The sequence below is a fragment of the Pelobates fuscus genome, chromosome 3, assembly GCF_036172605.1.
Source record: "Pelobates fuscus isolate aPelFus1 chromosome 3, aPelFus1.pri, whole genome shotgun sequence".
Classification (NCBI taxonomy): Eukaryota; Metazoa; Chordata; class Amphibia; order Anura; family Pelobatidae; genus Pelobates; species Pelobates fuscus.
This window is the reverse complement of record NC_086319.1, coordinates 55,590,107-55,716,093: the sequence shown is the minus strand read 5'-3', so window position 1 is coordinate 55,716,093 and position 125,987 is coordinate 55,590,107. Positions and strand designations below refer to the sequence as shown.

The 125,987-nt window shown below is 42.5% G+C and overlaps 4 protein-coding genes across 5 annotated transcripts; 2 read left to right on the top strand and 2 right to left on the bottom strand.

Moving 5' to 3' along the window:
- Positions 1-13,654: 13,654 nt before the first annotated feature.
- Positions 13,655-62,622, bottom strand: C3H3orf20 (chromosome 3 C3orf20 homolog). Of its 2 annotated transcripts, XM_063445149.1 has the most exons (12): positions 62,484-62,622; positions 61,515-61,635; positions 60,788-60,919; positions 60,557-60,667; positions 55,333-55,486; positions 53,874-54,114; positions 47,868-47,963; positions 43,108-43,432; positions 31,294-31,410; positions 23,895-24,037; positions 22,838-22,919; positions 13,655-13,857 (listed from the first exon to the last, which is right to left on the bottom strand). In XM_063445149.1, the coding sequence occupies exons 1-11, from the start codon at positions 62,534-62,536 to the stop codon at positions 22,868-22,870; spliced, it is 1,545 nt and encodes a 514-aa protein (XP_063301219.1). In that variant the 5' UTR covers positions 62,537-62,622; the 3' UTR covers positions 13,655-13,857; positions 22,838-22,867. The 2 variants fall into 2 exon arrangements, with proteins under 2 accessions (XP_063301219.1, XP_063301220.1); XM_063445150.1 differs by lacking the exon at positions 22,838-22,919.
- A 4,388-nt stretch (positions 62,623-67,010) lies between these two features.
- Positions 67,011-81,542, bottom strand: LOC134600762 (uncharacterized). Its single transcript, XM_063445148.1, has 7 exons — positions 81,310-81,542; positions 78,092-78,171; positions 76,092-76,195; positions 72,872-73,431; positions 70,597-70,671; positions 68,426-68,525; positions 67,011-67,238 (listed from the first exon to the last, which is right to left on the bottom strand). Exons 2-7 carry the CDS (start codon positions 78,137-78,139, stop codon positions 67,013-67,015), a joined length of 1,113 nt encoding a protein of 370 aa, XP_063301218.1. The 5' UTR covers positions 78,140-78,171; positions 81,310-81,542; the 3' UTR covers positions 67,011-67,012.
- Positions 81,543-86,571: 5,029 nt separating this feature from the next.
- LOC134602316 (methionine aminopeptidase 2-like) lies at positions 86,572-100,135 on the top strand. Its single transcript, XM_063447090.1, has 11 exons — positions 86,572-86,785; positions 94,566-94,670; positions 94,804-94,869; positions 95,120-95,222; positions 95,478-95,639; positions 96,182-96,363; positions 97,237-97,331; positions 98,452-98,548; positions 98,986-99,089; positions 99,271-99,386; positions 99,468-100,135. Exons 1-11 carry the CDS (start codon positions 86,632-86,634, stop codon positions 99,718-99,720), a joined length of 1,437 nt encoding a protein of 478 aa, XP_063303160.1. The 5' UTR covers positions 86,572-86,631; the 3' UTR covers positions 99,721-100,135.
- Positions 100,136-104,798: 4,663 nt separating this feature from the next.
- Positions 104,799-120,564, top strand: LOC134600761 (methionine aminopeptidase 2-like). The gene is made up of 5 exons (XM_063445146.1): positions 104,799-104,904; positions 112,793-112,903; positions 113,042-113,099; positions 115,319-115,421; positions 120,216-120,564. Exons 2-5 carry the CDS (start codon positions 112,892-112,894, stop codon positions 120,466-120,468), a joined length of 426 nt encoding a protein of 141 aa, XP_063301216.1. The 5' UTR covers positions 104,799-104,904; positions 112,793-112,891; the 3' UTR covers positions 120,469-120,564.
- The last annotated feature ends 5,423 nt before the right edge of the window (positions 120,565-125,987 follow it).

Genomic DNA, 125,987 nt, shown 5'->3' with positions numbered 1-125,987 from the left:
CACATTAGGGGGTCTTTGCAAATTCTGCACAGTCACTTTAATGGCCTACAACAAGCATTTCATGAAAGAAACAGAAGGAATGGCATCAAATCTCATGAGTGGAGCCTAGTGTCCCACCATCCTTAAACTACAGTTTAACAGTATGTGAACTTTATCCTCACATGTAGACATTTATTTTTAGGCATCTCTAAATAGCAATTATACATTAATGCATGATGGAAATATTCCTTACTGGTAACTGGGAACCCCAGGTGTTTGATTCCTGGGGCTACCTTCTGTTGGCTGGGGCCTGAATTAGTGGCTGTATAGTGAGCACTGCAAACAGGCATTTAAATCCCCATTACATTACAATGCAGTGTAAGCAGGTTTAAATCACTGCTCACACCAAGGTATTAGTTAATACCTGGGACTCCTCTTTATCTGCTGAGGCGATTTTTGTGGACACAGACTTTTTGATGATCGCATTATGCAGCTCCTTAAATAGGCATGTAAATACCCAATGCTAGAATTAGTGGCTCCAGACTGACTGATGAGTTGTATAAAGCACTGAAAGCCAGACTGGCATGCAGCTCATTAAATTGGGATTTAAATCCCAATTGACAGCAATGTAGTGTGAGTAAGGTTCAATCCCTGCTCACACCAGGAAACCCAATTATCAACAGATAACTCAGGCTCCCCTCTGTCACCTGGGGCTGTTTTTAGTGGCCTCAGACTTTTTGACTCAAGTGGGTTGTTCCCTCTTATGTGGACAAGAAGCTCTGAAATATAAAAATGTAAATACTCCTGCCTACCTCCTCATATATGGCAGAACCTCCTTCCATCCTCAGTTTTCTAGATAACCATACGGAGACCAAATACTGTGAAATATAATTTATTATCCAATGGAGGAAAATAGAATTTACGTAAAATAAAATTACTGTTTTTTCTGTTGTAAGTGGCAGTACTGCAATAGAGAACATAGCATGCCCAGGATCTGAAACGCCCCAGTGCCATTTTGATCGGTGTTGGTCATGGCCAGTTGCCCAGCATCAATGCAGTGCATTGGGCATACTATTGTCAATGTAACAGGAGATGCCTGTCATACTGAATATAGCCAGTAGTTGGCAGCAACACAGCACTCTTTTTTTTATCTTAGCATTCACTTTGCTAATATTAGTACTGATGTTAGCAGAGGGAATCCCTTGGAAATATGAATGGATTAAGGATTAAGATTAGGTTTAGATTTGGGATTAGGATTCAGTTTTGGATTAGGGAATTAGATTGGGTGAAGACTAGTACTTTGCTCGGTACCCATACAATACCCTTTGTTGTTCTCAAGAGATCTTGCTATGTGGAACACAATGGAAAAGTAAAAATACCCCAACTTTGGGAAAAGTATGGAACCTCAATAAAGCTCAAAATATACCATGGTGTCTGTGAGCTACTAAAATGCACCATAGACCCATCTTCAGGCTGCAGGTTAGAAATTAACCCCTGTATTCTCACAAAAGTTTGACATGGGTATGCAAAGTGAATCATTCTGTACTCTGAAGATATAGCTGAGCACAATTTAGTGATTTTCAGTACAGTGGACCATATTAAGTTTACAAAAGAAATCACTACGCTGCAATGTGCATGTAAACGTGAAAAATATCATAAGGTTTGAAAGAAATTAGTTCTAAAAAACTGTCAAATTGCTACAACGACCCAAAATACGGAGTAGACCAATCAAATTCATCTTTTAAAATTCTAACTGTAAAAACTGATATGGCACTCCAGCTTCACTGGATAGTGGCAAAGGCATACATTGAGCATATTGTACTCAGAAGATGTAGCTGGACACAATTTGTGATTTTATACAGGAGTAGCATACATCGGGAAGTTTCCCCGAACATAGACATGCACACCAGAGCAGGGAATCCCCACGACAGCTCGCACTTACGCCGTCGTAAAAAAACAGGTAGGTCGCTAAATGAGGACCACCTGTATATTACATCAAATTAAAAGCCCTTTTTGTCCTTTAGAAAATGGAATATACTATGTGTTTGTGAAATACATGAGAAAGATGGAAATTATGGTTAAACACACACAGAGCAAATATGCCAATATTGTATGTGTCCTTAACTGAATGACAAACAAAGTTTGTTCCTCAAGGGGTTACATTTTTGTTTTGTCCTATTCTTATTTATACAAGACAAGACAGAAGAAGGTTGCGCCAAAGCTGACTAAACTGCAGCTAGAGAATGAACAAAGTCCAAAGTGTAGGTGGTGCCAAAACAAAGTCTTTAGAAGGGCCTGGTGGGGCACCGACGGGCTATGTGGAGGGGTATTCTCTCTAAGGGTCACGTGAGGATGGCTTTTCAGGATCCGTATGTAAAGAAAGAAACAAATAATGGTGCAAATACGTCTGATAAGAGGGTTGATATGCAGGAAGAAGAGATCCATGGTAATCCTACTCACGTGTAGTAGAGCTGAACTAGCTCTAGTGTGGATGGCATACAGCGGTACAATCCCCGCTTATAGGATACGTAGAGAAGTATTGGTCATTTACTCCGTATGTGGAAGAGAAAGACAGATGATAGGGCAGTACGTCTGGTAAAGATGGTGTATATAACAACAGAGTCTAATACAGTCTTACTCACGTTTAGTAGAGCTTAAGCCAGCTCTAGTGTGAATAGCGTACAGCGGTATAATCCCCGCTTGTAGGATACGTGTAGAGGGTTAAGTCTTTTGCCGATATGTAGATCATAAGGGAGAAGAGAGACAACTAATAGTGCTCGCTGTATAAAATCTTATATAAGGAGTATAAGTAATAAAATGTACTCACGTAGAATTGAGCAGGCAGACTGCTCAATGATTTAGGCGTGAGTGATATAATCCCCACCTCGGATGTCTTTGGAGTAATACTCAGCAGGAAAGATAAAATCAGGATACGAAGCAAAAATAATAAATAAAAGAGTAAAATGGCACAATCAAAGTGATTTAAAAGTAGCCAAAATACCTTTATTTGCAATACAGAGTAAAATTATAAAATATCCATAACGCGTTTCACCTATAATATCCACAACGCGTGTCACCTATAATATCCACAACGCGTGTCACTTGATAAAGCCATTATAGGTGAAACGCGTTGTGGATATTTTATAATTTTACTCTGTATTGCAAATAAAGGTATTTTGGCTACTTTTAAATCACTTTGATTGTGCCATTTTACTCTTTTATTTATTATTTTAATTTTTGCTTCGTATCCTGATTTTATCTTTCCTGCTGAGTATTACTCCAAAGACATCCGAGGTTGGGATTATACCACTCACCAAAGAAAAACAAGTTACCTGCGCTCTCTCCTTAAAGGGACTCTCCAGGCAGCCGAATTTACTCACCTGGTTCCAGCGCCGGGAGCCTCGTGAAGCCGCGCCCCCTATTTTGTCAAAATGCCGAAATAGGGCGCGAGCAGAGAGCAATCAAACGCTATAGGATACCAAGCAAAAATAGAAATAATAAATAAAAGAGTAAAATGGCACAATCAAAGTGATTTAAAAGTAGCCAAAAAACCTTTATTTGCAATACAGAGTAAAATTATAAAATATCCACAACGCGTTTCACCTATAATGGCTTTATCAAGTGGAGACTGAGTATTACTCCAAAGACATCCGAGGTGGGGATTATACCACTCGCGTCTAAATCATTGAGCAGTCTGCCTGCTCAATTCTATGTGAGTACATTTTATTATTTATACTCCTTATATAAGATTTTATACAGCGAGCACTATTAGTTGTCTCTCTTCTTCCTTATGATCTACATATCGGTAAAAGACTTAACCCTCTACACGTATCCTACAAGCGGGGATTATACCGCTGTACGCTATTCACACTAGAGCTGGCTTAAGCTCTACTAAACGTGAGTAAGACTGTATTAGACTCTGTTGTTATATACACCATCTTTACCAGGCGTACTGCCCTATCATCTGTCTTTCTCTTCCACATACGGAGTAAATGACCAATACTTCTCTACGTATCCTATAAGCGGGGATTGTACCGCTGTATGCCATCCACACTAGAGCTAGTTCAGCTCTACTACACGTGAGTAGGATTACCATAGATCTCTTCTTCCTGCATATCAACCCTCTTATCAGCAGGGCCGGCGCTACCTGTAAGGCGGACTAGGCAGCCGCCTAGGGCGCCCCTTGGGAAGGGGCGCCGCCAGGAGCGCCGGCCCCCCTAATGCTGCAGCCGCCCGAGCGCTCTGTAGAGAGCCTCAGGCGGCTGCAGCTTTGCCCGGGCTGGTGCGTCCATGAGGGCGCACCGCCCGGGCACAGCATGAGGAGAGGGAGGGGGCTGACAGGAGGGAAGCGCTCAGCGCTCCCTCCTGTCACTCCCTCTCTGTAGCGTGACCGAGCGCAGTATAGTCCGCCGGTACAGGGAGCATCTGTCTCCTGTACTCGGACGGACTAACAGGAAGTGAACACTGGTGTTCACTTCCTGTCAGTCCGCCGGGTACAGGAAACAAAAGCTCCCTGTACCCGCGGACCATGATACAGAGCTCGGCCACGCTACTATAGAGGTAGGGGAGGGTGGGGGGAATAAATAGAGAGGGGGGGGGAGATAAATAAATGGAGAGGGAGGGGAGGAGGAGAAATCAATGAAGAGGGAGGGAGGGGGGGGGAAATAAATGGAGAGGGGGGGGAGGAGAAATAAATGGAGAGGGAGGGGAGGAGGAGAAATCAATGAAGAGGGGGGGGGAGAAATAAATGGACAGGGAGGGGGGAGAAATAAATGGACAGGGAGGGGGGGAAATAAATGGACAGGGGGGGGATAAATGGACAGGGAGGGGGGAATAAATGGACAGGCAGGGTGGGGGGAATAAATGGACAGACAGGGAGGGGGGAATAAATGGACAGACAGGGAAGGGGGAAATAAATGGACAGGGAGGGGGTAAATAAATGGACAGGGAGGAGGAGGGAATAAATGGACAGGAGGGGGAGGGAATAAATGGACAGGAGGGGGAGGGAATAAATGGACAGGGAGGGGGGGGATAAATGGACGGGGGGGGATAAATGGACAGGGAGGGGGGGAATGGACAGGGAGGGGGGGAATGGACAGGCAGGGTGGGGGAATAAATGGACAGGCAGGGTGGGGGGAATAAATTGAAAGGGGGGGGATAAATTGACAGGGAGGGGAATTGACGGGATTAGGAGGGGGAATGAGAGTGGGGAGGGGAGAAGAGAGTGACAACGGGGGAGACGAGAGTGACAAGGGAGGGGGAGAAGAGAGGGACACGCAGGGGAGAAGAGAGTGACAAGGGAGGAGGGGGGAGAAGAGAGGGACAAGAGGGGGGAGAAGAGAGGAACATGGGGGGGAGAAGAGAGGGACAAGGGGGGTTGAGAAGAGAGTGACGAGGGAGGGAGAGGGGGAGAAGAGAGTGACAAGGGAGGGGGGAGAGATTGACATCCATCACACACACACAATGCACCCCTTGCACACAGAAAAACACACAATGCATTACACACAGACACACACACACAAGCAATTCAACCCTTACACACAATGCATCCCTTACACACACAGAAACACACAATGCATTCCTTACACACACTCAATGCACCCCTTACAGACGCACACACTGCATCCCGTACATACACAGAAACACTCATTGAAGCCCTTACACATACAAACACAGATTCACACAATGCATTCCTTACACACATATCAGGACATCCCCTACTCCTGTGAACAAACTAATTGGTGGAACATGAAGGTGGACCCTGGGGCCCAGACCTTGAGCTGTGCAAAGGGCCTTAAAAAAAATGGAGCCTTCTTCCTGTTCTCCCAGAACACAAACAGCCTCCAGAGAGCCTGTTCTACACCAGACCAGTGGAGCCAGACTGCAGGTAGAGCCCATCACCATCCTCATCTGATTGTAAGTAGGCAATCTAGTATATTATTCGTGGCACTAATCTCTAATTTACCTCACATTAAAGGGACACTTTAGTCCCCAGAACCACTGCAGCTTAATGTAGTAGTTCTGGTGTCTATAGCCTGTCCCTGCAGGCCTTTTAATGTAAACATGGTGGCACTGCAGCACTTGCGTTAGTTAACATGGGGCATTGTGATGTCATATCGGGGGGGGGATGGGGGGCGGCAAACTTTACTTTTGCCTAGGGCGGCAAAAATCCTTGCACCGGCCCTGCTTATCAGACGTATTTGCATCATTTGTTTCTTTCTTTACATACGGATCCTGAAAAGCCATCCTCACGTGACCCTTAGAGAGAATACCCCTCCACATAGGCCGTCGGTGCCGCACCAGGCCCTTCTAAAGACTTTGTTTTGGCACCACCTACACTTTGGACTTTGTTCATTCTCTAGCTGCAGTTTAGTCAGCTTTGGCGCAACCTTCTTCTGTCTTGTCTTGTATATTACCTTTGTTCATAGGGCTTAGAGGGAACCCTATTTTAGGTTGCTGCATCCTACTTTACCTATTTATAGGCTTGGTCTAATTTAGCGCTGTTTCCTTCTTTTGTATATTCTTATTTATAAGCTATGTATCCCCTGTTTCATAAACAGTTTTATGCTAGTTTGTTTTAAAAGAGAACTTGATAGTGAAGGGATTGAAGTGACTGATTACTTTGTAAGTTTTCTGATTGCTTCTTTTCTAATGATATTCCAAATTCCAAAATAGAAACTATCATGAGAACAAGTGCTTTTTATACCTGGCTTATATTATTATTGCAGAGCTGGTGAATGCAGACAATAGCTTGGGGACAATTTTGCAGACAGAGGTTTACTAGTCTTGGTTATTTTCCCATCCAAAGCTTTGTGTTGTGAGAATAAGAAGAATTCTGTTGCTGGCTCGGATGAATGGAGGATGATGGTTATATGGGGGTTGCAAGAGGTGAACACATTTTATTGACTGTCTGGTTACAATTACGTGTCTGTTAGTCCACCCGTTGTACAGCGCTACAGAATTTGCTGGCGCCATATAAATAATATAATAATAATAATTGACAAAATTAATTTATAACGGCTGTAAGATGTCTAGCCCTGTTCTCAGCAAATCCTCTTGCTCATTCATAATAAAAAGGGAATATTTTAAACAATGGTGTGCATTCACTATACCCCATTTTAGGACAAAATAGGAAACTGAAAAAATAACTACATTTATTTTTCATTTGGCCTACAATTTGCAGATCAGAATGCACATTTACAGTGGTGTCTAGTGCATGCAGACACTGAACTTACCTCATAGAGATGCATTGATTCAGTTTATTTCTTTTTCCCATTTGACAATTGTTATTGATTGTTGGGGTTACAGAAAGAAAAAGAAAAATTACACCCCTCACATTTTTTAAAATATTTTATTATATCTTTTCATGTGACAACACTGAAGAAATGACACTCCGCTACAATGTAAAGTAGTGAAACTCCGCTACAATGTAAAGTAGTGACACACCACTACAATGTAAAGTAATAAGTGTACAGCCTGTATAACAGTGTAAATTTGCTGTCCCCTCAAAATAACTCAACACACAGCCATTAAAGGGAAACTCCAGTGCCAAGAAAACAATCCTTTTTCCTGACACTCGATGTCCCCTCTCCCTCCCACCCCCCAATCCCCGGCTGCTGAAGGGGTGAAAACCCCTTCAGTGACTTGCCAGAGGCAGCGACATGTCCCACGCCGCTGCTTCTCCCTCTGCCGCCACTCCTCCTCTGCATTACGTCGGCCGATGGGCGAGACTGATCCCGCCCACCAGCCAGGGAGACCTAATGCGCATGCGCAGCAATGCCGCGCATGCGCATTAGAGCTCCCCATAGGAAAGCATTGAAAATGCTTTTCAATGCTTTCCTATGGGGAATTGAGCGACGCTGAAGGTCCTCACACAGCGTGACGACATCCAGCGACGCTCTAGCACAGGGATTTTGTGCTATGAAGGTGCCCTCTAGTGGCTGTCTATTAGACAGCCACTAGAGGTGGAGTTAACCCTGCAAGGTAATTATTGCAGTTTATAAAAACAACTGCAATAATTACACTTGCAGAGTGGGGCTGGTAGTGGGTGTTGGCACCCAGACCACTCCAATGGGCAGAAGTGGTCTGGGTGCCTGGAGTGTCCCTTTAATTTCTAAACCATTGGCAACAAAAGTGAGTACACCCCTAAGTGGAAATTCCAAATTGGGCCCAATTAGCCATTTTCCCTCCCCGGTGTCATGTGATTCGTTAGTGTTTCAAGGCCTCAGGTGTGTTAAATTTGGTGTTATAGCTTTTACACTCTCTCATACTAGTTACTGGAAGTTCAACATGGCACCTCATGGCAAAGAACTCTTTGAGGATATGAAAAAAAGAATTGTTGCTCTACATAAAGATGGCCTAGGTTATAATAAGATTGCCAAGACCCTGAAACTGAGCTGCAGCACGGTGGGCAAGACCATACAGCGGTTTCACAGGACAGGTTCCACTCAGACCAGGCCTATCCATGGTCGACCAAAGAAGTTGAGTGTGCATGCTCAGAATCATATCCAGAGGTTGTCTTTGGGAAATAGACGTATGAGTGCTGCCAGCATTGCTGCAGAGCTCGAAGGGGTGGGGTGTTAGCTTGTCAGTGCTCAGACTATACGCCGCACACTGCATCAAATTGGTCTGCATGGCTGTTGTCCCAGAAGGAAGCCTCTTCCAAAGATGATGCACAAGAAAGCCCGCAAACAGTTTGCTGAAGATAAGCAGACTAAGGGCATGGATTACTGGAACCTTGTCCTGTGGTCTGATGAGAACAAGATAAACTTATTTGGTTCAGATGGTGTCAAGCGTGTTTGGCTGCAACCAGGTGAGGAGTACAAAGACAAGTGTGTCTTGCCTACAGTCAAGCATGGTGGTGGGAGTGTCATGGTCTGGGCCTGCATGAGTGCTGCCAGCACTGGGGAGCTACTGTTCATTGAGGGAACCATGAATGCCAACATGTACTGTGACATACTGAAGCAGAGCATGATCCCCTCCCTTCGGAGACTGGGCCGCAGGGCAGTTTTCCAACATGATAATGACCCCAAACACACCTCCAAGATGACCTCTGCCTTGTTTAAGAAGCTGAAGGTAAAGGTGATGGACTGGCCAAGCATGTCTCCAGACCTAAACCATATTAAACATCTGTGGGGCATCCTCAAACGGAAGGTGGGGGAGCACAAGGTCTCTAACATCCACCAGCTCCGTGATGTCGCCATGGAGTAGTGGAAGAGGACTCTAGTGGCAAGCTGTAAAGCTCTGGTGAACTCCATGCCCATGAGGGTTAAGGCAGTGCTGGAAAATAATGGTGGCCACACAAAATATTGACACTATTGGCCCAATTTGGACATTTCCACTTAGGGGTGTACTCAATTTTGTTGCCAACGGTTTAGACATTAATGGCTGTGTGTTGAGTTATTTTGAGGTGACAGCAAATTTACACTGTTATACAGGCTGTACACTTACTACTTTACATTGTAGCAGACTCTCATTTCTTCAGTGTTATCAGATGAAAAGATATAATAAAATATTACAAAAATGTGATGGGTGTACTCACTTTTGTGAGATACTGTATATTGCGTAACATAAGGTACAGTTTGTTATAAAGGCATTATACAATACAGTTCTTGACATAGTCAAGATAGTAGAAACATGATAAATGACGTTACCACTGTGACAGTATTGATCTGCTTCGTTTCTGCACGTTCAACACTTTTTTTTTTTTTTTTCCTCTTCCCACGAGCGGGATGAGTCATGTCACATGTCATTAAGCGTGCTCTGTTTATGGTTGAGACCTTGTTTTTATATTAGTGGTGACTCGTATGTGCAATTGGGGAATAATAATCTCACAGGAAAAGATATGTACATATGGTGGGATATTCTACCATGTTCGAATAGGGACATGAGTACTTTGGTTCCACTCTAAATTTGGCTTGAGTTGGTGCAGGATTTATCCTATGAGATCTTGTTGGGAGTATAACTGTGTAAGGGATGTGTCTGAGTCTATGTCCCGACTGTGGAGATCCTTATCTATCTTAGGAGAAATGTCTGGGCACTAACTGCCCATGATGTTGTGACCCTTCTGGATTCCAGTGGGATTTGAAGAATTATGTGATGTGTGCGGCGTTCTGTTCTCTAGCTACCCCGTTATATCTGCACGGTGGGGCTGGATGTTATATATGCTTCCAGTTTGCTGACACATTGCTGCACTAAGCGATAAGACCTAAATTGCTTCCTAGCTATATTTTCAGAATATATATTTGGGATATTAGCAGATTTCCAGGCTCTGGCAAGCAGTGTGAGGGCCGCAATAAGTATGTGGTATATTAGGAGGGCATCACTTTTGGGGAAATCATCCCAAGTCAATAAATAAAAGTGCCATTTCTGGTCGGAGTGCAAATTGTGAGTGTAGCAATTTCGTGTGCCTTTGACCATTTTCCAGAAGGGTCAAAGAAGGCTGTATGTCCACCATATGTGGTACATTGTGCCGGGTTCATTATGGCATCTCCAGCACTAATCTGATGTGCTTGAATATATTTTTGACAACTGTGCAGGCACCAAGTACCATCTGAAGTAAAAAAAAAATTTTTTTAAGGTGAGACGTGCATAGTGTTTTACCTTTGTGTACCCTGAACGCTGCCCTTTATTTAGCTTGATCAAGTGTACTCTGGAGGTCTGTATGCCATAGTTTTTTATATTTATCTGCATCTCTGTTATCGGATTGGTTTAATAACTTGTAGATTAGAGAGAGTTTTTTGGGGGGTATATTTGTGGCTATGCAGGTCCTTTCAAATTTCGATACTGAGGTCATAGTGAGCTCCCATCTATTGGATTCGGTCAGTAGGGATTTAAGTTGTAGATAAGAGAAGGTTGCTCTATTTCATTGTATTTTTTTTAGATCGGGAAACTATAGTAGTTTTCCGTCTTTGAATAATTGCTGTACTTGTGTACAGCCGCTATTTGTCCACAAATGGTAGTTAAAAGAAGGGTGATAGTGGGCACCCCTGCCTCGTCCCGTTGGTGATTATAAATGGGTCACACAGGAATCCCGCATTTACTTCCCTCATTGAGGGTGTACTCTAAGAACCGCCAAAAATCCCTCTGGTATCCCAACCTTGACCATGACTGCCTCTAGGAATCCCCAGTGTAGACGGTCAAAGGCTTTCTCTGCATCAAGGGATAGAATTAGACACCCCATCTATGTGAAGATGTTTCATGCTATGAATGCTATTTATCACTGTTTTCCTTGACTGATGGAATTAAAATTAATGCAACTGACAACGAGGATGCTACCAGTATTGATTTGCAGTTATCCTTTATCTCTTTTCCAATAGAAATATGTTGACACAGGTTTAATTCTGGCCATGTCACTTTTAGTGGAATACAAGGGAACAAAGGATTGTAGATTTTGTCTCAAAATAAACTTCTGAGGTAGAAGTTTAGACTGATTGTCATAATTACACACTTAATTTACTTATTAGACAGACAAAAAAAAGAAAAAACAGGCACTATCACCAAGCAAACTACCAGCTTATCAATTACAAATTTCTAACTTAAATCTTTTCAACAGTCTTTATTTAAATATTCTTACGTTTACAAAAATAAAGAAAAACAGTAGTGTTAGGTAAATGACACACTTCACAGCCAAATAATGTCAGATTGGAGCATAGATGCATATACAAGCTTGGTGTCACATGGTACTTGGAAATTAGGTAAGGACCTTAAGGCCACATCAGAACCCTTGAATCTGACATACACAGGAACTAAAATAGGATAAAGCATAGAACAATAGGAAAATAGAGAGGCAACAAAGTAAGGGAAAGTCCGCCCCACCACCACCCCAAGGAACCCGCACTGAGCGACCAGACATTATTAGATAACTTAATAGACCCAGGACCTAAATATCTGAGAGGGTACAGTATTCTGTCTGTCCAAACCCTCCATATGCAGAATGTGAAACAAACAGAGATGTTCGGAATATAAAATCTTTCGCATGTAAGCAGCTGAGAGCCTGTACAGAGTGAGGAGGGAGTGAGTCAGTGTTTAAGAGGTCTTATTAAACGGAAATCATTTTAAGGGTTTCACTGTTATTAGATGGAAATGCTATCAGGGTTTAATACGTTTTAATTTCTTCGACCTGGGACAGCCATTGTTTTTTCAATGGGTGCCTTGAGGTGTTTCCAGTTATAGTTGAGGATGAGAGTCTTAGTCCTCTGGTTATCTGTGAAAGACTTTTTAAGAATTGTCTACTGAGTTGGATTAAATAGAAGGAATCCCCTGTCCGGCCCCTAGGAGGTGCAGGTTGAAACTCAAAATGGAATTCTCACTCACAGATGCTTGAACCATGTTGAAGTGGTATTGTAACCTCTCTCCATCCCTCCAAAATTAGTATTTCATAAGGATAAAAACTTTATAAAATACTTAAATTGACTGTGTTGGAATGGCACTGATATTCCAATGCAGTCAAAAGATATAGTGAGATTAAGTAGGGACTTCTTTGTATTAGTATTTTTCCTGCACTTGACAAAAGGTGGAGCTTCCTTTGTTATGTTTTGTAATTTCCCCCAGCCATCACAAGTAACAGCTGTAGGAAAAGAGGGTCTGTCTACAGAGGGTCTGGCAGGATCTTCATTAGACCTCAGTGTTTTGCAGATGCGTGAGAGTACAGTACTGATGTGACTCCTGGCAGCTGATGTGACATTAGCTGAAGAGGACCAGCAGGAAGACCATGGAGGTGGCTATAAGAGATAAGAGTTTTGTAACTGTTAACAGCAGAATTTCTCCATCATGGAGGGTTCCTTTACCCCTCACATGCTCTAAGGATAAAGCCTCCTGAACCCACAAAAAACAAGATGACAGGATGACAGACCCTTGCCTAAAAGATTATTATATGTTAGATGCAGTAGAGGACTTAGTGTGGGAGACACTGGTCAATCTTTCCAAGTCAGAACCAGATCCTGAATGTCTGAGCTAATGGGGAACCAAAGATGATATCCCTAGGGATAGCTGAAGAGGTGTTCCAAACAAGGGAGTGGATTGGGTCCAGGAGCATGCATATTCTAGTTTAAGCCAAAGTTTTGTGAAATCATGCACGTGCCAGTCCAGACAAAGGAAGCAATGGGAAGCCCTATCTGGAACTGTTCCATTTTGCCAAGGTGTCTGAAAGTGTCCCATTGACCAACAAATGCATTCAGACATGTGTGCAAGGAAGAGATTCAAAAACAAATCTTAACACCAAAATGTATCTACAAGAGTCAAAACTCACAAAGGCCCAGTCCACCCAGGCAAATGCAATCTCAGCATCTGACTAGAAGTAACACCGGTTAACTACCGTATATACTCGAGTATAAGTCAAGTTTTTCGTTATGTTTCTTAGCTAGGTACAAATGTTAAAGTATTTACGGGTGTTATTTTTGTTCCTCTACCTAGTATGGATCCTGAATGATCAAGGGACATTCTAATAAAGGGTTATAAAAACATGAATCCGATTGGTAAATGCAGAGTACAGTAGGCTGTATTAATCATTTTCTTTTTGCATTGGCCACACTTGGAGTTTGTGATCCATGGCGGACAGCATTGCCCTAGGTTATAAAACCAAGCGTGTCTCTTTGTTGTCCTTTATTTCATAAAGCTGTCAACCAATCAAATTAGCATAATGTAAGTTTATTTTATATAATATATTAATCAGGGATCAACTACATCTTTTTATGCAACCAGGTAAGAAATACATAAAACATAAATATACATTCTAAAATAGTTCTATTTAATATTTACAAGTATCTTCACAAGCACAATGTTTACGCCATGCAGACGTCAGCTTGCGGCTGGCCTTGGTTTCCACTTCCTACTGCCCGCACTTAGACTGCCACAGGTGCCATGGTTTAATGAACTTCCCTGCAGAGAAAAGAGGAGACCATTAAACTTTCTCAATAATTTTCCAGACTCTCTAAAACTTTCCGATTATTTTCAGCTAAGATAGAGTGCTGTTACACACTATTGTTATGTATTTATGGCTATCTCTGTTACTGCTGCTGAATGCTATATGATAGGAATTATTCTATGAATACTAGCAGAATGGACAATAAGTTATTAATATTTTAGACACATTTAAACCTATAAACAAAATAATGCATATACTCGTCTTTAACCTTTTTGGATTAAAAGAAAAGTTCAATTTAATGGAGTGTCACCCATGTGGACAATTACGGACATTTAATCATGCTATGAAAGGTAAGCTTTTCTCTTCTCCACACCAATTCTCCAATGTTGTTGCTTTTAACCTATGTTCCGTTTATTTACAGAATTAGAGGAAATAAAATTTCTCCATCTCTTTAAAACAGCCACATCCATAACCCTAAAACATTAAAATCCCCAGCTCCTCAATTCATGGAAGAATTACTGTCCATGGTCTAGGACAGGCATAGGCAACCTTCAGCACTACATATGTTTTGGACTACACATCCCATGATTCTTTGCCAGCATTATGGGTGTAAGAGCATTATGGGGGGTGTAGTCCACATCATCTGGAGTGCCGAAGGTTGCCTACCCCTGGTCTAGGACATGGGTAGGCAATCAGCATCTGTCACGCCAAATGTTGTGGACTACACCACCCATAATGCTCTTACAGCCATAGTACTGGCAAAGCATCATGTGAGATGTATTCTAAAAGACCTACGTTACCCACCCCTGGTCTAGGAAATTAAAACTAGCGAGAAACTAATAGTCTCTATCCAGGACAGGTATGATTTGGTACTATGTGTTTGGAAAAAAAATACTTTTCTGCAGTTAAATTTTGCATTGAGTGACTTTTTGTAACTTTGCAGAAATGTATTTAGAATGAATTGAAACTTGAATTGACAGACAAACCATACGGTAACATTTGGTATGGCATCAAAAATAACATAAGCTCAAATGTCACAGGTCCTCTTTAAAGGGATACTGCAGGCATCACAAAAACTTAGCTTAATGCAGATTAAGTATGGAGTATGTAGGCTGCATAAACATAGTGCTTTAATTCCTAAATGGCAGAGAATTGAGCATCAAGATTTCAGGGGCATGATCTGTACACCCTAACTGCTTCATTAAGCTAAAGTTGTTTTGGTGACTGTAGTGTCCCTTTAATACAGCATTACACATGTTAAGGAAAATGTGCTGCTAATTATGCTTAGTTGTTTTTTCAAAGTATTCCAGAAACAGGGCCAATTCCTTTTTAAAACAAGGTGTTTTAGCAATAAGTGCTTCTCTGTTTCGTGCCTTTCATTGCATCATGTGCAATTAGTCACCACAAGTCAAAGTGTTATCACATTATCTACATGGTTCAATATTTTGGCCAATCAGTTTTCAATGGTAAGGAAAAGTTTGGGATGCTCGCAAAATGACGTATAAAGTACAGCAAAACATCTGACTAATTATGTTTTATGTTGTGATATAACATAATATGCTATGAGGATGCTACATATATAGAATGCTACGAGGATGACATTATATTATATTTTATTGTTATTGGGGATTGCTCCACTACAGCTATCTATTTTGTCTGAAATTGGCTGGCTCAGAGTCATTTGAGTTTGCATTTATTTTTTCTTAGCAATGTCAAGCTACAGGGATGGTATATATTCTTTGTTTTATATTAATCGTGACAGTTCTAGGTATGTACATCAATTCATTTAGGAGATTTCTGCTAGGAAAGAATATAGCTGCAAGGTCACTACTTGAGCACTGACTGACCCTCAACTGTATGCCTGTATGTCTCGGAAATCAGACGTCTTTCACCATAAGTCTATTTCACTACTACTTTCTGTATTTGGTTATGTCTTAATAAAGATAGAACATCTGAATCAAGGGAGGCTCGTCCATATGGGCACTTGGGGCAGTGCCCCACCATTTTTTTTGTGGGGGAAAAAGATTTGCAATAGTTTAGAAACACAAAGAAAGTGTCATTTTAGTTCTGCAGGGGGCCTCTCCCTTATTGGTAGCTGTTTAGAGAAGCTTACTTGCCTAAAATGGGCTTGGTTTGAAATCTGCTCTGTTTCAGCAGGTTTTGTTCATGCCTAGTGTCCTTTAAAAGGGAATTCCAGGAATTTCCATTGAGTTGCAATTGGGACCGCAGAGCCAGCTGCCCATGAGAAGTAGTACAAGAAGAGCACAGCAGCAGTTCCTGGCCCAAATGTAAGTGTATTATATTAACTTTTCTCTCCCCCAATAGCTTTAGTGAGACAAATGCAGATACACAGACATACAGAAATAAGCACTGACGGACCTGAGCAGGAGAGTGATGACGTAGCCAACAGAGTGACGTTGCGGGCGCGCGAGGAGGAGGACGGGACAGCGAGAGGGAGACTTCGGAACAGGGGAGAGGTCGGCAATGGCGGCAGCATGGAACGCCGATTAGCCGTTTAGAGCGGATCACCGGCGGGCCACCAGATGATCGGGCAGTACGAGCAGTACCAGCACACGAACAGGCAGCAATATCAAGAATAACTGGGGTTGACAAAGGAGGTCGCAAGTATACTGTAGCACTGTAGTAATACTATGCCCTAAATAGTACCCGTTCAATACTTAGTACTGTTTGCATTAGCATTAACTAGAACAAAGGTGCCCTTCATAGACCCAGAAATAACTGGATCAAACAGCAACTGAGTTTAATGAGAGCATAAGGATCTTAAACAACACATAACTTAGGTCCTGGTCAACCGAAACGCTGATAGAATATCTTAAGAAGTAACTTCTCTGTACTGTTTCTGTACTATTTGCATTAGCATTAACTAGAACAAAAGTCCTAAGAAGTATCTTTCTCTCCTTTGGTTCATCACTTTGTTAGTATAAACTTTAAAAAAAAAAAAAAAAACCTGAATCCACTTTTAACCGGGAAAAATGGGTCCAAAATAAGAGAAAACTCTAGAAACAGAGAAAACCAAAACAATTAATACAAATACCCTCTTCTCACCAAAAATAACTATTCCTCCTCGTAAGGAACAAAGACGACCAATATCTCCAGATCAACATGAGTTACTGAATTCCTCCACAGCATCTGGACAGTCAGATAAACAGAATATTCCTAAATCTAAAATGGTATCTCAAGAAAGCTTGGTGGAAGCACTAGATAAACTTTATGGAAAAATTAGCAATGATTTTAAAGCATTTATGGTGGAACTAAAGTCTGAGGTGACTGAATTAAAGCAGAAAGTGAGCGGACAAGATGAATATATTAAAGAAACACGTCAGGAAATACATTTCCTTCAAACACAAAATATTATATTAAAAGATCAAGTGAGTTTACTAGAAAATAGGACCACAGATATGGAAGATAGATCAAGAAGGAATAATCTGAGATTCAGGGGAGTCCCGGAAGAAATCAAACCAGACAAAATGGAGGATTATGTAAAAGAATATATGGCTCAATTTATGGAAACTCACGAGATTGGAGAAGCACCATTTGAGCGAATACATAGGATTCATAAACCTCCTAATATAAAAGTAACAGAACCAAGGGATGTCATAGTACGATTCCTGAATTGCGCACTTAAAGACTCCCTGATGAGAAAGGTCAGATATAAAAAAACTTCAAGAAGGAAAATATACGGATATAGTAATCTTTCCGGACTTGTCACAAGCCACCAGGAATAACCGTAAAAGATTTAGGGATATGGCCACTACTCTGAGAAATCACAATATCCCATATAGATGGGGGTTTCCCACCAAGCTTCTTATTTCATATAAGGAGAAAACAATTGTGGCTAATGATCCAACAGAGGAGTTAGACAAATTGGGAATCCATATTGGGAATTCATTTTTCTGTAATTGTTCCGTAAATTATAATCAAAGACCAATATTTAGGAAAAACTGGATATTTAAAAATAAATCCAGACTTAAGAAAGAATAATAACCAATGAAAATATACGGAACTCTGAAGGAGGATCAGATTATGGAGAAGTTTACAAGTAACTGATAAAGAATAAGAGAGATGATGATCAGAGATGGAAGATTAAGAAAAGAAGATAAAAGAAAAGAATAATAAAAAAAAAAAAGTGGGAGAGGGAGACTTAGGACCAGGGGAGAGATCAGTATTGGCAGTAGCATGGAAAGCCGAACAGTCGCTCAGAGCGGGTTACCAGAGGAATAGGCAGTACCTGCAGTTGAATAAGTTAATACTCCTGGAACAAGTGGGACTGTAAAAGGAGGCTTTAAGTATATAATATCATTATTATCTTTTCTATGTCCTAATAAGCATCTAATCAATGTTTAGTACTGTTTAGTACTGTTAGTATTAGCTAGTTCAAAAGGGACCTTTATGAGCCCCCTTCTAACCACGGAAAAATGGGTTTAAGAGAGAATACTCTAGAAATAGAGAAAATTAAATCAATTAATACATACAGTCTCTTCTCACCAAAAATATACCTCCTCGCAAGGAACAAAGATGAGTAATATCCATAGAACGACATGAGTCATTCAATACCTCTATAATATCTGGACAGATAGATAAATAGAAAATCGCTTCGTAAGAAGGATTAAAGATATAGGGATATGACTATTACACTGAGAAAGCATAATATCCCATATAGATGGGCGCTTCCCATCAAGTTTTTTTTTTTTCTTTATTTTTGTAGTGCTTTGCAAATCTTACAGAGTAACAGAGACATTGCATTTGGTATCAGAAAATATTAACTGGTAGAGTACATTACATGTCTGATTCACTGCACTTTTTGTTTAAAATTACATTATAACATCAAGATATTCATGCTTATGAGACGTATGGTAGGTGATGGTAGGTTGCTAAACATGCTGAGAAAGGTTGGAAAGGCCCTTCAGAGCATTTACACATTTTGTTTCTAAATGCAAGCTTATCCTACCTGTCTAACCATGGAGGTGGGAGGTCGCTTTAATATTTAATATTCTCAGGTGCTAAAGGGCGCCCTTAAACTTGTAAACATGAAACATAATGAGGATTTATCTGCCTAGTTAGCTGCGAAGAGAGGTAGTCTAGGCTGAGAATACACAACACAATTTAAATGCTAAACAATACTGTTGTCCCTCTACTGGGTGCTGGCGGCCAGCTTTTGAGTTGGAAGTAGTTCTATGTGTCTCTACATGTTAACATTAGGAAGCTTATGGGTTATGAGTCTGGCTAGCAGGTAACACGCATATGGGGCTCAGAGAGAAACCCCCGCCCCCCCAAAAAAAAAACACAAAAAAAAACAAAACAAACTGATTTCCCATCCCCACTGTCGTTTGCAATTTAGGCGATTTTAAAGTACAGTCAGTATGAGACAATAGTTTGCATTAAACAATGTATGGGGAAAAAGTAACATAAACATCATAAACGAAAACTATACGGTGTCTGCAACGGTCGTGGGAGCCAGTCTCTGAGTGGATCGTCTGGTTTATCAGATTGGAGTTTAGTAGGCCACAAGGAAAGTAGAGGTACTGTAGAGTCAAAACATATATCTGAACGTACGATCGCGTCCTTAATAGTAGGAGGTTTCTGACTCTGGTGCCTGAGGGTTGTGTGGATTCATCCGACTCCGACCTTCTGCATGCACCTCTCGTGGTTGGGAGATGTAGCTGTGTCTCTTTGTTCCATCTGGAAGGACTGTGTTCGATGCTGGGTATCGTTTAGGTGAGTGCTGTGGTGAGCCATGCTGCTTATTGTGAGCGAGGTACTCCCTTTGCCCCAGGCCTGTATCAGAGCCTGCACTATGGTGCCTCGAACTTGGGTCCTCCTTGAGGCCAAATTCTTCGCAGCCGGGAGATTGTAGAGAGCTTTTCCGCGTTGAACGTGTCGTATTGTTCCCTTCTGCAAGTGTGGTTTGTGCTTTGGGGGTAGCCCCCGGTTGGCTCTAGGTCCAGGAGGGCGCAAGGTAACGAGTTGTGCTTTTAATGTGGACGGGTTGCCTTTTGGGGGTCTCTCGCGCCTCTTCTCGCTGAGTGTCTGCGTTCTCACCTGTGGCGACGTTGCAGGGGGCACTCTATACATGCGCTTCATGAGGTTGGTCCAGAACTTATTAAAAGCTGCATCCAGTCGCGCTTCAAATTGGCCGATTGGGTAGTGAGGTCGTCCCGAGGCTGCGTTGCTATTTGAGTTGCAGCCGCATCCGCCATCTTGGACGCTACTGCACTGCATTCTAATTTTCGTGCGGGTAGCTCATAATGATCTGGGAGGACCTCAGTGTGTGTCCCTGCGGGGGCCGGGATAACCCCCACCGGCCCAGGGGGGGGTAAGCGAGACTCGGGCTGCCAGCGAGTTGAGTAGTGGGCAGGAGACTGGCCGCGTCTCCCGCCCGGTATCTATTGGTAGGCCGCAAAGCGCCCTCTTCACCACGGGCTTGATCCGCAATCTGGTTTTCACGCCCATTTGTTGCCTGTTTGCGTTTGAGTATAGGTATGTCCTTGCTAGGCGACTTTTTGGGGTTTATTGCCCTTTTTGTACAGAAAAAGGCTGTAGGGTTGAGGACTCCATCACCCTGCGTCCTGTTCAGCCAGCAGCCAGGCCCCGCCCCTCCCATCAAGTTTTTAATTTAACACAACGAGAATTTGACTGTGGCCAAGGATCCAACAGAGGAGTTGCACAAATTGAGAACTCATTTTGGGAATTAATTTTTCCGTAATTTGTATATGGGATATAATTGTAAAATGGAGTATTTTTTTATGTCCTGAAGAAGAGGTAGATAAGGATACATAAAAAATACATTATCTATATGGAAACCTTTATATATTTCATGGATGAGGAGAATAAGCGTTATTAAAGATTACGTATTACCCAAACTTGAATATTTAATGAGATCAATCCCAATGAGGATACCAAAAAAAACATTGCTCGAGTTTCATGAAACCTTCCTGAAATTTGTCTGGGGATATAAAAAGCCAAGAACATCATACCAGATATTAAGCCGAAAACAAAATGAAGGAGGAGTATCTTTTCCTGATTTGATAATGAAACACGATGCAAATATGATTACGCACTTAATGAAATCAAAGTTTAAAGATTCAGAACAAACCTCTTGGGTATAAACTATCGAATAATTTAGACTCAATTGCCTTAATTTGGCTGGATAAAATAGCTTTTAAGAAATTAAAAGTACAAAATAATATCTTGATAGAACTATATAATTATATGAATTATCTAAAAAAAAAAAGATATAAAATTGAAAATAATATTCAGTATCTGCTCTAATAGAGGTACTGAAGGGATATCTAATTGATATAAATCTGAGCAAATGGAAACAGGAAGGATATAAAGTCATGGGAGATTTTTATATAGATAAAAACATAAAGTCTTTTCCAGAAATATATGAATTAAATACCCCTTTAAAATCTGAGTTCTTAGCTTACCGAAAAATAAGAAACATTCTGAAAACTAAGTGTATTGAAGAAGATCTCTTTGATAAAATTGTATCGATTAAGGGGAAAGATAAGATAATTTCAAAAATAAATAGAATATTATATGATTATACTCCTAGGAACAAATTAAATAAAATCAGTAGTTGGGAACAAGAAATAAAAACATTTTTTTCTGAAGAAGATTGGGGAAAGGCATTTAAATTAACAAAAAAAAAACAATACATAATATTATTTATGAGAATTACATCAAGATTCTACATCAGTGGTACATGGTACCAGTAAAACTTTTTAAATTTCAAACAGGTTCTAGTGATATTTGCTGGCGATTTAATCTGTTTATGGGCACACATTTACATATATGGTGGGACTGCCCAAGGTTTCAATTAGTGAAAAATAAATTGGAATTGGTAATAGGTGGAATTTATGGAATGAACATCCGATTAACCTCTTACACATTCTTATTTCATTTAGATTTACCAGATAGCAATATCTATTCTCATAGACTGACGATACAGATTATAATGGCATCAAAAATCTGTTTGGCTAGGCGATAATCCCGTCGTATAATCCCGTCGTATAATCCCATCGTGGTCGGAGATACAAGCTCAGATAAATTTTCAAAAAACGATGGAAAAAGCAGTGTATGTCAATATGGGAAAAAAGAGGAATACTATAGAATATGGAATCCCTGGGAGAATGTGGACGTTTCAGAGGTGGCCTAGAAGGCTGATCCCCTCTCCTCCCGATAGTGCTCAAGAATGTATGAGATTAGTGTGAATGGCTGTGTAATTGAGGTAGACTGTAGCTACGTCATCTTGTTTAAATAAATATTTTAAAAAGTATGAAATTGTAAAATAATTGTTTTAACAAATGATGATAAGGTGTCTGATATTAAAACATATTATTATAAAGATGTTATGAATCAAATACCATTATCTGATGTTTATAAAAAAAAATAAGCACTGACACATATAGATATACAGTTACACATGCTGCCACACATGCAGACACACACACACACACACAAAAGCAAGCACTGACACACATCTAGATACACAAAGGCACAGAATCAAACACGGATAAACATCTAGATACACAACACACATTGAAGCAAACACTTAATCACATCTAGATACACAAACACTGAGAAACATCTAGAAACACAGATACACTGACACACACAGAGACACAGACACAAACACTGACACACATGCAAACACTGTCATATATGTAGATTCACATACACACAGAAGCAAACACTGACACACATCTTGATATACAGATACACACTAACACACATGCAGATATACAGACACACAGAAGCATACACTGACACACATTAAGATACACAGACACACACAAATACAAACACTGACACAGCATATTGTTTGATTATTATTTGGTAATCTTTGTGTATTTTTGACACTAATAATTGAAACATGCTCAGTAAACACAAATAAAGAAACCATGATACCGCAATCTTTCAAATTTGAATGCATGTGCACAGTCAGTTTTTATTTGTGCAATAAATGTGTACCTGACAGCCTGAGCCAATTAACAGATTTCTTTATCTTGCCTGCACTGTATTAAGAGATGAATAACTCTGAAGGCCTTCGTGACTAAAAAGAAATAAGAAAAATAATATAGATATATATATATATATATATATATATATATATATATATATATATATAAGTTATACATTCATCAGACTGCAGTTTACTTAATCTTTTTATGTGTAAAACGTGGTTACTTTTTAGGCTGCTTTTCTTATTTGTGCCGGTTTATTCCATTATTTGCACAAAAATATTCCTTATGCCTTCTTACTGCAGTTCTTGCATCATTTAGGATCTTTGCAGAGTACCAAATAATGGAACCAACCTACTATACACCACCAAGTTTCGTATCCTAAGTAGGGGAACCCCACATCAGGTTCCAATTTAGGGGATCCATCTACTAAGCAAATGAAAGAGGACAAATAAAAAAAGCCCTTTTTCTTAAATTTGCTCTTTCAGTTGCTTAGGAGAGAAGTCCCTAATTTGGTACTATTAATTATGGCAATCCCACATAAGTATATGATACTAAATTATAGAGCTATCTACTAAATAGCTAAAAGAACAAAACGAAGCAAACATTTTCTTAATGTTGATGTTTCTGTTGCTTATAAAAACAAATGGATTCGAAAATGTTTGGCTCAATTCGTTCGGGAAACTTTTGCTTTCGGTTATTTTGTGTGCTGCCAAATTTGGAATCTCACAAATTCCAAAATTCAGACGTAATTTGGTTTGTTCGATAACGAATGCCTGTATCTACTGTACAATGGATAAACAAGACAAACATTTAACGCAAGCAAAACATACAGGAACAGTAAGTGAAGAGTATCTAACTCTTACCAGAATTATTGACATGAGTTGCAGTGACTCCAATTAGCACTAAATATGTCTGCTGCCAAAGCAATCTGTACCATCATTAATTACCATCACACATTCTCTAAAATAACACATTATTTCATTTACTTGTTTTTTTTGTTTAAGGCAGGATCCACATAATATAAATATTGCCACTTTATTCAATATAGGAAAAATTACACAAACCTGAATTTGAAGTCATTGGGGAGACTGTATCCCATTTGGTATTCACTCCTAGTTTGAGCTATTTGCTTGTGAAGATCTTTGAGTGATCGGCCATAACCATTAAAAATGTAGTTTGCAAATAATAGCTTTCCACGAACATACATCTGTTAATAGAAACACATTAGCTGCAATTATAGAGACCAAATCATTCATCGTCTGACATTTCTGAATACAATTTCTCACTTTACTTTAAAGGGACACTCTAGACCCCTAAAGCACTTTAGCTGGCTGAAAAGCTTTACATGTGAAGAATATGTCTTCTTTTGTTTCAATTTGGAAATAGAGTTTCAATTTCAATAAATAATTTATCCTTTCATAAATTATACTGGTTACACCCCCTGGCTTTTGGAGCAGACCGTAGGTCCTGTTACTTCCTGGTTTGGCTAGCTCATTTGCACTAAACTCAAGAGGCAGCAATTTCCCAGAGCACCTGCCTTGCAAAGATTTCTAATTGAGCTGCATTGTGAAATCTGTGATTGGACAGCCACAGAAAGTTTGGGCGGGGTTAGAAGAGGAGGGCTTGCAAAGGCAGCAGACAAGAGAACTTTCATTTTTTGCAAGCTGTTTTTAGATGGAAAAATGCACAATTAAATGCACAGATGTTTTTATTTTGGGAATTTTTAATTGATTTTAATTTATTTTGTATTGGGCAGTGGAGTTTCCCTTTAACTAAGCATCTATACCATAACTAGGATTGGCAGCAAATATTAGGAGTCCCACATCATGAGTTTGTTGCTGTCTGACATCATGCATTTTACAAGCTAAGAATAATAATACAAAAAAAATATATAATAAAATGTGTGTAGATACAGCTGTATTTAATGCTTGCCTTTTATAAAGCGTGATTTCATGCTTCTCATTAGGCGAACTGTACTAAAATAGAATACAGAAGACTTTTGATACTTAAAATTTCTGTACAAGAATATCAATACTTCTGCAACATTTTTGAGGGCCCCTAGATTACAGCATATGTAGTGATTGCGGGTCAATGCTCCATTCTCATTCAGTAGAAAAACTTTCACTGGTCAGCTGGCTGTAAATAAGAGGCTTTTTCCCCACAGGTTTTGCAAATCCAGACGAGATCTAGCCCAGCAGATGGATAAATCAGCATAGAAGGGAAGGACGAGGATTTCCCAGAGAAAGTGTCTGTTTAAAGGTCTAAGCCAGGCGAGCGTAGAAAATAGACTCAAGGACCTACAGATAAGTCTGCCACATGTAGCTGGATGTCACGGATACAATTTCATTTATTTATTTATTTCATTTATATACTACCATAGTAAAGGGATCGGCTGCCTCCCCCACTGAAAATCCAATCCCATCAAATTGCACCTGCTGTCAGGAAGCGCAGTGAAGCTGCTTGCTAGTCTCGTGGGTGAGCTCCCAACCAGGTATTGATTAATTGTGTTTCAATAAAGAAAACAGACAAAGAATTCTCCAAAAGACAGGAGCTCCCGTAGGAAGTGACCCTCCAGCATGGCACTCAGCCTCCCCAATACTATATTTTATGTATAATACACAGTACATGAGACAAGCACCAATACATGCAGACAGTGCAAACCTTTTACTTGTTGATACTGTGAAGCAGAGGCTTCCAGTTCTGCAGAATCCCAGTGCAACCATTTGCCACAACTTGATCACCTTGAAAAAAAACATCTCTCAAAAATATTATTTCTTAAAGGAACACTTCCAGTCAATAATAACTTCATCTCTATGTAGTTGTCATGGAGGCAGAAGTAACTGGGTTCCCCCTTACCTCCAGTGGTTCAATCATTTTCGAATGGTTTAACTTGAAAATGGTCTCTCTGCGCCCAGCAGCTCTGCTTCTTCTGTTGTTACTCTGGCTGCCCTACAGTAAACAGGGCCGGCGCTACCTGTAAGGCGGACTAGGCAGCCGCCTAGGGCGCCCCTTGGGAAGGGGCGCCGCCAGGAGCGCCGGCCCCCCTAATGCTGCAGCCGCCCGAGCGCTCTGTAGAGAGCCTCAGGCGGCTGCAGCTTTGCCCGGGCTGGTGCGTCCATGAGGGCGCACCGCCCGGGCACAGCATGAGGAGAGGGAGGGGGCTGACAGGAGGGAAGCGCTCAGCGCTCCCTCCTGTCACTCCCTCTCTGTAGCGTGACCGAGCGCAGTATAGTCCGCCGGTACAGGGAGCATCTGTCTCCTGTACTCGGACGGACTAACAGGAAGTGAACACTGGTGTTCACTTCCTGTCAGTCCGCCGGGTACAGGAAACAAAAGCTCCCTGTACCCGCGGACCATGATACAGAGCTCGGCCACGCTACTATAGAGGTAGGGGAGGGTGGGGGGAATAAATAGAGAGGGGGGGGGGAGATAAATAAATGGAGAGGGAGGGGAGGAGGAGAAATCAATGAAGAGGGAGGGGGGGAGAAATAAATGGAGGGGGGGGAGGAGAAATAAATGGAGAGGGAGGGGAGGAGGAGAAATCAATGAAGAGGGGGGGGGGAGAAATAAATGGACAGGGAGGGGGGAGAAATAAATGGACAGGGAGGGGGGGAAATAAATGGACAGGGGGGGGGGGATAAATGGACAGGGAGGGGGGAATAAATGGACAGGCAGGGTGGGGGGAATAAATGGACAGACAGGGAGGGGGGAATAAATGGACAGACAGGGAAGGGGGAAATAAATGGACAGGGAGGGGGTAAATAAATGGACAGGGAGGAGGAGGGAATAAATTGACAGGAGGGGGAGGGAATAAATGGACAGGGAGGGGGGGGATAAATGGACGGGGGGGGATAAATGGACAGGGAGGGGGGGGAATGGACAGGCAGGGTGGGGGAATAAATGGACAGGCAGGGTGGGGGGAATAAATTGAAAGGGGGGGATAAATTGACAGGGAGGGGAATTGACGGGATTAGGAGGGGGAATGAGAGTGGGGAGGGGAGAAGAGAGTGACAACGGGGGAGACGAGAGTGACAAGGGAGGGGGAGAAGAGAGGGACACGCAGGGGAGAAGAGAGTGACAAGGGAGGAGGGGGGAGAAGAGAGGGACAAGAGGGGGGAGAAGAGAGGAACATGGGGGGGAGAAGAGAGGGACAAGGGGGGTTGAGAAGAGAGTGACGAGGGAGGGAGAGGGGGAGAAGAGAGTGACAAGGGAGGGGGGAGAGATTGACATCCATCACACACACACAATGCACCCCTTGCACACAGAAAAACACACAATGCATTACACACAGACACACACACACAAGCAATTCAACCCTTACACACAATGCATCCCTTACACACACAGAAACACACAATGCATTCCTTACACACACTCAATGCACCCCTTACAGACGCACACACTGCATCCCGTACATACACAGAAACACTCATTGAAGCCCTTACACATACAAACACAGATTCACACAATGCATTCCTTACACACATATCAGGACATCCCCTACTCCTGTGAACAAACTAATTGGTGGAACATGAAGGTGGACCCTGGGGCCCAGACCTTGAGCTGTGCAAAGGGCCTTAAAAAAAATGGAGCCTTCTTCCTGTTCTCCCAGAACACAAACAGCCTCCAGAGAGCCTGTTCTACACCAGACCAGTGGAGCCAGACTGCAGGTAGAGCCCATCACCATCCTCATCTGATTGTAAGTAGGCAATCTAGTATATTATTCGTGGCACTAATCTCTAATTTACCTCACATTAAAGGGACACTTTAGTCCCCAGAACCACTGCAGCTTAATGTAGTGGTTCTGGTGTCTATAGCCTGTCCCTGCAGGCCTTTTAATGTAAACATGGTGGCACTGCAGCACTTGCGTTAGTTAACATGGGGCATTGTGATGTCATATCGGGGGGGGGATGGGGGGCGGCAAACTTTACTTTTGCCTAGGGCGGCAAAAATCCTTGCACCGGCCCTGACAGTAAACAAAGATTGGCCTTGGCAGCCAGTGATAAGCTGACGCTAACTGGCAACCCCTTTAGAGTATCAGCATGCACTACAACTTATAATGATAGGCCAAGAGTTTCACTGGCCACCACGGCAAACCTTCCTGGACGTGACAGACACCAGAGGAAGAGACATCGTTAGGCTGTCTGGAGATGAGACTATGCCTACTAAATCCAGCCCCATAACAATTTTATTGAGAGGCATTACTTTAATTTCCTCATAGATTGTAAACTTGAGGGCCTTCTTCACCTTGTGTCTCCTTTATATTGTGTATGTTAATTACTTGTTGTCAAGTATCCCCATTTTAGAATTCTAAGAGCTAATTATAAGAGATGCGGAAAATGTTTTGCTATATAAATTACAATAATAATAATTCTACTCTTCAGAAACCATTGGATTATCTCTAAAAGATTGATAGCGGCATAACTGATACACTGAGAGACAGTGGAGTTAATCTACTAAGCTAGGGGTAGCAACCTTCAGCACTCCAAATGTTGTGGACTACATCTCCCCTGATGCTTTGCTAACATTATGGCTGTAAGAGCATTATGGGAGATGAAGTCCACAACAGCTGGGCTACCAATGGTTGCCTGCCCCTGCATTAAACTGAGCATTGTGGAGAATTGACAAAGGAACATCACATTTTAAGTACAGATGGGATAAGCAGAAAAAAGTTAAGTTGGGGAATTTTTAATCTTCGGACAGATTTTTGCAATTCCCGTATCTATTCTCCTGAATCCTAGATTTAGTAACAACTCCCACTGTCTTAGAACATGGCTCTATCATTGTGTGAGGAAGGTAAATCAGTACTCGAAAATGCACATTGCAATTCCTGATTGCAGCTAAAATTAAACTTCATACTAGAAGTCCCCTGAATGCAGCAAACATTGTCAGATCTATTCCTGGTGGTCTAGAGCCAAATGTTTGGACATTGACTGGAGTGTATATTTATTCATGTAGCAGGAAGCACATGCAACGATCAGAGAAAAATAGCGGTCTCTTGGGGACAAATATCCTCACTAGCCCTGTGTAAAGTTGTTTGTTTCAAACACAGACAACAGAAATGTCTTTAGTGCCAAGAAAGTAACATCGAAAACAGGTTCCTACGTTAACAGTGGGATGTCCTAGCAGCCCCATCTCAAAGAGAACATTTAGCTAAATTAAGATGATTTTGAAGATTGAAGAAGATTTTTACGCCAGAAATGTTTTCTTCCAAATAATGTAAAATGGTGCATATTCTGTATGAGCCATCAGCCAAAATTGAAAGGGACACACAAAGCACCAACACCACTTCATCTTAATGATCTTACAGTGATCCTGTTTGTTAAGTCCCACAATATAAATCATCATTGCGGTTTCAGAGATGCAGCAATGTGCAGGGATAACTACACCTCCAGCCGCTGTCTCTAGGAGATGATCATTAGAACCCAAATTTAATAAAATTGTCACTTGTGCAAAATAAAAATATGGGGACACTTCGCTGGATATTGGAAGAATCAAGAAGTGAGCGCTATGATAATCAGAAACCTTAAGCACATTTGGTTTTTTTGTTTTTTAAATACTTTATTTACGAATAAAGCGCTTGACATATACATAATAAACAGTATACATTGCCACCATTATGCTAGTACAGTCAGATTCCTTGGTATTGATACATGTCACTGGATTTCCTCCGTCATAATTGGTCTTTTGTTCCTGTTTGTCTGAGTACCAATGTTTTGCTTTTTTATTTTTGTTGTAATACACTACTTTAACGATAGTGTGTAAACTAAGTAACCAAGCTTAGCACAATTTTTTTTATATATAGCTTTCAAAACGTATCTAGATCTCATATCTATTGACAACCCATGAAATGTATGCTGAGCATATACCTCTGAATGTATACAGAGTATTTTTAATTCTAATGCTAAGCACAATCTGTGACTGCCAGCAGACTGAGATTCCAGCATAACAGTGCCACCAAGTGATCAATACAAGCAAGTGCTCCCTTAACTAATGGCAGAGCAAATATCCTCTAAATGCAGACTATGCAATATGATTATTCTTCTGTCTGAATTAGAAAAAGAAACAATAGCAGTTAGAGTCACTGCTAATTTCAAATCATAATCCAGAGATGTGTCAAGTGCAAAACTAACTACATGGTAATCATAAAACTGAATAAACGATCAAAATATTACTCAACTTATAAACCAAAACTGCAGCTAAGTAGTTATTCAGTTGTGTGATATATAAATAAAAAATATTGTGCATGTCAAGGATCTGCATTTTCACAGGATACACATACATGAACTGCATTACTATCTATATAGCATTTTGTAAAACAGTGTCCTCTAATCAATATCTTGGATGGGCTTCAATAATAGAAGAGGAGAATTTGAGATGAATACACATTAGAACTGTACAGTCATCTTTTAAAGATGAGGGATTTTGCAGCATCCCAGATGCTTTAAAAATTGTCAGGTTTCAGGGGGCTCTTTTGCCCTATGCATGGCATTATCTTTTGGCCACTACGAAGCTTAAAGGAAAACTTTATGTGCCCACCTGGGTTCATGGATATTATCCGCTGCAAACACTCTCTCCAGATAATATTTGATTGTTTTGATAGAACGGGGTCTGCAGAGCTGTGTGCAATATTGTGCAACCCTGCAGCTGCCTTATTGTGTTTGGTTTTTGTTCTCCGTAGTAAGCTTTGGGAATTGTTCTTCTATGATGGAATATAACTGATGTCATTAGTAATTTATACTAATTCAAAATGTCTTTTATTAATCTGAAGATGTCCGAGCTGTGTACCAGCTGTTTATGACTTCAAAGTTCGCCTCTAAGTTAGTGAAGAAGGTAAAGACTAAAAATACATTTTCAATGCACAGAATAACAGTCATTTGCCCTTTAAGGACGTGGTGTTATATTTGTTTCATGTTTTAGGTAAATCAAACTATTAAAGGGCAGAGCGTTGCAAACACACCTAGGAATGCAGCTTAAAATATTTTTAAAGGTTTCCTATAACTCTTTTGAGAGGGACTACTATACCCTACTGGGTACTATGGGGAAGGCTTCCCCCTCTCTATTTCCAGTAAAACCTGTAAATAAAAGGTTTTACTTATTTTCAATCCAGCGCTGAGCAAGGCTCCCAGCGCTGATCTTCCAAGCCCCCTATAACATCACTAGGGCAACCACGCGGCTCAATCACTGATTTCTCAAAGGGTAGCCTGTGATTGGACAATTTGTCAGCTCAGAGCGCAGAATATTTCAGCTCAGATTTTCACGTCTGTCTGCAATGCGCTGTGGAAACGAACCCCCGGCAAACAATTAGCAATATCACTACACATACTGACTCCTACCACCATGACCACTACATATCACTGAAATGGTCATGGTTTTGGGAGTAACCCTTTAACATCAGTTGATTCGATATCATTATATATTATTTTTATATTTATACCATAGATGCACCAGAATTCTACATACCAAGATCATGCCTGGGGCTGCATTGTGCCTTTGGACCAGTAATGAATTCTTGTGACCAGTGAGTTCATTCGGTGAGCTGATATCATATTTTAAAAGGCGGAAAGAGTCTGTTCGACCCTGCAATGACATAACATCATACATTAATATAAAAAGTGTAATCTCAAAACATACTGTCTGACAGTACACAACTACCTCTATATAGAACTTGTCAATCCCGGTCTAGACAAGGTTTTAGTGTTAAATCATACTAAAATCGTAATAGATATAATCTACTACTACATAATATTTCGTGTTTTACCTAGCCCTGGGGCGAGTAATATTTTTTATACTTTTTTTTACTACTCACAAAAAAAAAAAAAAAAAAAAAGAGTTAATAATAAGATAGGTAGAACAAAAAAAATATTGTTACATCCAAGCTTGAACAGGTAAATCATTGGACCAATTAGGAAGGAGTACAGGTTATATAACAGGGAGGCTGAAGAATTCCTACCTCTTTCGTGCTGCAACGATAATGAACATAAAATTAGAGAATATAAAGAAGATAATCCAAATATAACAGGAAATCAGAACAATGAAGCTTGAAATTCTTCCAGAATATTGTCGGCAGAAAAACAATTTTCCCTAGCACTGCCAAGTAGAGAATAGGGATGGGTTAATGGGTGCAATAATACTTGCCTCCTGTCTTTAATAAAACTTGTATTTTATATCGCCCCAGGGCCAGGGAAATCTAATTTTATTGCAGAGAGGAGGCTTATAGTATGCTAGTATAAAGCCATATATGCATTTAGAACCCAAGGATCTGATCTTATCAGGGATCTGGTCTTATCATATCCCTAATATGGGAAAAATTGTTAAGCCTGCCTCCTAACTTTATGTTGGAAGAATTGAAAATTTGTAAATTCATCCGATGAAGCAAATAAATTGACCTCAAGGTTTCCATTGCCGACCTCTGGAGGAAAAGAATGGAGAAGGTGTGGAATGTGCCTCTGGAATATTGTCTATTATGGGAACTATGGCTGCTTTAGCAACCTTTCTCAGCCTCTCCAAAAACCTTTTTGATATATAAAAAAAAAATGTCTTAAAGAAGTTTGTCTAGAGATGAGAATATACTAAATTTTTAAACTTAACGGTATTTCTTTTATGAATGCTTCCCAAACTAATAGGCCATCTACTGAAGGGCCTGGTTCATTGTTGGCAATTTTGGCCCATTGGGGGTCCATTCACATGAGGATTGATCTATTGCGTTCACATGATAAATCCAAATTTCCAGAAAGCAATATATCTAATTATTTCTCTTGACAAGATCTCATTGATCTGTATAATCTTTTCTTTGATGATTTACTTTAAAATTTAACAATGATGAGATACAAATCAGGGGTCATGAATACCTTGTTTGGTAAAAATGGCTTTTATTCCTTGCAGTTTTATCCAAAGTCTTTCTCAGCCAAATTTCTAGGTATTGTGGTATATGGGTAGCTGGAACCCATCCACCAGATCAGGATGTTCGATGTGCCCCGGATCAAACAAGGGTTGGCCCTTAGCATCCAAAACAATAGATGCTAAGACTCAAAAAGATCTCTTACTATATTAGAGGAGGAAATCAAAAATCCTTGAAAATTAAATTTCCAACTTTAGAGAACCAAAGGGCGTAGAAAATAATTACAAGAACTTAAAAGAAAAAAATAAGATTGTAGATGAAAAAATTTCAACCACAAAATCTACGAAATACAAAAGAGAACAAGATGATTACAAAAAGGGTAATCAAAAAAATTGGTCTAAGTCAATCAAAACAGCAGGATTATTTTAATAAAAAGAAATATAAATTTAGAGTCGGAAACCCATCTGGTCAAAATTTTGATCACAAGACCAGACGTAATTCTTTCAATTCAAATTTTTCTAATCGCAAACATCCTGTTATTTCCAATTCTAATTCTAATTCTAGTTCTAATTATGAAAGTTATTCTAACTCTAATTCGAATTCGTATTCCAAGTCTATCTCAAGGAAACGTAGCCCTCCCCTATCTCCTAATGATACTCATTCTAAGAATGATAAGAGATTTTTTTAGACAGGGGCGAGACCCAAAATCAGAACGTACACACTTCCAACTCAAAACAGATTTCAAACACTAAGATCCCCAATAAAAAAAGACCCCATTCAGAAGTGGAGGAGGATCAGACTATATCAGCACATCTCCCATACAGACAGAATTGAATAAAATTGAAGGTATTTTTAATTTATCACAGGTTCATTTTTCATTGGATGAACTATCTCTTCTTAAAAGGGGACTCAAATTTGCCCCTACAACAAATGTAAATAGTTTTAATTCATATTTGGATAATCAAAAATTCCTAGAAAAAATTAACCAATGAAAAGATTTTTTCAAAATAGAGATATCAATAATTCTCAAGATATTACACCATTTCAGGATGAATTAAGAAATAATTCAAACTCTGTACAAAATATTCTACATACTCCATTTAACCAAATTCTCATTGTTATTCTTGGTCTGCAAAGAGTAAATATTTAGATATCTTTAATGAATTGGTTCAGGCAGACCTGGATAAATTAACCAATATTAGATATCAACCTAATCTTAATAAAAAAGAGAGAGTAGCTTTAAAAACGTTAACCAACAATTCTAATATAGTCATAAAAGAGGCAGACAAGGGGGAGGCACTGTGATTATGGATAGATCTTTTTATATGGAAGAAGCATATAACATCTTAAATGACACTAACACTTATGAGACTTTATCATACAATCCTACTTCTATGTTTTTGCAGGATTTTAAAAAAACTGTTGGATTTCGGTATAGAAAAGGAAATTTTAAATAAAAAGGAATATGATTTCATTTTCAATCCCAATTGCAAAACAGCAACTTTTTATTTTTTACCAAAGATCCACAAAAATCTCCAAAAAAACCCCGGTCGCCCCATTATTAGTGGTATTAATTCTTTGTCTTGCCATTTGTCTGAGTATATAGATTTTTTTCTTCAACCCTATGTTCCTCTCAGTGATACGTATATCAGGGATACTAGACATATTTTGCAAGATTTCACTTCAATACAATGGAAATCTACATACATTTTAGCTACTGCAAGAGTTAATTCGCCAAGAAGCCTTTTGGATATTACCCTTAAAACATTACATCATGGCCTTAATGCGGAAATAGATTTACAAGGTCTGATATCAATTAAAATTTCGAAACATTGGATTTGTTCTTTGGAAACATACCCAGTCCAGCATAGAACTCAGAGCTCCATCAGCTGTTCCATGGCCATTTGAAACAGTCTGATTTTTAAACATACCCAGTCCAGCATAGAACTCAGAGCTCCATCAGCTGTTCGATGGCCATTTGAAACAGTCTGATTTTTAAACATACCCAGTCCAGCATAGAACTCAGAGCTCCATCAGCTGTTCCATGGCCATTTGAAACAGGTAGCCTTCTGGAAGACTCGGTTCCCTCCCACCTTACCCCTCGCCCACCCAACCCATGCTTAATTCCACATTTATAGATAGTCTCCCACACAACTTTCAATCTCCTAAAATTGACAGGTGCAAACACTGATCAGCACACCCTTCCAATCTCTTAACCCTATAGAACACATACCCTCTCTCCCTACAAATAGATATAGCACACACCAATACTATATACTTTTTGTTTAATTTTTGTTTTTCACAATTTCTGTTTCAGTTCCATTTTAAACTACACACCTCATACCACTAACATGAATCCAAATATAACCATACTGATATTCTTTTTTTTTTTTTTTTTAATTCTTTATTTTTGATATGCAGGTGAGTACAACAGTGCCTGTATAGCCACAACGGCATCAGCAGGCTCGATTTTCATAGACAAAACATAACAGTGTTGTGGCATGTTGGGTTTGCATATATTTTTAAATAAAAAGGTAACCAATCGAAAAGTAAGCGTGGATATTAATTAACATTAATTAACATTAACATCAACAGTAATTGATACTATGCAATTGATAGGCCATGCTATTATGTATGAATTGAGTTAATTTAGTGTATAGGCTTTAGTGTATAGGCTAGTGGATCTGCAAGAACAACGCAAAGGACTATGAATAGTTCTGTTCCCTCGCTATACTGGTCTTAACAGCAAGATTCATAAAAAGTAACAATTCAATAATAACATGCTGAACATAACTTATGAGGTGCTACTATAAGGCTAATCTATACATAGGGTTATAGTTACGATGCTGCAGGGTATTGCTGTGTGTTGAATGCTTAAACTTTAGTTTCTGTATGAGAGACATGGTGGGAGCCCGGCAGTGTACTTTGGCATAGTGGTGACAAAGAGGGCAGATCATGGCGCCGGCACCAGGTTACTGGAGAGGGTCTTTGGCTGAGCTTCTCTTTTCTACGTCCATCTCGAGGCAGCGGGTGAGAAAGTCTCTGAAAGTGACTGATAATTTCTCCGGCTTTTGCAGCTCCGGCTTCCCGTTTGTAACTATGAGATACAGTGCCCTCAGAGGATTTTCATGCAAGTGAGGAGGCTCCCCCTCGATCATTTCGATGACCACGATTCCCAGAGACCAGATGTCCACTTTAGGACCAGAAGCTTTTCGAGTAGCCACTTCTGGTGCCATCCAAAGCTTGCAGACACCAGTGCTGGCAGGTTGCCTGCTCTGCTGGATGCGTTGCGCCTCGGAGGAGGATCTTGGTTGAAATCATTGCTCCCGAGCAGGCCTCAGAAGGAGCGATGGTGTCTTCCATAGACACAGTGTGTTTTCCCGCTCGTGGTATGCGTTGCAATCCTCCCCTAGGTCAGCTCGATGCGGGCAGCCGACTCAACCCTGGGGCGGGTAGTTGTGGTAGTCAGATGGCGGTGGATGGTGTCTTCTGTGGCAGGCTCCACCTTGCTGGCAGGGTGCATGGTGTGCGGCGGCCATCTTGGGGGATATCGCCGGGGAGCGTTCCGCAGCAGGGTATCAGTGTTCGGCTCAGCTTGGCGGCATGGTCGTTGCTTGTGTAGACCGGGATAACCCCCCCGGTCCAGAGGGGGGGGGCCAGACACCGGCCGGAGACCCGGGAGAGCGGCCGTCTCATCCCGGCTCATGCTCCTGCACGCCTCAGGCCTTCATCGGGCTACGGTATGTGCCGAATATGGTTTTGGGGGGTGTCCCCTCGTACCCCAGAAACTGGGGCTTTGTGTGGTCGTCGTTGCGGGTGGCTGGGAGTAGTTAGCCTTCATTTTGCACCGTTTTCCGGCCCCAAAGCGGGAGCTCAGACGGAGCACGTCTGATCCCTTCGGCGGTCCGGCCCCGCCCCCATACTGATATTCTTAATAACCCTTTTTTCAATTCAATTTTGTTCACACCACTACCAGCATAAGCACACACCTCAAACTGGAACACAAATTATCATACACCATGGCATGCTTTGTTCCTGTAACTTATCTGCTGAGTGCTGGTGGATAGTTCTAAAAAATAGCCCTCCTACCCACACCTCACAAAATTATAAAGTATCCCATTCACTATATGCCCAAACAAAAATGATGTCCAAATTCCTATTCCTTATGTTACTTGCAAATGATGTGGAGTCTAACCCTGGTCCCCAGCTAATTCTAGTCCTAATCTCCCCACTAAGGCCTCTCTTTTGTGCACTGCAACAACCGTAGTTTACTCCCTAAACTAATTGCACTGCAAGCCTGGTGTTCCCATTACAAACCAAAAATCATTGTGCTCTCAGAATCTTGGTTAACGACTAAAATACCAGACACCGCCATTGCAATACAGGGGTATTCATGCTTTAGAAATGACAGAGCAAAGAGAGGAGGAGGCATTGTTATTTATGTTGACAATTCCATAAAGTTTACCCCTTTACAAAACCTTAGTCCTCCTGCCACCTTTGATTTCCTCTCTGGCACAATTGAGATCCCGTGCAGTAATTCAATTATTGTTGCAGGAATCTACCGCCCACCTAGCTCCCCTGTGCATTCCCTTTCTGACATAGCCCATCTCCTTAGTGAAACCATTGCTCAAAACCCTAAAAGTGAACTGTTGGTCTTTGGAGATTTTAATATTGATTGGCTGAATCCTAAAAATAATAGTTCTTGCACGCTGTTTAAGACTTTGCAGCTAACGCAATTAATCTCCTCCCCAACTCGCATAAACATTAAAAGCCTTAACCATACCCTGCTAGATTGGATTCTCTCCACTTCTCCTGATAGAATCCAGGAGGCCGGTGTTCTCCCAAACACTTTCAGTGATCACTGTTTAGTGTACTGTGTGCGCAAAATAAAGGCTTTTAAATCCTCTCCCAAGGTTAAAATAACTAGGTCCTTCAAAAAATGTAATCTTGAATCCTTTCTAAAGGACATCAAGAACCTCCCATGGCACAGATTAAACATTATCCCAGATCTAGACTGTGCGGTTGAATTCATTCAGTCTGAACTCCTACAAATTTGGAATCTGCATGCCCCGCTGCGTAAGGTGAGGGTAAAAGGAGCACATATGAACTGGATCACAGCTGACCTCATCCAAATGTACCAGTTTCGGGATTCTTTGTGGTCAAAGTTAAAGCGTACTGGCTCTATGAATGATCACTGTGCGTATAGACAATGGCTTAATATATGCACAAAACAAACAAAATTGGCCAAGGCCCAATATATCTATGAAAATCTGAACAATAACATCTCAAACCCTAGAAACTTTTGGAAAGTCATAAATAAACTACAAACTCCCCCAATCCACTCCCAACCCTCCACTGTCAAAGTGGATAACCAAACCCTGCAACTTCCCTTAGATGTAGTAAATGCCTTTAACAATTATTTTGTCAGATGCTCTACTGCCCTGATTGCCAAGCTAATAAATGGCACACATCCTGAAACTACAAATATGGATCAAGTCTCACTAAATTTGCAAAGGCCCAATATAGACAAGTTCATTTTTTAGACCTGTACCTGTTAGTGTCATTGAAAAACATCTTAATAATCTAAAAATGAAAAACCAGTCCGGACCTGACCAAATCCCAGCAATGCTGTTGAAGCTCAGTGCGCCAGCAATTGCTAAACCCGTCGCAACTCTAATTAACGAATCCTTGGTGTCTGGATACATACCCAAACTTTGGAAGACTGCGAGAGTAGTGCCTATCCATAAAAGTGGTGACACTACTTTGGTTTCTAACTATCACCCTATATCATTGCTCCCGGTATTGTCAAAAACCTTAGAAAAATGTGTCCATACGCAACTATGTGAGTATTACCAACAATCAAACTATCTGACCCCTGATCAATCGGGCTTTCGCCAGAATCACTCCACTACAACTGCCCTCTTAAAAGTTTATGACTTCCAAACTGGCATGGAACAAGGAGACCTAACTGGAGCTATTTTCCTTGATTTTGCTAAGGCCTTTGACACAGTAGACCACGACATTCTACTGCACAAACTCAAAAACTCAGGTATTGGTGATAATTCGCTAAACTGGTTTCGATCGTATGTATCGGATCGCTCGCAATATGTGTCCATTTCCGACAGCGACTCCCTCCCTCTCCCAGTCACGTGTGGTGTTCCCCAAGGTTCCCTTCTCGGCCCCCTACTATTTTCATTATTTATAAATGATCTGCCTAATGTCTGCAAATCCTCAAATGTACACATGTACGCAGATGGCACGGTAATCTATGCAAGCAATTCCGATCTACTGCAGCTTGAGGCTGTGCTCCAAGACCAGTTTACAGAGGTAGAAAAGCGGATCGCAAAAAACAAACTGTTCCTGAACACTGACAAAACTGTCACAATGAACTTTGGAACAGTACCTAAATTACACAAATTACACAATTCCCACCTATCCATGAAAACAATTTCAAATGGCACACTGACCGCAGTCCACTCTTTCAAATACTTGGGTATGATGTTAGACCCCAATCTATCTTTTGGCCTCCACATAGAAAAGCTTGCACCTAAACTTTATCCAAAACTAGGTGCCCTGTACAGAAACAAATCCTGCCTAAGGCCTTCAGTAAAGGAAAAGATTGTACAGCAAATGCTGATGCCAATCATTGATTATGGGGATGTAGTATATGCATCTGCATCGCAATCCCACATTAATAAACTCAACACATTGTATAACTCGTTCTGCCGATTTTTGCTACAATGTAATTACAGGACCCACCATTGTGACATGCTAAAAGAACTAAACTGGCTGTCGCTGGAATCCAGACGTACCCTTCATCTTTCCAGCCTTGTGTTTAAGAGCTTTTCTGGGAAACTCCCACGCTACCTGAACGCAATGCTTTCCCCGGCTGTTCCCACTTCCTATAACCTCCGATCTAGTACCAACACTTTACTTAGTCTACCTCAATACAAAAAGAAAGCAGCCCGATCCTCCTTCTCCTACAGAGCACCGCATTTGTGGAACGACCTCCCGCACAAATTAAAATCTTCTCTAAGCTTAAAGTCCTTTAAGAGATCCCTCTCTACATACCTCAAAACAGAATGCACCTGTCCTGGTTGATTATATATTTCCTACCTGTTCTATGTTAAATTTTGTATATATTGTATATTAATATTGTTTTTGTATTTTATTGTACACTAACTGTAACAATGCAATGATTTGTGGACCCAGGACATACTTGACATCGAGAGAAATCTCAATGTATCTTTCCTGGTAAAATATTTTATAAATAAATAAATATACTAGCTCTTTTTTCTCTCATTTTCTTATATACCACTAAGGGGTAGTATATTGTCATTTATTACATCTGTACATATTTACATTGTTAGTTTTTGGGATTGTACCATTTTGATGATACAGATTTATGGAGTTTATGTATTAATTGTTTATTGTTTATTTTTCTACTTATGTTTTTTATTATTATTTTTATCTCTATATTCATTTTTATTTTTTATTTTATAATTTTTTTATTTTTTTATTTATATTTATTTTTTCAGTCATTTTATATTTATTTTTACGATCATTATTTTTATTTTTTTATGTCTAATTTATACATTTAGTTTATTATTATTTCATCTTAATTTATATTTGGATTTACTGTTTTATTATTTATGTACATTATTTATATTGTATTATTATGGTTACATTTCTGATTTTTTTATCCCCTTATGTCTGTATGGCGTCAGATTGCCTGTTCTGTGCATTTTTCTTTAACATATAGATCTCTCTTGCGTGCGTTATAGCACGCTCGATGCTTTAGTGTTTGGGACTCTAGTTTATTGTACGCATGCGTCTATCACCGGATGGACGTCACAGGAAGCGCGTCATTGCGTTCAAGGGCTGGAACGCACGCCACCGGTGATCGGTATCAAGAAGAATTACCACGGGTATAAGAAGCTCTTCTACAAAGATCCAGCATATATCCCTGAAGAAGTCCCTGACATATTTTCGGACGAAACGCGTTGGATATTGGACTCTTTATTGTTTTATTCACTTTTTAATATTTTATATATTTCTTTTCTTTGCTCTGCTGCCTAAGTTGGAATTGTGCTCCAATTGACCAGTTCCCACCACGCTGCTATTCAGTTCCACTTGGAGTGGAGATATGCCTGTTACATCTCTATGTTTGTAAGTGCAATCTAATAAATATATTTTGTATTTTTCCTACATACTTCACCATGTATGGCTCTTTTTATCCATTCTTTTGAAGACATTTATATTGCCTGAATCTACTATCAAGCTCATTACTACATATACCCCAGGGGGGTGAGAGGCCTGATTTCTACCTTTGTTTGTGAGTTTGCTACCAGCACCACATTTCTCACTATTATTATTATTTTGTGTTACGCTATGATCTGTATTTTTTATCATTCTAGATTCAATACTATCCTCATATAGAATACTTGTCATGATCTGCTCTGCTCTGTTCTGATGTCTGGACTTGACTGCTGGTATCCAGTACTCTTTTTGCTATTCTTGCTTAGTTTTCCTTGTTTATTTGGTTTTCTAGTCTATGTCTGGTTTTCTTTATGCTGGGATTGCTGGGTTCATTCCTATAGTTGGTTCCTGGATTTCCCAGTCTCCAGGTTTCCTTTAAATGTTTGTTTTATGTTGCCACACCCGTTTGTTTTCCATCATTCCTTTCTGTATCAGAGCCCTGCAGGCAGCTGCTCAAAGCTTCTGCCCTTTCTTGCAGGTAAGTGCTATATATGTCTACTTAGGATGTTTTAGCATACTTTAGGCAGTGTAGGACATCTTATGCAAAGCTCGCATCCAAAATGAAGGCCTTGATCAGAGCTTGGTTAGGCAAACGTTCAATATGTAAAAATAAAGGAGGACTAATAGCAGCCACAACTGGATGCACTCACGGTAGCAGCTTGTCAGGATTACTGTTTGATCCAGCACGTAGAACTGTATAGCACGGATGTCAAATAAGTAACGTATTACGGGTCCTTAGAATGGCCGGATTTAACGTACATAGAATAGTCAAAATACTAGCCGAGGTCAGGGAACACAGAAAGGGACGCAGCAATCAGGAAAGCCAGGAGTCAGGATACCAGAATATAGAGAAGTCAATAAACAAAGCCAAAGTAAAAAAACAGGTAGAAAACTAATAACAGGAACGCGCTCTCGGACAATCACAAGGGAAACCACAACAGGGCACTGAGCCGGATGAGAACTGGGCCTAAATACCCCTCCTTTAGTTCTGATAGGCTGTAACCGGCCTTTGACCCCAAAGTCAGTTACCAGGTTTTATTTGCATAATTGCTGCTCAGCATTAACCCTTCTGTGGATTAGGTTGCTGCTCGGCACAACTTTTCCTGTGTGGACAGTAAATATCATTAACCACATTTCTATAAGCGGATGAATACGTGACACTGCTACAATTGAATGCCCATCGCATCGACTGCTGAACCAAATGTGAATCACAGAAAAGAAAACACTAAATCAAATTCACTGTGGCCAACAAGAGGTACAGCAAATGAAAATGTAAATATATATGAATATATCTACTGTCCCAATTTCCATGTTTGCTGAAATGCTGTATGCAATTTAAACCAAATATTATAGGAACCAGGACTTATGTTAGAGGGTAAGTCATGTAGAATACTTAACTGTATAAAGCAGCAGAATGAGCAAGGATTTTTTCAGGCTTCCTGTTATATAAGCTGTGCTCCTTTCTGATTGGTCCAATGAGTTACCTGTTCAAGTTTGGTTGTAGCACTATTTTGTTTTGTTAGTTCTACCTATCTTATTGTTAATCTATTTTTGCTGCTTCAAGTAGTATAGAAAGTATAAAACATAATATGAGCCTCCTGTCTAAATAACATTTAGGTTAGGGTTAGTGTAAGTATTGATGAACGTATTTTCAGGGTTATATACTAAAGTGAGTATTGTCACGAATTCAACGTGAATTTAAAATTTTAGGCCAAAGTAGCTCAACTGAGTTGAGAATTTTTCCATTTCAGCTATTTGACCTTAAATTTCCAATTTATTTTTAATTCTCGACAGTTCTCACATTAGTAAATAACCTTGTTAGTTTTATGGTACTGTAGAGTTTAATGTGTAGGGTAGCGTGGTAGGGTCGTATAGGGATTAAGGGGAGAACTTTACCATAAAGGCAGCAATGGGATACACCATGACCCAATGGTGCCAGAGATTAGTGGGAGTTACAGACCTGGGAGGCAGGTATTTCAACTGTCGTTATTAAAACGGCAGTAGACGCTGTTGGGGAATACATCTCCTATTAATCTCAGGCAGACCAGGATATGTATATCCCACTTCTGTCCAAGAATAGGGACTGCAGTCAGAAGGTAAGTGATCCATGCATTATAACCTGTTCGGTATGGAGAATATTGCACAGATGTGTGTATCTTATAATAATTGCAAAGTACCTGCATACATGGCATGGTTCGGTAACGGTTCATTTTCTCATACAGTTTGTCTAACACATCTTTGCTCTCGTTTTCTTCTGATGTTAATGATGACACAACACACACAACTGTGATTTGATCAGTGCATGACGTCTTGTTTATCAGTTGGTCATATTCCAAGTCGCTGACATAGGGAACCTGGTGGTTGCTGCATCTGCACATCTGGCCTTCTTGACCCAAGAGGACGTTTTGTAGGACAACAGGACATGCATGACAGGTCATGTGCCATGGGTTCTCAGAGTTTTGTTCAACAGATAGCAGAGGTCCAGGGGTGACTGTAGGCAACCTATAAGTACAGAAAGGTTAAGACACAAAGTACCTTAACAAAAAAAAAAAAAACATTCTAAAAGTATGATTTGCTTTGTGATTCATACAATTTCATGGGGTTATGTAGTAAACCTGTGAAATGTTGACAAATGAAAATTTTAATGGAAATTTAAAGCTAAAATAACTGAACAAGAAAAAACTGAAGCACTCATTATCTGATCAGCACACATTAAATATCCCCCACTTATAATATTGTAAAGCGCTACGGAATATGCTGGCGCTATATATGATACCCATAATACCCATAATAATTAGAAAATATCTGAGACCCTCTATGCGCCAATGCTATCCTCTTTAAACGCGATTAGGGAAGGGCACCATCTGCCCTCGCAGTCCCTAATGGTGCACATCACGCTCATCCCAAAAGAGGGGAAGGACGGCGACTACTGCAATAACTACAGACCCATATCCCTCATAAATAGCGACACAAAGCTACTAGCGAAAATACTGGCGACCCGCCTGCAGCCGCACATCCCCACCCCTGTACACACGGACCAGGTGGGGTTCGTGATGGGGCGAGAAGCCAGGGACAATACAATCAGAGCTTTGTTGATAGCCCACGAGGAGTCAGGGGATCGGGGGCCTTCTCCTGCTATCCACAGACGCGGAGAAGGCCTTCGACAGGATCAGGTGGACCTACCTATTCCAGGCCCTCACACACCTTCTCATGGGGGCACACATGAGAGGATGGATAGAGGCAATATATAGACAACCCAAAGCCCAAATACTTGTGAATGTAGCACTTACAGACTACTTCACAATACAAAACGGCACCCGGCAGGAATGCCCCCTGTCGCCAATTATTTTCGTCTTAGCTTTAGAGCCATTCTTACAAGCAATAAGAAATAACCAGGATATCACAGGGATAGATATAGGCTGCACACAACAAAAGGTTGCGGCTTACACCGCCGACCTTCTCTTCTTTGTTTCAAAACCCGAAATCTCGCTCCCCAATATAATCAAGGCTTTTAAGGAATACGGAGAGATTTCAAATATGAAAATAAACTTCGCTAAATCATATATCCTTAACATCTCCATACCCCAACATCCGGAACCACCGCTCCGCCAGAGCTTCTCGTTCCAATGGGCAGACTCTAAAATCAGGTATCTGGGCATTTGGCTCACACAAAATAGCCCAGACCTCTTTAGAGAAAATTTTGCCCAGATGATGTCTGTGCTCAAGAGGGATGCGGGGGAATGGTCACACCCCCACATCTCCTGGTTCGGCCGTGTCCAGGTCATTAAAATGAACTTCCTACCGCGGCTGTTGTATTTGATGCAGACAATACCTATACGTCTCCCTAGGACATATTTTGAAACCCTACACAGGACCTTGAGAGAATACGTCTGGAAAGGGAAGAGGCCCAAATTCTCACAACTCACGCAGCCTAGGGAGCGGGGAGGCATGGCACTGCCAGATTTCCACCTCTACTATGTAGCGTGCCACCTCCTTAGAATACTGGAATGGTCGAAACTCAATGTCCACAAACAATGGAAAGTAGTGGAGGAGGCAGACCTGCAGATCCCTATAGCGCTTGCCCCATGGTTACCTAGAGGGAGACAGGACAAGACACCCATATACGTGGGGAATACCCTACAAGTATGGCACGGTATAGCAGACAGAGCCGGCCTTACCTCGTACCCGTCACCTCTGCTTCCCCTGACGCACAACGCAGTTTTCCCACCAGGACTCGACCCGCTAACTCTTAGGAGCATTATCCCAGACCAACTACCTAGGCTCCGCCACATCCACACACCGATGGGCCGGAAGACCCTCTCAGATCTCACAGGAGACCGACCCCCGACCTTCATACAGAAGTTCACATACGCACAACTGACAAGCTATCTCCAGACTCTACCTCAGGGTAGGGCCCTGCGACGTACCCCCACGGAGTTCGAGCAACTGTGTCTCTACCCGGAACCACTCCCGCACGGGATATCCATATTATATGGCCTGCTACAAAAACAGATCCCAGTAGACACCTAGGTTTAAGGGAAAATGGGAAACGGCCTTGAACCAAAAACCAAAAACGACGGGGAATGGGACAAAATATGCACATTAACACACCATCGTGCTGTCTTCAGCAGACACCAGGAGACCGCATATAAATTGCTCACACATTGGTACCGCACTCCGGACATACTACACAACATACACCCAGATCACGCCACACAATGCTGGCGATGCGGGACAGGGACAGGGACACACATACACATCTGGTGGTTCTGTGAGAAGATACAACCCTTCTGGCGAGGGATACACAAAATGCTACAGACATTCTCAGATCAACCCCCACCATTTGACCCAGTGGCAATGCTCCTACACCACACTACCGTGCCTAGTAACAAATACAAAAGATCACTGACCATACGGATACTAAATATTGCAAAACAACTCATTCCCCAACACTGGAGGGACACAGAGGCCCCTACCCTTAGGGAGTGGTTTGCGAGAATGGAAGACCTCAGGGTGACGGAAGACATACACATGAAGACTACGGATAGGGCACAGCGATACCTGGACATTTGGACACACTGGATACTGACAAGGACAGGGGACAAATTCTTGGACGCACTCGGGAAGACTGGTCAACCTTAAGACCCCTGACCCCTAGAGGCACAGGTTGACAACCCCTACGCGACTCACGCCAGGAAGCAACACCTGACTACTACACCCCAACAGACAGATCCCTTAGGAATACCCTCCCCCCCATCCCATCCACTAAAGACGGACGCCTGACAGACTGATGGGCAAAGCCACACAAGAACCTCAGCGTGACCTCGGCCACTCACACCGAATGCGGGCATAACGATGCCCAATGTACTAATGTACACTGGTTTCTGAAATGACCCTTAGACCAAAACATCGGGGCTTAAATGTCCCAAGACGATACAATGCACGCTGAACCGCCTGAGACCTGCGAGTCTCTCATAACGCGCAATTAGGAAAAACAGAGGCCGGAGTGCCTCCACACACGCTACATCTATAGATGGACCTATTAGTCCTGCCCGAACCTATGCTCCGAAATGCCTAATTCTGTTCACCGATTTTGTTTTAAGGTTACTAAGCGACCTATTGTATTGATATTGATATCACCTGACTGTGGCAAACCTAGCCACTTCTGTAATGTTAGACTTTACTTGCCATAAAGGTTGTCTGTATTATAGGCTGTGTACTATGTGTCTCTGCTGTGTATGCTGTGTCCCTGGTAATTCGTATGCTTGCAGCCGTAAACTGTTAGCCTGCAGTCAGTTTGTTTCACGAACAACCACTATCTGGGCCGTTCGTGAACCGAAGATGGCCCCCCCTGGTAGACCACACATTAAGGGACGTGTGGCCCTCGTTAACCGATTGCAACAATGTTGCAATCGGTAATTAAGTGGAATCCTAGGTGGCCGTCGTTCGGCTACCGACCACGTGGTGGTCGGCCATCTTGGATTCTTTGTTCCCCAGCTGTGTTTTGTCGTCGAGCGCGTGGAACTAAAAACGGCTGCTCGACAACACGAACACCGCTGCACTTCCAGGCCGTTCGGGAACCCCGGTATTCACCTATTATGTGTTCCACTTAATATTCGGTACATTTGAAACAAATTTATTATACGAATGTATTCCATGCGGCGTTCGGCTAGTTTAGCTGGGATCTGAGCGGTATTCACACGAAATGTACCCACAGACCCCAGCTATCTACCGAACACCGGTTCGTGCAAATCAGACGAAATTTGTTAAAGTTATATATTTTAATGTAAATTGACGGTTCTGCTGCACGAGGGGATAATCCACTTAACTCTATTTCAGTGGGAGTATCCCTCTCGTGCAGCGGTGCCTGATGGGAGAAATGTATCAACGGTTAAGTCCCCCATGTAGTCCCTTACTGTATTAGCCCTGCTTTGTCAGTAAGGAGACCCCTTGCATGGGGACTTGCATAAATACTGGATTTTCTGAATAAAGCTGCTAGTTGACTCCCAGACTGTGTTTCGTTTGGTTATTGGGAGGATTGGGGACATTGCCTTACTTTTCAGCGCTGACTGTGGATTTACCTGTTATACCAGCGGAGATCGTGGATTTTAATATTGCACTCCGCTACACTGACTATTTGATATATATTAACAAACTCACTGTTTTGAAGTCAAGCGGGGACCTGCGCGTCCCATAGAGATTTAATGTGACATAAGAACGAGAGACCTGCGAGTCTACCACATATATTTCTCAGACAGAAAAGGGGGCCTGCGTGCCTCATTTCATAACACCATTTGGGAGACCAAAATGTCTCATCTTTACGAATGTTTAATGTTGTATACCATGGCAATAACTCCTGCAAAATACATAACAATAAAAAATATATTTACCAAAAAAAAATAATAATTAGAAAATATCTATAGTTTGTAAATGTTACCTTGATTTATTGATGATCAGTAAATTAGATACACTCTTACTGAGACTGGATTCTGTAATGGTTCGTTCTTTTTTCGAACTTCGAAGAGAAGAAGGTCTGCAAATAACGACAATAATAAAGTAAATCTCTGAGAAATGTATTCACATTCTTGGAAATATATATGAAGAAATGGCTGCTTGATGTATAACTATTCTGACTCAAATTTTAAGTTCCATGGTCTGGATTTGTTAAATGTAGTATGATTTCATTATCAAACCACTGTCCCATATTTTATTTATTTTTTTGTGGGTACAGCACAGTAAAAGCCATATCATGTGTTATGCATACATTTCAAATCAGTTAACATTGAGCTGAATAACAATCATTACACATGGGTGAGGACTACCCGGTTTTGTATTTTATGGGCCTGGTCAGCCCTGTTTCGCTTATTTTACAGAGCTTTGACACTGGTTTGGTAGGGTGGGGGTTACATCTGTACAGCATCAAGTGCCTGTATGCCTGTTTTCAGTGTGTGACTTGTATTATAATATTAGGCACCTCTAGGTGTGGACTTATGAAGCTTGGGGCCTCAGTCAGTTGAGTTCTGGTGAGTGTGTTTGTCATAGCTGGGTTGGACTGTCTAGGCTGCGAGCTGCAAGTGCTGCAATGAGTTAGCGGTAAATTACAAGCTGCTTTGCGCACTTTGAGGGAAAAAATAAGGGGGAGGGTGGCTTAGCATATATGATAATTCAGTGGCTTACGGAGCCAGTATTGCGATGGCAAGGAGAGAGCGTAATTAGAAACATTTTTTTTACGAAAAAAGGAGAAATAAGTGAACAATGTAAACAGCATAGGAGACAATAAACGTAGAACGGAACATGCATATCTCCTGCTGTCTGTAACGGATAAAAGGTATTCAAGTCCCTCTCAGTTGCTGCCGTTTCAGGTTGTTGAGGCGGTGGTTGTCTGAACCTCTCCTCTGGGTACAAAGGGGGTAATCTCCGCTACAGTCCATGTTGGACGGGTTGTTGCTTGAGTCGTTAGCCCTGGGAGGCCAAGTGCTTGTAAGAAGGCTGGTATGTCGGTTGCGTGGGAGAGCTTATGTGTCTTGCCTGCTTTTTCAGCCTGCAGGCGGTGTGGGCCCCATTTGTAGGGGATGGCTTGATCCTGGAGTAGCTGAATGACCGGACGAAAGGTCTTCCGCCACATCATGGTGTGTCTTGATAAGTCTCTGTAAAGCGCCAGTTGTGCTCCTTCAAAAGCCAGTGTGGGGGAGCCTCTCGCGGCCCCCATAAGCATTCCCCTATCGGAGTCCCGCACAAACTTGATCATTACATCGCTGGGTCCTTCACGTGGCACGGAGGCTGCCCTGGTGAGTCTGTAGCAAGAGTCTATCGTGACCAGCTTAGCTTGTCGCGGTGTCAGTAGCGTAGCTATAAGCTGCCGGCAATTCTGATCCGGTGATTGTCTCCGGCACTCCCCTGACTCGCATGTTCCTTGCCTTGTTCCGGTCCTCCATGCCGGCCAGTTGGGTTTGTTGGTCCGCATATTGTTTGCGGAGGGAGCTCAGCGCTGCGTCTGTCGCGCTTTGCGCTAGTTTGGTGTCCCCAAGGCCCACTTCCACATTTGCCACTTGCTGGTGAGAGTAGATATGTCTGCCCTCACCAGCGCCATGTCCGCTTGGAACATGGACTGAATGTCCTTTACAAGAGCTTTAATATCTGCCTTGGTGGCTGGTGCAGCGTCCCCCATGTCCATGGGTCTTTGAGGTATCTGTTGCTCTTGTCTCGGCACTGCAGGCTCTGTATAATAGCTGTCATCATCCAAGGACTGTGCAGTATAGGCCTCTGGCGCCATCTTGGAATCTGCAGGCCGCGAGGCAGCACGGAGAAAAGCCCCTATATCTCTGGACCCTGTGCTCGGGTCCGCTCTCTGCTTCTTACACTTCTTCCCCATAGTGTGAGTATACTGTGTGCCGGCTTTGGAGCTCGGTGCGCCCGTGGATTGCGGCTCCGGGCGGGTTAATTTCAGTATCTCGTACGGAGCTGTTAAAATGTGCGGCCGGTTAGCTCGGGTGCTGGCTCCGCCCCTCGTCCCATATTCTTTGTTAAAACACATTAGTACAACTGCGCAGGGAGGAGTAGGAGGCACAACAGGGATGGGAGATGGCACTAAGGGACACTGGGGGGGGGGGGGAGACAGACCACAAAGGGACACTGGGGTGGGGGGGGGAGAGACCACTAAGGGAAAGATGGGGAGGGACGAGAGACCACTAAGTGACACTAGGGGGTGGGGGGGAGACCACTAAGGGACACTGTGGGAAGGAGTGACCACTAAGGGAAAGATGGGGGGGGAGACCACTAAGAGACAGTGGGGGGGAGGAGGAGAGACCACTAAGGGAAAGATGGGGGGGGGGAGAGACCACTAAGGGAAAGGTGGTGGGGGGCAGACCACTAAGGGAAAGGTGGGGGGGGGGAGAGACCACTAAGGGAAAGGTGGGGGGGAGACCTAGGGCGGCAGAAATCCTTGCATCGGCCTTGCCTGGTGTGAATATAGGTATATTCACACCAGGCTGACTGTCAACCTTGCAAAGCCAACCCTTTCAGCACAAAGACAGCCCATTATAAACTATAATTGCAGTTGAAAACATGTTTTACTGAAGGCCTTCATTCTATTAAAACCACAATACATAGCGTGAGCAAAGTTTAACTCCTGCCTATTGAAACGTACAAATTGAGACTTCACTGCACCAGTAAACTATTTGCATTGTGTAATTCTGCATATGCACCGTGATTTATGACATTTGTCAATCTTTAGGTTTTTCAGTGCTCAGAATAACGACATGCTTGTTATGCCACAATAGCAGGAATAAGCCATCGTAAACATTGCAAAGTAAACAACAGTAACATGGCATATACGTTAACAGCACATGTTTTAGGTATGAGGAGCATGCTTAGAGCATATATACGTCAATAGATATGCAATCTTGGGTAACAGTGAAAATAAGCTTTACTATTTGACAATATGGCTTATCTAAATTGGGGGAATTAATAAAACATGCTTGTAAGCCATATGATATGAACAAAGTAGGTTAAATACCACTGGGGCTGGCCACGGGATATGGGCATGCAAAGCAGGTGGTATGGAACTTAGAGCTGGTGTGAGGTGTACAAGAGGGAACATTCCTCTAAAGTGTGACCCACTGGTATTGAACCTCTAAAGCTTGCACTCTAGATAGTATTAATGTGCTATACAAGGTTAAAAACAAAAGCATAATAAATAAGTAAAGTAAATAAAACACATAAAGAACACAGATACATCAAATAAATGCCTAGGAAGCCCAGATAGGAGATAAATTGGAAGAAAAATAGGGCTATCTAAACAGGTGAGAACTCTTTAATCCGATGCCCAGCATGGGAAAATGCAGTGACCTCTCATCAGATCCGACAAAGGTACTAACTCGGAGGGAGTGAGGCAGGGCTACCTTTCAATCCCAGGCCTGCACGGAGGCCAGCATCTTGGTACCATGGATTTGGTGTCTCTGGGAGTCCAAGTCCTTCCCACAATGGGGGTGACAGGAGACTGTGATGGTTCAATGCCGCCTGTGGTGGATAGTCTTCCTTCTACATGGACGATGCTTTGGAGGGTTACCCTTAAAGGCCTTTAGCTTAGGTGGGTGCACCTTGCGGGATACAGGTGGCTGTGGCAATGCTGTGCCTGGATTGACCCCGCTCACCTCCAGTTCGTAATTCCCACGGTTCTCTTCTTGTGGTGTAATCCGCATAACGCGTTTCTCCAGGATGTCCCAGAAGCGTGAGAATATTCCCTCCAGCCGTAGCACAGACTGTTCCAACTAGGAACAGCAATCTGTCTAGGACTTCTCAGAAGTAGGCTCATGAGGGAGAAGCGCAGTCACCATCTTGCCACTCTCGGTCGCGTCTTTCATGCAGGTTGCTATCTGGCTCTGGTTTCCACACAAGGAATAGTGGCCAGCCAGTGGGAACCGAGATAACCCCCACCAGTCCAAAGGGGGGGACGCGGGGTGTCATGCGAGTAGCTATGCATTGTGGGCCCTGTGTCGGGAGATCATCCACCTCCCCCAACCAACGGACCCTCAGACCAAGTAGGCCGTACAGTCGGAAGTAGTGAGTGCAACGCCGGACGATTATAAGCAGGTATTCTCGAAACCCCCCCTCTGTTTAGCAACGGTTTGCTGCTTGTTCAGGGCTACTGCATGTAGGGTCTAAGGCAAAAAAATGAGTAAATTCAGCTCAGTTTAGCTGGAGCTGAGAGGAAACACGTCTGGCCATCTTAGCTGTCCGGCCCCGCCCCTCGAGATTGGAGATTTGGAGTATTCAAGATTAAAGAAATACCATAGAGGAGCTGTCCATCCATTACACATACCTCCTTTCAATTATTTCAACTTGACAGCTTCAAATTTAATAAGACTTCCTGTATCAGACCATGGACATATTTATATTTGTGGAGGTTGGATAATACCATTCAGTAGCTGACATTTTGTAAAATATTCTGTTTTTTGGAAATTTTCTTACATGCATTTCACACTAAGGCATGGTTGATGATAAGAAGTATTGTCCTTTCTATTTCTGAGTGTCCGTGGAACATGGGATGACCTAATATAGTTATTAAAATTGCCAACAAGCATATTATATCAATAGAATTGACTTTGTAAAGCTTGCACACCCACTTTGGTGGTGTACGTATAGAACGGGAGACAAGGAAACACTGAGACACAGAACATCAAAGGCAGAGCGTCTCCGCACTCTGAATGTCCTGCATATACCATCAGCTGTTGACCGTTTTAACATTAATGACATTGTAAGAACTGTCTTTGAACTTGTGAAGCAGGAAAAATAAATCTGTTTTTCTAGGAAAAAACAGGAAAGTCTGATTGCGTTATATGTTTTTATGTGACACAGAAGAACATATTTATGTATATTATACCATGCAAGCTTATCTTGTCAGAAAAAAAAGAAAATTATACAAACACACATATATACGAAAAAGTATAATGTAGAATTATTTTTTTAAGATTTCATTTTTCTACACATATCCATTTTGATGAGAAAAAAACCCTTTTAACGGGACAAGTGAAGCACCAAAACCACTATATCTGTAGTGCATTCAGACATATGTAAACATTGCCAGTTGTGAGAAAAGTCAATGTTTAGATTTACCATTAAGTATGCCTCTAGTGACTGTCAATAAGAAAGACACTAGAGGCACTTTCTAATGAAGACTTTCAATTATTGAATTCCATCATATTTGGCATCACCAAACACTGTGAAGGCTTCTTATAGAAAAGCTTTGGAATGAATGCTTTTCAATGAGAAGCATCTGATTGGCAGACTGCAGCTTTGTCACATATGCGCCATAGAACCCCAGTACGTCCCTATGAGCAGAGTTGGAATGGCCCAATATTATTAATCATGTTAATCTTACTGCAGCACCAGGAATATTGCAGCATTGGATTAAATGTTAATTTCATGTATTTCAAAATTGGGGGCTCAATATTAATGTCAGTCTTTAACACACAAATTCATATTCAAGAAAGAGTTGGCACCTAGATATGATGCAGTCCAAACATGCCAAGACATTTCAGATTCCAGGATAAGGGATGTTCTCGCTGCTTTACAATGTATAATAATATTTGACCTACGGTATTTGGTACTTTTCTTTAATAATTTCTAAAAGCAATTTCAAGTAAGATGTCCACAAGTATATGATTTAAAAATGGATTCCTCTTGAAAATATATTGTGCACTTAGCACCTGTACTCATTATTTCTTCACTTGTATGCAATTTGCTCCAGGTGTTTTTTGTACGGATCATTTAATTTATGGTTTCAGTGGTAGGATACTCATTGTAGTAGTAGAAGTCTCCTCCCACAAAAACCCTTCTTGTGTTCATGCGTGGTATTCTGAATTGGAATACTAGCAGAATGTTGTTATAGATCCAATATTTTCTATAAATATAATGGTCGGTATTTTATTCCTCTCTGTCATACCTGGGAGAAGTAGAGCTCCGAGGAGTATCCCAACGCTTCATGTGGGTATAAGCTGGAGCAGACCGAAAACGTTCTTGAAGAAGACTTTCTGGACTCGTATCCTCTGTATCAGTCTGCTTGATGGTTCCTGACTTTGGAGCAGATAATGTTACAGGAAACACAATGGCAGACTGAACTTTACGTCTCCTTGACATTTTTGGAGGAGCCTCGGACATCTTTTTTATATGAGGGGAGTCAATACCTACAAAAAAACAGCAATTCAGAAGATTAAAGATAAAACAAAGATTGATTTACGTTTAACTTGCTAATGAAGATGACACCAGAGTTCCATCATGTATCATGGTCTGGGGTTATAGTACATTTAAGTGTTTTCTCAAGAATCTGCTTTTTATTTTTTACCCTTGAGATTCCATAAAGGCAATTAAAACAGCTTGCACAAACTAACAGAAGAAAGGAATAAACATCTCAAGTTCACTGGAATAATCACAAACACCTACACAAGTGCAAGCAGTGACATTAGAATGATATAGCCTTCCGACATGGTATAGGATACATTTTTGTGCTTAATGCCTGATCATAGCTGCCACCCCTTACATATTTACAGACACCTGTATATTGCATAATAGAAAATCTTACCCATCTCCCTTTCCCCATATTAGCAACCACCACCAAAGGACCCCCGACACTGCAGACGGCGATCATAACAACCCACCGCAACCACACACTTATCCTACCCCCAACGCAATCCAGCAGCGAAACAAACAAAGTCTGCTGACCGCTAGAATGCAAACTGCAAAAACGAAACAGACAATCCTAGGACTAACCCTCCCCTCCCCCCTCCTTTCTGTAACCCCACCTTAATGAAACGAAGGCATAACCAGCAACAATATGCAAAGATACCCCCACAACACAAGGGCACAAATGCGAAGATAAAATACACCCATAACGCAACAGGGACGGATGAAATAGGCACGGTAACAAAACTCCCCGCCACCTAGCCCGTCACAACCACACATCATCACCTTCCGAAGCCTAAAATACATCAAGCTAATACCAAGGGAACGAGGTGACCTTCTCTAAAATGAACATAACCCAGACAACACAAAGCCTAACAGATCATGTATCTGAGTTCCAGAGTTACCCTTTACTTTTTCAGGAACACACTCAATATGGTGTCTCCTGACTTAGAATCCCATGACTACATAACAAAGATGACAGAAAAACAAAAAACAAAGACCATTGACAGACCGCAGTCCTAAGAAAAATATCAATGACCGAAAAGACAGGCCTTTCAAAAACCAAATGTACCTCTAACCAAATCATTGTCTTCTTTCTGTACCTGTACAGTTTCATTGTACCTCATGTAATTCGGCTTTTGCACAAGCCCAAGTTCTGTTTACAAGTTGTATTGTATGTCAATGCAAAAATAAAGAATTATAAAAAAAAAAGAAAATCTTACCCAAAGCCAAGCGGTAGTGGTCCATCCAGTCATCCACAATGTTTCGGACTTTTCTCTGGATCTTGTGGAGCTCCATAGCTGCACTATAGTCGTTTAATGTGCTTATTTGATTTTCAGGAATTTCAAGCGTTTTTGCCAGCTGTGATAAAATGGTCTAGAGGAAAACAGAACATTATTAAACAAGTAAAGGGGCTGAATTTTGATGGGAAGAGAGGGGATCAAAACACCTTATTTTATTTATCAATGTCCATGCTCCTCATAAAAAACACATTTGCTCAAAATTGCAAACAAAAATTTTAACCCCATACAAAGGTTTAATTAATTAGCTGCATTAAGCTTCAGATCCACTTTGTTGTTAATGTTAAACTCGATCTAGAATGTAAGCTCTATTGAGCAGGGCCTCTTCTTGTGAGTCTAGCTCGTCTTGTTACAAATACATGGCTGTTAGTCCACCGATTGTATAGTGCTGCAGAATTTATTGGCACTTTATAATTAATAACAATTATAACAATGCACAGTGAAATCCTTCTCATAAAGGAGTACTGGATCAAATCCTACACGGGTTGCTATCTGTACTCTTGACGTGCCATGCCGTGGAGGACACTAGAGAGGAACAGTGCTGTTGCACCCCAATTCTAGCTGTATTAAACATACATAAAGGAAGTGGGGTAGGAGGCTGTCTGATTGACAGTTCAGTGGGGTAGGCCTACACACAGAAGACATCACCTGGCATCAGTTGGAGTCTTGCATTCTGTATTCTAAATGTAAATTAAAGTAGACATCTCCTTTTTGGTGACAGTGTATCCGTATCAGGGATTCTTACACAATTCTTAGGTGTAAAATGTTTCCCTTTTAGTACAAGACAGGTTTTAAATTTCTGGCATTGTAACAGCTACCAATGAGGCATATCAATCTACAGTCTGATAGACCAGAACAGGTTTAAAGATCCTAATTGATTATGTGAACGGTACAAGAAACATTATCCTTCATGTAATTGAACATTTTCCAATTACATGAATGGTTGTATCAGTATCAGTCCTTCCTCTGGTCACACAACCAGCCACACCCTGTAAAGTGAAAGCTTGTTCTTGGCCATTTGAATGTTGAGAGAAATGACAGCACAGGATAACTTTACTACATAAACACCATCTTCAGAAATCTTGCAGATATTGAAGTGTTTATGGAAATGAGCCCAGTCTCGGGTGTTGCTAGAGGGACCAATGACCAGGGTCCAAGGGTAGACTTTATGACCTTTCCAAACCCTTGCCTATACCATAACTTGTTCTATGAATCACAATCACATCTTTGAATGAATTAAGATTGTATATAAACCTATATTTATGAACTACACGTCATGCTCTATTAAACCTACACCTGCTGTAAACCTGGCACCTCCAGAACAAACCCTAAAATTTCTGGTATGATGTTGTAGGTGCCTGTGTGCGCCTGTGCGTGTCTGAGGTTGTCTGTGTTTGCCCGTCTATGTGTGTGTGTGTGTGTGTATATATAGCTGTGTGTCTGTCTGTAGGAAAACGTTAATGTGCCAAGAGGCGTGTTAAGTGATGGAATTGGGGGGAAGGGGTCATCAGAGCGTTTTAGAAAGGAGTCACCAAATCATTTTTTGGGCTTGAGTCCTGGGTGTTTTTTACCCTAGTAACACCCCTGACCATGCTGTATAATTAACACCAAATATGGTGCAATAATTAATGTGTCTCTAATTTTTCAACTGGAGGTGCTATTTCTCTATCAATATTATAGAGGACTCAGGGCGTACTTAATTCTGGTTTCTTTAGGAGATCAGCCCACTCCAAGAATGCTCCTGTCCCTTTTTTACTGTAGGATAAAACAACAACAAGCCATTTTCTTATTTTTTTGTTCACAAAGTGTTCTCTTGTGTGCTCTCATTTTGTCCTCTGTATTGTGCCCTGCTTAACCACTTTAAATTATTTAGGATATGGCATTAGTTCAATTTGTATCCGTGACCTTCATTAATAAATAATGTATTGGGTAAAAGCAAAGACAGTAATACTATTTACCATAGAGAGAGAGCACATCTACAGTGGCAGGGGTCATTTTGGGATTATTCAATAAAATCAGAAAAATCCCTGAATTACATTTATTGTGAGGTATTTTTGTGATCCACCCTGCCCCCAAACTGCAATTCCAATTAGGAACAATTTTGAAACTGCTATAAGTTTTATATAGAAGTTACAGTTCCATACAAACATAGATATTGTGACATTTAACAAACAGAGCTGTAGCAGTTAGCACAGTTGGTGCTGTCTTCTGCAACTGTAATTGGAACAAATCAAAGCATAATACTGAAATATATAAGGTTTGTCTGGGCTCAAAATTCGCTCAGTTCTATTTGACAAATATGTATATATAAAAAAAAAAAAGTAGATTCCCCCCTTATTCCACTATTTAAACTTCATTAATAAGCGATAATGATAGAAAACATGGTGGAAAGATGGAGATTTCCCATAGCATGTTTTATAGTAAGAAAAAAATACATATAAACCAGGGCTGCAGTGATTTCGCAAAAGGTTTCAGGAGCCAAATGCATATTTTAGTGAAATACATTAGTGGGTCCGCAGATAACGACACTAACACGGTGACGAGTCTAACATGTTTTGTAAAATGTATTTTAATATTGAAGAATGGGTAACTGAGCTAATTTATAATTGACAAATGGTTCCTTAGTCCAGGGGTAGGCAACCATGTTGTGGACTACATCTCCCATAATGCTCTTGCAGCCATGATGCTGGCAAAGCAACAGGGGAGTTGTAGTCCACAATATCTGGAGCGATGACCTTTGCCTACCCCTGCCCTAGCTTTACATCATGTATGAAAGTTGGCCCCTGTTAACGCACATGCTAAGCACCACAACCACTGGTGACATCTTAATTGTGGTTTTGCTACATAGACGCTGCTAATTTGGCCGTTTAATATAAAACATTACCATTTCTGAGACACAGCAATGTTTAAAATTTGCCTAAAACATGTCTCTAGCAGGGGTTCTCAACCCAGTCCTCAAGGACCCCCTACCAGTCCAAGATTTAGGTATTACCTGGGTGTGTCTAAGGTGTTTAGAAAAAGAAGAAAAAAAACACCTCAGGGGGGCGGAGCCTGACTACCGAGCGGTACAGACGCGTCTGACACAAGCTCCTGCCGAGCGGGCATAATCCGGGGCAAAATCAGCGGCTATATAGCCTCGAAGTCACCTAGGGGTGCGCCACCCACGTCGAATGGTGCCCCCCCGAATCCAACGATACCACCCCGGGGCCTGTCGAGGCCAGGAGCACGGAGACTCAAATGCGGCCTACTGGGACTGAAGCCGGGGAGAGGCGGCCGCTCTCCCTGGCGCGAGAGCCTTTAAGCGATGCCACTTCAACTCACCCCCCCCCCCACTTTGGACCAGCGGGGGTTATCCCGGTCCCCACTGGTGACAAACCACCAGGATGGAAAGCAGGCGAACCAGCCACACGACATATCGGGAGAACAAGCACACGGCACAACCAAGATGGACGCCCAGCATGAACATAGAGAGCAGAGCACCCGCGCCCAGCTACCCAGGTCCCCCCTGGAGACATTTAACCGGCTCTGTACACTCATCAGGGATACTCTGCATAGCAGAGGAGCTAGTCGCCATCAAGCAGAAAGAACGGTGACCTCGTGGATACGGCCTGCAGCACGACGCAACTATTACAGGCAGATACCACAAGCATCCAAGACATCCAAGATGGCCGTCCGGCAACACAGATACCGACGGGCCCTAAGAAGGAGAACGGCGCCATGTCTACCGGGCGCGCACTTCCACCCGCGACTTAAACCAACCGGAAGTACAAAACAAGAAACGCAACAGAATAACACAACCGACCAAAATCCCGACATGCTGCGCAGCAGGAATCGACTCTACCCAAAGAACATCGCCACACAAGTAACTGTGCAGCAAAGCCCACAGCAAAAGGTCAACATACCAGCAGCACCAAAGGCCTCAAAATGGAGACGTGGGGGAACACATCCACTGCCCCAACGACAGGCAACCCGGACACCTGGAATCGCAACAGGACATGGGAGCACCCACACCAAGAACGCAATGCAAAGGGTCCGCATGATGCTGACATTTCCCCAGCTGGGTATAGGCTGAGGGGGAACTCGGCGACAGGGAAGGTCCAGCAGACCTTGCTTGCATCCCTCCCTCACCATTAAGGACGCATTCCAGTTCCTTTTGCAGCCTCCACAGCTTGATCTCCACAAGACCCAGCACAGGCCTGTGTACCCCTTTATGCCTGACACTTTTCTTCTCCTGCTATTACTATGCTAGTTATCTGCTATGTATATACAGATCATCTTCTAACCTAGCTTGTTTCACACTATGACTTTTATTATGTTTTATATTATAAGATGTGCCACTAAACATATAGTTGCTTTATGATTCGGTCAAGCATGACATATTAAGTCACCAACAGTGTATTGCACCTCCAAGTATACACTGAGCTACATCCTGCACTTACTGCTAAGCTTAAACAATAATAGGCACATCATAATGTAAACCCTTTAACTTCAATGATCCCACGCAGACCACACACAGGCAAACAAAGTCCTACTTAATGTACCTGTATGGCTGATGCTCTCTGTTGTACCATCCACCAGGGATACTAATTTACCTACGATACCTACTATGTTTATGTTTTTCAGCCACATTATTTTAATCTTCTCAGGTCGCCTATATCTAAAATGACTGCCTGGTTTACTCGTACTTACTATGTTATGTTTAACTGCTTAACTAGCTACAATACCTTAAATATAAAAATTCGTGCTAACCCCTCAAATGATGCAAAGTAATGTCTTTAACAGTTTTCAATGCTACTCAACATGTATCATTAAATGCACTGCAACCCTCGCATTCGCTGTTGTGGCGATGCAGGATCCACTGTAATTTTATGCACGAGCAAAAATAAAGAATAAAGCCACCACTAGTAGTGGCTGTTAGACTGACAGGCACATTTAACGATACTCTCCCAAAAAACATATTGTCTAAATTCTTTTTAATACTTCTGTGCTTTCCTTATAAAACAAAACTAGCTATTTTTTAATTTTTTAATAAATAAATACATTTAAAAAAAAAAAAAAAAAAAAAAATATATATATATATATATATATATATATATAACAAAAATGTGTATGAAATGTAATGGAAATCCAGTTTTTTTCCCCTTACAGCTTTCTTTGGATTCTTTTTTGAGTCTTTATCCTTTCCCTTTTTCTTGATACCCTTGCAAAGCTCTCTCGCTGTTCTTGAAGAAAAATGTTCATTAGTCAGCAGCAGCCCCTGATATAAAGAGAAACACAATGCTTTAAGATCTAGCAAGACGTATTTATGACATACATGGCTCATAGTACATTCATATCTTACTCAGGCCCCAGCTGAGTATATTGTACGTCAACTTACCAGATCTTCCAGCTGCGGAGGGGCAACGTCAAGGAGGGGTGACAGAGATAAGCGCACAGTTTCATGCTGCCATTTGTAGATCAACGTAATAGCAAACTGACCCACAATCTTAACAGATATGTTTTCATTAACCTAAATAAAACGGAAATATTAGTGCATTTCTTCCAAATCAAAATGTTGCTTTCTATGTACTATACAACAATCTAAGCAACAAAACTATTAAAAAAAAGACACAACTTTACTTTATACTTGCAATTTAAGTACTTTATTGAGGGAACATTTTTTTTCATATAAGGCTCATACTGAAACTACCTAATACGGCCCATCCGTGGCCACTCTGTCTTCTTTAGTTTTTTGGGGGCAATTTGTTAAACCAGGCTATCTGAAGGACTTTCTATTCCTTTCTCCTTTTTCTCTTTGACATGGATTTGTAGCACACTGTACAGCTTTCACTAGACAGCCATTAGCTGAGCTACATACCCTATAATTCCACTGATGGGAGAATTCCTTTTTCCCATTTAATTTTTTTTTATCAACAGTATAGCATTCTGTCTGGATTGTCCCTTTAAATAACAGAATTCAAGGTGAATTGCCTTTCTAGATGAGCAAAAAATAGCGATTCCAGACAAAATCTTTATTCAACAGTTGGGTTGTTAATGTTTCACAAATTATGATTTAGCAAATAAAACATACTGATTATAGAACAATCCTGCCATTCGCTTGTTACCTGCAATGTAATTGGATCAGATAACTTTCCTTTCCGCGGCCATAGCCATTCTTTCACTATTTCACCTTCTTTATCAGACATCACTCCACCTATCTGGTTATACTGCAGAGCAAACATTTTGCTGACAAAACGGAAACAGAAGCAAAGTTAATTAAAAAAAATTAATGGAACAGTTTAGGCACCATAACAACTTCATCTACAGAAAGCTGCTATGGTGTCAGGAGGCCCCCGGGCACTCTCTTACCAGTCGATCTCCTCGGGCTTCTGAATTTGTGTTACAGGAAGCGCTGAGTGCCTTCAGGCAGGGGCGCCGCTGATTGGCTATAGCAGTCGGTTGATGTATGTACCTTTTTTTTATGAATGGGGAGCTACTGATTGGCTTAGAGCATCCACTGACAGCAGCGCCCCTGCCTGAAGGCACTTCGCACTTCCTGTAACACAGATTCAGAAGCTAGATGTCGCATGGGGCACCTGGAGATCGACAGGTAAGAGAGTGACTAAGTCTAAAGCTCCACCATTTGTAAACATCAACATGCTGGATCTACTTAAGGAAAAGTTATTCCTAATTTTGCTTGTGTATAATTTGGGGAGGGGGGCGGGAGTGTTAAAATATATAAATAATTTAAAAAAGGGTGCATGCAAGGGGGTTTTGCGACATGACCACCAGATAAAAAAAAAGGTGACAGAACCGTTTTAAAAGATGACAAGTTAACATCTGTTAGCGGTAGTAGAGTTGGGGAAACTGAATCTCCTGCCAGACGGTGAAACATAAAATTCAGCTGTGGCGGAAAGTGGCTCAGCCTGGGATATGGACAAAACAACCTCAGTCACAAGATGCTTAGTGAGTAGCAGCTGTGAGTTGCAGTTAGACACAGCAACCTGCTAAATGCTATAATGGAATGTACAACCTATTGTGTGATCCGTTACATATGTTTGAATCCATTTTCCATATTCAATAGTGATGCTAACCTGTCAGGGAAGCAGACACTGCCATGTCCAAAAGGGGTGAATGTTCCCAGCATGACCTGCTCTGGAGAGAATATATTGCTGTAAAACCCTCCGCAGGGCAGCCCTGAGGAGCTCTGACACACAGCTAGATGTCCAGACTGATAATTAGACAGCAGTTTGTTAAGGTAATATCGGGGAATATGTTATTAAACAAAAACAATGCATTACAGAATATTTCTATGCATTTTATAAAGCAGTCTGACTATCCTTCGGTGCTTTAACGTTATGGAGGCCATCCATCATTAAAAGGACACTATAGTCACCAAAACAACTTTAGCTTAAAGGACCACTATAGGCACCCAGACCACTTCAGCTTAATGAAGTTGTCTGGGTGCCTGGTCCATCTAGGATTAACCCTTTTTTTTTATAAACATAGCAGTTTCAGACAGCCGCTAGAGGCGCTTGCGTGCTTCTCACTGTGAAAATCAGCTGACCACTCTAGCCAATCAGCTGCCCCATGCCTGATGTCAATCTGCACTTCCTGACACTCCGTTACAGAAGCTGAATACCACTGAGCGGCCTGGAGGTCTGGAGCTGGACGAAGCCTTTGGGGTTAAATAATTTGAGAGCGGTTTAACCCCTTAAAGGAAAGAGAGCGCCCAAGGGCCTCCTGGCATCATAGCATTTTAATTTAGATGAAGTTGTTATGGTGACCAGAATGTTCCTTTAATTTGCTTAAAGGAACACTATAGTGTCAGGAATACAAACATGCATTCCTGACACCATAGTTGTGAAAATGCTATTTACTTGTCCTGTCCCTCCCTCTTCCCCCTCCCCCATTAAAAAGGTATTTTTACTCACCTTATTTCTAAAATCTGGTCACCCTGACTTTATGTTACAATGACAATGCCCCTCCCCTTCATGACACTGTCAAAAAGGGGCCAAGCATTAATGTCATTACAGTTATGCTCCCACCCCCCTGGAAAAATTCCTGCGGACGCCCATGAGTCTCACTGCTCAATTCTCTGCCATTTAGGAGTTAAAGCGGCACTGTCATGCCGAATTCCGTTTTTTTTTTTAACCCCCCTCCTGCCTCAACTACATCCAATCGACCCCCTAGTTACCCCCAAATGCCCCTAAGCCCCCCACATTACCTATTTTTTATTCTTTATTTTCTGCCCGATCTTTATTCAGGGCGCCGCCATCTTTGTGTGGGTAGGTGAAGTCCCTGTGGGACACGTCATCTACCCACACTACACAGACTGTAAGATTCCCGCACATGCCCAGTGAAACACATGCGAACGGGAATTTCACCTATTCATTCATTCATTCATCAGACAGACGAATGAATGAATAGAAAAAATCAGATAAACAAACTAACACTGTGTATCAGTGTTCGTTTGTTTGTTCGGTTTATTACAAGGAGGGAGCTACCGGCTTGCAGCTCCCTCCTTGTAATATGTAACTATAGAAGCGGCAGGGAGCAGTGCTCCCTGCCACTTCATAAGCCCTCCAGGTCCCCTCCTCACTCTATGGGGGTCAATATGACCCCCATAATAGCACAAGGGAGATTAAAATCTCCCCAATGCCCCTACTCGATATATCGCGAGTAGGGGCATGTCGACTAAACAGTGAGCAGCCTGTGGCTGCTCACTGTAAAAAAAAAAAAAAGGTAATAAGGGGGGGGGGGGGACCTACTGTCCTCCCCCGCCGGCCCCCACCCCTGGACAGCGGGTGGGGGCCATAATGGGAATGAGGGGGGACCTACTGTCCTCCCCTTAGGCCCCCACCCCTGGGCGGCGGGTGGGGGCCATAATAGTAATAAGGGAGGGGGGGGACCTACTGTCCTCCCCCCCCCCCCGGCCCCCACCCCTGGGCGGCGGGTGGGGGCCATAATAGTAATAAGAACTTTCCCACGCTTGTAAAATGACACAGAGCACTGTGATTGGATGTCTTGAAATCCATCCAATCACAGTGCTCTGTGTCATTTTACAAGCGTGGGAAAATTCCAAAGAACTTTCCCACGCTTGTAAAATGACAAAGAGCACTCTGATTGGCTTAAACCCACCAATCAGAGTGTTCTTAGGCTAATTGCAGGGCGGGGCAAGGCTCCTGCGGAGCTCAGTCTGCGCGGAGCCCTCCATGGGTGAAGATGGATTATTTTTTTGTGCGCTCGGGTTTTTTCATTTTCGTCGGGTTTTTTTTTGCGCTCGGGTTTTTTTTATTTTATTTTTAGTTCGACGGCTATGATGGTTTTTTATTTGGCCTTTTTTGGGGCTGAAAAATGAAGATTTTAGAAAAAAAGAAGACGTCAAATGGTAAGTTTAATTTTACTTTACAGGTTAGCAATTTTATTCCCCCCTCACTATTTTTTAGGGTGAGGGGGGTAGGTAGGGGCATTTTTTATTTGGGTGGGGGGTGGGTGACTAGGGGCTTGGGGACCCCTAGTCACCTCGATTGGGGGGGAATTTACTTAGTGCCCCCACCCACCGCCCAGGGGTGGGGGCCGGGGGAGGGGAGGACAGTAGGTCCCCCCCCTTATTACTATTATGGCCCCCACCCGCCGCCCAGGGGTGGGGGCCGGGGGGGAGGACGGTAGGTCCCCCCCCTTATTACCATGATGGCCCCCACCCGCCGCCCAGGGGTGGGGACCGGGGGAGGGGAGGACAGTAGGTCCCCCCCCCTCCCTTATTACTATTATGGCCCCCACCCGCCGCCCAGGTGTGGGGGCCGGGGTGGGGAGGACAGTAGGTCCCCCCCCCTCTTATTACCATTATGGCCCCCACCCGCCGGCCAGGGGTGGGGGCCGGGGGGGAGGACAGTAGGTCCCTCCCCCTTACTACTATTATGGCCCCCACCCGCCGCCCAGGGGTGGGGGCCGGACAGTAGGTCCCCCCCTCTTATTACCATTATGACCCCCACCCGCCGGCCAAGGGTGGGGGCCGGGGGGAGGACAGTAGGTCCCCCCCCCTTACTACTATTATGGCCCCCACCCGCCGCCCAGGGGTGGGGGCCAGGGGGGGGAGGACAGTAGGTCCCCCCTTCTTATTACCATTATGGCCCCCACCCGCCGGCCAGGGGTGGGGGCCGGGGGGGGAGGACAGTAGGTCCCCCCTCCTCGTTATCTTTATGGCCCCCACCCACCGCTCAGGGGTGGGGGCCGGGGGGGGGGACAATAGATCTCCCTCCCTTATTTTACTTTACGGTAAATATTTTTTTTTTTTTTTTTTTTTTTTTTTTTTTACAGTGAGCAGCCACAGGCTGCTCACTGCTTACTAGACATGCCCCTACTCGCGGTATAGCGAGTAGGGGCATATTATTTACTAATACTAAGTCATTTTTACTTAGTGTTAGTAAATTTGGCTGAAAGACCAGTTTAGGTCTTTCAGCATTTTAGTAGATAGCTCCCTGATACCGTGGGAATTAGGGAGTTATCTACTAAGCGGCTGCAAGATGCAGCCACAGCAATGAATAGGATCGGAGTTTCATTCATTAAAATGAAATTCCGATACGATCAAAGTACCGAATTGCATCCTAACACCAATGGAGAAACTCTTCTCATTCTGGTAGGATGCAATTCGGCAGTTTTGCCGGCGTTCTGTCTAAGTGACAGGACGTTCGGCAATACTGACAGGAAGCATTGTGGGAACTGGGAGGAACGCTAGGGATCATGGGAAAATTGCTCTGACCAGCGGAAATGAAGCACACTTTGCTCCACCGCTGGTCAGAGCTGGTCAAGCGGAGGAATCCTCCATAAGACAAAGAGTCCCTACTTTGTCTTATGATTTTAAAGAAAACTAAAGAAGATAGGAAGAAAAGAAGAACAGATCCCGAGAGAGGGGGAGAAGAGGAAGAGATTGAGGAAAGGTAAGTTCGGCATGACAGTGCCGCTTTAAATCACTTTGTTTGTGCAGTCACACCTCCCTGCATGTGACTTACACAGCCTTCCTAAACAATTCCTGTAAAGAGTCATCTAATGTTTATACTTATTTTATTACACAGTCTGTTTAATTTATAATTACTTATCTCCTGCCTTCTGTGTGTGATTAAACTTCAATTTACAGATCAGGAGATTAAAACTTCTAAAGCAAGTTGATGTATCAATGCAAATGTAACCATTTTTATGCAGGCTATATCAGTCACAGTCAGGGGTGTGTGTGGCTAGGGCTAGATAGACAGAAACTAAAGTGATTTAACTCCTAAATGGCAGAGAATTGAGCCGTGAGACTGCAGGGGAACGATCTATACACCAAAACTACTTCATTAACCCCTTAAGGACACATAACGTGTCTGACATGTCATGATTCCCTTTTATTCCAGAAGTTTGGTTCTTAAGGGGTTAAGCAAAAACCTCTAGTATCCCTTTAATATTTTATGTAAAAAGAAAATAAAGGTTGCATGAGGTTTTCTTAGGGTGTTATACACCAGTATAACCATCATATTTACCATATTTATTTTATTATTCTTCTTTTAGCTTTTTCTTAGCTTATTGAAAAGCATTTTTAGGCATAACAGTAATAGAAAGTGATATTATCTGTATCAGAAGGATATTAAACCATGGTGGAGCCATCAATCAGGGCATAATGAAGTTTCTGCAAAGAGGTATTTTCCCGCTTTATCTCAGGGATCGGTGGCTTTCCATCCGTGAGGGAAAACGAAGGAGATTTATTTGTTTTTCTGAGTTTTACTTGCAGTGCCTTCTTATTTTTGTTGTAATAGCGAAGAATAACTGGATAGGACCACCCTTTCTCCTTCAAAGCCATTAACTGCTTGTTACTGTAGGACAATAGAAATCCAAAAGAAAAAAAAATGATGTGAAAGAAATGAACTAGCAATATATTTTGGTTCACCATCACGACACATGGAAACTCTAATACATTGGAATCTCTCAGGATTCTACATAGACATTAACTTCTATCTGAACAGATCTTTGAAAAGGATGGTTTAGGAAGTAAACATTGCAGATGACAGAAGCATAGCTAGGTTTTAGCATCAGAGCTAGTCTAGCGCCATTTTTATTTTCATTATCTCCAATGTCACGTGTCTTCTCTCTCCCTTGTTTAAGGTTAAAATTGCCAATCTAGGTAAAATTCCCTAAGTAAGATATGCTTTCAAGTTTGGCTACTATGGCCTTAAATTTGAAATTCTCACTTTACTAAATAACCCTAATAAAATAACTTTATTAAATAACTGAAGATTTGGACACTTTAGAAGGGCAGATGCTAAAATATAAGAACACAGTGAACAACTTGCCCAGAAATGATTTGCAATCTTGTGAATGCCTGGTTTAAACTGGGAATTACACATTTTAGACTAAAAAGCTGAGTTGGAAAACTAACAACTAACTGACAATTGGAGTTAAAGGATTTTGCCAGTTTTGCAATTTTGACCTACAATTTTCCATTTTGGGGTGCGTCAAGCAGTGCAGGGAGTTTAACCTGGCGGCGGGCGCTGGGTTAAGGTAAGTTAAATTTATTTAAAATTGTCTTTGAGCGTTTATGAAAGGGGGAGGATTAGGGCATTATTCTATCATAAACACTAAAGGGTTAGAGAAACCCTTTAAATCAGGAGTGCCCAATAGGTAGATCCCCATATGTTTTAGAACTACAGTTTCCATGATGCCTTGTCATTCTAAAGACATTCTAAAGACATGCAAAGCATCATGGGTGTTGTAGTTCTATAACATCTGGGGATCTACCTTTAAATGTTTCTCTCACTCCGATCCTCATTTTCATAATGCATGCTCCTCTCTGTCTGTCTCAGATGGATTTCTTTTTTTAATTGTTATTCTAAGCATTTATTTTGTGTTTATTAAAACTGTGATGTTTTAGTTTGTTTCATTATTTTTTATTATAGCAAGCCCCTGCTATCAGGGTTGTAGGTGGTGTGATATCTATATTTTATACACACAAGTTACATATAACTAGTGTACTTTGTTTGTAACAATATGAAATACTCAATACATTTGTATTTGAGCGAGTTGCAGTCTCTCCAGTGCCCAGGTAACGAGTCCCTTCCACTCCATAATTTCTGATGATGTATCTGTCTTCTGAAAAATCCATCCTTAAATCAGAAACACAGAGGGAATGAAACATAAAGATCTGATTGTTTGTTTGTTTTTGTAAAAGACAGCATAGTTTTCTATGTTTTTTTCATTATCACAGATTGCAGGCAGAGTTGTTTAGAATGGGTCATGGATGCAGGTTGTGTTTTTCACCACTGCCATTCAATAGCTTTACGATCGAATTTGGGTAAGACAAAGCAATAGCAAGGGGTATTTGCTGGGCTTATATACTTTACCTAAAGGCATAACACCCAAGAGTCTCAGGTTAGGCAGGACAGACCTGTCCCACATTTACTTTCTGTTGTTCTGCATCTTCCCATAATGCACAGCACTAGCACGTCATGAGACACACTTGCCCTGTACAAACTGCACTGATGGCAGCAAACGTTAACAGTGAAGTGATTTGCAGTCACCCCAGTGTGCATTAATGCCACGGTGACATGGTCCTTTTTAAAAATCCTCTCCCAGGCACCCATAGCCCTCTCTACATCCACACTGATAATGTGAAATGTACACGTCTATATTACCAAGTCCAAGTGCAAAACCATTCAATCTGGCCACTCTGCCTGTCATTGCATTACATGTTAGATACATTCACACTTGACATATTCAAATGTGTTCTAGCCAACTTATAGTTGAATTTCAGAAGGAATATTTAAAGGAACACTCCAGGCACCAGAACAACTTCATAATAAGAAAGTATTTACCTTTTCTATAAATGGGGGGCTATTGATTGACCATCTGACCGCTCTAGCCAATCAGTGGAGCCCATGGCCGGCAGCATGCCACGCTTCCTAAAAGGTGAATTGGAGATTCGCTGATGGAGCCTTTGGGCTCTAACCCCTTAAAATAAGAAAGCGCCCGGGGACCTCATTGCATAATACCAACATCATTCCTAGGAAGTTGTTATGGTGCCCAGAATGTTCATTTAGACTAATTTCGTGACTTCAGGGGCTCTGTAAGCCTTTCAGCCTCTCTCATGAACCAAATTAATCATTTAAGCAAATAAATAAGACATTAAACTAATTAAAGGTAGGCACAAACGCAAGTACATGTGGTAGCCTTTGTCCTCCTTAATATGCTGTATTTATTCCCATGCTCAAATAGTTATATTTTTTTGAAAAAAATTTAATTAAATCTATAGAATGCTGCACCAATAGTCTGACACCTTAGCCAGTTCTTCCAATTCATGTAAAAAACAACACTTCCTTATCAGGAATATCAAAAAGTAATGATCTAACGAAAGTCAAACAGTCTGCATTAAAAACAGAAACCACACAGGCAGACACACAATATAAAATAATGTACTTTCTGCATATTGACTATCTGCAGCAGGGTTGTGATTTCTATGTAGCATGTTCATTTTATATTACAAGTGAGCAGAGAAAAATCATCATGAGACAAACATAACACTCCAAGGATAGTTAATGTAAGGCATTGAAATTGTGTGGATATTGCTGTTTGTCCTGCTGAGTTTGTATATACTGTACAATGAAACTCCTTAATTTGCAACTCAACCAGGCTGCACACACTCAGTGAAACAACAAACAGCCATGTAGAGACATTTTAAAGGTTTTTTTTAATAGGTGATTCACTAAAATGAGACTGTCAAAGTAAATTCAAAGTGAATTTCACATTTTAAGTAGCAAAACTTGCAAAAATATTTTTCTAATTTGGCTATTTTGGCTTTACATTTAGCACAGCCTACCTGGGTCTCCTCTCCTCTTACTAACACAGCTGTTCAGCTCACTCAGTGCTGTCATGGGCTGAGCTGTGTATGTGCGCTGATAAGGAAGTCTTTATAAAAAGATAAGGGGCGTGGTTACAAAGGGAAGGATTATTGTGGAGCATTCCACAAATTATTTCTTTATTTGCAGGAACTACAAACATTTAAGGATACACAAATAACAACACATTAATGAGGCCAAATGCATTAAAGAAGTGTTGATGTCCAGAGTGTTCCACGTAATAGTTAATGGAAACATTCAATATTTGCAATAGGTACATGTTGTGTGCCTTTCACACGCACGTTTACAACCCAGTTTTTTACATAGAGATGGGACACCTTACCTCTGCTTTCAGATGCTCTGGATGACATTGAGAAGCTGATAGTGACAGGTAAATGAGGCGCAAAGCTTTGCGGCGCTAAACAGGAAATAAAAGATAGATGAGATCGTAAACAGCTTAAATTTTGGAATAAAACCTATTTTTAGGCTTATTTCATATACTGATGGTTTTGTAGATTAAAATACATTTGTTGTGTTTAACATGAGACTTAATGTAATATTGTTGGATAAGTGTTTTATAGTTTAATATTTTGAAACAAATATTTTAATTTTAATGCCATCTATATATTATGCAAGTCAAAATGCTACCAGTAAGTATAAGATTTGACTTAAAATGAAACAATTTTTTTAAAATGCAGGCTTTATGATTCACAGTCAGGGGAGAGTTGGCTAGGGCTGAATAAAAAACAGAAGAGATTTAACTCCTAAATGGCAGATACAGTCAGGTCCATAAATATTGGGACATCGACACAATTCTAATCATTTTGGCTCTATACACCACCACAATGGATTTGAAATGAAATGAACAAGATGTGCTTTAACTGCAGACTTTCAGCTTTAATCTGAAGGTATTTACATCCAAATCAGGTGAACGGTGTAGGTATTTACTACAGTTTGTATATGTGCCTACCACTTTTCAAGGGACCAAAAGTAATGGGACAATTGGCTGATCAGCTGTTCCATGGCCAGGTGTATGGCATTCCCTCATTATCCCATTTACAAGGAGCAGATAAAACGTTCAGAGTTAATTTCAAGTGTGCTATTTGCATTTGGAATCTGTTGCTGTCAACTCTCAATATGAGATCCAAAGAGCTGTCACTATCAGTGAAGCAATCCATAATTAGGCTGAAAAAACAAAACAAACCCATCAGAGAGATAGCAAAAACATTAGGTGTGGCCAAATCAACTGTCTGGAACATCCTTAAAAAGAAAGAACGTACCGGTGAGCTCAGCAACACCAAAAGACCCGGAAGACCACAGAAAATAACTGTGGTGGATGACCGAAGAATTCTTTCCCTGGTGAAGAAAACACCCTTCACAACAGTTGGCCAGATCAAGAACACTCTCCAGGAGGTAGGTGTATGTGTGTCAAAGTCAACAATCAAGAGAAGACTTCACCAGAGTGAATACAGAGGGTTCACCACAAGATGTAAACCATTGGTGAGCCTCAAAAACAGGAAGGCCAGATTAGAGTTTGCCAAACAACATCTAAAAAAGCCTTCACAGTTCAGGAACAATATCCTATGGACAGATGAGACCAAGATCAACTTGCACCAGAGTGATGGGAAGAGAAGAGTATGGAGAAGGAAAGGAACTGCTCATGATCCAAAGCATACCACCTCATCAGTGAAGCATGGTGGTGGTAGTGTCATGGCGTGGGCATGTATGGTTGCCAATGGAACTGGTTCTCTTGAATTTATTGATGATGTGACTGCTGACAAAAGCAGCAGGATGAATTCTGAAGTGTTTCGGGCAATGTTATCTGCTCATATTCAGCCAAATGCTTCAGAACTCATTGGACGGCGCTTCACAGTGCACATGGACAATGACCCGAAGCATACTGCAAAAGCAACCAAAGAGTTTTTTAAGGGAAAGAAGTGGAATGTTATGCAATGGCCAAGTCAATCACCTGACCTGAATCCGATTGAGCATGTATTTCACTTGATGAAGACAAAACTGAAGGGAAAATGCCCCAAGAACAAGCAGGAACTGAAGACAGTTGCAGTAGAGGCCTGGCAGAGCATCACCAGGGATGAAACCCAGCGTCTGGTGATGTCTATGCGTTCCAGACTTCAGGCTGTAATTGACTGCAAAGGATTTGCAACCAAGTATTAAAAAGTGAAAGTTTGATTTATGACTGTTAATCTGTCCCATTACTTTTGGTCCCTTAAAAAGTGGGAGGCACATATACAAACTGTTGTAATTCCTACACCGTTCACCTGATTTGGATGTAAATACCCTCAAATTAAAGCGGAAAGTCTGCAGTTAAAGCACATATTGTTTGTTTCATTTCAAACCCATTGTGTTGATGTATAGAGCCAAAAAGATTACAATTGTGTCGATGTCTGAATATTTATGGACCTGACTGTATTTGTGCAGTGAGATTGTAGGGGCATGATCTATACACCAAAACTGTTTTAAGCTAAAGTTGTTTTGGAGTCAATATATCTCTTTACTTTTGCCCTGTTCTAATGCCACCCTCTTTTGACCCACACCCTCACATTCTACACAATTTGTAGATGACAGGTTAATTTTAAGATTAGCTCATTTATACTCACATTTGTTTCCGGGCAGTTTATTTTGAATCACATCATGCCCTCCCTTCTCCTTCCCATGGTCCACCAGAGCTGCATTAGTCTTGTTTTTACTATTCTTGGCATTGTCCACTTTTTCATGAGGTGCAGTCCCTGCTCCTGGTCGCTTGATTTCACTTTCCACTAGGCTCATATCTGATGCCACTTTCTTGGACTGCCAATATCGTTTGGTATACACTGCTCCTTCAATTAACTCTTTCCAGCTGTAATTAAGAACATTCACCACTCCTTGAGGGAAGATGATCTTATATTGTGAGAAGATAAAAAGTAGTTTACCAAGCTCGTGGAGCAAGGTTGGGGCAACATACTTATGGTCTTCAAAAGGACTCATGAACTGGTCATCATCCATCTGGATCTGGGACACCTTCTGGGCAACATTCTCCACACTGTTTTTTCTTGAATTAGAACTATTGATTTCTGGTAACAAGGGGTATTTTTCTTCTCCTCGTACTTTGTCCTCATTTGGAAATGGTGGTTGCTTTTTTTCAGGTTGAGTAGAGTTTCCTTTTCTATTTTTATTGATGCTAATTAAAAAAAAAGAGAAATACAGAGAGATAAGCAAGATGTATGTCCATGAAATGACCACCGATGGTTCCATTTAACTTAATTGCGATGGAGGTGTCACGGCTACACTACCCAACTTAAAAGTACAGGTCAGGAATACAAGGGCAGAAAGGATGTATTACCAGAACTAAGAATGGCGGGGTTTAATGTAAAAAAAAAGAGAGAGAGAGAAAACATAAACGTAAAGCAAGCAAAAATCTCAATAGCCAGAATATCAAGGTAAATAAATATAACACACTATATGAGGAACCAAGAGGAAACCATGAGTATGGGGCAAAAAGTTTATTCAAATACGGATGTGAACACTGATTGATCCACGTCACCCCGGCGATTCCAAAAAGTACAGGAACGTGGTTGCAGTGATGACATAGCACTAACTGCAAAGGAAATGACGCTAAGCTCAGGGATGTATTTACAACAAGGCAAACAAGGCATTTGCCTAGGGCGGCACTTTCAGGAGGGGCGCCAATAAATGCCACCCCAAGCTCCAAGACAAATGCCTTGCTTGCCTGTGTTCTGGGGCTGTCCATCTTACTGTGAGTGAGTGAGTGTAGCAGTCAGTGTGTGTCTGTGAGTGAGTGAAAGTGTGTGTGTCTTTCAGTAAGAATGGGTGTGCCTGTCAGTGTGTGTCAGTTTGTGTATGTAATTTTATGTGTATCTGAGAGTGTGTGCCTGTCAGTGTGTGTCTGTCAGTGAAAGTGTGTGTTGGTTAAACAGTGTGTGCTTATGCCTGTATGTGTGCCAATGACTGTGTATCTGTCAGTGAGTGTATATCAGTGCATGTATCAATGAGGGCATGTGTCTGTCAGTCAAAAAAGTGGCCTTGACATGAATTGGGGGGTCAAATTTTGATTTTGGGGGTGCCCAAATTTAGTCGTGCCTAGGGCAGCACAATTCCAAAATACACCACTGGTATACATAGAGGGGTGCCGTGAGCATGCCGTGCCCCTCTTTCAATCACCAAGAAAGCATTTTTGGGCCAATCGGTGCATTTGCAAATCCAAATGCAAGCACCGATCAGGAAGGCAGAAGAGAATCAGAAGGCAGCACTTCCTGATCGACACACACAGTGCACAAGAAAGCCGCAGAAGAGTGTAGATCGGGTAGGTTCCCCGGCAGGGTGCAGTTATGAAATAGTTTTCCTGGTTAATATCAGTCCAAGGGTCCCTTATTGTTATATTAATTTATTTTAAATACAACAGACATACTATTATTTTAAATTAATTTGTAACTTAATTCTTGAGCAATTTTTGAGCTAGTGGTCTCAGTCTCTGAGAGGCTTTCATTCTGGACTAATTCAATATGACTATTCAAGATCTTCTGAATTACCACGATTACCCCCATTCAAAAGAGGCAAGACAAGCTTGGATGAGTACTTGTTCAACCCATAAATTAAAGGATCAATATAGTGTCAGGGGAAAAAAAAGTAGTTTTCCAGACACTATAGTGCCCTGAGGGTGCCCCCATCCTCATGGTCCCCTCCCGTGGCGCTGAAGGGGTTAAAACCCCTTCAGCAGCTTACCTTAATCCAGCGCCGGGCTCCCTCAGCGCTGATGACCTCTCCTCCCCGTCCGGCGTCAGCTCCCGAGTGGAGCAGAATGCGCATGGGCGTCAAGTGCCGCACGCGCATTCAAAGAGTCCATAGGAAACCATTTCTCAATGCTTTCCTATGGACGCTCTGCGCAATGGATGCGAAATTCGCATCCAGCATCGCAGATGTGCTTCTGGCGGTTGTCCAGAAGACAGCCACTAGAGGCTGGATTAACCCCTAATGTAAACATAGCACTTTCTCTGAAACCGCTATGTTTGCATCTGAAGGGTTAAAACCTGAGGGACCTGGCACTCAGACTGTGGTGGAATCTCGGTAGAAATAAATTTAGTAGGCCGAGATTACCACGTGGCATGTGTACGTGCATATACTGACGTATCGGTCGGTTGGTTGCACGTGGCAAGATACGATCAGTAGTGTACGGAGCATGTGCGAGAATACAGGATGTAGTATTCCCCTCCTCCATTGTGCTGGACAGGCCATGCGGTCAAGCAGGAAGTTAATTCTTATTTGTTTTGATTGGTTAAGAGAATGTGCGGGTGGAGCTTAATATGGGAGGAGTTATGTGCCTATATAAGGAGCCTGCACTATTGTCCGGGGCTCAGAACTTGTTGTATTTTGGTGACATTAGTCCCTCTGAGTCCCGATCGGTGAACCGAATAAAGAATCTCTTCCTTCCTGAAGAAACCTGTGTCCATCTCTCTGTGCTTGGCTTCCGTCAGTTTCTCCGGTATCAAGACCACTTCATTGAGCTGAAGTGGGCTGGGTGACTATAGTGTCCCTTTAATCCACATAGTGACTTCAGTATCTCCAATGTCTACCTAGTCTCAATAAGCTTCTCCTATGCCAAACCACTGTTGTCCCCACGCCCTGTCCACAAGTTTTTAAATGTTGCTTTTATTATTTGTGCTTAGGTTACCCTATTTCTGGAGAATTTCTGCTTTTGCCTTGAAATATGCTTGTGGAGAAGGCAAATATCAAATATTGCAGAGGTTTAGCAATTTGTAGTTGAATATCACATAATTAAAACACATACTATCTCTCTCTCTGACTACAAATAAATGACCTTACCTGTTAATAAAATTTGCAAGACGTGGGTTAATATTCATGTACTTCATATCAGACGGTAATTCCTCTGGGATTTTCTTTGTTCTCTTAATTGTTCTTGTTTTCATCTGAGTCAAACCATAGTTCACATTGTGATCATGCATGAACAAGCAAATTCTGACATTTTTAGACATTTTATTTTCCTAATATGTTCTGAAGTGGTAGAAGTTAACACAGTAAAGGAGTTTAAGCATGCGTGGGATAGGCATAAGGCTGTCCTAGCTATAAGATAAGGCCAGGGACTAATGAAAGTATTTAGAAACTTGAGCAGACTAGATGGGCCAAATGGTTCTTATCTGCCGTCACATTCTATGTTTCTATGGTTCTTATAGGTTCAAATTAAATTATTTATAGAACTATAAACATATGTACACATGCATGCACACTTTAGTGATTATCATTTCTCTGTTAGGTACTCCTGTTTGTTTGTTTTTTTAATTTATTTTTGTTGTGCATGGAATTACAACGGTGCTTGCATAGCCACAACAGCTTTCACAAGCGCGGTTTTCGGGGTTTATAACAGAGACATGGCATGTAAACATTTTGCACATTTTTAAAATGGAATATATCATGCTAGACAGCTTGCACAGTGTTAAAGTAGAGTATAACATGCTAGACAACTTGCACATTTTTAATGTAGCATATAACATGCTAGATAACTTGCACGTTTTTGCACATTTTTGTTTTTAAACAGGAAAATAACAGGCTAATTAAACCTTGCTTATACGTATAGTGTAACATGCTGGAATAATTAAGCATAGTAATAGTGAAACATAAGCTTAGCAATCATATTGTGTAGGAGACAAGAGTTATTCAAACTGCTGTTGTTGGGTAACGTGTAATGTAGGTGAAGTGGGTGTTTTTGTTGTGGCGAAGTCGTGTTGTGTGTCTTTGGTGAGTAAGGCGGGAATATAAGGTTTTTCCTGAGAGTAACGGCTCCTGTCTGGAGAATGCTGCATTTTTGGGTAGGGAAAAGGAATCTACTTATAATCATGATGACAAATTTGATAGGTAGGTGTAAAACCAGAGGCTGCAAATATGTATGCAAGCACTGTTATGTATGACCATGACATCTCGGTATTTCAGGGCTACAGTGGTTGCTGTCGCGTTGCTCATAGATTCGCTTTACCCAGTAGCCACCCTAAGGTGAACTCCTGTTTGTTAAAGCAAATAGCCAAACAACAAATCATGTGGCTGTACCCAAATATATTGCGTACATGAATTTGGTAAAAAAAAAAAAAAAAAAAACATAGAGAAAAGGGGGAAAATAGCCATTGCATACAAACTCTCATTACTCATGGGCGGCAGCATTGGCTGTAGTATTCATCAGCTCAGTATGTAAACAAACTAAAGAAAACAGTTGTGCACTCTCCCAAATCTCTATGTACATATAAATAACAGAGTATTTTTAGTACTACTGTGATGGCCAATCAAGTGTAAGCTTATCTGACAACAAGATAAATCTCTTATATAAGCATTACACTAACCATTCACCTTGCTGCTTTCAGCTAAAGTGCAACATCTCTAATGAGACAGACAGAGGTATTATTATGAATCACTACAAACTAACCCTAAATACACACATTGGAGTCAATACTAAAACGTAATCACTGAAGATTGCAGAAAACATTGTAGAAAACATTGCCTCAAATGTTGAGGAATCTTGAGTTTGTTTGAAAAGAGCATATATTGTTGCTGAAAACCTTAGTGAGGTTAATGTGTTGCTTAGATAACACTTCAGAAATAATAAGAAAAAAAAAACATTGTGGGGTTAATTGATTAAACAGTAAAATAGGGTAAATTGAAAACCAAAGCTAAAATTTCCAACTCTGCTAAAGAGACAGTTTGACTAATTTAGCTTTAATTGAGCAATTTTCTTTTCACTACGCTACAATTTTGTTTTTAGCGAATAAACCCCTATTTGTCAAACCAATAAGTCCTATAATGTGTGAAATAGGCCGTACCTGGTCATAAAAATAAACGGGGTTGGCGCTCAGCACCGTAGAAGCCATGTTCCTTCCACGTAACGCTCACAGAGGTATTTCTGAAGAAAAAAACGAATTATTTAATAATACATAACGTGTTTATGTAGTACAGAAGCATCTTTGACATGACAAGCAATGCGAACACAGACTTCTGATTTACCGGTATATATTACAGATGAATATACACAAATGTACCAATTACTCCATCTGTTCTCCCTTTTTCCTCTGAAATTTGAAAAATATGTGTCTTTCAGTGCCTTGTGATTATATGTGTATGACATTTATGTACCTACTAGTGTTGGCTGCAGTAAAATAGTCAAGAGTTTTATAATTTACTTGGCAAATACAAATGAATTATAATGACTGCATGAGCATCCTAGTCCCGAATTTCTTTAATATCAGTGCTTTGAAAAATGCCCAATGTTATACTTTATATAGGATTCGAATGCAAAAAACAAGGATTTTAAAGTTGACACTAAATGCATACGTCCAGATAGTGCAGATTCAGTCAGAATGTCTGAATTTTGACCAAATGTGGCTTTAGTAAATATCAGACTTGACTTTTATTAAATGAGTTCCCTTTGTGTATAATTGACACAAAGTGGGCATGCCTTGAATTTCTAGGGTGGAAGAATTTGGAATATAAAGGAACAAAAATAATTCACCAAAAGGGTAGTAGATACTTGGAACAGCCATCCAAACGCAGCTAAAAATTCTAAAAGTAAAGTAGTTCGAGCATACACAGAATGTATCATAAAGTGTACATACATGAAGCAAGAGATAGTGCAGGCTAGGTTTGCCAATGTTTCTTTCTGCTGTTGCGTTTTTTGATAATAAAAATGAGCAACAACAATTTGCAAATGGATGAAAGGGACAGTATGGTACAGACAGATAAGCCCTATGCCAAATCATAGAAACATAGAATGTGACGGCAGATAAAAACCATTCGGCCCATCTAGTGTGCCCAATTTTCTAAATACTTTCATTACTCCCTGGCCTTATCTTATAGTTAGGATAGCCTTATGCCTATCCCACGCATGCTTAAACTCCTTCACTGTGTTAACCTCTACCACTTCAGCTGGAAGGCTATTCCATGCATCCACTACCACTTCATGTAAATGAACTGAACCTTCACGTTCTATCCTGCATTTACTGTGCTTGCATATATTCTGAGGCCAAACTTATAAACTACATGTTTTTGCCTCTCAATCCTAAGCAATAATAATTAGTCCAGTCGCCTTGTCCTCTGGAACCCAGGGCAGGAGAAGGCAACCTTTGGCACTCCAGATGTTGTGGATTACATCTCCCGGATAGCTCTTACAGCCATAATGCTGGCAAAGCATCAGGGGAGATATAGTTCACAACATCTGGAGTGCTGAAGGTTGCCTAAGGTTGTCTACCCCTGTCCTAGAGGCATATGTTAAATTGGCACAGTCACTGTCTGGGGACTATGCAAAATTCGCAAAGAACACTGACATTGCCATTGGAGCAGGTAAAGGTGAATTATGTTTACCTGAACCTGTCCCTTGCAGGCATGGCCATCTTCCTCTGGTGGGTCCTCTTCACTTGCACGCGCCAGAGTACAGAATTGAGGGCCATGGAGGATCCTGCAAGACAGCGGGAACCTCCATAGACAGAGCCAATTACCTGCAGCCGTCACTGGGGAAAGCTGGGAGGGTGACACTTCTAGATGGCGGTAGCTTCACCCAGTGTCTAGAAGTGTCAGGCATAGGAAATATACAGAGACAAAGTTTTCCCAAATGTTTCTCAGTATATCACTTAACTGGGTTGGGCTCAGTGAAATTCCAACACAGTGAAACCAAGTATTTCATAAAGATTATATCTTTATGAAATAGTAATTTTTCAGGGGGTGGGATGGGGATGGGGTGACAAAACTTGACAAAAGACAGAGATTCTGCCATAAAGTTTGATCTGTTACCTCAGCTGTTGCAGCTCATCTAAGACTTAGTCTCTAAGGAGACTCCTGTGGTCTTGCAGGAGAGTTATGTCCAACTCTCACACAAACGCTGAGGAGAGAAAATGTCGGCACCTATGGTCATGACCGCTTTAGGTAAGTTTATCTACTTTACACTGTTCCCTGGGGCCTTGCACCTTAGTTAGTCTTTGCAACCACTAGAAGCACTGCCAGAGAAAAGAGACAACATCTTTGCCCTAAAACCCCTGCATCTTATTTTTAGTGTGTACACCCCTAAACAGTGAATTAAAGCCATAACCAATTTGGCAACAATAGGTGATTAGGAAAACTTCTCAAATTTAGTTATTGCTAGGCTATAGAAGTCTAACTATTGCAATTTAGTTTTTACTTCAATGTTTAGTTAACCAACCATACACCATTTCCCAAGAAAAATAACTTTAAAGGGGTGTTCACGAAACTTGAAATTGTACAGGATTAACAAGACAATTGCAGATTGAATAATAGCTGAGTTTGAAAACATATGTTGCATAATATTGAGTAAACATCTATATTCAGTAAACAGTGAATTGTTGGCGAATCTCCAGGGAACTGAAGACCAAAATAGCTTAGATATAGACGTTTTCAAATTCACTTGTTCTGGTCTAAAATGTGACTGATTTCCTTGTGAACTCATGACAGTTTGCAGTTTAGTAAATGGCAGTGGGGTATATTCACTAAAAAATAAATTACAATCATGGTTATTCAAGGTGATACAAGCTGGGATATCAAAGTGAATTTAAATTGAAGGTCAAAAGAGACAAACTGGAAACCGAATTCACTTAGAGAATGTTTCCAATGTGGATATTTTGCCCTAAAATTGCTGATTCTGAAATAAACGTCCAACGCAATTATAGTCACAGCTTGAATTTATTTTTGCGTACATATAACTGCAACTTGCTGTTCAGTAAATAAACCCTTTATAATGTCCCTGTACTTCAGAGGGATCAGTACTCTCCCAGGGGAATTTGAAATGTGCCTCTACATAGATCTATTGTAAAATCAGTTTGGTAACTTTGAAAACATGACTTGTCTAAATAATATTCAAATGACATGGAAACAAAAGTGTGTATACAAAAAGAATATATATAAAAAAACAAAAAACAACAAACCGACTTCTTGCATTAGACAGACAACAAATTACACAGTCAGAAATTAACCAAAGAAAAACATGTAATAAACCAAACAAAATAAAACTAAACTAAAAATGCATTCCATGACTTACATTTAGGAGATCAGCTCATTATAATGCAGTTGAGAGTGTGCAGGGGGCTGGAGGCGGTGTATAGCTCTCCTTTATCAGTGTGTCTTGGTGTGCACAGTTTGGGAGATGGTTGCCTGGTTACCTTATGCTTTCAGCTTAGCCCTGGATTTAGTTTCTGTATGGGTTTCCTCTGCCTTCATTGTTAAGTTAATGATAAAGCAGACATTCTAATCACAAACTGGAACTTTTAAAACAGGTCCCTATGAGAGAAGGGGAGACTTTAAAAGATTGTAGATGATTTTTAAAAAAAAAATCTTTATTCACATGAAGGGTTCCACTTCAGACACATACCAGGCATTCCTGGCTGAGTTACCTGAGATCAGCCATTACACCCCCTGTAGACCATGATAGGAACTGTATTCTGTGGCACAGCCTCTATAAATAATGGCTGCCTCATTATCAGCCCTAAAAATATATTGCAAGCTATGTCACATAACTATTTTAACCAGAGAAGCAGAAATTAAATCTTCATTTTATTTTCAGTGATTAGAAGTGGTCATGTTTGTCCTTCGTCTCACTATGAAATGCTACACATACAGAGATTATGGTCACTATGCTGCCGGTGGTGTAACGCTACCTCCGGTACCGTCACTGTGATGTTATCAGCTAGCCCAGAACTAGAGCTCCGGGCTAAATAATGCCAATTCTGTGCATATTGCGGGTAAGGTGACACTCTCAGCCAATGAATGGCTGTCAGGATCAACTTAAGTCTCTGCAGAAGCCAGATGCACATCACAGCCAGCCTTAATGGAGACCCGGCAGGAACGGGTAAGAGAGCGAAACATTGAAAAACAAACGGTTTTCCCCATTACCAGCCTAAATGTCCTTGTATGCAGCATGTCATACTATGTGGGAGCAAAGAACTGTCTCTTCCAAACAATTGATAGCTTTTCTTTGTTAGCCATCAAAGCTATCTGCATGTAAGAGTAGTTAATAATTCAATTTTTTAAAGTACCAACTGATAACCATGTGAATATGTTTATTGTGGCAGCCTGTCACTGTCCCCAACAACTTGGGGTTTTTTGAATGAGTTCCTATACTCTGACTGAGTATCTCCATCTTGTATTCCATTTCTCTGAAGTAGATCCCAAACATCAGCCGAGGGTGAATGACAGGTAAAGAAGGTACAACTTTTATTAAGCAGCTTGCAGGTTTATACACAGTCATTCCCAATAGAGGGTCGTTCAGGCAGACAATGTAATCCACACTGGCACCTTGGTGTCTAGGACATAACGTAATCAACAGCCAGATAATTTATTTAACTACCAGACACCAGGGCGACTATACAAAAATACCCCCAAAACAGTTCCAGGACACCTCAAGCGATCTGTGCCTAGTACAAGCCTAGATAGCTTCCCAGAGTCCCTGAAGGTAGCTGGACAGTGCAACTAGGTTTTATGGTTGTCTTGCAGAGTAAGGGTAGACGGTGGAGGGGTGAATGAAGTGATTTTAGTCCATTTGGGAAGGGATTGGTCTGGAGTCCTACGCACCGTATCGTAGGGACCGGATGAGTCCGTCAAAGGGTTTTACCATGATTCCATTATAACTTAGACACATGTATGTGCTCCAGGCCAAGGCTAAGAATTAAACAAAGGTGCAGGTGATGGACCAGCCTAGTGACACACACAAATACACACCCCAACCCTCTTTAGTGTTATTGGAGCCATGGGAAAGCCATTGCTCATGTGCCCCCCAATCCTCCCATAAAGGAGCTCTCCTTCTTCCCTATCTGACCACAAACTTTAACAATCTGACACCCTAGCACCCACCGCCAGCTTTCCACACTCATTACCCAATCTCAGGCATTTGATTTGCAGTCTCATACCCAGAGGCATAACTAGGGCCCCGGTGCGAAAATTGCCCTGGGCCCCCCCGCCCCTCCATTTGTATAATATAACACATACAGATACATACATGGACACACATGCTAATACACAGACACACGGAATGACACACATTCAGATACACAGAATTACACTTCTACAGATAAAAACACTGTCACACATACAGATACACAGACACACACTGACACACAAATGCTGATACACAGACACACATACAGAGATATACACATATAGACAAATGCAGATACACATACATAGAATGACACGCATACAAATACAAACAGTGACACACATACAGTTACATAGAGGCACACACTGACACACATGCAGACAAAGACACATACAGACATACAGATACACATACAGATACACAGACACACATATAGACACGCATGCAGATACACAGACACACTCAATGATAAACATTCAGATACACACAATGATACACATACTGATATAACCAGTGACACACATACAGATACATAGGGGCACACACTGACACACATACAGACACAGATATACATACAGACAATCAGATACAGATACAACCAGATACACATACTGACACAGAACACACATATAGACAGATACACAGGCACACTTCATGACAAACATTCAGATACACAGAATGACACGCATACAGATATAAACAGTGACACACATACAGATACATAGGGGCACACACTGACACACAGACATACAGATACTCATACAGACAAACAGATACACATACAGACTCACATGCAGACAAACTGATACACAGACAAAGAGATATACATACAGACAAAGAGATACGCATACAGACACACGCACACACACACATGAAGACAAACAGATATACAGATACAGACATTCACACACACACACAAACACACACACGCTCCCACTCTGACACCCTCATCTCCTTTCCCTGCGTTCTCCTCCCGCGCGGCTCTGTGTATGCTTGGAGGAAGTGACGGCTTCCTCCCAGCGGGCACTCTGACGTCATCAATGGGGAAATTGCCATCGGGTGGCCTATGCTCTTGGGGCTCTTCATTGCGGCCCTGGCGGTTGCTCTGCGCGGCCTGGGCAGCATTACAATGCCAGTGGGCACCACGGTTGCAGCTTGCAGGGGTCTCAGGGCTGCCGGGGCCCCTGGAGTGACAGGCCCAGTCACAGCTGCGACCTCTAAGACCGCGGTAGTTCTGCCACTGCTCATACCCTCCCCTACCTACAGCAAAGTATTAATTATCCCCTGCACCAGGAATAGGAAACTTTGGCACCCCATATGTTGTGGCTGTAAGAGCATTATGAGAGATGTAGTCCAAGACATTTGGGGTGCCAAAGACTGACTACCCCTGCCCTATACTAATTCCCATATCGCAGTACCTGCTTCTTATCCCAGCCTTTCCCAATCCAAAGGACCGTACCTCACACAATCTGTAATATTATCCGACTGCTACAGCACTAGGTCACTGGCCATTATGTAAAAGATGCTGCAGTGTTATCCAACATTATAGCACCTGGTCACTGGCACTAACTATGATGTGACTGAGAGTGTAGTATTATACAACTGGCATTCACAGCAACAGGTAGCTAGACATCATGCGATGGGGGATGCGGGATTCAACATCCTTCTTACAAAGTTACATTTCAATGCAAACAAATACGGCTGGTCACCTGCTGTCATCTCTAGATTAAAGGAAAACTGTCACCTCAGAACTATTTGTCGTATAATAATCATTTCATCAAGTTTTAAAAAGGGAATACAAATTGTTTTAAATTAAGTAAATGTAAAAACAAAACAACCTATAGCCTATAACCTTTAGTATATGACAGGATCCTTCGGCCATATACACACACCTTGGGTTGGATAGTCTTTAAAAACTGACAGTTATTCTCTATCTTACCTGGTTCACTCCTTGCACAGACACAGAGAACACTGTCAGCTGTCAAACACGGTCTGCTCTCAAACACTGTCTGCTCTCAAACACTGTCAGCTTTCAAACACTGTCTGCTCTCAAACACTGTCAGCTCTCAAACACTGTCAGCCTTCAAACACTGTCTGCTCTCAAACACTGTCAGCTCTCAAACACTGTCAGCTCTCAAACACTGTCTGCTCTCAAACACTGTCACCTCTCAAACGCTGTCAGCTCTCAAACACTGTCACCTCTCAAACACTGTCTGCTCTCAAACGCTGTCAGCTTTCAAACGCTGTCACCTCTCAAACACTGTCTGCTCTCAAACGCTGTCTGCTCTCAAACGCTGTCTGCTCTCAAACGCTGTCACCTCTCAAACACTGTCTGCTCTCAAACGCTGTCTGCTCTCAAACGCTGTCAGCTCTCAAACGCTGTCTGCTCTCAAACGCTGTCACCTCTCAAACACTGTCTGCTCTCAAACACTGTCTGCTCTCAAACGCTGTCAGCTCTCAAACGCTGTCTGCTCTCAAACACTGTCTGCTCTCAAACGCTGTCAGCTCTCAAACACTGTCAGCTCTCAAACCCTGTCAGCGTTTATATGGCTGAAAGATCCTGTCATGTACTAACGGTAGGTATGTGTTTACCTTAATTTTTTTTTACATATACTTCATAAAAAACATATATATATTATTATTATTATTATTATTATTATTTAATTGTTTCAATACTTGATGAAGTTAGATTGTCAAATTAAAAATACATTTGAAGTGATATCTTAATTTCACTTAATATCTTAATATCTTTAATATTACCTGATTCTAAGGTTTGGTTATTTTTATTAGTGGTCTTCTTTCTGGAGTGTCTTGGTTTTACGTTTTTTTATTTTGGGTCAGGGAAACAACAATCTTTATTCCTTTATATTGAAACCATTTTATATATGACATATCACCGTGTAACAAAGTTGTAAAATTGTCAGTAACTATATTTATTTTCATTCTTCTCTAATGCAAAGGACTATGAGAGCTTTTCAAACTGCAATTATTCGCTAAACTCTGTATCAAATGTAAATCAAAAGTAATAGACAAGCTTTCAAGGTCATTTGGATTACAATTTGCTAAAATCCATATTTTAATTTGCTACAATTTATCGTGGAAATAGAATCTCCGTGTGTTTGCAGTATCAGCTCTCATTTCTTTAGGGAATTACTATAATACTGTTGGTAAGTTTCAGTGTTAGGAATTGTGCACTGTGCTGGAGATTTATAATAATGTTCCAAAGTACTATGGGGGCAGTTTCAGTCCATTTTTTTTATTTTTAAATTATATTTTTTATTGAGTTTTATAATGACCAGGTCTACATTAAACACTCAATTAAACAAACAAAGCCCCACTGCCATGGCAGGGCATGTCCCCTTGTAACTCAGATAACTATCCCAGAACTCTGGGATCCTCCCACTGCATCCCATCATGCATTTCGGCGCACCATAGAGTTCTTTCCGTGTAGTGCCAGCCAGGGCTGCGTCTCTTCCTCTCTGTGGTGAGATGGCGGGTGTGGAAGTGCCGCGGGAGCCCCATGGCCCGGAGGAAGACGAGAAACACATGAACGGAGAGGTGGAGGAGGAGGAAGAGGTCACGGCTAACGGGGAGGTTAGCGCCAGCAAGAAAAAGAGGAAGAAGAAGAAAAAGAGTAAACCAGGTGAGGCCAGGAGTCCGACCAAGAGCGCATGGAGGGGGAGGGGGGACATGGGTCTGGGCCCTAGCGGGGGGGCCCTGAGGACGGGCTCCTTGCACGGGGCCCCTGGTGACTTTCCTCTAGCTTGGGGCCCCTGGTGACTTTCCCCTAGCTTGGGGCCCCTGGTGACTTTCCCCTAGCTTGGGGCCCCTGGTGACTTTCCCCTAGCTTGGGGCCCCTGGTGACTTTCCCCTAGCTTGGGGCCCCTGGTGACTTTCCTGTAGCTTGGGGCCCCTGGTGACTTTCCTGTAGCTTGGGGCCCCTGGTGACTTTCCTCTAGCTTGGGGCCCCTGGTGACTTTCCTCTAGCTTGGGGCCCCTGGTGACTTTCCTCTAGCTTGGGGCCCCTGGTGACTTTCCTCTAGCGTGGGGCCCCTGGTGACTTTCCTCTAGCGTGGGGCCCCTGAGGACGGGCTCCTTGCATAGGGGGACCCCTGAGGACGGGCTCCTTGCATAGGGGGACCCCTGAGGACGGGCTCCTTGCATAGGGGGACCCCTGAGGACGGGCTCCTTGCATAGGGGGACCCCTGAGGACGGGCTCCTTGCATAGGGGGACCCCTGAGGACGGGCTCCTTGCATAGGGGGACCCCTGAGGACGGGCTCCTTGCATAGGGGGACCCCTGAGGACGGGCTCCTTGCATAGGGGGACCCCTGAGGACGGGCTCCTTGCATAGGGGGGCCCCTGAGGACGGGCTCCTTGCATAGGGGGGCCCCTGAGGACGGGCTCCTTGCATAGGGGGGCCCCTGAGGACGGGCTCCTTGCATAGGGGGGCCCCTGAGGACGGGCTCCTTGCATAGGGGGGCCCCTGAGGACGGGCTCCTTGCATAGGGGGGCCCCTGAGGACGGGCTCCTTGCATAGGGGGGCCCCTGAGGACGGGCTCCTTGCATAGGGGGGCCCCTGAGGACGGGCTCCTTGCATAGGGGGGCCCCTGAGGACGGGCTCCTTGCATAGGGGGGCCCCTGAGGACGGGCTCCTTGCATAGGGGGGCCCCTGAGGACGGGCTCCTTGCATAGGGGGGCCCCTGAGGACGGGCTCCTTGCATAGGGGGGCCCCTGAGGACGGGCTCCTTGCATAGGGGGGCCCCTGAGGACGGGCTCCTTGCATAGGGGGGCCCCTGAGGACGGGCTCCTTGCATAGGGGGGCCCCTGAGGACGGGCTCCTTGCATAGGGGGGCCCCTGAGGACGGGCTCCTTGCATAGGGGGGCCCCTGAGGACGGGCTCCTTGCATAGGGGGGCCCCTGAGGACGGGCTCCTTGCATAGGGGGGCCCCTGAGGACGGGCTCCTTGCATAGGGGGGCCCCTGAGGACGGGCTCCTTGCATAGGGGGGCCCCTGAGGACGGGCTCCTTGCATAGGGGGGCCCCTGAGGACGGGCTCCTTGCATAGGGGGGCCCCTGAGGACGGGCTCCTTGCATAGGGGGGCCCCTGAGGACGGGCTCCTTGCATAGGGGGGCCCCTGAGGACGGGCTCCTTGCATAGGGGGGCCCCTGAGGACGGGCTCCTTGCATAGGGGGGCCCCTGAGGACGGGCTCCTTGCATAGGGGGGCCCCTGAGGACGGGCTCCTTGCATAGGGGGGCCCCTGAGGACGGGCTCCTTGCATAGGGGGGCCCCTGAGGACGGGCTCCTTGCATAGGGGGGCCCCTGAGGACGGGCTCCTTGCATAGGGGGGCCCCTGAGGACGGGCTCCTTGCATAGGGGGGCCCCTGAGGACGGGCTCCTTGCATAGGGGGGCCCCTGAGGACGGGCTCCTTGCATAGGGGGGCCCCTGAGGACGGGCTCCTTGCATAGGGGGGCCCCTGAGGACGGGCTCCTTGCATAGGGGGGCCCCTGAGGACGGGCTCCTTGCATAGGGGGGCCCCTGAGGACGGGCTCCTTGCATAGGGGGGCCCCTGAGGACGGGCTCCTTGCATAGGGGGGCCCCTGAGGACGGGCTCCTTGCATAGGGGGGCCCCTGAGGACGGGCTCCTTGCATAGGGGGGCCCCTGAGGACGGGCTCCTTGCATAGGGGGGCCCCTGAGGACGGGCTCCTTGCATAGGGGGGCCCCTGAGGACGGGCTCCTTGCATAGGGGGGCCCCTGAGGACGGGCTCCTTGCATAGGGGGGCCCCTGAGGACGGGCTCCTTGCATAGGGGGGCCCCTGAGGACGGGCTCCTTGCATAGGGGGGCCCCTGAGGACGGGCTCCTTGCATAGGGGGGCCCCTGAGGACGGGCTCCTTGCATAGGGGGGCCCCTGAGGACGGGCTCTTCTAGCGTGGGGCCCCTACATGGAACTGTGGTCTAACCCTGTAAAATAAACCCTTTCATGGTACACACTCTATTATTAGAGTGCTTGTAGCTTTCTACTGGCTTGTCCTACTGTTAGGTAGCAATCCATATATTTTAAAGTGTTTAAATCAACGTAGGTACATTAGATGGCATTCTATCAAGTCCCAGGCGATTTGCTAATAAATTATTTCAGTAACTGAGTAGATTATTCACATTTATTAATACATCCATTACCCTAGGAACCTGTGTTACAGCCTTCTGTTAATTACTTTTGCTCCTAAAACAAACTCTTGTTCTCTCCAAATATGTCATCCTTTTTGACTTCTTTAATGTAATTTTTTTGCAGTACCAATAAAGGAAAGATTCTTTATCAATTTACCTTGGGGTGCTTGCTTGTTATGGACATTTATATATCATTTCTTCCTCCAGTTTTCATTTTGTTTGTGAATAATGCTGCTGACAGCCTACAAATAAACATAAGCTTTATCATTGGAAACGATCAGAAATGAATGGATATAGAAAAGCACAATTTCACCTGTCGTATTCCTGAATTGGGGAGCTTGGGATTTGACTTATAAAACTTTAAATATAGCTCCTGCGTTGACATTTGACTTTGATACCATTATACATGGCTAAATTACTATGGATGCCATTGGTTATTATTACTTGAACACAAGCCAAAGTAAAATAAGCAGAAAAGCATGTATGTCACATACATGTAAGTTGATTTTAATGACCTGTCGAGATGTAAGCATGAAAAACAATAAAAAGTTCTGCAGTTACATGGAGACTACCATAGGTCATGTGAATACTAGTGCAAATTAATAAGAGTTTTATCTAAGTATTATTGTGTTTAACGCATGGTTAGAATGACATAAACATGTCCTGAGATATTTAAACCAGCATTCCAGACTGGATTGCATCTTTATTTATGTGTTTTTGTATAATGCTTTAAAAATATGCAAAACAATACCAGTAAAGGTACTTTGTGAGACATATCTCCCAACACTGGGGGGTATGATTCCAGGACAGGGGAATGCGACCTTATTAGAGGGGGTGTGCTAGTGAAACAGACCGTGTCAATGGCAACACCCAAGGGGGATAGACACTCCTGGAAAAGGGTGCAAGCTTGAGGGAAAAAAAGAAACAGTAATTAGCTAAAGCTCTCCAAACAGGTTTTCCTGTTTAGTGTAAATTTATGCTTTCAAAAGGATCAATACTAGGCCATTTATTTTGTTTGTGCTTCAGATACAAACTAAAAACAGAACATTTCTGTTAAAGGACCACTATAGGCACCCAGACCACTTCAGGTTAATGAAGTGGTCTGGGTGCCAGGTCCACCTAGGATTAACCCTTTCTGCAGTAAACTGAAACTGCTATGTTTACTTTAAGGTTAATCCAGCCTCTAGTGGCTGTCTCATTGACTGCCGCTAGAGGCGCTTCTGCGCTTCTCACTGAGATTTTCACAGTGAGAAGAAGCCAGCGTCTATAGGAAAGCATTGAGAATGCTTTCCTATGGACTGACTGAATGCGCGCGGCTCTTGCCGCACATTCGAATTCAGCCGATGATGGGAAAGGAGGAGGAGAGTCTCCACCACCGTGGGAGCATGGGGACCCTGAGGGTGGGGGCACCCTTAGGGCACTATAGTGCCAGGAAAAAGAGTGTTTGTTTTCCTGGCACTATAGTGGTCCTTTAAGTTCCTTGCATGTTTTTCTGGTCTTTCAGTTGTTTTCAATTAAAGTGTTGTATGTAGAAGCAATAGTGATGGTTGCAATATTTTGCTCATTGCGTGACCAGCTGCCCTACATCTATTCATATGAAATGTCTCTCTGGAAGAGTTTAAATACATTTATGGAGTAATCGTGCAAAATTTTTATTTTTAATATTTTTTTATTTTTTTTGCATTTGTTCACATTTTTAATCCTTCGGTGCCTAGTGTAAATTTTCATTTTGTCTTTCAATTTGTAACATACAGGAACTTCTTTGTAGTAATCAAAAGAAATGGGGTAGGTGTCCCTTTAAAGTATATGAATTTAAGATCTTTGTCTAGTCAGGTTTTACTATAGTCTGTGTGCGTGTTCGCTTTTGATGTTATAAAGGTGTTGCTCTTGTTTAACATATTTATGTCACTCTTTTTTCGTGGATGTGGAACTTTTTGTGAATTCATAGATTAAAATACTGGGAAAATACCCTTTCAATTATGTTCTACAAAGATTGTGGTCCTGTATAAGCTCTCTGTATGGAGAAGCTGAACTCTCCCCATATAAGTGCATTGTTTGCTTCAGGTGAGCACTAGGCCCTGGTTCATCAATTCTGATGATCTCAGACCGAGAAGGAGTAGCTGCTCCAGTGAGAGCAGCATGCCTGGAAATAAAGATAACTAATACCTTTTATTTAAAAAAAAAAAAAATTAAATATATATATTTTTTTTAATAGTATTGCTTGGGGGAGCGGTGAACGCTGATGTGAACTAGTTTTTGTAAAACTCTTGCGCGACATGTTTTTAACGCTACTGTCTTCCTTTAAACATTCTTCTCCATTATAGTGGATAATCCCTTTACTGATATTTCCCTTATTCTCTGTTCTAGTGGGTATCATTTAGCCCATTTATTTTAATAAGTACACAGCTATATTATTGCGAGTATTGGAATTTAAAGGACCACTATAGTGCCAGGAAAACAAAGTCGTTTTCCTGGCACTATAGTGTTAATAGGTCCCCCCCCACCCTCATGGCCCCCTTCCCGCCGGGCTCTAGGGGGAAGAAGAGGTTAAAGGCTTACCTTTCTCCAGCGCCGGGCTCCCTCGGTGCTGGGGACTCTCCTCCCTCTTCTGACATCATCCGCTGAATGCGCATGCGCGGCAAGAGCCACGCGCACGTTCAGTCAGTCCATAGGAGAGCATTACTCAATGCTTTATTATGGACGCTGGCGTCTTCTCACTGAAAATCACAGTGAGAAGCGCATCTAGCAGCTGTCAATGAGGCAGCCACTAGGGGCTGGATTAACCCTATTGTAAACATAGCAGTTTCTCTGAAACTGCTATGTTTACAGCTGCAGGGTTAACCCTAGATGGATCTGGCACCCAGACCACTTCATTGAGCTGAAGTGGTCTGGGTTCCTATAGTGGTCCTTTAAGTGAAATTGTCTGCCTCAGGCTTGTCCATAAAACAAAGTAATCCCTACTTTCTTATACTATATATTTTGATATTAGTGAAATTCCAATGCACTTTGGATCAGTATTTCATAAAGAATATTTTTACGAAATATTGAAAGGTGACACATTCGCCTTGACAACCTTTTCTATTTTTTTATTTTTTTTTTTATCTAAAAAGCAAATTTAAAAATGAAGGGAAAAAGTGCTGTTTTGGAATAGTTCTCTAATTCTCTGAAAAGTCACACTGGCTACTTTGCCAGATATTTCCTAGCTGGTTGTCTGTTATCTGCAAGATATATAGGAGAATATATATATATTATACTTTTTTATTTTTTTTGTAGTTTTCTATCAATTCAATAGAAAGTAATCTACGCAGTGTTCTTTTACACGTTTATAAGACTTGTATTGTCCTTTTTGGCAGTCGATAAGTTACTGACTATAAATAAAACATTCCTCAGCATAAATGTAGTGATGTTGGTGTAATAGGACCTCTTGGCTACTGGCTGTAATTTCTCATCCCCCTATGATGTTTACATTTTACTGCATTCTTTTTTATATTTCCATGGGTAGATCCTATTCTCAAATATCGTACTGCACAGTGGGTGATGTCCTCATTCTCCATAATGAACAGTAGTTACATTAACATCATGTGAGGTCCCTAATCTCAGGGTTGATTTGCCCAAGATTAGCTGGAGTTACACGACCATGCTGCAGCTGCCACCCTTAACTTTGCCCCCTCCTGATAATGATATCGCAGAAGAGGTGCTTCGGAGACCAAAACAGCTCCGTTCTGTCTCCGCAGCTTTTCTGCTGGCACATCACTTATTGGGAGAGGGACTGAATTAATGGTGGCAGCTGCAAATAGCTGCTGCCTCTTGGGAGTACATTTGTATCCCAGTACTTAGTCCTAGGCAAAATCATAATTATAAATGTGCTGTACTACAATGCCTAATTCTCAAGCATATATTCAGAAGAAATAATGCAACAATTGGGTTCTGGAGAAATTTAACCTTCTTGGTTTGTGCTGATGCCTCCAGTAATGCAGTTCCCCTTGTTATTCTCCTCTGCTGTTGCTATTTAGAGTTGATATATATAAAAAGAAAAAGCAGAATCAGATTGTTGGGGTCATGCTCTACTTCAGTTATTGACAAACAAATTAAACATTAGAGGACCACTATAGGCACCCAGACCACTTCAGCTCAATGAAGTGGTCTGTGTGCCAGGTCCTCCTAATTTTAACCCTGCAGCTGTAAACATAGCAGTTTCAGAGAAACTATGTTTACATTGCAGGGTTAATCCAGCCTCTAGTGGCTGTCTCCCTGACGGCCACTTCCGCGACTTTCAGTGAGAAAATCGTGGGGACGTCCATGGTCATTTCAGTGCGGAGTCCAGCGTCAAATAAAATCCCCATAGGAAAGCATTGAGTAATGCTTTCCTAGAGGCGGGTTTGAATGCGAACGCACTTCTGGACGCGCATACGCTTTCGGCTCCACTCGGGAGCGGGACGAGAGGTCACCGGCGCTGGATTAAGGTAAGTGGCTGAAGGGGTTTTAACCCCTTCAGCCCAGCGGGAGGGGGGGGGGGGGCTATTAACCTTATAGTGCCAGGAAAATGGGTTTGTTTTCCTGGCACTAGATGATCCCTTTAAGGGACCAGTTTGGACAAAATAACCTCCTGTGTGCTTCCTTACCTTGAGGGTTTAAACCGTTCCCAGTTACATCTGGTGTTTCAAATACAGGTATAGGAAGCAGGAACTGCCGCCGGGCAGGGGAGCCATTGAAATGCTTATAGGAGTCAGGTGATGCTCTAAGCTCCACTGCCAGACGGAGGTCTCTGCTTCCTCTATCCGAATTTGGGACTACAGATGTCGTTGAGGACAGCCAGGAATGCAGAAGATTAGGAAGCGCTAGAGACATTCTGGCGCCATAACACCACATCCTTATGGCTTTGAGTTTTGGTCGCCTAACTGATGCTGGACACAGTCTGAGTGACTGCACCTAGATATGTTACTAGGCAGCAATGTAAACACTGCCTTTTCTTTGAAAACAGTGTTTTCATTGCTGATCCTGCAGGGACAGGTAGACACCAGAACTATTACATAAAGCTGTAGTTATTCTAGTGACTATAATGTCCCTTTAAAACTGGATATTTTCATATGTATATACAGGCACACACATTAAACTGCAAAAGCAGATTCCGTTGCACTTTCATTAATTACTGCCTAGTTGATGGCAGTATGCATTAAGGACAAAACTTAATTGTTAGAGAAATTAATATTATCGTGAGCTTGTCTTTTCTCACACATTGGATTTACTGCATTTCAGGACCAGATACTGAGAAAGACACGGGAGCTGCTACCACAGCTGTTGATGAGGCAACAAAACAGTTGGAGAAGCAAACCCTAGAAAACAAGGATGACGAGGAAGAAGGTATGCACTCACTGCCATTATGGATACAAAATGCTGCCGGACTTAGTCTGACCAGTGTAGTTTAATCTCCTCTCGGTTCAATACTTAAGGTAGACCGTTCTTTCCTTAACGTTTGAATTTTTTCTTTTTTAAGATGGTGAGGGTGATGTTGACGGAGCAAACGGGAAAAAGAAGAAAAAGAAGAAGAAGAAAAAGGGCTGTAAGTGCATATCACTTCGATTGCTTACTGATTAAAGCAGGTTTCACACCTACGTGAGAATTTTTGCTCAAGTTGTCAGTAGAATTTGAATATTGTTTGGTGTACTCTCAGGTTTTAGTGACTGTTATATAATATGCATGCAGGAATTCTTTGTTGCCCTCTGCCACTGAAGCAGCCTGTAAATTCCTAGGTTAACTGATGTCTTTATATTTGTTCTTGTTTTATTCTTGACGTGTCCTTTTTCCTACAGCCAAGGGCCAGACAGATCCACCCTCAATCCCGATTTGCGATCTGTACACAGGTGGTGTATACCCAAAAGGACAGGAGTGCGAGTACCCAACAGCACAAGATGGGTAGGTATCTTGTGAAATTAATTTCAGTACAATAGACCGTTGTATAGGAAAGAGATTCCCACGGTTTTCTAAGCCTCTGGCCCTTTATCTGTATCTCTGTAGATTAACAAATTGAAATGCAAAATGCATGTTTGTAGAGAATAGGATCAGGTTTACAAGTTCAGTGCTATAGAGGCACTGTTTAGATACATTTTACATTCCACTGTTTAACCCTTATTTAAATGCAAAGTGTTTTTGTTTTTTTCCTTTCTTTAGACGTACTGCTGCTTGGAGGGCAACTAATGATGAAAAGAAAGCTTTGGATCAAGCTAGTGAGGAAATCTGGACTGATTTTAGACAAGCTGCCGAGGCTCACAGACAAGTTCGGAAATATGTCATGGGCTTTATCAAACCGGGCATGACTATGATCGAAATCTGGTAATTATTTTATGTGTGCTCTGAGTCTTTTATGATGTTTACATGTGAGACAGAGTTGTCCACTGCATTTCACACAGATTGTCTTCAGCATTTGTGCCAAACTCATCTAAATCACTCTTTGACGTTTTGACGTTTGACCTTTGACTTTGAGTTCCACACCACTTAACAGAGATTTTACAAAAATTGAAAAAGATTATGTAAAATTCAGGAGTAGGACAAATGTGCAATGGTCAATAGATAAGTTACAAGAAATGAAAGTTTAAAAAAAACCAACTGTTAAACAATCTCAACACAGTATTTACTATACATGTTTATAACCTGTCATCATTTGTGTAGAAATATGCAGAATCCCTGTCTTATGTAAAACTTAATGTAACTGCAGAACCAGTTTGCTGGTGTTTCTTGAAATATGCTATAATAGTATTATGTTTTTTCTTTGTTGTAGTCAACTCGTTCTTAAGATAGATATAGATATATATAATATACTTTCCACAAACTGCAAGTTGTTTTAAACATGCAATCTTTGTAATTCTCTATTTCAGTGAAAAGCTTGAAGACTGTTCTCGTAAGCTGATTAAAGAGAATGGCCTGTATGCCGGCCTTGCATTCCCTACAGGCTGCTCCCTGAATAACTGTGCAGCTCATTACACTCCTAACGCTGGGGACACCACAGTATTACAATATGACGATGTGTGCAAAATTGATTTTGGAACCCATATCAATGGTATGTTTAGCATGCAGTCCGTGCAAATATTCTCACTAGTGCAGCAACACCTAGCAGTACAATGATGGTTCTACTGTTGCCAGTTACAGATATGTGGATCAAGTATAGTTCCTTTATATTATCCTCTAGCCCAAATCTCAATTTTTGGGGTGTGATACACCCTGGCTAGCTGTCATTAAGCAGAATTTAGAAGTACCCCTGGGTAATACATAATTAGAAACCTGCCTGAATGAAATAAGAATTCCAGGCATGATGTAAAAGTCCATAATTGCATTGAAAAAAAGAACCTGTAGATGTTCAAAAAAACTGAGTGAAATATATATTGATGATTTCAGGGGCTGTGTATAGAGTTATTTAAAAGTCTAAAAGTGGAGTAGGCACCATAGAAACTGGAAAGTTATTACTAATTGCTCCACCCGTACAAGGGAAATACTCTATATACATAACCTCTAATGTGTATTTTAATATAGTGCTTTAAAAAAAAAAAAAAAAAAAAAAAATACTAGTTCTAGAATTAATCACTAATAGGCTGCACCCTTGAGTTTGTAATGTTCAGGGAAATATATGTGCAAAGACAGCCAGAATGTATGTTTGCCTGCATTACTTCACGTGAACATTGCTTGAGATTCTTTGAGCCATATATAGAATTTCTAATCTCTGTGTGTCCCGATTTTAGCTACCCTGTTGAATGATGGGTAAAGAGGCAGTTTTAGCGATCATGGGGATAGTCGGCAAAACAAGGATGACAGAATTAAAATAAAGACACATTCATATTTGGTCCCATATTCCTGGAAACCTCTCATGCGCTACGTACTATTTTATATATGTTCATTTTCCACATTACAAAAATGTAATTCTCATTCTCTTCCACAGGCCGTATAATTGATTGTGCTTTCACAGTGACGTTCAATCCAAAGTTTGATAAGTTGCTAGAAGCTGTCAAAGATGCTACAAATACTGGAATCCGGGTATGTTTCTTTTTAAAAAGCTGCATTTAAATGGAGGAAAAGACGTATTGTGTGAAATCATTTCGATAAAGACTACACCTTAAGAGGTATAATCACTGAACAGATTCTCTTATCCAGATAAACTGTGTAAACACTCCTGTGTTTCATGTAAATGTAGAGAATATGGAATAGAAATAAATGATACGTTGACACATTAACAGTGATGCAGTGTAAAGCCCAATTTCAAGATTAGTTAAGGAATTTAAATGTAGACATGAGCCATGTAAAAAGTGGTTAGTAAACCCCCCTTCTCCACTTTGTAAAGAATTCCTGCCCCTCAATTTTCTATAACTTTAGAGAACAAGTTCTTATCATCCCATTTTTGGAAAATTATCACAGAAAATGGTATGGTTGAATTACCAGCATGTGCAAAACTGTTATCAAAATTTAAAGGAACACTATAGTCACCTAAATTACTTTAGCTAAATAAAGCAGTTTTAGTGTATAGATCATTCCCCTGCAATTTCACTGTCATTTAGGAGTTAAATCACTTTGTTTCTGTTTATGCAGCCCTAGCCACACCCTGCCCTGGCTATGATTGACAGAGCCTGCATGAAAAAAAAACTGGTTTCACTTTCAAACAGATGTAATTTACCTTAAATAATTGTATCTCAATCTTTAAATTGAACTTTAATCACATACAGGAGGCTCTTGCAGGGTCTAGCAAGCTATTAACATAGCAGGGGATAAGAAAATCTTAATTAAACAGAACTTGCAATAAAGAAAGCCTAAATAGGGCTCTCTTTACAGGAAGTGTTTATGGAAGGCTGTGCAAGTCACATGCAGGGAGGTGTGACTAGGGTTCATAAACAAAGGGATTTAACTCCTAAATGGCAGAGGATTGAGCAGTGAGGCTGCAGGGGCATGTTCTATACACCAAAACTGCTTCATTAAGCTAAAGTTGCTCAGGTGACTAGTGTCCCTTTAAGAAAGCTTGACCCATGATGTAATCTCTCATGGTTTTTTGTTGAAGTTCTCTTTGCTTAAGAACCCTGTGACTCTATACAAAAATAAGAAAAATACTTTGCTTTGAGGGTATGGGATTGGTTTCTCAAAAGCTCTTTTTCTTCTGTTGTGGTAGTGTTCTGGTATTGATGTACGCCTGTGTGACGTGGGAGAAGCAATCCAAGAAGTAATGGAGTCGTACGAAGTGGAACTGGACGGCAAAACATATCAAGGTGTGTTGAAGTCTTACATATGTTTTGGAAATTCATATGCATTTTACTATCTACATTGTAATTGCTTGATTTAACCTGAAGATTAAGAACTGCAAAACAAATGCACAAAGCCCTAGTCGTGAGTAGAAGTCCTGCTTTATACAGATTTTCTTTGTAACTATGCACTGGACTTGGTGCACAGTTTCTTAATGACTAACCCTGAAGTCCACGGTCATTGTAAAGAATACATGGGCAATTTATCAGTTTAAAAAAAAGGGATTTTATTAACTGTATTAATTCTCAAAAAAAATAGCAAATAATTTTGTGTTTGGGCCTTGTAGACTATAAAGTGGGTATGTTTTCCTCTTGGTGTATATGTTTGGTGGAGGCTTTGGTTAATTATATCTGAATAGTGTTTTTTGTGAAGATTAAACAGTTTGCTCTTTTCTGTATAACAGTGAAACCCATTCGTAACCTTAATGGCCACTCCATTGGGCAATATAGAATACACGGAGGAAAAACTGTACCGATTGTAAAGGGAGGAGAAGCAACCAGAATGGAGGTAAAGACTGTGTGCTGATCTGCAAACATAAGGAGTATTTCACGTTTGTAGCCATCTTTAATGTATTATAGGAGATTACTTTTTTATATATATATATATATATTGATGAGTTGATACAGCGATGTAATCTCAGTCACGATATGTTGTCACCACTGTTTAAGAAGCATTATTTTATTTTCAGGAAGGTGAGGTGTACGCCATAGAAACTTTTGGTAGCACAGGAAAAGGAATCGTTCACGATGACATGGAGTGTTCTCATTACATGAAAAATTTTGATGTTGGGCATGTGCCAATACGGTAAGAAAAATGTCATTTATACAAAAATAATATAGAGAAAAGAATTGCCTGAAAATGTTAACATTTGTTTATTTTTTTTAGCCTTCCACGAGCGAGACACTTGTTAAATGTCATCAATGAAAACTTTAGCACTCTTGCATTCTGCCGCAGATGGCTGGACCGACTTGGAGAGAGTAAATACCTAATGGCTCTTAAGAATCTTTGTGATTTGGGGATCGTGGACCCGTATCCTCCTCTGTGCGACATAAAAGGCTCCTACACAGCGCAGTTTGAGCACACAATATTGTTACGCCCAACTTGCAAGGAAGTTGTAAGCAGAGGAGATGACTATTAAAGCTAACTGATGCTAAACACAGCACTGTTTCTAAATACTGCTTCTGTAGAAGCATGTGGCATAAAAGTAATTTGGTATGTGGCTTTCTTATCAGTGGACACTTGAATTTTTTTTTCCAGATTTGAAAATTGGAATAAACCATAAGACTGATCAGAGACATAGCTTTACTAACCGTGTGCTCCTTTAAAAAGACAGATAATTCATGTGCCCACGTGTCATATTTGCTTTTGGTTCAGGGAAAAGTGTAATGAAATCCAAATTTAATTTAAGAAGCTTTTGGAAATATTTATATTCACCTATTACAGCAAGTTTCTTAAACTTTATTTGTGCAGATAATCGTAATGCATTTTAATTCCCTGATAACCATTTTGTAAAAAAAAAAAAAAATCTATAATAAAGTTACATTTTTAGGTCAGATTTTACTTTTATTCTTGGTGCAAATAAGTGCTTATTTTTTTAACCCATATTTTGTTTCTGTATTAAAGACCATAATATGAGGTTAAAGGTTACATAGTTACATAGCTGAAAAGAGACTTGCGTCCACCAAGTTCAGCCTTCCTCACATGTTTTTTGCTGTTGATCCAAAAGAAGGCAAAAAAAACCCAGTTTGAAGCACTTCCAATTTTGCAACAAGCTAGGAAAAAAATTCCTTCTTGACCCCAGAATGGCAGTCAGATTTATCCTTGGATCAAGCAGTTATTATCAAGCAGTTATTATCAAGCAGTTATTATCAAGCAGTTATTATCAAGCAGTTATTATCAAGCAGTTATTATCAAGCAGTTATTATCAAGCAGTTATTATCAAGCAGTTATTATCAAGCAGTTATTATCAAGCAGTTATTATCAAGCAGTTATTATCAAGCAGTTATTATCAAGCAGTTATTATCAAGCAGTTATTATCAAGCAGTTATTATCAAGCAGTTATTATCAAGCAGTTATTATCAAGCAGTTATTGTAAGGTTAAACTTACACAGACAAATTGTGATAACTATTAATGTTCTTAACAAGAAAAAAATCAGCCACACCCACTCATGTCAAAAAGACTTCCTTATCAAATGCATAAACACAGTCTCCGCCCCAACAGCAATGAGTGAGCAGCTTTTAATTTACAGCCTGGCTACAGACATACCAACGAGAGACATGTAGTGATATCCTTTCCTTACTATATGTTTTGTAGTTCAGATCACAAAGTGCTGTCTGGCTGAGTTGTGCTCATACATTTGATAAGAGAGTCTTAAAGATGTAATAATGCAAAAAGTACAGCATATTAACACTAGAGGACCCTGGCCACCTACAGTTAAGGGGGGGGGGGAGGGGGAGTATTTGATCCCCTGCTGATTTTGAACGTTTTTCCACTGAGAAAGGATCAGTCTATAATTTTAATGGAGATGTATTTTAACAGTGAGAGACAGAATAACCCCCCCAAAAAATTCCAGAAATATGCATGTCAAAAGTTATAAATTGATTTGCATGTCAATGAGTGAAATAAGTATTTGACCCCCTTCGACTTAGTACTTGGTGGTAAAACCCTTGTTGGCAATCACAGAGGTCAAATGTTTCTTGTAGTTGGTCACCAGGTTTGCACACATCTCAGGAGGCAATTTGTCCCACTCCTCTTTGCAGATCCTCTCCAAGTCATTAGGGTTTCGAGGCTGACATTTGGCAACTCGAACCTTCAGCTCCCTCCACAGATTTTCTATGGTATTAAGGTCTGGAGACTGGCTAGGCCACTCTTGGACCTTAAGGTGTGACTTCTTCTTGAGCCACTCCTTTGTTTAATTGGCTGTATGTTTTCGGTCATTGTCATGCTGGCATACCCATCCACGACCCATTTTCAATGCCCTGGCTTAGGGAAGGAGGCTCTCACCCAAGATTTGTCGGTGCATGGCCCCATCCATCGTCCCTTTTGATTCAATGCAGTTGTCCTGCCCCCTTAGCAGAAAAACACCCCAAAAGCATAATTTATCCACCTTCATGTTTGACGGTGGGGATGGTGTTCTTGGGGTCATAGGCAGCATTCCTCCTCCTCCAAACACGTTGAGTTGATGTCCACGAGCTCGATTTTGGTCTCATCTGACCACAACACTTTTTCACCCAATTTTCCTCAGAATTATTCAGATGTTCATTGGCAAACTTCAGACGGGCCTGTACATGTGCTTTCTTGAGCAGGGCGACCTTGCTGGCGCTGCAGGATTTCAGTTCTTCACGGAGTAGTGTGTTACCAATTGTTTTCTTGGTGACTTTGGTCCCAGCTGCCTTAAAATCATTAACAGGATCCCCCTGTGTAGTTCTGGGCTGATTCCACACTGTTCTTATGATCATTGAAACTCTACGAGGTGAGATCGTGCATGGAGCACCAGATCGAGCAAGACTGACAGTTTTTTGGGGTTTCTTCCATTTGCGAATAATCGCACCAACTGTTGTCACCTTCTCACCAAGCTGCTTGGAGATGGTTTGTAGCCCATTCCAGCCTTGTGTAGGTCTACAATCTTGTCCCTGACATCCATGGACAGCTCTTTAGTCTTGGCAATGGTGGAGAGTTTGGGATCTGATTGCTTCTGTGGACAGGTGTCTCTTTTACAGGTAACAAGCTGAGATTAGGAGCACTCCCTTTAAGAGAGTGCTCCTAATCTCAGCTCGTTACCTGTATAAAAGACAACAGGGAGCCAGAAATCACTCATTGACATGCAAATCAAAATCAATTAATAACTTTTTTGATGTGTTAAAAAAAAATGTTTTTGTTTTTTGTTTTTGTTTGTTCTGTCTTTCACAGAACATTCAGGCTACCACTCTTTTCCCAGGGGTTATGAAGAGGAATCACTTCGAGCAAATGCTGCAATTCCTCCATTTTAATGATAATGCACTGTCTCCTTAGAAACTGCACATTGCTTGACAGACTACAAAATTTACTTCCTTAACCAACTGCTGTCTGACAAATTTTGCTAAAAATGATATCCCAAACCAAAACATTTATATTGACAAATGCCTTTTGAATTTTTTATTCTTTTGTAAATACGGTTTTTATTATGAGAGTATTTTCACAGAATAAAGAAATATTGAAGTAGTGGGTCTCGCAGGACCCTACCTTTAAACTGCAGTATGTAGCATAACATGAAGCCATTCAGTATACAGTTTCCGATTTATTATAATTCAATCATTTTGTGTTATCTCCGCATCAAGAAATCGTATAGTGGAGGGCAGGGAATTAAGTGAGCTTTAAAATATGCGACCAGGTCATCTTGCCATTTTCATCACTAAAAGTAGATGTGTTGCCATCCCATCGTCCAAGGAAGTATATTAGTAGGACATTGTTATAGTGCTCTAATCACTCATCCAAAGAACTGAATGAGTTACAGATATGGGTCAGCTCATCAAATAAGCTCAGTAAAAGTATATAGTAGAGTTCTCGGTCCTTTTTTGAAGTGCGGAAATCCACCAGGTAGATGTAGCATTAAAGCCGTAATAGATGAGACTCCGTAGATGCATGCCACTGTATTCCAACTAGCTGAGGGGTTGGGGGTGGTTGGGTGAAAAGGTACAAGGGCTGTTGTAAAGCGTAAATTTAAAGTTGTGCATGATAAGATCTGTTTAAGAATTACTATGGCTGTGACTACAAGCAAGCGCTCTATTCCAGTGTAGAGGTCAGACACCAACTAGGAATGGCAGTTCTTAAAAAAGGGACACAATATACAATACATTACCACCCTTAGTAGAGCAATAGAATGCATCATCACATAATGCCTACATCTTCCCACGGTGCCTCGTTACTTTGCAAAAGGGAGAAATCCTTTTATCCCTGCACGCTTCCTTGTCTGTCTCTGCACTCTGCCGGTGACCACCTCCTGTCTGCTGCTCCCACCCTTACTGCTAACTTGCAGTTGAAAGACCTCCTTTCCTATGCAACAGTCTGTCTGCTCCCATCAGACTCTCTCTAATATTCAATCATTTAAGAAGTCCTTCAAAAGCCACCTCTTCAGAAAAGCTTATGGCCTTTAAGAGTAACTTCTATTTCACAAACCTGTCTCTTGCTCTCTCTTAGAGGGTCTCGATCCACTCTCACCTCCAGTTTTGCTACTTTCCCACCTTGTTGCTATCTACCTAGTTGCTATCCCCGTTCGTGCCCTTCCTACTGAGTTTGTTATACCCACCTCCCCTAGACTGCACGCTTTTTGAACAGGGTTCTCATAAACCTATTGTTCCTGTAACATTTTGTAATTGTCTAATTTATTGTTAAATTTCCCCCTTTATAATACTGTAATGCGTGTGGAATAAGTTGACTCTATATAAATGCCAGTTATGATAATCATCGTCACAAAACAAAATAGTTCCTGAAACAGCATGCCTCCTCCAGTCACACATTCCACTATCTGGAGAGCAACGTATCCTTTTCACCTCCAATTCACAGCACAAGTGATGGTATGTCCATAGGAACACTTAAGACCATTCACTACTTTTTTTTTCCTTACCCTGACACACACTGAGATGGGGTCAGAGAGCTACTCGGTTCTGTCATGTCCGCAATATGTGTTTTGATTTGTATTTATTTTGCGGGAGGGTACAGCTAATTCATCACTTATGTCATGACAATATTTTGCTACAAGTGTTGTGTTGCAATAACAGGTCACCCACCAACATGTGACAGCCACTAGAACCATTTATTTTGATTACGCACAGCATGATGACAAGTGTTCTTAATACTTCTCATAGGAGAGGTATCTGATTGGTAAATCAAAGCAATTGTCATGCATGTGCCATGGGTCCACAGTGCTTCTCTAAGAGACAACATAGATTGAACCATGATGATCACAAATGACCTCAGAACTGGTTTACAAGAATAACTTGACCCTGGCCACAGAGCTCTGGAGACACAGTGCAGTGCAAATTGTCACAAATATCCTTTATTGTGCCAGTCACATAACTTCATCAGAATCTATTGCCACTAATCTCATCCAAACTCCAAACATTCTAACTCTACACTGGGTTAGTGTGATAAACCGAGGTCCTCCCAGTCTATCCCACCATGCACCTCGGCTTCCCTTACTCTTCTAGCCAGAGTTTCTTCCTCTCTGTGGTAAAATGGTGGGGGTGAAGTTGTTGAGGGAGATTCATGGCCAAGAGGAGGAAGATGGAGAACGCCAAAAGAGCGGAGAGACCAACTCCAGAAAGAAGAAAAGGAGTAAAGCAGGTGAGATACGGAGGGAGGGGCAGTATCATACCCTGTGACCCAGCCCCCCTGCTAGTATTATACCCTGTGACCCAGCCCCCCTGCTAGTATTATACCCTGTGACCCAGCCCCCCTGCTAGTATTATACCCTGTGACCCAGCCCCCCTGCTAGTATTATACCCTGTGACCCAGCCCCCCCTGCTAGTATTATACCCTGTGACCCAGCCCCCCCTGCTAGTATTATACCCTGTGACCCAGACCCCCTGCTAGTATTATACCCTGTGACCCAGCCCCCCCTGCTAGTATTATACCCTGTGACCCAGACCCCCCTGCTAGTATTATACCCTGTGACCCAGACCCCCTGCTAGTATTATACCCTGTGACCCAGCCCCGCTAGTATTACACCCTGTGAACCAGCCCCCCGCTAGTATTATACCTTGTGACCCAGCCCCCCTGCTAGTATTATACCCTGTGACCCAGCCCCCTGCTAGTATTATACCCTGTGACCCAGTCCCCCTGCTAGTATTATACCCTGTGACCCAGCCTCCCTGCTAGTTTTATACCCTGTGACCCAGCCCCCCCTGCTAGTATTATACCATGTGACCCAGCCCCCCCTGCTAGTATTATACCATGTGACCCAGCCCCCCCTGCTAGTATTACACCCTGTGACCCAGCCCCCCTTCTAGTATTACACCCTGTGACCCAGCCCCCCCCTGCTAGTATTATACCCTGTGACCCAGCCATCCCTGCTAGTATTATAACCTGTGACCCAGCCCCCCCAGTATTATACCCTGTGACCCAGCCCCCCTGCTAGTATTATTGATACCGGAGAAACTGACGGAAGCAAAGCACAGAGAGATGGACACAGGTTTCTTCAGGAAGGAAGAGATTCTTTATTGGATCACCGATCGGGACTCAGAGGGACTAATGTCACCAAAATACAGCAGGTTCTGAGCCCCGGACAATAGTGCAGGCTCCTTATATAGGCACATAACTCCTCCCATATTAAGCTCCACCCGCACATTCTCTTGACCAATCAATACAAATAAGAATTAACTTCCTGCTTGACCGCATGGCTTGTCCAGCACAATGGAGGAGGGGAATACTACATCCTGTATTCTTGTACATGCTCCGTACACTACTGATCGTATCTTGCCTCGTGCAACCAACTGATCGATACGTCAGCATATGCACGTACACATGCCACGTGGTAATCTCGGCCTACTAAATTTATTTTTACCGAGATTCCACCACATTATACCCTGTGACCCAGCCCCCTGCTAGTATTATACCCTGTGACCCAGCCCCCCTGCTAGTATTATACCCTGTGACCCAGCCCCTCTGCTAGTATTATACCCTGTGAACCAGCCCCCCCTGCTAGTATTATACCCTATGACCCAGTCCCCCTGCTAGTATTATACCCTGTGACCCAGCCCCCCTGCTAGTTTTATACCCTGTGACCCAGCCCCCCTGCTAGTATTATACCATGTGACCCAGCCCCCCCTGCTAGTATTACACCCTGTGACCCAGCCCCCCTTCTAGTATTACACCCTGTGACCCAGCCCCCCCTGCTAGTATTGCACCCTGTGACCCAGCCCCCCTGCTAGTATTACACCCTGTGACCCAGCCCCCCTTCTAGTATTACACCCTGTGACCCAGCCCCCCTTCTAGTATTACACCCTGTGACCCAGCCCCCCTTCTAGTGTTACACCCTGTGACCCAGCACCCCTTCTAGTATTACACCCTGTGACCCAGCCCCCCTGCTAGTATTACACCCTGTGACCCAGCCCCCCTTCTAGTATTACACCCTGTGACCAAGCCCCCCTTCTAGTATTACACCCTGTGACCCAGCCCCCCTTCTAGTGTTACACCCTGTGACCCAGCACCCCTTCTAGTATTACACCCTGTGACCCAGCCCCCCTGCTAGTATTGCACCCTGTGACCCAGCCCCCCCTGCTAGTATTATACCCTGTGACCCAAAGCCCCCGTGCTAGTATTATACCCTATGACCCAGCCCCCGCTAGTATTATACCCTGTGACCCACCCCCCCTGCTAGTATTACACCCTGTGACCAAGCCCCCCCTGCTAGTATTATACCTTGTGACCCAGCCCCCTGCTAGTATTATACCCTGTGATCCAGCCCCCCTGCTAGTATTATACCCTGTGACCCAACCCCCCCTGCTAGTATTATACCCTGTGACCCAGCCCCCCGCTAGTATTATACCCTGTGACCCAGCCCCCCTGCTAGTATTATACCCTGTGACCCAGCCCCCCCTGCTATTATTATACCCTGTGACCCAGCCCCTCCTGCTAGTATTATACCCCTTGACCCAGCCCCCCCTGCTAGTATTATACCTTGTGACCCAGCACCCCCTGCTAGTATTATACCCTGTGACCCAGCCCCCCTGCTAGTATTATACCCAGTGACCCAGCCCCCCTGCTAGTATTATACCCAGTGACCAAGCCCCCCTGCTAGTATTATACCCAGTGACCCAGCCCCCCAGTATTATAACCTGTGACCCAGCCCCCCCGCAGTATTATACCCTGTGACCCAGCCCCCCCCAGTATTATACCATGTGACCCAGCCCCCTGCTAGTATTATACCCTGTGACCCAGCCCCCCCTGCTAGTATTATACCCTGTGACCCAGCCCCCCTGCTAGTATTACACCCTGTGACCCAGCCCCCCTGCTAGTATTACACCCTGTGACCCAGCCCCCCTGCTAGTATTACACCCTGTGACCCAGCCCCCCTGCTAGTATTACACCCTGTGACCCAGCCCCCCTGCTAGTATTACACCCTGTGACCCAGCCCCCTGCTAGTATTATACCCTGTGACCCAGCCCCCCCTGCTAGTATTATACCCTGTGACCCAGCCCCCCTGCTAGTATTATACCCTGTGACCCAGCCCCCCCTGCTAGTATTACACCCTGTGACCCAGCCCCCTGCTAGTATTACACCCTGTGACCCAGCCCCCCCTGCTAGTATTATACCCTGTGACCCAGCCCCCCTGCTAGTATTATACCCTGTGACCCAGCCCCCCTGCTAGTATTATACCCTGTGACCCAGCCCCCCTGCTAGTATTATACCCTGTGACCCAGCCCCCCCTGCTAGTATTATACCCTGTGACCCAGCCCCCCCTGCTAGTATTATACCCTGTGACCCAGACCCCCTGCTAGTATTATACCCTGTGACCCAGCCCCCCCTGCTAGTATTATACCCTGTGACCCAGCCCCCCCTGCTAGTATTATACCCTGTGACCCAGACCCCCTGCTAGTATTATACCCTGTGACCCAGCCCCGCTAGTATTACACCCTGTGAACCAGCCCCCCGCTAGTATTATACCTTGTGACCCAGCCCCCCTGCTAGTATTATACCCTGTGACCCAGCCCCCTGCTAGTATTACACCCTGTGACCCAGTCCCCCTGCTAGTATTATACCCTGTGACCCAGCCTCCCTGCTAGTTTTATACCCTGTGACCCAGCCCCCCCTGCTAGTATTACACCCTGTGACCCAGCCCCCCTGCTAGTATTATACCCTGTGACCCAGCCCCCCCTGCTAGTATTATACCCTGTGACCCAGCCCCCCTGCTAGTATTATACCCTGTGACCCAGCCCCCCTGCTAGTATTATACCCTGTGACCCAGCCCCCCCTGCTAGTATTATACCCTGTGACCCAGCCCCCCCAGTATTATACCCTGTGACCCAGCCCCCCTGCTAGTATTATTGATACCGGAGAAACTGACGGAAGCAAAGCACAGAGAGATGGACACAGGTTTCTTCAGGAAGGAAGAGATTCTTTATTGGATCACCGATCGGGACTCAGAGGGACTAATGTCACCAAAATACAGCAGGTTCTGAGCCCCGGACAATAGTGCAGGCTCCTTATATAGGCACATAACTCCTCCCATATTAAGCTCCACCCGCACATTCTCTTGACCAATCAATACAAATAAGAATTAACTTCCTGCTTGACCGCATGGCTTGTCCAGCACAATGGAGGAGGGGAATACTACATCCTGTATTCTTGCACATGCTCCGTACACTACTGATCGTATCTTGCCTCGTGCAACCAACTGATCGATACGTCAGCATATGCACGTACACATGCCACGTGGTAATCTCGGCCTACTAAATTTATTTTTACCGAGATTCCACCACATTATACCCTGTGACCCAGCCCCCTGCTAGTATTATACCCTGTGACCCAGCCCCCCTGCTAGTATTATACCCTGTGACCCAGCCCCTCTGCTAGTATTATACCCTGTGAACCAGCCCCCCCTGCTAGTATTATACCCTATGACCCAGTCCCCCTGCTAGTATTATACCCTGTGACCCAGCCCCCCTGCTAGTTTTATACCCTGTGACCCAGCCCCCCTGCTAGTATTATACCATGTGACCCAGCCCCCCCTGCTAGTATTACACCCTGTGACCCAGCCCCCCTTCTAGTATTACACCCTGTGACCCAGCCCCCCCTGCTAGTATTGCACCCTGTGACCCAGCCCCCCTGCTAGTATTACACCCTGTGACCCAGCCCCCCTTCTAGTATTACACCCTGTGACCCAGCCCCCCTTCTAGTATTACACCCTGTGACCCAGCCCCCCTTCTAGTATTACACCCTGTGACCCAGCCCCCCTTCTAGTATTACACCCTGTGACCCAGCCCCCCCTGCTAGTATTGCACCCTGTGACCCAGCCCCCCTGCTAGTATTATACCCTGTGACCCAGCCCCCCTGCTAGTTTTATACCCTGTGACCCAGCCCCCCTGCTAGTATTATACCATGTGACCCAGCCCCCCCTGCTAGTATTACACCCTGTGACCCAGCCCCCCTTCTAGTATTACACCCTGTGACCCAGCCCCCCCTGCTAGTATTGCACCCTGTGACCCAGCCCCCCTGCTAGTATTACACCCTGTGACCCAGCCCCCCTTCTAGTATTACACCCTGTGACCCAGCCCCCCCTGCTAGTATTGCACCCTGTGACCCAGCCCCCCTGCTAGTATTACACCCTGTGACCCAGCCCCCCTTCTAGTATTACACCCTGTGACCCAGCCCCCCTGCTAGTATTACACCCTGTGACCCAGCCCCCCTTCTAGTATTACACCCTGTGACCCAGCCCCCCTTCTAGTATTACACCCTGTGACCCAGCCCCCCTTCTAGTGTTACACCCTGTGACCCAGCACCCCTTCTAGTATTACACCCTGTGACCCAGCCCCCTGCTAGTATTGCACCCTGTGACCCAGCCCCCCCTGCTAGTATTATACCCTGTGACCCAAAGCCCCTGTGCTAGCATTATACCCTATGACCCAGCCCCCGCTAGTATTATACCCTGTGACCCACCCCCCCTGCTAGTATTACACCCTGTGACCAAGCCCCCCCTGCTAGTATTATACCTTGTGACCCAGCCCCCTGCTAGTATTATACCCTGTGACCCAGCCCCCCTGCTAGTATTATACCCTGTGACCCAACCCCCCCTGCTAGTATTATACCCTGTGACCCAGCCCCCCGCTAGTATTATACCCTGTGACCCAGCCCCCCTGCTAGTATTATACCCTGTGACCCAGCCCCCCCTGCTATTATTATACCCTGTGACCCAGCCCCTCCTGCTAGTATTATACCCCTTGACCCAGCCCCCCCTGCTAGTATTATACCTTGTGACCCAGCACCCCCTGCTAGTATTATACCCTGTGACCCAGCCCCCCTGCTAGTATTATACCCAGTGACCCAGCCCCCCTGCTAGTATTATACCCAGTGACCAAGCCCCCCTGCTAGTATTATACCCAGTGACCCAGCCCCCCAGTATTATAACCTGTGACCCAGCCCCCCCGCAGTATTATACCCTGTGACCCAGCCCCCCCCCAGTATTATACCATGTGACCCAGACCCCCTGCTAGTATTATACCCTGTGACCCAGCCCCCCCTGCTAGTATTATACCCTGTGACCCAGCCCCCCTGCTAGTATTACACCCTGTGACCCAGCCCCCCTGCTAGTATTACACCCTGTGACCCAGCCCCCCTGCTAGTATTACACCCTGTGACCCAGCCCCCCTGCTAGTATTACACCCTGTGACCCAGCCCGCCTGCTAGTATTATACCCTGTGACCCAGCCCCCCCTGCTAGTATTATACCCTGTGACCCAGCCCCCCTGCTAGTATTATACCCTGTGACCCAGCCCCCCTGCTAGTATTATACCCTGTGACCCAGCCCCCCTGCTAGTATTACACCCTGTGACCCAGCCCCCCCTGCTAGTATTATACCCTGTGACCCAGCCCCCCTGCTAGTATTATACCCTGTGACCCAGCCCCCCTGCTAGTATTATACCCTGTGACCCAGCCCCCCTGCTAGTATTATACGCTGTGACCCAGCCCCCCGCTAGTATTATACCCTGTGACCCAGCCCCCCCTGCTAGTATTATACCCTGTGACCCAGCCCCCCCGCTAGTATTATACCATGTGACCCAGCCCCCCCTGCTAGTATTATACCCTGTGACCCAGCCCCCTGCTAGTATTATACCCTGTGACCCAGCCCCCCGCTAGTATTATACCCTGTGACCCAACCCCCCTGCTAGTATTATACCCTGTGACCCAGCCCCCCCTGCTAGTATTATACCCTGTGACCCAGCCCCCCTGCTAGTATTACACCCTGTGACCCAGCCCCCCTGCTAGTATTACACCCTGTGACCCAGCCCCCTGCTAGTATTACACCCTGTGACCCAGCCCCCTGCTAGTATTACACCCTGTGACCCAGCCCCCCTGCTAGTATTATACCCTGTGACCCAGCCCCCCTGCTAGTATTATACCCTGTGACCCAGCCCCCCTGCTAGTATTATACCCTGTGACCCAGCCCCCCTGCTAGTATTATACCCTGTGACCCAGCCCCCCTGCTAGTATTATACCCTGTGACCCAGCCCCCCCTGCTAGTATTATACCCTGTGACCCAGCCCCCCTTGCTAGTATTATACCCTGTGACCCAGCCCCACTGCTAGTATTACACCCTGTGACCCAGCCCCCCTGCTAGTATTATACCCTGTGACCCAGCCCCCCTGCTAGTATTATACCCTGTGACCCAGCCCCTCCTGCTAGTACTATACCCTGTGACCCAGCCCCCCTGCTAGTATTATACCGTGACCCAGCCCCACTGCTAGTATTACACCCCTTGACCCAGCCCCCCTGCTAGTATTATACCCTGTGACCCAGCCCCCCTTGCTAGTATTATACCCTGTGACCCAGCCCCCCTTGCTAGTATTATACCCTGTGACCCAGCCCCCCTGCTAGTATTACACCCTGTGACCCAGCCCCCCTGCTAGTATTATACCCTGTGACCCAGCCCCCCTGCTAGTATTATACCCTGTGACCCAGCCCCCCTGCTAGTATTATACCCTTTGACACCCAGCCCCCCTGCTAGTATTACACCCTGTGACCAAGCCCCCCTGCTAGTATTATATCCTGTGACTATCCCCCCTGCATGTACAGTGACCCAGTCCTAGACATTTACTGCCCCCCCCCCCCTGTGATCCAGCCCCCCCTGCAAGAATTAGACCCTGTGACCAAGCCACCTGCAAGTATTGATTTATTTTACCTCGCCCCCCCCGCCCCACATGTATTAATGTATACATTTTGTAAAATTGTATTTTAGTATTAATGCTTTAATGTTGAGTCGCCTAGAGTGTTCCTTTAAACTGCATAATAAAACATGTCTGTGCATGCATAGATCTAATTGCAGACTTGAATGGAAATGAACAGGAAATGTGTCTGCACAAGCAGCTTTTCTCAGGCCACCATTTTAAGCCAGATTCTAATGCATTTCTAAAAATTACTGCCTATGTTAAAGAATGATTATAAGTTGAAGAAATCAATATATATTCGGATGAGCTTGTGTTGTCTGCAACTCATACCCTGAATTTCCTGCATTTCAGGACAGGATACTAAGCAAGAAGCAGGATCTGCTGCCACCATCATTGACAATGTAACAAAACAGCTGGGGAAGCAAACTCTTGAGAACAAGGAACAGGACAATGGGAAAGCAGGCATGTACACACTACTGTTATGGATAAATAGGCTGGAATACAACATTCTGCTCTGTTTATTCTTTCCAGCATCGTACAATTTCATTTTCTCAGTTTAATGTTTATTTTGTTAACTTAAAATTTTACCTTCTTCTTAAGATGGCGAAGGTGATGTTGATGGCACAAACGGGAAAAAAGAAGAAAAAGAAGCAGGGCCGTACGTGCATATATCACTTAAAGCAGGGCTACATTTATATTCACCAACAGCTAGTGGTGGGTGGCAGTTGGGGGCCCTGTCTTAAATGGAAACTATAGTGCCAGGAAAACAAACTTGTTTTCCTGGCACTATAGCTTTCCCCTCCCTCGCACAATGCTTTCCTATGGGGTTTTGGGTGACACTGGATCAGTGATCAGTCATAGCTTGGGGACGTCCAGCATCAGTTAGGCGACCAAAAGTCGCCTAACAGTCCGAAAGTCCCGCTAGTGGCTGCCTGGTAGACAGCCAATAGAGGTGGAGTTAACCCTAAAAAGGTAATTATTGCAGTTTCTTAAAAATTGCAGTCATTACCTTTGTAGGTTTAAGGGACCTGGACAGTGCACCCAGACCACTTCAATGAGCTAAAGTGGTGCCTATAGTGTCCCTTTAAAGAACATACAGGGAGTGCAGAATTATTAGGCAAATTAGTATTTTGACCACATCATCCTCTTTATGCATGTTGTCTTACTCCAAGCTGTATAGGCTCGAAAGCCTACTACCAATTAAGCATATTAGGTGATGTGCATCTCTGTAATGAGAAGGGGTGTGGTCTAATGACATCAACACCCTATATCAGGTGTGCATAATTATTAGGCAACTTCCTTTCCTTTGCCAAAATGGGTCAAAAGAAGGACTTGACAGGCTCAGAAAAGTCAAAAATAGTGAGATATCTTGCAGAGGGATGCAGCACTCTTAAAATTGCAAAGCTTCTGAAGCGTGATCATCGAACAATCAAGCGTTTCATTCAAAATAGTCAACAGGGTTGCAAGAAGCGTGTGGAAAAACCAAGGCGCAAAATAACTGCCCATGAACTGAGAAAAGTCAAGCGTGCAGCTGCCAAGATGCCACTTGCCACCAGTTTGGCCATATTTCAACATCACTGGAGTGCCCAAAAGCACAAGGTGTGCAATACTCAGAGACATGGCCAAGGTAAGAAAGGCTGAAAGACGACCACCACTGAACAAGACACACAAGCTGAAACGTCAAGACTGGGCCAAGAAATATCTCAAGACTGATTTTTCTAAGGTTTTATGGACTGATGAAATGAGAGTGAGTCTTGATGGGCCAGATGGATGGACCCGTGGCTGGATTGGTAAAGGGCAGAGAGCTCCAGTCCGACTCAGACGCAAGCAAGGTGGAGGTGGAGTACTGGTTTGGGCTGGTATCATCAAAGATGAGCTTGTGGGGCCTTTTCGGGTTGAGGATGGAGTCAAGCTCAACTCCCAGTCCTACTGCCAGTTTCTGGAAGACACCTTCTTCAAGCAGTGGTACAGGAAGAAGTCTGCATCCTTCAAGAAAAACATGATTTTCATGCAGGACAAAGCTCCATCACACGCGTCCAAGTACTCCACAGCGTGGCTGGCAAGAAAGGGTATAAAAGAAGAAAATCTAATGACATGGCCTCCTTGTTCACCTGATCTGAACCCCATTGAGAACCTGTGGTCCATCATCAAATGTGAGATTTACAAGGAGGGAAAACAGTACACCTCTCTGAACAGTGTCTGGGAGGCTGTGGTTGCTTCTGCACGCAATGTTGATGGTGAACAGATCAAAACACTGACAGAATCCATGGATGGCAGGCTTTTGAGTGTCCTTGCAAAGAAAGGTGGCTATATTGGTCACTGATTTGTTTTTGAATGTCAGAAATGTATATTTGTGAATGTTGAGATGTTATATTGGTTTAACTGGTAAAAATAAATAATTGAAATGGGTATATATTTGTTTTTTGTTAAGTTGCCTAATAATTATGCACAGTAATAGTCACCTGCACACACAGATATCCCCCTAAAATAGCTAAAACTAAAAACAAACTAAAAACTACTTCCAAAAATATTCAGCTTTGATATTAATGAGTTTTTTGGGTTCATTGAGAACATGGTTGTTGTTCGATAATAAAATTACAACTTGCCTAATAATTCTGCACTCCCTGTAGTTGATAAAACTTGTCAGATTGCTTATTTTACAGCACTCCTCACTCTCTCTATCAGCACTGTGTTTATGGATAGAATTCCCTATGCTGCAATCTGTTAAACTGCTTTTGAGATGTTGTACAGAACTTGTCTGGTATGTCACCGTACAAGAAACCTATAGACTCCATAGGCAGCTGAAGTATGGTTTCATAAAGTTCCTTTATTCACTAATATATTCTTAACTCACCTGGTCATATTTACTGCTTTCAGCCAAGGTCCAGACAGATCCACCCTCAATTCCAATTTGCGATCTGCATACAAGTGGTGTTTTCCCAAAGGGACAGGAGTGCGAGTACCCAACAGCACAAGATGGGTAGGTATCTTGTGAAATCCAGTTCAATAGAGTAGACAATTCCATTGGAAAGGGGTTTCTACTGTTTTGTGAGCTCTTAAATATTAATTTATGTCTTGTGTAACTTAACAGATTTGAAAGCAATGTGCACCTGTGTGTACAGATTATAATAAGGTTTACAGTTTAGTATTGTGGAGGGACCCAATTCTTTGCATTCTAAAACATTGCTCATCCCTTTGGCAGGTTAAAGGTTAATGTGTGTCATGGGTACAATAATATTTAAGCTATTGAAAGAGCATGAAAATGTATAGGGCACAAAAAAAGGTGCTAGTAAAAAAAAATGTTCTGCCTGTCACTACCTGAGAGGACAGAGTCAATAATTTCAACAGCCGATTCTGGGTGGCACTTAACCCAGTTGTAGCCCTCTGTGCTATGTAACAAATAAAATAAAAGTAAATAAAATACACTTAAAAAAACAAACCGATATAAAACACAAAATCTTCTATATGAAAACTTGTTTCGCCAGTATACTCTCTTTCATCAGTTGCTAAGTAACACTGTCCGATTGAGTACATTATAAAGGGCCATTAATTTCCGGATGCCGTCACACCTGCTTAGTTTGCAAAAACCAGTTTGAAGTGTAGGCGAAGTACTGGCATTCAGCTCAATGTGTTGTAAGGTTGGCATCCGCTGGAAGTGACATAACGATAGGTTTGTGCAAAGTCACTTCCTTCCCTTGTCCCCTGTCGCCAGATGTAATTTTTGCTCAGGATTGCTAAGTCACATGTCGCGGGGGTGCAACTAGTTTCCCACACAAAACTGCATATATCTCTGTATGTGCAGGTTTTTTTTTTGTATTCTTTATTTTTGCGAGTTAGTGCAATCATCACAGCATGACATGTGCTTTGCATGAACAGTAAATTGAACACAGAATAGATATGTATAGTATTACACATTGCAGGTATCAACTCAATTTTTGTAAGGTTAATGTCTAAGGGACCTTCTCTCGCTTAACCTAGAGTGGTGTGAGGCAATTTTTAAAAAAAAATTTTTTTGTTTTTTTTTTAAAGGTTTTAAGGTGCTATCCAGCATCTGTCTAGCACTAACTTTGAGGCCAATAAAGTTGAGGTTTGGATGTCACTGGGTTTTTTTGTGCAGAACCAATGAAGTCAAAAGTCCCTTAACCTGGAGATGCATAAATGCATTCCTGGCTGGGATATTCCATAGTTGTTGTATCATATAATTGGGAGATATTTAGGATCCCTAGCTTTTTCCAACTATGGATTGGGAGATTTGGGGAAAGTCCTTTTAAAAGCACTGTCAGAGGTGCCTTCGGATGGAGATTTGGGGTGAATATATATGCTTTCCATCCCATCTGCGCTATATATTCACAGCAAATTTTAAGGGTAATGTTAGTTGTTGGGAATAACTTGGGTTTTAACCTTCATTTGGATTTAGGAGTCCACATAAACTCGGTCAGAGTCTGCCTTTTAGTTTAATCCTTTTCCATATCTACCCATTGCGTATCTCCTTGAGATGTATGGAGCATGATCCCTGCTGCTAACATAGTAACTTTATAATAAAGCCAAATATTTGAGAGACCTACCCCTCCATCACTTGGAGTATTTTGGAGCAAGCTAAAAGGCAATCTAGCTTTTTTTCCCATCCCATATAAATGAATTACCAATGGACTGCAAGGACTTACAATATGATTGGGGTACTGATATAGGTAGCATCTTAAAAAAATATAAAATATGAGGGAGAATCATCATTTTATACTCATTCAGTTTATTCATAAATTTCAGTTTTACAAACTTGTATTAAAGGGGCGAAATTATGATTAAAAACCCCGGCCATAGTTGTGGGAATCTTCACCCCATAAATAAGTAATATATGATGTCCTCCAGTCCATGCGATATTGTGAGCTTAGTGTCTGAATAACTCCCTTAGGCAACCCTACAGGTAGTACCTGCGTTTTGTCCTGATTTAAAGCTGCACTGTCATGCCGAACTTACCTTTCCCCAATCGATTCCTCTTCTCTCCCTCTCTCAGGATCTGTTATTCATTTCTTCCTGTCTGCTCTAGTTTTCTTTAAATCTTAAGAAAAAGTAGGGACTATTTCTCTTATGGAGGTTTCCTACGCAGTGAACAGCGCAGGAGCAAAGTGTGCTTCGTTTCTGGTGGTCACAGCAATTTTCCCTCAATCCTTACCTTTCCTTCCTGTTCCCGCGATGCTTTCTGTCACTTAAACAGGACGCCGGCAAAACAGCCGAATTGCGTTCTAACAATTTCGGGACTTTGTTCATATGGGAATTTCATTCGAATGAATGAAACTCCGATCCTATTCATTGCCGTGGCTGCATCTTGCAGCCGCTTAGTAGATAACTCCATAATTCCCACGGTATCAGGGAGTTATCTACTAAAAGGCTGAAAGACCTAAATTGGTCTTTCAGCCACATTTACTAATACTAAGTAAAGATTACTTAGTATTAGTAAATTCTGCCCCTACTTGCTATACCGCGAGTAGAGGCATGTCTGTTAAACAGGCTGCTCACTGTAAAAAACAAACAAACCTACTAACCGCGCGGTGGGTGGGGGCCCCCTAAATAACAATAAGGGGGCGTGGTGGGTGGGGGCAATAAATCACAATGGGGGGTTGACCTATTGTCCACCCCCCCGGCCCACACCCCTGCGCGGCGGGTGGGGGCCCTAAATAAGGATAAGGGGGGGGGACTACTGTCCTCCCCCCCCTGTGCAATGGGTGGGACCCTAAAAAACAATATCTTAAGTTACTAAGCTAATAAAGCTAATAAATGAGGGACAATTTTCCAATTTCCCTTACCATCTGATCTTTGTTTTAACATAGATTGACCTGGTGTTAAAGTACATCTCTTATCATCTTTTGGTAAAAATAATATACATCCTAATAAGTTAAATATTTAAGTGCCAGCATAATTATTTTCAGCAAGTAACGAAAATGTATCAGTGGTGAGTGGGAACTCTTGTCCAGTCTTTTAAGTTTCGCGGGTGAACTTTTAATTGATTCCGCCACAGCAGAATCCATTTGCATAAGTATGTTCAATTCCCGGAGACGTTTCTTCCCTTCTTCCGTCGAGAAAATAAATTAATCAGTCCCATTCCTCTTCACCAAGAGTTTAGTTTGAAATCCACACTTATAAGGTATATTAGCTGAACGTAAGGCTGCGGAAGTGGGTGCAAAGGTACTCCTTTTATGCATTGTTATTGATTATAAATCGTTGAACAGCCTTGTGGGCCTTTAATATGAGAAGCCATCATCACTCTATCTTTTACGGTAAAATAGTGCACCTTAGTAATAACGTCCCTTGGTGTAGTGGGAGATAGATGCCTAGGTCTAGGAAGACGATGTGTGCGGCCAAGAAGTACATCCGCTTCGGTTAACATTGGCATCAAGGCCTTAAATAGCTCTTGTACATACTGCGTTAACTCTTTAGGCTTAATAGATTCTGTCACTCTCAGAATTCTAAAATTGTTCCGCCTAGCTCTATCTTCCTGGTCAGCCACTTTTTCTTCCAAATTTTTGTAAATCTTTCTTTTATTATGGCATATGCGTTATGGGGTACAGAATAGAAAGAGGAGGCATTGTGGGATAACACAAGTTGATGATAACAAGATGGTGAGCAATACACCTCTAAGAATAAAGAGTGCCTAATAGAATACAGAAAACCTTATTGCTAAAGGTTTAACATATGCAAAAAGTCCATCTAATTATTTAGAAAATGGATCTGTCATGCTTTGTGTTGAAGCACTGTAAGATCAAGAGCCCAGTGTGCCTAATTAGAAAATAATTATTGCTTTCGGAAAGAGTGGGTTGTTTTCTGAAATCATATGGTTTTGTATTGCGTTAGAGTTCAGGTATTGATGTACGCTTGTGTGATGTGGGAAAAGCAATCCAAGAAGCAATGGAGTCGTACGAAGTAGAGTTGGATGGTAAAACATATCGAGGTATGTTGAAGTCTTACATGTGTGTTAGTTCTTTTGTAGTTTCCTATCTTATCTTGGAGATTGTGTATTTGAGTTTGTACAGTGTAGGCTAAATTTCAGAGTAGGGTTTGACGAGTCAATAATTTCAAATTTTTTAAAATGAACTAACCAATTTCAGTAATATTACATACCATGAATGTTTACGACAATCTGTTCAACTAATACTTAAGATGACATATTTTAAATGCGCCCTATTTGCCGCCTTGAAAAGTCTGGCTCTTTTTATTGCACTGTTGATAACATTAGCCAATGTTTGAGGTTCTAACGCTCGAACTTCTGCACGGATATTTTCCTTCAGCTGCTCAAGTGTACATGGTTTCTTCACATATACCACCCGCTCCTTCAGCTATCCCCACATGAATTAATCAGGATCTAAAAGGTCGGGTGAATGTGGTGGATTACTTTGTGGCGGGGTAGGTTCTTTGTGTCAAAATAATGGATCTGCCATTTTGAAAATAAAATTAACTATTTTTACTCGTTCCTTCGGGAAATTGCCCATTGTTAATCTCCCAAGACTCTTATATGAACCTGCAACCGGCGGAGGTGGACTTACATCTCCAGTAGCAAAGTAAACTATCTTAGTATGAGTAGCTTTCCAAAGGGAAATGCTGCACATATAGACTCCATGTACCGTGACCACTTACAAACACTAAAGTGGTCATGGTGCTTGGAATAACCCTTTGAGTTTCCAGATAGAATTATAAATGTTGTAATAAACAAATGCTACAGGTTAGAGAATTGTTAGAAATGGTTGAATTGTGGAACAAAGTTGCTTTTTTCTTTTCTTTTTAGACTTCCACGAGCAAGACATTTGTTAAATGTCATCAATGAAAATTTTGGCACTCTTGCATTCTGCCGCAGGTGGTTGGACCGACTTGGAGAGAGTAAATACCTGATGGCTCTAAAGAATCTGTGTGGTCTGGGGATTGTGGACCCATGCCCTCCTCTGTGCGACATAAAAGGCTCCTACACAGCACAGTTTGAGCACACAATATTGTTACGCCCAACTTGCAAGGAAGTTGTGAGCAGAGGAGATGACTATTAAAGCTGATTAATGATAAACACTGCACTGTTTCTAAATACTGCTTCTGTAGAGGCATGTTGGACAAGAGTAGTTTGTTTCTTAAACTTAATATGCAATACTTTTATATGCACATATACATTCCCTGATAACTATTTTTTTTTTTTTTTAATTCTTTATTTTTGTAGTGCATGTTATAACAAAAGAGCTTGCACAGCCACGACAGCATGGGCAAGTACAATAATGACAGTAGAGACAGACATCATCATGGCAGTTGTGAAACAGCACAAAATTTTTTAAGTAAATGAGATCTATATGTTTACAGTGTATGTTCTCGTTTAGTTTAAGTGTGTTAGTAAAATTAATATAACAGGCTAGTTCCACATGTCTAGGCAGGAAATCACGTTTACATGAATTAAAGAGGCTAGCTAGGCATGTGGGTAAAGTCTCAGTAAAGTGTCGCTGTACGCAGTATTGTTGCATGAGTGAGGAGTCACAGATCTGGGTCACTGTCATAGGTCTGCAGTACGAAGGAGAATAACAATGCTAAACACAAATCTAGTTAAGTAGAAGATGACAGTGGGTTACATGTAAGGTTAGCGTGGAGCTCCTCTAATAAGTGTTAAACAGTAGCTTGAACTAAATAATACGTTTTAAACAGTAGCTTGAACTAAATAATAAGTTTTAAACAGTAGTTGAACCAGGTGGGTGGCTATATATATCATGAGGGAAACTATCTGGTGAGACCGTTCTATAGTCTAACACGTTTTTCTGCTCGACACATTTTAAACTGCAGTATGTTATGTTAAGTACATGTGTCTGCACAATTGGGATGGAGTGAACAAACGCCACAACAGCGTATATCAAGATCAGTACACGTTAGACAGTGGCATGAGAATATGCACATTTGAGTTTTTTATCCCGCTTAACTAAACATTTATAACATCTAAGTGAAAGTATAGGAGGCAAATAATAATAAAAAACAAACGATTTTTAAAGCTTAATATTGCTGAATTGGTCATTCTAATGCAGCTAGCACTTTACATCAGATTACCTACCATCTAAATTATTTCTCTAGCTTCTAATGGAGCTGCTATATTTTTACAAGCTAGTTTTGTAACTGGGCTTCACGCGGATTGTAGATTAGCTAACTAGGCTGTATGATCATTGCCTTAGGTTGCTGCATATTTGTAAATAGTTAAAGGACCACTCTAGGCACCCAGACCACTTCAGCTTAATGAAGTGGTCTGGGTGCCAGGTCCAGCTAGGGTTAACCCATTTTTTCATAAACATAGCAGTTTCAGAGAAACTGCTATGTTTATGAATGGGTTAAGCCTTCCCCCTATGTCCTCTAGTGGCTGTCTCATTGACAGCCGCTAGAGGCGCTTGCGTGCTTCTCACTGTGATTTTCACAGTGAGAGCACGCCAGCGTCCATAGGAAAGCATTATGAATGCTTTCCTATGTGACCGGCTGAATGCGCGCGCAGCTCTTGCCGCGCGTGCGCATTCAGCCGACGGGGAGGTGAAGAGGCGGATCGGAGGAGGAGAGCAGGAGGAGATCTCTCCGCCCAGCGCTGGAAAAAGGTAAGTTTTTACCCCTTTCCCCTTTCCAGAGCTGGGCGGGAGGGGGTCCCTGAGGGTGGGGGCACCCTCAGGGCTCTCTAGTGCCAGGAAAACGAGTATGCTTTCCTGGCACTAGAGTGGTCCTTTAAGCACACATGTCGACTGGACAGGATAAGCAGTATGTCAAAATAAGAGTCATAATTTTAAACTAAAAGTCATAATAGTAGGTAACGTAACTGAGGCTAAGGCATAGATTAATATTTCTTCCTTTTTTCCGTCTTTTTCCCTTAAAAAAAAAAAAAAAGGTTATCAATCACTTATGGTCTAAGCTAACATACAGCTGAGATATTGGAAAAAACATATACGCTTTCATGCTGTTATATTTTTATGCCGCTGAGCCAGCAGTCTTGCTTCGGTGTCCCTGTTCAGTGACTTGTCTTGTCCTGCAGCCATGTCTCAGAGTCCAAAAATTTAGCCGATGCCCTTGCTAGGCTTCTGTATGACATACGTGTAGTGTCCATTGCGTTGAGCCGTGTCTCGAGTGTTGCCTTTCTGAGCCCATCTTACGGTGCCTCGAGGCCTGTTGCCCTCACGCTGGAAGTCGGCTCTGATTGTACCTCGTGGGGTGAGCAGCCGCACAGACCCTCTTGCTGCCGCAATGACGGTGTTGAGTTGGGTTCTGTTACACTGGTTCTGATTGCCCGCACATGGGGCTTGTGTGGTAGTCCCAGGTTTGCGTGTTAGCAGGTAGGGACGTACGTCAGGTGGACATGGCGTCCTTTCTCGCCGGGAGGACTGCTGGAGTCTGCGTTGCCGGATCGCCGCTTTGGAGGCTCGGGGTATGCACCTGTAGTGGCTGCGTCGTGCCGCCGGTCTGATCCATGAGGCCACTAGTGTTTCTGCCTGGCGGTATGTTGATCCCCGACTGTGCAGCATGTCCCATAGCCTGGTGCAGAGCCAGTCAAGGTTGTCATGTTGCGGTGTAAGTGGATTGGGGTGGGTGCTCCGTTTTTGAGGTCTGTGCCAGGCGGCCATTTTGGTAGAGCTCTGGTGGCCTGAAGACCCTGCATGCTGTATCGCTCGATTGTCCGCTGTTTGGTCTGATCGATTGGTCCAGCGGGGACCGGGATATCCCCCACCGGTCCAAAGGGGGGGGGGGGGTAGTCCGCTGTGCTGTCGCTTAATTGCCCCGGCGCCGAGGGGAGCGGCCGTCTTCCCCCAGGCCCAGTAGGCCGCAGACTCATCTTTGCTTTCCCAGCTCCGGCGGGCCCCGGGGTGGTGTCTTTCTGGTTTGCGATGTCCCCCAAATATGAGAGGTGCACCCTCGAGGTTCCTTGGGCCTTATGGCCACTGTAATTTTCCCTTTTTCAGCCCGTCGAGCAGGAGCACACTTCAGACGCGTCTGCTCGTCTCGGTGTCCAGGCTTCGCCCCCCCCTGATAACTATTTTAAAAATAAATAAATTATAAAGTTGGATTTTTAGGTTAGCTATTACTTTTCTTTTTCTGGGTGCAAAAAATAGTGTGCTGCACTTTTGTTTGTTTAGCAATTGGGGTCTACGGTTAAAATGACATAGTTATTACTTTTTAAAGTTTTTCTATTAATATTTATAAAATTATCCAAAACTGTGACTGCAAAATAACAAGAGCCTGTTGTGGAGTAAAACTTAGCAAAAAGTCCTTAACCCCTTAGAGACCTCGGACATACTAGATATGACGGACAAAAAACGGTCCTTAAGGCGCTGGAAGCTCTAAAGGTATTGCAGCGATGTCTCGATGTTGAGGCATCTTGCGATTCCCCTCCTGACTGCCAGGCTGCCGAGTGATTGCTCCCCTAGAGCGATCACTTCCGGGTTGCCCCACGTGGCGCCTGGCAGTGTAGCAGAGCATCGGAAAGTTTCCGATGCTCTGCCTGTGTGCTGAGTGCCTCAAGGGGACGAGGCACTCAGTGAAGACTTAACCCCTTAATGACCGAGAGTCAGAGCTATTTATGAAATAAAATTTCATAGTACACAATTTTTCATTTATTTTAGGGATTCTGTCCATTTCCCTTATTATGGTTACATTTCTATTCTTCCAAATGGTGAGTAAGCTGTTTAACATTAAAGGGACACTATAGCCACCAAAACAACTTTAGCTTTCAGAGCTATTAACCCCTATCTTGCCAGTGATCACTGGATAAATCACTGGCTCTTGCACAGCAGCACTTTTTTGCTGTCTGCATTTTTTTAGGGGTTAATTTTTATTAGTGATTTGTTTTTATTTATTTTTTGACAGATCACTAAAGTGATTGTGATCATGTCACAGAGGTTGTATAGCGCTGAGGAGGCGTATACCATCCAGTCTGATGCTTCTATGTCTGCCTTTGACCCTGATTTTGACCCTGCCAGGTGCTCAGATACATCACTAGATACAGTGTCTGCTGCTAGTGATGTATCTATGGCTGCTAGACCCTCTGCCAGAAGGAGACGTGCTCATTACCAGAGGCCAGATATCCACCCTTCACCGCAAATCCTAGCATCAATGTGGATGTCGCAGGATTTCGCCCCCAACTCTTTATGGAGGTGTTTCTGGGCGATGATGTATTGGGGAACATTGTCGCCCAAACTAATTTATATGCCCATCAGTTCCGTGCTTCAAAGCCTGACTCTTTTCTGGCAAAGCAGCAATGGGCCCCCATAGATGTGCCAGAATTTAAAAAATTCTGGGCATTGACTATGCTGATGGGCATCATAAAAAAGCCCTCCATCCGCTCCTACTGGAGTAGTAGCCCCATATGCTCTACCCCCATTTACTCCCAGTGTATGTTGAGGAAGAGGTATAAAATGATTCTACATTTCATGCACTTCAGCGTCAACAGCCTGTGCCCCCCTTATGGAGCATCCCCAGTTTGACAGGCTGTATAAAATCCACCCCCTGATTACCCACTTTGCTGCCAGGTTTGCAGAGGCTTATACACCTGGAAGGAATATATGCGTGGATGAATCCCTTAAGAAGTATAAGGGAGGCTGGGATTCAAGAAGTATATTCCTTCTAAGTGCTCCAGGTATGGGGTAGAGGTGTATAAGCTCTGTGATAGCGAGACTGGGTATACTCAGGCTTTCCGGGTTTACGAGGGAAAGGATAGCCACCTTGACCCTCCAGGTTGCCCAAAACATATGGGAACCAGTGGCAAGATTGTCTGGGTCCTGATATTTCTCCTGATGAACAAAGGGTACCACTTGTATATAGACAACTTTTATACAAGTGTCCCTTGTATAAAAGTTGTCTAAAAAGAGGGGGCAGAGAAAGGACACTGTCTGTTACTGTCCTGATTGCCCTGGACAGTCTGGACTCTACATTGGGGACTGCTTTAAGCGATATCACACATTGGTCCCTTTTTTTATTTATTTTATTTTTTTACATTTGCCATTCAGTTTTTTTTTTTTGGTTACTGTTCCTGAGTTTTTTGTTTTTACTTTTACTGCGCCAGACTATTTTTATGATCAGTTCAACCTATGCATGAGTGCACTCAGGAGGCCGTGCAGAAAACAACCTGGAGTGTTTTCTTGCTATAACCAACAGGCTCCCCTAAATCACACACAAATGTGTGTTTAAAAATTGCCACCACACATTTTCTCTATTTTTTTTTGGGCTAATACGGTTGCATCAAAGGTATCAAAACACTTCGTACACACAATACCTTGGGGTGTCAACTTTTCAAATACATGCTCGTTCACTGCAAGAAAATAAATTGGGACATGTTAAAAGGCCCACAAAAAGATAGTAGGCAAAGAAGTCAGATGTCAGATTTGAAAAACACATGTCAGAAATTTGGCATTGCACCCCCAAACAACCCAACAAACCTATGCATAGGTGGTATCACTGTACTCAGGAGATGTTGCTGAACACATATTGGGGTGTTATTTGTCAGGAACACAACAGGAACAGAGAATCCGTGCCTAAAGTAAAATGTGAGAGAAAAATAACAAAAAAAACTAAC

Excerpts from the sequence above, each read along its gene's own strand:
- LOC134602316 (XM_063447090.1), top strand. The coding sequence starts at position 86,632 with ATGGCGGGTGTGGAAGTGCCGCGGGAGCCCCATGGCCCGGAGGAAGAC. Across the intron at positions 94,870-95,119 it reads GAAGAAGAAGAAAAAGGGCT|CCAAGGGCCAGACAGATCCA; the intron begins GTAAGTGCATAT and ends TTTTTCCTACAG. Across the intron at positions 97,332-98,451 it reads CTACAAATACTGGAATCCGG|TGTTCTGGTATTGATGTACG; the intron begins GTATGTTTCTTT and ends CTGTTGTGGTAG.
- LOC134600762 (XM_063445148.1), bottom strand. The coding sequence starts at position 78,139 with ATGGCTTCTACGGTGCTGAGCGCCAACCCCGTTTATTTTTATGACCAG. Across the intron at positions 76,196-78,091 it reads CCGTTTATTTTTATGACCAG|ATGAAAACAAGAACAATTAA; the intron begins GTACGGCCTATT and ends GGTTTGACTCAG. Across the intron at positions 70,672-72,871 it reads TAAACTGCCCGGAAACAAAT|CGCCGCAAAGCTTTGCGCCT; the intron begins GTGAGTATAAAT and ends TTTCCTGTTTAG.
- LOC134600761 (XM_063445146.1), top strand. Across the intron at positions 113,100-115,318 it reads GAAGAAAAAGAAGCAGGGCC|CCAAGGTCCAGACAGATCCA; the intron begins GTACGTGCATAT and ends TACTGCTTTCAG. Across the intron at positions 115,422-120,215 it reads TACCCAACAGCACAAGATGG|ACTTCCACGAGCAAGACATT; the intron begins GTAGGTATCTTG and ends TTTTCTTTTTAG.
- C3H3orf20 (XM_063445149.1), bottom strand. The coding sequence starts at position 62,536 with ATGCTGGGAACATTCACCCCTTTTGGACATGGCAGTGTCTGCTTCCCT. Across the intron at positions 43,433-47,867 it reads CTGATCATCAATAAATCAAG|GTTGCCTACAGTCACCCCTG; the intron begins GTAACATTTACA and ends CTGTACTTATAG. Across the intron at positions 22,920-23,894 it reads CCCAATGACTTCAAATTCAG|TCACGAAGGCCTTCAGAGTT; the intron begins GTTTGTGTAATT and ends ATTTCTTTTTAG.